The sequence below is a fragment of the Barbus barbus genome, assembly GCF_936440315.1.
Source record: "Barbus barbus genome assembly, chromosome: 43".
NCBI classification, from domain to species: Eukaryota; Metazoa; Chordata; class Actinopteri; order Cypriniformes; family Cyprinidae; genus Barbus; species Barbus barbus.
Window position 1 is genome coordinate 9,707,420 of NC_136721.1, and position 114,686 is coordinate 9,822,105.

At 36.7% G+C, this 114,686-nt stretch overlaps 6 protein-coding genes across 18 annotated transcripts; 4 read left to right on the forward strand and 2 right to left on the reverse strand.

The window, feature by feature from the left end:
• The first annotated feature begins 8,898 nt into the window (after nucleotides 1-8,898).
• Nucleotides 8,899-48,421, forward strand: LOC306862757 (rap1 GTPase-activating protein 2-like). 6 transcript variants are annotated; one of them, XM_079405729.1, is made up of 24 exons: nucleotides 8,899-9,060; nucleotides 13,022-13,057; nucleotides 35,682-35,766; nucleotides 36,715-36,753; nucleotides 37,728-37,760; nucleotides 37,853-38,065; nucleotides 38,325-38,428; nucleotides 38,525-38,603; nucleotides 39,330-39,383; nucleotides 40,554-40,637; nucleotides 40,912-41,012; nucleotides 42,858-42,987; nucleotides 43,075-43,230; nucleotides 43,317-43,388; nucleotides 43,878-43,964; nucleotides 44,909-45,049; nucleotides 45,140-45,286; nucleotides 45,459-45,574; nucleotides 46,104-46,208; nucleotides 46,298-46,415; nucleotides 46,494-46,596; nucleotides 46,688-46,758; nucleotides 46,963-47,003; nucleotides 48,191-48,421. In XM_079405729.1, the coding sequence occupies exons 1-23, from the start codon at nucleotides 9,017-9,019 to the stop codon at nucleotides 46,969-46,971; spliced, it is 2,127 nt and encodes a 708-aa protein (XP_079261855.1). In that variant the 5' UTR covers nucleotides 8,899-9,016; the 3' UTR covers nucleotides 46,972-47,003; nucleotides 48,191-48,421. The 6 variants fall into 6 exon arrangements, with proteins under 6 accessions (XP_079261855.1, XP_079261860.1, XP_079261856.1 ...); XM_079405734.1 differs by having other exon boundaries at nucleotides 45,140-45,244; nucleotides 48,191-48,325; XM_079405730.1 differs by having other exon boundaries at nucleotides 36,718-36,753; nucleotides 48,191-48,325.
• Nucleotides 48,422-49,900: 1,479 nt separating this feature from the next.
• Nucleotides 49,901-56,796, forward strand: LOC306862768 (nuclear cap-binding protein subunit 3-like). The gene is made up of 13 exons (XM_079405747.1): nucleotides 49,901-50,562; nucleotides 51,031-51,096; nucleotides 51,178-51,283; nucleotides 52,022-52,147; nucleotides 52,282-52,413; nucleotides 52,523-52,701; nucleotides 52,792-52,900; nucleotides 53,009-53,108; nucleotides 53,975-54,084; nucleotides 54,178-54,484; nucleotides 54,603-54,784; nucleotides 55,816-55,998; nucleotides 56,074-56,796. Exons 1-13 carry the CDS (start codon nucleotides 50,380-50,382, stop codon nucleotides 56,361-56,363), a joined length of 2,073 nt encoding a protein of 690 aa, XP_079261873.1. The 5' UTR covers nucleotides 49,901-50,379; the 3' UTR covers nucleotides 56,364-56,796.
• An 89-nt stretch (nucleotides 56,797-56,885) lies between these two features.
• LOC306862769 (post-GPI attachment to proteins factor 2) lies at nucleotides 56,886-70,190 on the forward strand. 3 transcript variants are annotated; one of them, XM_079405748.1, is made up of 6 exons: nucleotides 56,886-57,754; nucleotides 58,344-58,593; nucleotides 59,740-59,846; nucleotides 60,525-60,633; nucleotides 67,668-67,840; nucleotides 69,195-70,190. In XM_079405748.1, exons 1-5 carry the CDS (start codon nucleotides 57,587-57,589, stop codon nucleotides 67,832-67,834), a joined length of 801 nt encoding a protein of 266 aa, XP_079261874.1. In that variant the 5' UTR covers nucleotides 56,886-57,586; the 3' UTR covers nucleotides 67,835-67,840; nucleotides 69,195-70,190. The 3 variants fall into 3 exon arrangements, with proteins under 3 accessions (XP_079261874.1, XP_079261876.1, XP_079261875.1); XM_079405750.1 differs by lacking the exons at nucleotides 67,668-67,840; nucleotides 69,195-70,190 and adding an exon at nucleotides 63,757-64,754; XM_079405749.1 differs by lacking the exons at nucleotides 67,668-67,840; nucleotides 69,195-70,190 and adding an exon at nucleotides 63,783-64,754.
• On the reverse strand, nucleotides 66,245-73,184 carry LOC306862771 (rho-related GTP-binding protein RhoG-like). The gene is made up of 3 exons (XM_079405752.1): nucleotides 72,948-73,184; nucleotides 69,172-69,797; nucleotides 66,245-67,691 (listed from the first exon to the last, which is right to left on the reverse strand). The coding sequence occupies exon 2, from the start codon at nucleotides 69,764-69,766 to the stop codon at nucleotides 69,191-69,193; it is 576 nt and encodes a 191-aa protein (XP_079261878.1). The 5' UTR covers nucleotides 69,767-69,797; nucleotides 72,948-73,184; the 3' UTR covers nucleotides 66,245-67,691; nucleotides 69,172-69,190.
• Nucleotides 73,185-74,126: 942 nt separating this feature from the next.
• Nucleotides 74,127-101,498, forward strand: LOC306862745 (stromal interaction molecule 1-like). 6 transcript variants are annotated; one of them, XM_079405710.1, is made up of 14 exons: nucleotides 74,127-74,624; nucleotides 75,565-75,691; nucleotides 82,673-82,803; nucleotides 84,551-84,665; nucleotides 84,923-85,034; nucleotides 85,113-85,225; nucleotides 90,251-90,428; nucleotides 93,419-93,596; nucleotides 94,182-94,349; nucleotides 94,462-94,562; nucleotides 94,797-95,032; nucleotides 95,175-95,261; nucleotides 98,574-98,637; nucleotides 100,260-101,498. In XM_079405710.1, exons 2-14 carry the CDS (start codon nucleotides 75,571-75,573, stop codon nucleotides 100,678-100,680), a joined length of 2,025 nt encoding a protein of 674 aa, XP_079261836.1. In that variant the 5' UTR covers nucleotides 74,127-74,624; nucleotides 75,565-75,570; the 3' UTR covers nucleotides 100,681-101,498. The 6 variants fall into 6 exon arrangements, with proteins under 6 accessions (XP_079261836.1, XP_079261840.1, XP_079261841.1 ...); XM_079405714.1 differs by having other exon boundaries at nucleotides 74,172-74,624; nucleotides 98,574-98,651; XM_079405711.1 differs by having other exon boundaries at nucleotides 74,435-74,624; nucleotides 75,570-75,691.
• Nucleotides 101,499-101,791: 293 nt separating this feature from the next.
• Nucleotides 101,792-114,236, reverse strand: LOC306862911 (sodium-dependent proline transporter-like). The gene is made up of 15 exons (XM_079406003.1): nucleotides 113,589-114,236; nucleotides 112,273-112,468; nucleotides 110,738-110,869; nucleotides 110,336-110,484; nucleotides 110,178-110,221; nucleotides 109,014-109,152; nucleotides 108,097-108,231; nucleotides 107,908-108,011; nucleotides 107,701-107,825; nucleotides 107,460-107,572; nucleotides 106,143-106,280; nucleotides 105,850-105,949; nucleotides 104,608-104,726; nucleotides 104,093-104,266; nucleotides 101,792-103,425 (listed from the first exon to the last, which is right to left on the reverse strand). Exons 1-15 carry the CDS (start codon nucleotides 113,709-113,711, stop codon nucleotides 103,258-103,260), a joined length of 1,959 nt encoding a protein of 652 aa, XP_079262129.1. The 5' UTR covers nucleotides 113,712-114,236; the 3' UTR covers nucleotides 101,792-103,257.
• Nucleotides 114,237-114,686: the final 450 nt, after the last annotated feature.

Genomic DNA, 114,686 nt, shown 5'->3' on the forward strand with positions numbered 1-114,686 from the left:
TCCATAGTGTAGCGGTTATCACGTCTGCTTTACACGCAGAAGGTCCTGGGTTCGAGCCCCAGTGGAACCATGATTTTTGAAACAGTTAGTATGATGCTATCATTTTTTGATGTTATAGGACGCATATATAGCTTTACTTCCAGAATAGTTTCTTTATTCGACTATTCTGCTTTCCGTGATGGTGTTAGAGCCATTCATGTCTGTTTACCCACCTTATTTCACTTATTTTAACTGTACAAAAAAGGCTTCATGTTGCAAAGTGGTAGCTGCTGACTGAATGATTTGGAAGTCTTACTGGTCCACATGAAATAGATTACTTTCGTGTGGGAAAATACTGTAAGGTGTTTTCTAACAGGGGCCCCTAAAGTTATTCCAGTGGGGCCGTGGAAAAATTAAACATACAGAACTAATATCTACCTAACCATTTTAACTATAAATAAAGTTATTATATTTTTTTAGGTGAACTCCTGCATTGAGATCCAGTGATTGGTATGAAATACGATCCTCTTGGATTTTCTGCTGATTTCTGGTGACGTAAAAGTTGTGTATCCAGCTGATAGTTGAAGTTTAGTCTTTGCTAGAGTTACTTGTGATATTTTTGGATTCAGGTATGGGATCACCGTTGGTTGAAAATGACATATTTTGTCAAATTAAACATTTCAGTTGATGTTTATAGTGGTCAAAGAGATTAAAATTGTCAGCTACATTTACATTTAGTCATTAGCAGATGCTTTTATCCAAAGTGACTTACAAATGAGGACAATGGAAGCAATCAAAATCAACAAAAGAGCAATGCTATGCAAGTCTCAGTTAGCTTGACGCAGTACACATAGCAAGGTTTGTTTGTTTTTTTTAATTATATAATAAATAAAAATAAAACAGATAGAATAGAAAAAGAATAGAGCAAACCAGTGTCGGAGGCCTTTTTTTCTTTTGGTAATTGTATAATAAATAAAAAAAGAAAACAAATAGAATACAAAAAGATTAGAAAAGCCAGTATTGGTTTTTTTTTTTTTTTAAGAATAGAATTAGAATAGAGAGAGCTAGAGTTAGAAGGTCGAATAAAGATGGAAGAGATGTGTTTTTAGCCGATTCTTGAAGATGGATAAGAACTCAGCTGCTCGGATTGAGTTGGGCAGGAGGGAACATTTAATGAAAAAGTCTGTGAAAGTGATTGGGATGGCACAGTAAAGCGACGTTCACTTGCAGAAAGTAAGCTTCTAGAGGGCACATAAATCTGAAGTAATGAATTTAAGTAAAGGGGTGCAGAGCTAGTGGTGGTTTTGTAGGTAAACATCAATGCCTTGAATGTATGTACATCAATACTAGTATGTAAATGAAGATATTATTTTATTGTAGTCACCAGCAGGAGGAAAAAAAAACTACCGGTTAATGAATGCATTGCCGAAAAAGTGGAGATGCCGGGGATTGAACCCGGGACCTCATACATGCGAAGCATGCGCTCTACCACTGAGCTACATCCCCACGTGACGCAAAACTATGTGAATTGTCCTTAAAAACAGATACTCGACAGCGATCAGAATGGCTTTTAGTTTTTTAAACCTAGCACAGAGCAACGAAAAGAAACTTTTACCCGGAAACCTATTAGAAAAAAAACTTTTACCGTTAGATAACTTAAAAGTTTTCTGAAATTAACATTGCTAATGTTGAAAATAACAATACAAAGGGTTTCTTTTGAACGTGGGAACAGGGTTGCCGTATCTCACACTCTCACGGCACCCATAGGGTATAAGAAATGCTCTTTATTCTGTCTCTTTCTCTCCTGCAAGGTTTGTCTGTTCTTCTCTATTTGGTATATATTGGGGCAAAGCTTAGAAAATGCAAAATAAGTTCTGTATCAATATCAGAAGTGTCTTACAAGTAAAAAGAAGTGTCTTACAAAATAATACATAGGATTTATTCATTTAAACATGTTGTAGAAATAAAGTAAACATTTCATTTGTGGACAATATCACTGTATCTACTCAATACTATTTTGGAATGATTTAGAAATGTATATGAATAGAAAACGAATGTGCAATAGAGATTTGTGTATTTGATGTGCTTTTTATTTTCAGAATGGTATTTGAAAAAACATTATTCAGTTATAGGCTCTTTCTAAACAACTTTTCACATTTTATAAACTACTTTTAAGTATACAGTGGAGATCAAAAATCTAAATCAGAGAACAACCTACAATTTCCTAAATTTCAACGTCACTGTTTAGTCCTATTTGAAGTTATCCTAACAGGAGTAAAAAGAGCAGTTTTAAGCATATTTCATGAGATAAATATATTCTGAAGCAAAGTATAAAACACTTAAATGAGAAATTTGAAAAAGAACACTGATAGCAATAGCAGCCATTGCAGGAGAAGTTGGTTGTTCCAAATCTGTGGGTTCTAGAATATTGCATCCTTACAATGTCACTAATTCATTCGAGTCCCATGAAGGACAGGATCATGCGGAGAATCTCAATGGGCAATCAGTTCAACACTGCAGCTGGAAGTGCTCACTTAAAAGTTAAATTTATTTGGGTCCAATGGGAAACATTATGTTCGTCGTCAAACTGGGGAAAGACTGAACCCAAAGTGCGTAAAGAAGTCAGTGAAAGGTGGAAGAGGAAGTGTCATGGTTTGGGGGATGTTTTGTGCAGCAGGAGTCGGTCCTCTCATATAGCTACATGGCAGAGTGAATGTAAATATGTATCACCTCCTGCGGCAACATGCGGTTCCTGTAAATGACAGTTATGGAACAAGTTATTGAACGATTGATGAAGAAAAGAAACCACAGAGAAAATATATTGACTGATATATTAATGTATTATTTTCGGGGGGATTTTAGTGCATGTCATGAAAATATAACACCAGCCAGGTAACCTAAGTTGGTAACGTTAACCCCGCTTGTACATTCAATTTATCCTGTTATAAAAAACAGTCTGTGCAGAATTCTGAGGTGAACGCTTTCCTTCCTGCATTCATCTTAAATGTAATAATGATTAACAGATAGAAATAAAAAGTGCGAGCAATAAATCAATAAAATATGTATAGAAGTGCGATAGCAAGGCTCTAAAGCGTGCGATTGGGGCGTTGCGGTAAGGTGAACACTTCCTAACACTTCCGAACAACATTTGAATAATTCCGAACGAGTTCCGAACACTTCCGAACAAAATCCAAACAGGTCCTAACGCAAATCCGAAACCGTCCGAACAGATGGGGCAAAGGAGCCAATCAATTACTACCAAGAGGAAAGAGCCAATCAGAAATCGAGTTGACATGCCAATCTCGCCGTTGATTGGCTGAACGAGTTTCAAGCCATGTAACTTATTTGTTTAAACATTAGGTGCGTTCGACTTGAAGCACGGCTACAGACGGTGGTCAACGAGAGTAGCCGCTTGCAGTCAGGGGCGGAGTTGAAAACGGAGTCGTCAAGTCGGACACTTCGGGGCTCTCGTAGTTTGCTGCATCTACCTCAGTCATGGCAGATCACGTGGCGTTTGCTTGCTTTATTGCAGACGAACTGGAAGCTATAGAAATGCCGTTATTGTTGTATGAAATTGAGCACAATGAGCAACGAAAGTGAGTAAAGGTTCAATGTAATAAGTATTGTTTTTATATATCCAAAGGGACATGGGACCATACCCAACACCAGTGTGACTCGTTATTTCTAATACTAACCAATCAATGCAATTATACTTAACAATTTTCATTAGAAGTGATTCTTTTTTATTACTATGTTGGTTTATGTTTTAATAAACCTTTAAGATGTATGTAATATTTTGAAAGGGTGTCATCACGACAGAAACAAGTTTTAAGTAAATAAACAGAACATATTGAAAATTTGACTTGTGCAGTATGATTCATTATGTGTGTTTTTGCTACTGCAACTTAATAAAAATAATCTATGAAGATAATAATTGTATGTACTAAATGTGGTTTTCAGATAAAAGAATTAGGATGTTACATATTTGTTTACTTATTTTACTATTTCTCCAGTTAGGTAAGCACATTTTAGTAAGACAAAACACCATGAACATTCATACGTGAACACCATGAACAGGCCTACGGATAAACCCAATTTATTTGCCTTTCTATTATGATTTATACCAGCTTATGAAAGTGATCTGAATGTTGTATTAAGTTGACATCCAGCCAGAGTTGTTGGCAGTAATCACATGCAAGTGAAGATGGATGAACCCAGCAACTAGACAATTAGTATCAATCAGAATCCATGATGACCACATTATATTAAAAGTCTGTAAGATTGACATTTGATTTATTCCATAAAAAAATGATTATCTAAATAGGTTATGCAGCTTAATACTGTAAAGGGTCTGTATGAAAAAGGTCCAAAATAATATGCACAAAACCTATATAAACGAATTAACAAAAAAGTGATTGCAGTAAAAATAATTGTAATCTTTTAATAAACATGATTTACAAGATGAAGATGACATGAAAAGTTAATTTATTTTTATTTTTTTGAAAGTCCGTATATGAGCATTAGTGGGACTGAAGTTGTCAGAATAAACCCGAAATACACATCGTTGTTGTCATGTGGTGAATTTGGCCAATCGTGAAACAGCTGTGTCGTCATCAGCGCTCCCGCAGTCGCTCTGGAGAAATTGCGCCGGCTGAGTCAACCGGCTGCTCTCGAAACACTATCGCGGTACTTTGATGCCACACGTGACAGTGACGTTTGGTCGGCGCCGGTTCAAGTCGGACTAAATTTCTAACCGGCATGCACTGCTTCAAGTCAGCTGCCGATCGGTCTGCTAAGTGCTGCATGAAGTCGAACGCACCTATTAATTCATGTTTTGGAATAAAGATTATTCGGATCGGTACACTTAGCAATGCAAGTTAACTTAAGATTTTTATTTTCTATATCTTTGCAAGAATTTAATTTAATCATTCAGTATTCCAAGTATTCATTCATTATGTTATTTCAGTCATAACTGAGTGATTTAAACAAATAAGTTACATGGAATGAAACTCGTTCAGTCAATCAACGGCGAGATTGGCATGTCAACTCGATTGCTGATTGGCTCTTTCCTCTTGGTAGTAATTGATTGGCTCCTTTGCCCCATCTGTTCGGACGGTTTCGGATTTGCGTTAGGACCTGTTTGGATTTAGTTAGGAGGTGTTCGCAACTCGTTTGGACTTTCGTTCGGACTTTGTTCGGAACTCGTTCGGAATTATTCAAATGTTGTTCGGAAGTGTTAGGAAGTGTTCAGTTTACCGCAACGCCTCAATCGCACGCTTTAGAACCTGGTTAAGGCGTTGGACTTGAAATCCAATGGGGTCTCAAGATTCAAGATTTTTATTTGTCACATACACAATTATACAGAGTATAACCAGCAGTGAAATGTAGGTCAAAAGGGGTAGGGGTAGGTCTCCCCGCGCAGGTTCGAACCCTGCTCGCAGCGAAATTATATTTATTTTCTTGTTTCGATCAAACCTATACATCTAAGTTTTTTGTGATTATATTGATTTTAAAGACACAACTAATGCATGGCAAAAACTAAAATGCATATATTCTCAAAGGATTTTGTGATTAAATTAATTCCAGAATGGCATTTATTTCATTTTTGGTCCTCATGTTTACCTACATTAATTAGAAGTCTGTCGCTTTCTGATGACCTCTGGCTGGGCGTTTGTTTCAATGAACTGGACGAATCGTTGGTCTAAATTAATCTTGCCAGAAGGGGGAGTTAATGTGTTTTTTATTATTAATGTAGTTCTTACTAGTAAATCTAGGCACAATAACTGCTTTCACAATGAGCACAGTCTAGAGCCACATATAACATCACTGCCAGTCTTTTTATGATAATGTTATATTGTGAGATCAAATGCAAAATAGATTCACCGAAATTCATGGAAAAATCCTAATACATCCTTCTTTATGCATTCCACTGTCCTAATATTAATTTAGGTGAAAATAATAGAGTTTGCTGGTTTGCAGGCATGAAAATGCAAAAGCTAACAGATTAAGGCAAAAAAAATTAATAGCTAAATACTTCATTGAGCCCCTCCACTCTTCCTCCTCCACCCTCTCTTCTACTCTTAACGTGTGGAGTTGTGCGCTGAAGTAAGAGGGAGTGACATAGCAGGTGCGAGAACCCCAAACTGTCACACACATACACATGCACAAAGGGTGAGAAAGAGGGTGGAGAATGAAATCATTTCATAGAGAGAGAGAGTCAGTGAAAGGTGGAAGAGGAAGTGTCATGGTTCGGGGGATGTTTTGTGCAGCAGGAGTCGGTCCTCTCATATAGCTACATGGCAGAGTGAATGTAAATATTTATCACCTCCTGCGGCAACATGCGGTTCCTGTAAATGACAGTTATGGAAGAAGTTATTGAACGATTGACGAAGAAAATAAATCACAGAGAAAATATATTGACTGATATATTAATTTATTATTTTCGGAGGGGGATAATAAATATTTTACAATATTTCAACTTTTCAGTAAATATTTTAAGAGGTCAGTGTTGGATGGGGTCAGAGTGGACTTTAATTTATTTATTTTCATAGAATTTAAGTAAGTCATTTAAGATCGGCGTCTAACACTACTTGCCAAATTCCTGCGCCATCTAAATAGAGTGGTCTGCAGCAGGGTTTGGGGCGTGGCTACTGCAGCAGGCTGAGCCATTGGGTGTTTAGTCTGTGTGGGACCTTGACTTGGCTAGTCTGCGGTTTAAGCGCGGAATTGGGCTACTTTTACATTGTTGATGTGGGCTAAAGAGATATCCAACACTATTTCGACGGAATGGGACCCTCCACCAGAAAGCAATTTCAACGGAAGGAAAGACCACAGAAAAATCGCTATTTGGGCTACCGTTACCTGGCAACCCTGATTGGCAGGTTGCCGCGAAAAACAACTTGAGCCTCTTACAGAAGCAGAATCCAAAATTCGAAGACTTGCCAAAACACAATGAGACAGACAACAGAGTAAAATAAGCGTCAACATTGGCGGTGGTTTTAAAAGATGGAGTACTTTGTTTGGGTTTCAAACGACACAAACTTGCGGAATCTGTTCTGGACAGGTAAGTTAAGCTAAACTGTAGTTGTTGCTGCTACACGTGTTAGCGCTTTGTTGGCAAGCCCTAGATAAAATAGTAAGTTATTGTAAGATTAGAATAATCGTAAAGGCGTATTAGTGTAAAAGGAGGTATGCAAAGGTTCCTTGAAAATTATCCAAATTTGTGTAATTCCGCTAGGCGACACTAGTAGCGCAGAAACGGCATACCTCACCTTCAGTTTCTGACAAAATAAAAACTCCTGGAATAATAATAATATAAATAATTTATACTAAAATAGGATTATTCCTGCATCATTATTTGTATGAATTAGACAGTAAGAAATATGCCCGGCTGGTAAGGGATGACGTATTTTTGTAGGCCAAGACCCGGAAACGAGTCAGCATTTCACTTCCGGTTTAGTCGTTCAGAACAGTTCTTTCAAAACCATGTTGCTTTTGAAATCGCGCTTTTGCAAACTATTTTAACTCAGACTTTAAGGGAAAATGTTTTTATATAAAGATCTTGTATTTTAAAAACTTAAAATAGGGATTTTAGTGCATGTCATGAAAATATAACACCAGCCAGGTAACCTAAGTTGGTAGCGTTAACCTCGCTTGTACCTTCAATGTATCCTGTTATAAAAAACAGTCTGTGCAGAATTCTGAGGTGAACGCTTTCCTTCCCGCATTCATCTTAAATGTAATAATGATTAACAGATAGAAATAAAAAGTGCGAGCGATAAATCAGTAAAATATGTATAGAAGTGCGTTAGCAAGGCTCTAAAGCGTGCGATTGGGGCGTTGCGGTATGCTGCGATGGCCGAGTGGTTAAGGCGTTGGACTTGAAATCCAATGGGGTCTCCCCGCGCAGGTTCGAACCCTGCTCGCAGCGAAATTACATTTATTTTCTTGTTTCGATCAAACCTATACATCTAAGTTTTTTGTGATTATATTGATTTTAAAGACACAACTAATGCATGGCAAAAACTAAAATGCATATATTCTCAAATAATTTTGTGATTAAATTAATTCCAGAATGGCATTTGTTTCATTTTTGGTCCTCATGTTAACCTACATTAATTAGAAGTCTGTCGCTTTCTGATGACCTCTGGCTGGGCGTTTGTTTCAATGAACTGGACGAATCGTTGGTCTAAATTAATCTTGCCAGAAGGGGGAGTTAATGTGTTTTTTATTATTAATGTAGTTCTTACTAGTAAATCTAGGCACAATAACTGCTTTCACAATGAGCACAGTCTAGAGCCACATATAACATCACTGCCAGTCTTTTTATGATAATGTTGTATTGTGAGATCAAATGCAAAATAGATTCACCGAAATTCATGGAAAAATCCTAATACATCCTTCTTTATGCATTCCACTGTCCTAATATTAATTTAGATGAAAATAATAGAGTTTGCTGCCCAATTGTAAGTCGCTTTGGATAAAAGCGTCTGCCAAATGACTAAATGTAAATGTAAAATGTAAATGTTTGCAGGCATGAAAATGCAAAAGCTAACAGATTAAGGCAAAAAAAATTGTCATATGGTTCTATATTATTTTTATAATCACTTAAAAGGTCTTATCAGGCAGCCATATTTCATATTTTATATTCTAGCAGACAGAAGGCCCAGAGGGTCTCTAGAGAGAATGAGATTTTAAAAATGAATAGCTAAATACTTAATTGAGCCCCTCCACTCTTCCTCCTCCACCCTCTCTTCTACTTTTAACGTAGGAGTTGTGCGCTGAAGTAAGAGGGAGTGACATAGCAGGTGCGAGAACCCCAAACTGTCACACACATACACATGCACAAAGGGTGAGAAAGAGGGTGGAGAATTAAATCATTTCATAGAGAGAGAGAGATGCACATGAGAGAGTGAGGAACAGAAAGAGTGATTGTGAGATACTGAAACGCAAGCACAGAGAGACAGTGTAATACAAAAATACAAGAGAGACAGTGAGGAGGGAACGGATTGGAGTTAGACGCGAATAAACAGGGACCATGCTGAGGAGGAAGAGGAGCGTATCCTTTGGTGGATTTGGATGGTACGTTGCTCATGTGGAACATCATCAGCTGTCAGCTATGTGGAAATGTCTGCCAGATGCCCTGTGATGTGCTTGCTGGTGTTTATTTATGGTTGTCAGCATGCTTGCATGTGCTGTTTTTAATCTGCATTCATTTGCACTCTCCAATGATGGCTTTGCATTGATTTATAAGCTGAATGCGTTGTGATTTACAGTGAGGAATATCACAATATTGATTTGTAGTTCTGTGTGACATCTAAGGGAGAAGATGTTAGGAGTGTCGTAACAGTTGATCGTAATAGTAGTATGTATGCAAATGATTCAGAGGGCATCTAGTCATCTGGATTTGCCCATTGTTTAAGATCAAGTGTTTTTTCTTTGCTCACTCATACGGACCAGGACTTTGCAAAAGTTGCTACAGAGACCTATTAGTTTGAAATACATGTATACAACAAGACAATTGCTTAGATTATGCCACAGTGGAATATGATGGGGACATTTATTAAGTGAGTAGCAAATATATTTTCTATATGAAAAAGAAGATTATTATTGCTATTACTGTTTATAAGCTCTTTTTGTATGCTCTTTGAAAGATCATTAATGACTTGAATTGAAAGTGTTGCTCATGCAATGTGTTTAGTTGGCTCTTTGTTTTTGTCCATAATGAAAGGTAATGGGGTCCAAAACTTGGGCCCCATTGATTTTCATTGTTTAGACAAAACATGCAATACAGATACCAGTTAAGTTTCTATATGATGCTCTGACTGAGATGCTGAATATTTTCTGTAATGTTAAATCATTTAAACGTAATCGCAGATGCATTACAGGGCACATTAGCATGATTTCTCACCACTGTCCTGCTTGAGAACGTTTCACATTTCCTTTCTCGCATCCTTCTTGAAACCTTGATCTCACACATGTTGGGTAAGTGTGCGGTTGACTAGTTTGAGTGTGGGATTGTGTTTTGTAGGTGTATGTTTATCCTTACATGCTGTTATGCATCTTATTTTGATGGTGTGTGTGTCACCACACAGGGAAACGGTGAATATGAAGGGTCAGAGCGAGTGAAAGTGAATGCTTTATTTATGATGCTACAGTTTCAGCTCTCCACTGAGGCTTTTACAGCTTTCAGCACTCTTGTTTTACTTTCTCTCTCGCGCCTCCTGTACATTATCTCTACCTGACAACACACATTTCCTTTCAAGGCTATTTTTAACTGTTTTTAAAGCTATTTGGCCATTTTTGTGGTTTGATGTGTTCACTAGAGTGTGACAACATTCAGAATTTGCCTGGAAATTGCACAAGATTTAGGCGTGGGTTTTCAACCAACAGTTTGTTAAACCCAGCCACTAGGTCTAAACAACCCAATTGCTTGGTTCGTCCATATTTTAACCCAGCATTTTTTAGATTGTAGGTTTAGGTTTTTGCTAAGGTTAAGATTTCAAAATCAAAAGTGGGATCTGTATACAATGATTAAATTCCATGAGGCCCAATGTTGGAAAAAGAAATTTCCCAAACGATGGGACCAGATGTTATTTTGTGTCAAGATGCCTGATGCTTAATAACGCAATCGTTTGTGAAATTGTGACAGTTCTGGGAGATGATTCTAGTACCAAGTCATTTATATGACAAACTTTGGCTCAGGCGTTTCAGATTGATTAAAATAACATCGATCTGCTGGTTAGTCCAGTTATTTAGTCACATGATCTGTTGAGGCAAAGTCATGCGAGTTGTTGTTGTTGTTGTTGTTGCGAATAAAGGAATTTATTTGGTAAATGTGTTTCCATCATGGTTCATGGTTCATGGATTTCATCATGTCAACTTATCAGATAAACAAATCAGACTCAGTTGAGTGCATACGATTTTTATGAGCATTTTTAGAATGTATGCACATCTTGGCGTTTCCAGTATATATGGGATATATATATATATATATATATATATATATATATATATATATATATATATATATATATATATATATATATATATATATACATATATATGTATATATGTATATATATATATATATATATATATATATATATATATGTATATATATATGTATATATATATATGTATATACATATATCCAAAATTTGCATAAAAATGGGTTGATGGATGCATAGCTAGTGTTACCACTGTGTCACTCCCTTGTAAAAGCATGTATTTTACATGCTGCAATAATTCTGTACAAAATTTTGCAAACAAATGAGAATTGCATATAGGGCCCTGTGTCAGCTTTTTGCTGTGGGAAATTCTGTATCATGTACACACACACACACACACACACATCCACACCCTTCCTCTCTCAGAATTACCCACTTCCCCGCCACACCCAGTCACTATCACACCATGCTTTTAATAGTGACACCTCAACAGTCACCTCGCACAAACAGATGGTCACACACACACACAAACAAATCATAAGAGATGCTGATTTCATACAGAGTAACCTGTGTGTGAGGTACACTTACACTACATTTAATCTGATTTTTACATTGTTAAGCTCTAAAAGCTCCCTCACTGTGGTGGACAGCGAGATGATGGATTGTCTGCTCTGCTGCACAGTACCAGAAAGACACCATGCTCATGTAACTGTGTGTTTTCCATCTGTAATAAGTTTCACTTTGACATCCATTTATAACCCACATTTGAGTGTGTTGCTCAAAGGCATGTGCAGCAGCTGGAAATCTCTCTTTTTTTTTTTCCCCCATATTGCATGTACATTTGAACTTCATTGGTCCTGCGCTGGGGGCATTGCGTTGTGAAGGTCCATTGGGTTACACAGTCTCCTGCTAATATTTGGACACTTGACACTTAAGTTCTGCTTTATAATGTACGAGTTCCTTTGCAAAATATCAAACCAAGTGGCATCTTTCAAACAAACTGTCTCACTAGATCCTCTCACTGAAGAGGTTGTTCCATTCCCTGTTGTTGTGTGTTTTAGGGAATCAGTAATAATAAAGAAAACGAGACACAATAACCTCAGTTACTTACAGTAATGGGAGTTGACAGCAGTGCCCTCACGGACTGCTGCACATAACCGCTCTCATGGTTACAAATGGTTACATCTATTAAAGGAATGTTCCAGGTTCAACACACTAAAATATTGTTAAACCAGTGAATGACAAGTGATGTGCAGTGACTTTGGGGACAACACTTCTATTTTGTTTTCTTTTTCAAGCATTATTTAAATTTTTCTTGTTCTTTTTGTGAATAATGTGTATATACAGTACAAGGTAGGCTATTCAAAATACTATAATTTCAACGTTGTAGCATTTAAAGTTGAAATGTAGAATGATAAATCACTCAATCACTTTATTATTCTGTTAACTTGTGCACTGCACTGTAAAATTGTAAGCGTTGTTATGGCAATGAATGTGTAAAATTGGATCTAACTTAACACAGAAAAAATTAGTAACCGATTTCTTCAAACTAAGTGAATTTGTTATATATATATATATATATATATATATATATAAAATTAACTTGTATTGAACTTATGATATTCTTTTAACTACTACAAAACATCACATGACCCTACATATCATGCAAAAACTGAGATCAAAAGAAGATTAAAAGTCCTAATATAAGACTATAACTTCACTCTGCTGATAAAAGGAAACTCTGTGTGTAACATATAAATGTGTGAAATATCAAAAACAAGCTGGATAAAAATAAACAGCCACTCCCTTTCACACAGCCTGAGTCAACCCTGTTATGTGATATTGTGGGTAGTCAGGGCTGGTGGGTGACCTTTCGCATGTCAAGTTGTCAACATTAATTGGGCATTAAGCTCACCTACCCGTGTCGACAACAAAATCATACAGGGATGATACATTACAGAAATGTCCTTTTTTAACCCCCTTTGGTCCCGCCAGTTCAGCTGACGGGTTGAACGGAGCAAATTACAGCCATCTATATTCCATCTACGTTCCTTGGTCCTAAATGCTTTCTTGTCTTTTCTCTTCAAATGCAGGGTTGACAAGTCTACCATTAGTGCCCTTCGAGCCCGGTGAGTACTCTCTGCACCGCTGACCCCCTCTCTCCACTCCATCTCCCACAAAACCTAACAGTCTGTATCCTCTAATCTATGCGTTTCATGAAAAGAGGTAAATGAAAGGCCTGTTGCTTACTCAGGCAGTGCCGGGTGTATAGGTTTGCGTGACCAAAATGCTTAGTTCCTGTGCGAAAAGTATCATCTGTATGTGGTTTTTAGCATTTTGTCTGTCAGTAAGCATACACTAAGCTTTTTTTTGGCCTCTTTTTAGATTCTTATGTGAATGTATATGTTAAAAACTTTATAATGAGGACCACCATTATAAAATACTAGTTATTGGATCTTTTTGAATCCAAAATATAATCAAAAGTAATGCCTTGTGGCTCAGTGAGTGAATCAGATGTTAATTATTAACAGGCTCGTTAGACTGATTCATGAGTCTTTTCAGTTGTTCATTAAAAAGATCCAATTTATTAGTCAATTTGAACTGTTAGGACTGTGATTGCCTTGATTTAAAGAAAATATAATATAATATTATTATTAGTAGTATAGACTAGTATATTTTTGGGGCAAGATGACTGTAATTATATAAAATTTTATATATTATTAATGTAATTAATATTTATAGTATTAATAATATTTTAAAACATTCTAAGTTACTTATAAATGCTAATATATAATATACAGTGCCCTCCATAAGTATTGGAACAGTAAAGACAAAATTGCTCTGTTGGCTGTGGAGTCAAGACATTTGCAAATATTTTTAAAAGATGAATATGAGACAAAACTACAGAATGTCACATTTTATTATTAGCCGTTTCAACACATACATGTTTTACCAAATAAAAAGAACAGCACTTTTAGAGTTCATCCCACTCATTGATGTGAGCATAAGTATTGGGACAGCTGAACATAAGGCAGATATAAAAGATTAAAAGCTATTATTTAGTTGCAGATCCCTTGCACACAATCACAGCAGTGAGTCTGTGACCCATAGACATCACCAGACTCTTGGTCTCATCCTTTGAAATACTTTTCCCAGCCTTTAATGCAGCCAATTCCAATTGTTGCTTGTTTTGGGGAGTTTCTGCATTTACTCTCCTCTCCAGCTGGTGAAATTCATGTTCAATCGAATTTAAATCTGGAGATTGACTTGGGCAATCTAAGACTTTCTATTTCTTTGCCCTTAAATTCCTTGACTGAACTGGCTGGGTGTTTTGGGTCATTGTCCTGATGCAATATGAAGCACTTTCCAATGAATCTGGTGGCATTTCTTGAATATTGGTAGATTGGCAAGATGGTTTTGTACCCTTCCAGATTCATTCTGCTACTGTCATCATACATTAAGTCATCGGTAAAGTTGAGAGGGCCTGTTCCAGAGACAGCCATACATGCCCATGCCATGACTCCACCTCCACCATGCTTTACATGAGGCTGTATGCTTGGGATAATTTACAGTTCCCTTTTTTCTCCACATTTTTGCTTTCCCATCACTTAGATAAAGGTTCATCTTTGTCTCATCGGTCCATAAACACAGTTCCAAAACTCTTCTGGATCACCTTTGTGCTTTTTTGCAAACTCTAATCTTGCCTTTCTATTTTTGGTGCTGGTCAGAGGTTTGCATCTTGCTGTGTAGCATCTGTAATTCTGTGTCAAAGTCTCCTGAGGACAGTCGATTGTCAGAGCATCACCCCAGCTTTCTGGAAGTTGTTGGTGATTTTACAGACACGTTTTTAGGTTAATTTTCATAGCTTTTATGATTTGTCTGTCATAAACTACTGTTGTTTTCTCAGCCGATTAGGTCGTTGTTGGTTGCTGGTGTCGCTGGTGGTTTCCAAACTCTTGATTTCTCCATGCCCTTTGTTTTTGCTGGAGCTCTAATTGACTTCCTCTTTTCTTTTAGCATCCAAATTGCTTGCTTTTCTCTCAAAGTCAGCTCCCTCATCTTCATCCTGGTTTGTGTGTGTCATCATCGAATGCAAGATTCAGAATGCAGAAGTAATGGATATAACTGATACGACACATTCCCTGCTTTTAATATCTGAAGAATTAATGCAACAGGACACAGCTGATCACTTAGAAAGACCTGTGAGGCAACTGTTCCAATACTTATGCTCACATCAGATAGAGGGATGAAACTCTAAAAGTGCTGAACTTTTTAGCTGGTAAAACATTTATGTGTTGAATCACCCAAATAATAAAATGTGACATTCTGTAGTTTTGTCTCATATTCATCTTTTAATCATATTTGTAAATGTCTTGACTCCACAGCCAACAGAGCAATTTTGACTTTACTGTTCCAGTACTTTTGGAGGGCACTGTATATGTATATGTATAAATCAAGATAAAAACTGAAATCATATTTGTCCCCTCAATTTTTGTTGTTTTAATTGAAGAACATGCAGCTCTTCAAACTTTTTGGATCATAAACTAAATTGTGGATAGTTAATTCACCTGTATTAATGTTCCTAATTTCTGTTAATAGTATATTATAGTTATTATGAATGACAAAAAGGTGCAGAACCTTTGATCTAATCAGACTCTATCAAATTGTGGCCCAATTTCATATTTTAAGATGCATCACAACCAGTAAGTATAATCATTTTTAGAACAAATATTCACTTTTTGTAATTCATATTAATCTGATTTTCATTCTAACAGATGTTAGAATTCAGTTTTCATCCATCCATTGGCAAAGGATATTTTCCTTCTCATCTCCCACACTTAAATAGTTTTTTGTCATGTAGGGTCCATTTGCAACAGTAAGAGATATGCTAAAGAGATATGCTCTTCATTGGTAACAGCATTAAAGGGTTAATCTTTCCCATTTTGCCAAATAGTTCAGATTCGTCCTCCCCCTTCTTGCCATCCACCCGCTCATTCACAGGGTTTAGCTTATTATTCATGGGTGCACATGCATCTCCAGCATTATTCTCACACACATACATACACAAACAAACAAACAGGGCTTGAAGATCCTGAAAGGCTCTGATGAAGTGGTTTGGTAAAGTGCTCGGAGCATCAGAGTGGAAAGGAGCATCGCTCTGTCCGCGTGTATCACTGCATAACCCTGAATAGGGTCGTGACAGCAGATCATACACACAGAAATGATCCGGTTCTGCCTGATATTGGCCTTTACAGGGCCAATTCATGGTTTGCTTTGAGGTGAATTGATGAAAGGCGAGGGTCATTAGTATTTCCATTGTGTTCATAAGTGTTTGAAGGATGGTGTAGACGACATATCTATTTTTAGAAATCCCACTGGCAAGGTGAAAACTAAGGTCCTTTATGTCTGTAGACCATGTATATCTAGACCATCTGGTATTATATACAGGTCCTTTTCAAAAAAATTGCATATTGTGATAAAGTTCATTATTTTCTGTAATGTAATGATAAACATTAGACTTTCATATATTTTAGATTCATTACAACACAACTGAAGTAGTTCAAGCCTTTTATTGTTTTAATATTGATGATTTTGGCATACAGCTCATGAAAACCCAAAATTCCTATCTCAAAAAATTTGCATATTTCATCCGACCAATAAAAGAAAAGTGTTTTTAATACAAAAAAAGTCAACCTTCAAATAATTATGTTCAGTTATGCACTCAATACTTGGTCGGGAATCCTTTTGCAGAATTGACTGCTTCAATGTGGCGTGGCATGGAGGCAATCAGCCTGTGCAGGGCCGTTTGAAGGAATTTGGGGGCCCCAAGCAAAATGGACATGGAGGCCCCCCCGCACGCATGCACGCAAAGGAACCGCAGCATAGCCATACAGTTTAAATTCACTCACACTTTATATAAATAAAAAAGGTTTACAGTGCAAATACTGCTGTTGCATATACTGTGCATAAATAAAAAAATGTTTAGAGTGCAAATACTGCTGTTGCATATAAAGTGCATAAAATTTGAACATTTTCAACAATTGAACATTTGCAAAAAACACCACTGTACCATAAAATCAAATATACATTAAAAAAAGTGCACAATAACTAAATCCAACATACTTAAAAACACACACACACACATACTCACATTAACATTTTTCAGTTCTCTCAAACATGTGAAAATTATCTAAAATTGCTGTTTGCGAGCCTTGTTTTCTGCAAAGGCAATCACAATGTCCTCCATGTCCAAAGACTGGCGAACATCCCGCTCAATTGACATAAGTGCCAGTCCTGTGAGCCTTTCTTGGCCCATGGTGGACCTCATGTAATTTTTTATCAGCTTCAAAGCTGAAAAGCTCCTCTCACCAGAGGCCACTGACACAGGGAGAGTCAGGAGTAGACGCAAAGCAATGCTTAAATTACTGTACAAATCCAGTAGCTCCAGCACTGAGAAGTGATGCATCTGTTGATGTTGAGGATGAAGTTGATGGTGTAGCTGGGAAAATAATAATTAAAAAAAATCTGAAATTACCATTTCACTGTTAGCATATTGAAAGAGGTCACTTTTAACAGCTCAGCTCAGGTCAGTGAGAGAAATTCACTCTACCTTCATCAGTGGAGGTATCCTTAGGAAGAGCCTGAGGGCTGAGAAATTTAAGCAAAGCACCTTGAGGGAGAAAGAAAAGATGGTAACACTTTATAATAATAACAATCATTAATAGAAGGTAAATTGACAGTTAATTAATCTTTAGTCTTTAGCTATGCATTTACTGAATGAGCACTGTGCAGCTGTTCGTCCGACTGTACTGTATTTTATTTTATTTTTCTAAACTGTTTTAATTATTCTTATTTCTTTTTATTATTTTAATTTATTCTATGTAAAGCACTTTGAATTGCCATTGTGTATGAAATGTGCTATATAAATAAACTTTTTACTGTTAACAAACAATGAAATTATAATTAAATGTTTACTAATTATTAGTAGTGCTGTGAGTCGACTACCAATGCTTAAAAACATCCCAAGCTAATGTTTGATGCACAGAATTTATTGTGTGGTTTTCCTAAATAGATTATCACAGTGGAATAGTTAGTATAGCATGCTATGCCACTTTCATCAAAACCTATTACAAAGCTATAGCAATGTCATGTCATTAAATATGATAAACAGCGATTCTGGAACAGATCTGCGTCTTCCTTATCCCGTTAAAAAACATATTACAGTATGTAACCATATTCCGTCCGTTCAAAAAAAAAGTTGCTCTAACTGTTCGTTACAAGCAGCATTTGCTGTCAGGTAGCTTAGCTAACATACATAAAAATATTTCTGCTAGCCTACCTGCTGCAAAATTGGACCATTTGTACAAGACAAGTAGAGCTATTTTATGTGTGTAATTTATCACTTACCACTGTCTTGTTTTTTCTTATCCTCCTCTTCCTTTCTCTTCTTTCTTTTTTGGCTTCCTGAAGCATAATTCCGCTTCATGACTGCCGAGGAAGTTTTGTATTTTGCCGGCAGCAGAGATCGCGTGGTTGGCTGGCTGCTGTCAGCGAGGGGGGCCCCCTTGAGGGGGATCCCGATAACAGTGTCATTGCACTTTACTGCATTCACTATCAATGGGGCGCTCACACAGTTTGTCGCTGCATTTTATTCTTAACTAGTCGTTGTCTTGGGGCCCCAGGCCAGCTCGGGGCCCCAAGCAATTGCTTGGTTTGCCTGCCTTGTCGCGACGGGCCTGAGCCTGTGGCACTGCTGAGGTGTTATGGAGGCCCAGGATGCTTCGATAGCGGCCTTAAGCTCATCCAGAGTGTTGGGTCTTGCGTCTCTCAACTTTCTCTTCACAATATCCCACAGATTCTCTATGGGGTTCAGGTCAGGAGAGTTGGCAGGCCAATTGAGCACAGTAATACCATGGTCAGTAAACCATTTACCAGTGGTTTTGGCACTGTGAGCAGGTGCCAGGTCGTGCTGAAAAATGAAATCTTCATCTCCATAAAGCTTTTCAGCAGATGGAAGCATGAAGTGCTCCAAAATCTCCTGATAGCTAGCTGCATTGACCCTGCCCTTGATAAAACACAGTGGACCAACACCAGCAGCTGACATGGCACCCCAGACCATCACTGACTGTGGGTACTTGACACTGGACTTCAGGCATTTTGGCATTTCCCTCTCCCCAGTCTTACTCCAGACTCTGGCACCTTGATTTCCGAATGACATGCAAAATTTGCTTTCATCCGAAAAAAGTACTTTGGACCACTGAGCAACAGTCCAGTGCTGCTTCTCTGTAGCCCAGGTCAGGCGCTTCTGCCGCTGTTTCTGGTTCAAAAGTGGCTTGACCTGGGGAATGCGGCACCTGTAGCCCATTTCCTGCACACGCCTGTACACGGTGGCTCTGGATGTTTCTACTCCAGACTCAGTCCACTGCTTCCGCAGGTCCCCCAAGGTCTGGAATCGGTCCTTCTCCACAATCTTCCTCAGGGTCCGGTCACCTCTTCTCGTTGTGCTGCGTTTTCTGCCACACTTTTTCCTTCCCACAGACTTCCCACTGAGGTGCCTTGATACAGCACTCTGGGAACAGCCTATTCGTTCAGAAATGTCTTTCTGTGTCTTACCCTCTTGCTTGAGGGTGTCAATGATGGCCTTCTGGACAGCAGTCAGGTCGGCAGTCTTACCCATGATTGCGCTTTTGAGTAATGAACCAGGCTGGGAGTTTTTAAAAGCCTCAGGAATCTTTTGCAGGTGTTTAGAGTTAATTAGTTGATTCAGATGATTAGGTTAATAGCTCGTTTAGAGAACCTTTTCATGATATGCTAATTTTTTGAGATAGGAATTTTGGGTTTTCATGAGCTGTATGCCAAAATCATCAATATTAAAACAATAAAAGGCGTGAACTACTTCAGTTGTGTTGTAATGAATCTAAAATATATGAAAGTCTAATGTTTATCAGTACATTACAGAAAATAATGAACTTTATCACAATATGCTAATTTTTTGAAAAGGACCTGTAATTTATCTGAATTAGGAAACCCTAAAGGAGTCGTTTTTAAAATATAATGAAGAATGACAAATTGTTACAACTTCATGATGTAATTTTAGCATGTTCTACTATCTGTTGCTACGAATTGTAAACAAGACTGAACATTTTGGTTTGATTCTTTCTTTCATGAGTATATAATTAGCGATTATGATCATTGAAAGAATCACGGGCCTCATTTATAACAGTTGTGTACGCACAAAACCTGCCCTGAAAGAGGCGTATGCCTCTTCCTACACAAAAGGTGGGATTTATAAAAAACAAATTTGACGGGGAAAATTTGCGCACCTGCACGCAAACTCTGACCCATGTGTATGGATTTTTTTCCTAGAGAGAGAAAAGTAATGAAGTAAACGATGATATTAAACTGTTTTCATTTCATCATATACATTTACATGAAATATTCCACTCTCATTAATGGAGATACGCACTGAAATTACATAAAGACATTACACAGAAGTTAAACCAAAATGATATGAATTTAGACATGGGTTCCACCTCCAGGTTTTGCTTCAATCCATGCACTTAAAACACAACTTATGTCTACAGTATAAAATTAGCCCAATGATGCAGGAAAGTCGCAGACTTGGCAACACTGCTACAGATTTACACTTAAAAATAATAATAATTTTCACAAATTGAAATTGCTAGTGAATTTCACAAATAATTACAAAGAAATGGCAAGTACCACTTGAATTAATGTGAAATTTTATCCAAAGCGACTTACAAATGTAAGCTAAATGTAATTTAGCATTGCATTTAGCGGTCCAAATGGCTTTTTTGCGCCCATGAAGGGCACTTCGGGAAGGGGGCGCCATTTGTAGGTGAAGTGAACAACTTAATCCCTTCACGAAGGGCCCTTCCAGAAGTCCATTAGTGAAGGGAACTTTAATAGTAAAGAAGACACAATTAAACAGTATTTGAATAAAATAATAACAATAAGAAGAAATATTTATTTGCAACAACTGTTGGAGAGCTGAATGCTGCACGCATGGTAATTTTTGAGTGTGATGCTAACGGTCTAATCCGATTCAATGATCTATGCTAAGCTAAGCTAAAAGTGCTACCGCCAGACCCGGAGATCAGCTGAATGGATTCGAAAATGGTAAAACTCAACTGTTTAACTCTTGGGGAGTTGGAAAATGAGCCTATTCTCAAAAAAAGTGGAGTGTTCCTTTAACACTGTTGCTGCGGGTTGAAGCGAACCCAATTACATGATATTTAGCCCCTGGAATGTGAATTTTACGAGGGAAACTGTATTTTACCCCGTAGAATGCAATTTTTACAGTGGGCACCACCCCTCTCTCAAACCGCGATTGGGCTAGTTTTGAGTAGCAATTGGGTGGATTTTGTTGTGAAAACCTGGTAACCGTGTTTCCAGTGAAAGTGGTTGATTTGCAGAAGTCTTTTAGGAAGCTAGTTAAGAGGCCTTGCACACGAGAATCCCACTACTGAAAATATGAGATGGTTTTCTGTCATATTCTGGTTTTTCAGCGAAGCTGATGACTTTGAGACCCAGTTCAGACATTTTTGTTTACAATCTAATGTGATGGATCATGCTAGCAACCAGGTGGAGGGGTAGCAGGTGGGATCTCCACATCTAACCAATCACCCACTGTTCAGCCCTGCTTAGAAGGGTGTGGATGAGCGCGCGCCTTTGCAAACACGCACATATGTTTCACACATCAAACCTGGCAAGACAGGGGAACTTTGTGCTTATGCAACGCAGACCACATGCATTAGCCTGTTTCTGTTTGCATGTATGCAAGTGTCATTAAAGCACGCTAAGTTAACAAGAAAACCAGTATGTATTGCATTCTGTTGAAAAACTGACACAAAACACCACAGCCATGAGTAAACAGACACAAACAGGACTTGTTTGCTGAGGCGTTGTTTAATGGGTCTTAAATATAGTGTGATATCAGCTAGTTATTTACAAGCCGTTTTCCACATTTGCTTCAATTTGCAGCAACTTGGACAAGTGAATTGTAACGTGTGGCAACATGTGAAGGTCACATGCCGTGTCAATATCATTAGAGTGTTGCTTTTACCCCCTTAAGCATGTCTTCAAGGCATATGTGTTATTTTTGAACCTCCATGCTGACAGGTCTGTCAGTCATGACTCATGTTGTATTGTTCTGATGGCATGCGTTTTGAGAATACAATTTTTAATGAGCAATTTGTTTTTTATTTGTTTACTCCTTTGTATGTTTTAATTTATTTACAACAATAATAGTAATAATAATAATAATAATAATAATAATTCTATCTATTGTTTTTATTATTTTGTGTTTTTTCCAGTGTTGTCCCCAAAATATTTCCTTTTATTTATTTATTTATTTATTTATTTTCAATTATGTATAAATTATGAATCATAACGGTAGGCAATTCTTACTTTTTTACTGTGGTTAATTACATTATATAAGACAAAGATAAACTGTTTCATTTTTTCAATGTTGAAATGCTTTCTCTTTTCCTATTTTTGAACCTTTTGCGTTGACATGCCTGTCAATCACGTTATATTAATACAGACACCCATAAGTGTATTTGACACGGGCATGACAGACATGCCAGATCTGTTCTCTGATAGAAGGTTATGGTGTAGCAATGTGTGTTTATTGTGTTGTTTATTGTGAAGTTAGTTTTGCTCATGATTTATTGTCTCGAGTCGCATATTAAATATTAAAGTATTCAACCTTTGATGCCCATGACTTATTCAGAAGCTCACAGTGGTTTGTGTAATGTATGTTGCATCAGTCCTTTTATTGCTTCTTCCCCAAACCTGCTGACATATCTGTGTGTGTGTGTGTGGCGCATAATCAAAATGAGTGAACAAAGCAGACAGGGCTACTAGGGTGTCTGGGAGGATTTAAAACCCCCCTCCCCACCTCTATTTCATTCTCTCTTTCTCTCTCTCTTGCTCATGATAAAGTGTAATGCTTTGTACTTGCGGAGCATCTAAACCCTAAGAGTACGGTTGTGCAATCAGTAGCCAGTGTGTGCTTCTCGTTCTGACTATTATTTCAACTGTTTGTGAAAACTGGAGACTCATTAACTAGAAGAGACCTGCACGTTGCCTTCAAAATGCCTCGGAGACTCTGGTGAGTTCAGCTCCCCATTGACTTTAATTTAAAATCTCCATGATTTTGTAGCTGTTCTTGATGCTTGTAGCTGAAATGCATAAAATGAAGTTTCCGTATGGTGTTTCGTAGTAGTTCTTATTAGCTAGATGAACATAATGCAGAAAAGGAGTATTTCTCGTATTCTTGCGAGGGAGCAAACTCTTGTTTTGCACTGATGAATAGAATCAATGCGTCAGGTGGTACATTCAGATTGTGATTGTCCGTGTAAAGCACTGTGATGTTTCTACGGCGTGGCTTCGCTCTGATTGCACAAGAGGAGGTTAGGAAGCATTCAATCCAAGTCATTTTCAAGGGATTAAAGAAGTATTACATAAACTGACAGTTTGACTAAGTGGCTCAGTGCTGCTGGTGTTTCTTTGGGTGTCATTCAGCTCAGTTTGCAGTGCTGAAAGTATAATCCGTTACTCACCGTAAAGCTTGTCACACCCTCTGATTTTCCCTGCTTTCTCTGCAAATCCAATCCGGGAACAGCTTCCTCACCCTAGCCATGAGGAATAGACAATGTAGCATGTTCCTCTTGATTTTGAGGGTGTTGTTTTTAGACGGCATACATTTGAGAATGCTGTTTTTAGTAATGCAGATTCGTTGTTTCTTTGCTATTTTTATATTCTTACTGTCTTTTTATTTATAATATGGTTTTTATTTAACAATAATAAAAAATAGTGAAATAGAAATATTCTTAGGACAATTCTGGAAAATAAATCACAAAATAATAATAAAAATATATATTTGTTATATTAATCTAAAAATATAATTTACATTTAATATAATATTTATAACTGTACTATTTTGTGTTTTCCCCCCTAAAATATTTCCTTTTTCTACATATTTATTACTTATCTAGGCTATATCTCTCTAATGCATCATAAAGATTATTTATTATTTATAAGAATATATTAAAGATCTATTAATAATATAATCAATACACAGTGTAATTCCTTAAACTTCTTTAAAATACTAAGCTAAAGTGATTCTTTACCAAATAAAAGAAAGAAATTACACGTACAGTAATATAGTTATCATTTACTCACCCTGTATGTTCATCATCTGTATTAATTATTTTCTTCTGTTGAGCACAAAAGAAGATAGTTTGAACAGTCTTGGTAACCAAAGAGTTGACGATAGCCATTGACTTCCATAGTATTTTTTTCCACAGCTACCATCAACCCAAACAGGTTTGAATTTTCATATTTGAGTAAACTATTCCTTATACTTTTCTATGGCATATTATATAATGTCACAAGGTATATTTTTGAAAGTTGGTTGTGCAATTTATTTAATTGCAGTCATGACAACTCTCGGAAAGGATTGCAAAATCTTTATTAATGTAAATAGAATGTGCCTAGGTTTGGTGTTGCCGGATCAGATCTGCTACGCTGCTGCAGAGCAAGGAGACTTGCTTCAGATCATAAAATTTAAAGGAAACATCGTAGGGTTGGGCGATATATGGAATGCGATGATTATGCGCATCTCGTCAGTAAAGCCGCTTCCGTGATTAGCGGTAAACCTCCATCACCTGCTTTCAAATGGAGCAGTATTTAATGCACAGAGGCGTAGATCACGACAAGCTACGCAATATCACGTTCATTATCGCAGATGAATCGCCTTTGATAATGAGCGCGATATTGTGTCGTTTGTCAGTAAACATGCTGCTGCTGCTGCCAGAGAGAGGAAGATCCCCGTAGCAGATCTAGGCAGGTGGTGCTGGGGAGGCAGTGGGCTAATATGCCATTTTTTGAATACGTCCTGGTTATATAGGTAAATGGTAATGAGTATGTGAATCCGATTGGCTGGGAACATACAATTGAATGAACCAATTAGAGCTTGTGTAGAGATTCCTGGCTGAACTATGCATTAAACTAATCTAATTTATACTTATTAAAGATATAACCAGGAATAGCTAAATATTAGGCTGCAATATAAATGTATTATTTTCAAAAACATACAAGCTTCTTAGAAAATGGTACCCTTTTTTTCTGCTTTAGTCAGTTCTCTACTTCAAGTGTGTTCACTGAGCCGCTGGTATTCAACCTGAGTTCATCCTCACTTTTAGTGCACTTGACACTTTATTCATTGCTTGACTGCTGGTCAGCACGAGTCTCTTCCACATCACCGCTCATTCGTCCTCTTCCTTTCTCTGTCTGTCCATCTCTCCATCATGCCCTACAGGAGTCGTGCTCGTCTGATGAAAAATAAATGCATAGCTGGAAGATTGAGATCCTCTCATAGTGAAAATAGAAAACAGTTACACAACTGCGCCGCTTATAACCTGAGACAAGAACTTGATTTCGTAGTGATAGAATTGTTATCATTTGTTTCATATTGCATTTTAACATTATAAACTCAACCTGCACCATTATGCCTGTATGTTCACAAGTATATATAAACACTGTGTGTGTGTGTGATTGTGAACTAATTAAGTTTTATTCCCTCTACACCTCAGTTTCACATGGCCCTATTAAGATTGAAGCTCATTTCTGCTGGAGGCAGTTAGGCTAAAGACAGCAACAAATCAAAATCAGTTTGTGAAAGAGGAAGAGATGTAATGACAGCTCCTGCTGAGAAATCTCATTGTCATGTTACAAAACTGTGTTCTAAAAGAAAAGCAATTAGACTAATCATGAACTGAGCCCTGATCTGCTAAAAAGACCACAATGACTGGTCAGCAATTTTTTTGTTTTAGATGCTGGTCCATTAGGCTTCTTAACTAGCTAGCTTCATCAGCTTGGGCCACTTTAGAAATTCACAGCAGTGTCCTTATCATCGATTAAGCTTCTAAACTGAATTTAACGTGCAAACTCTTGCCACTGAAAGCTACTTGTATGTGACTTTAGACTATTTTGTGTTTAATGGAATAGTTCACCCAAAAATGAAAAATGAGTATTCTAAATCAAAAGTATTCTAAAAGTAGTCTGATTACATTACCTAAAATGATCTGTGCCATGTAATGGATTATGTTACTAACTACAATTTTTGTCATGTCATGTTGGAATTACTAACTACAATTTCTAAGTAATCTACGAAGCTCTACTACTGAGTTAAGCGCAGTCCCTGCACTTGAATGCTGAAAAAAGCCTTGCCAATGTGTCTCCACCAGGCCATCCAAGATGTAGATAAATTGGTTTCATCATCAGAACAGATTTGGAGAAATTTAGCATTATATCGCTTGCTCACCAATGGATCCTGCAGTGAATGGTGCTGTCAGAATCCAAACAGCTGATAAAACATCACAATCCACAAATAATCCACATGACTTTGTAAAATGTTTATTTATGGACTGGATTTGTGTGGATTACTTGTTGATTATTTGATTATTGATTTTTCATTCTGACGGCACCCATTCACTGCAGGATCCATTGGTGAGCAAGTGAAGTAATGCTAAATTTCTCCAAATCTGTTCCGATTCAGAAACCAATTTATCTACATCTTGGATGGCCTGGTGGACTACTTTTAGAATACTTTTGACCCAAGTCATTTATCACATTGATTTAAATAGGATAATCTTGTACCATATTGATATAAAAATACAAAGAGTAAGAAAATTAATTAAACATTGAAAAGTGCATTAAACATTATATTACATCAAGGTTTCCCAAACTGGGGTTCATAAAGAAACTGCAGGGGGTTCGTGAATTTAATGAAAAGCTAATAATTAAATTATAAACATGTAAAATTAAAATAAGTCATTTAGAATAACATAAATCAAAATAAAACACTTACTAAAAAATAAAACAATTTATTTGTTCACCTGCATGTCATGTGAACATTAACCAACAGAGAACCATGAACATGCAAATGTGATGCTTAATTATTAAAATATTTCTTTTAAAATCTCAAGGTACTTCAGGTAAATATATTAGGTGCAAGATGTTTAGATGACAAAGTTTGGGAATTCCTGCATTACATGTATATAAGAAATAATATAAATTTAAGCATTTATTGTGTTTGAAAGACAGAAGCCTTTCAGTGCTTTAGTAATACATTAAATAACCACCCGAGTGATCATTCAAATAAAAATTAATGTGTTCATAGTTGAAGCAATGTTCAAACACTTTAAACCTGAAATTATTTTTGTAAATCCAAATGCTGTGTAGACACACCTGACTAATGACTGGTCTTTGGGTGAATGTCCACAAAACTGAAGACTTTCTGAGTGTATATAAGCGGTAGCTATTTTACAAAGGGAAATTTAAAAGATGAAAAAGAAGAATTAGGGAGAATCAATAAATTACGTGTGAATAATATGTGATCGTGTAATCAATAACAAAGTAACTGCTGTCTGATTGTTTTAAAATGTAATTTAATCGAATTACTTAATTTTTGGAATCTGATTACGTAATCCAGATTACATGTAATCATTACTGCCCAGCTCTGCTTAGCAGTGCTCTTTACATCACAGGCGTTAAATGTAAACCCAACAGATTGAATGACATTAGCGGTGGTTTTACATGCAGGACAGCCTCTAGGGAGCCAGTGTCCATCCTCATTATTTAACTGATCAGCTATAAACGGACCTGAATGGATTTGTCCTCAGCACACTGAATATATTAAACTGCATATGTTTTTCTTGGTCATGTAAATACCTGCTGGTGACAATAAGGGCATGGGGTGATAAAAATACTATAAAATAAACCCTCATAATTTTTCCTAGTCAAAAATGACCAGCCTACAAAACATGTCTTATAAATTTCTTATTTTATTTTATTGCAAAATATTGCTTAATGTGAGCAATTTTTAAAAGGCTGATCATTTTTTGACAGGGAACACCAAATTAGGTAAAGGATTTTCAGCACAGCACAAGGGTTAAGCATTATAAGCATGCATTTGTCATGCATTATTAAAATAACTAAATTCAAGAACCAACTGTACTAACAAAATGCTTCTATGAGAAGTGTGTGTCATTATTGAGATTCATATTGTTTACTGGCGTCTTTAAGATTATGTTTCGGATTGAATTATGCAACACACAAAAAAAATACAAATTTAAATCATCAAATATTCATGTATTGTTAGTGTGTGTGTCATTAAATCTAATAAGCATGTCTTTACAGCACCATATTTTTATTGTAATATTACCGCTAGAGGGCCTTGCATTCACATTGTACTATGCTGAATTTAGGGTTGAGTGCGGTTTTATCAGAACAAATAAAAAAATGATTAGGATAAACCTAAAAAAAAAACAAATATTTGGGTTTACTACATCTAAAAGGTTTCTCTCACTTATAACAGTCTATAAGCAGGTCTTCTGTATTGGCCTGAGCTTCTGAAAGCATTTCAACAGCTGTGTATGATTAGATTCTTACTCTCTGTGTGTCATAGAACCATTAAAGTCGAGTGGCGTGTTAATCAGGACACACATTGTTCAATTCCTGACAGAAGGATGTACAGTGTAGCATCCCAGCCTCTCGGACACAGACAGCTGATGTAAATGAACAGCATTTCAATTAGTAGCTATTGTGTTCGCTGAAATACTGTCACTGGATATTGTGACGCATATATTGTCTTTCTTCTTTTAGCTATCAATCATCGTCTACATTTTCCACTTCTCACGGTTGTGATGACCACGTCAAGTTCACCTTCTTACATTCAGGAGACTTGCAAACTTTTTTTTTTGATAGAATATACAGAGAACATTTCTTTCTTCCCGGCTTTGGATCAAAGCAGGACAGTGTATATCAGAGCAGTGGGGGACAGAGACGGTCCAACAGAGACTGAAAGAGCAGAAAAAAAGACAGAGGTAAAGACCGAAGAAAAGGTCAGGAGGAGAGTGAGTGAACAGATGGAGGTGTGGTGGAACAGCACGTACCAAATGGATTGTGCATACCAAAAAGACTACAGTATTAAGTACAGTTTTGTTGTACAACAACCTGTATGTTAGCTGACAGACAGTTTGCATAGCTATAAACAACATCTACAGTTAGGTCCATATATATTTGGACACTGACACAATTTTCATAATTTGGGCTCTGTATGCCACTAGAATAGATTTAAAATGAAGAAATCAAGATTAAACTGAAGTGCAGACTTTAAGCTTTATTTCAAGGGGTTAAAAAATATAACATAAAATGCTTAGGAATTAAAACCATTTTTATGCACAGTCCCCCTATTTTCATTGGCTCAAATGTAATTGGACAAATAAATAAAATGTTAATTTTTAATATTTTGTTGAGAATCTTTTGCAGGCAATGACTGCCTTAATTCTGGAACTCGTGGACATCACCAAAGACTGGGTTTTCTCCTTTGTGATGCCTTTCTGCCTTTAGTTTTGTCTTCAGCAGGTGAAATGCATGCTTAGTCAGGTTGAGTTCAGGAGATTGACTTGGCCATTGCAGAATATTCCACTTTTTTTTTTACCTTCAAAAGGTAAAAAACCACCACGTTCCGGGTGGACGACATAGGATGTAGGTAGAATAATCGAATGCCTTTGAAGGATCATGGGAGCCCAAAGTGTCCATCGGTTGTACCCTTCAAAATCCTTCATTCCGAAGGGCCCTTTGAAGTGGCTAATTATGAGCACATAGGTTTGGAACTACACTTCAATATGGCGGCCATGATTGTTTTCATTCCGAAGTGCCCTTCAGAGGGCGATATATCCCGCATGTGTTTGTCATTGTCACCCATAGTTAACCACACCATGTCAATTTGGGAGCAGTACCATCTATTGGTCAAAAGTGATAAATCATTAAATAATGTTACTAGTAATTTTATTTATGATTTTTCAGCCATTTTGAGTAAAAATCATTTTAAAACTGAAAGGTCTTAAAGCACCTTAAATGTGGTGTGGATGCCAGTATAGTTATCATTAGAGTTATGTTTCTTGGTCCATTTATAATGGTCATGAAGGGTCAAATTGATGCATTAAGCCGTATATGATGAATTATCAAACTGCATGTGGCCTCTGGGAACACAGCTGCCTGCTGGTACCAAGCTGATAAATTTAATGTGTTTTGGTACACAGTGTCATAAATAGAGGGCACGTGCACACAAACACACACACAAACACTTCAAAGGCAACATAGAGAGAGACTTCTGGATCTGCCTTATACCTTTAGCCTTGGTGCCTGTGCTAGAGCAGTATGTTGGGAGGTTTTAATGAAACGAAGCGGTGAAAAAAAGGAAGACTGTGTATGAACTACACTAGAAAGTCAATGCCAGTCTATGTGGCATCCCTGCTGAGAAGAGAAGGGCAGACAGAAGCCTGTAGACTTCAGATATTTATCCACTCAAATCTCTGTTGCTGTCACGTTTTAGGATCAAGTGCTCTTGTGTCTGTGTGCTCTTTCTCAAGGATCTTATCAGTGACTGACTGCATGTGTGTTTCAGGCATGAAAGCAGCAGGGGGCCAGTTCTCCCAGCACGTGTGCGCCCGGCAGACCAGTGGCCTTGAATACTAAGCACACGGCTCTGGTCATGTATCTTCCTGCCCATTAGCTGTCAGTTATCATTGCTCCTCACCTCTTCCTCTGGAAAAACACTCACACAAGTACAGCAAGCTGTGCTTCGAACTGGCATATCTGTTCAATTGTGGTTGCACATTGTGGTTTAACAACAGGCACCTGCTGGTTGTGCTTTTTGAAACATCAGCTCTAGTGATGGAAAGAGACACTCCACTACCTCACACATTCCCAACTATGAAAGTATTACAAGATAATTCACTTTTAACCGTTTATAAACTCTTTAAATTCATGTTTGTCTGATGCTGTTGTGAATATGCATAATTTCTCATCTGTATCGGGTAGTTTCTGTAAATGTGGCATATTTTAGTGTTACATTACTTTTTTAAAAAAGGTTTCTTAAATAATTGTAAGAATAAAAAATCAAGTATAATCAAATACATCTTTAATTTATGATCAATACAAGTTTGCATATGTTTATAGTTTGAGTGCGTTTAGAATCGACACATCTCGACAAATCCAACCCGCTTTAAATCAAGTTCAGTGGGCTCACAATACTTGCTATAAACATTCTCTGTCACCTCAGGGTTTGAGCCAGAGTTCACGATTAATTCTGGAGCGTGTGCACCTGAAAGTGAGAAATCTGCAGGGAACAGCCAATCGCACATAATGTAAGAGAGTGTCAGTTTAATTTCTCATTATGGTTGTTTTGAAAAATATCATGAATTTAAATGCATTTGCAAGGCTGGAAGAAACACCGCTACTGCCGCAAAAGTTGTAGAAGGCAAGCTGAAAGAAAATATCTGTTTATCTCTTTTAATAGTAGTTGTTAAAAAATATTGCTTATATTGCCATAATATTATTTTGTAGGGCTGGGTATTGTGACCAATTCTTCGATTCGATTCTTATTTTTATGGTTTCGATTCGATATCGATTAGCTATCAATATTTCATTTAAAATGTTAGTTTTGCAGACATGGGATCCATATTTTGATATAAATGCTGGTAACTGAAACTCTCCTACTTAAGTTTATTACTGAAATACACATCTACATTAATAATAGGGTGCACACAGTTGTTTTTTTTAGTGGAGCAATTCGAAAGATGGTGACACCTTCAGGACGAGAGGTGAATATTCATATCCTCTTACGTGAAGCACGCGCATTAAGAATCGATTCGGGGATTTCCCGAATCGATATCGTTGCGTTAAACTGAAGATCGATTAAAATCGGAGAATCGATATTTTTTTACCCAGCCCTATTATTTTGTCTTCATCTCATCTTAATCGGGAGAGAAATATGCACAGATCAAGCACAATTTCAAGCAAAAAAAGTACAAAACAGTTCTAAACAAATGTCAATGGATTTATATCACTGTAAAAAAAAAAAAAAAAAAAAAAAAAACTTTGGGCAAACTTTAAGGAAGCAGCTTCAGCAGATTTTTGAGTTTTCTCAACTTCTTGTTTTAAGTTTATACAACAAAAAGTTGAGAAATTTCCTAAAAAAATAAGTTGAGAAAACTCAAAAATCAGCTGAAGCTGGTTGCTTTAAACTTTTAAGTTGGCTCAACGTTTTTTTTTTTTTTACAGTGTGTGAGAGGAAAACAGGGGATGGACTTTTTGCCTAAAGGAGGTAGTGTTATTTTAGATTATGTACTTGCATTTTGACCAGAAGCAACTGTTTATAAGTCAAAATGCCATTGATTATATTTTACTAATGTAATAAATGGTGTCCATTTGATTTTGATATTTTATATTTATTTCTAGACAATAACAAATAAACAAAAATTCTAACTGTTTAGATATTGTAATAAGGGTGCAAAAATGGCAAACCTCATAAAACAGCTTGACCTAATAAAGAAAATAAGCATTTGTTTTTAGTTTCAGGCTGTTTTATATCCTATGCATGGAAAGTTGCTCAATGTATACAGCAAAGTAACTGCAATCTGAAAACCATCCTAAGCCTATACTATTATTTTATGATTTGCTCGCGTGTAAATATCACCTCCATCTCCACCAACATCCCTCTTCTCACACATCCCCACGTCAGCATCTGTCACCCACCTCAACACAGTGTGTTACTCCTGCCATGTGAGAGAGCAGCACTGTCTGGTTGCTTACATGAAACAACTGAAATCTCCTGTTTTTACTGAATAGCACCCTTGTCTCATTCAGTATCATGCCACCACATAAAGGATCGTCAAATCATCCCTGCATGTCACGAGTCATTTGTATTTCATGACTGTTTTTGAAATGAGCTGATTTGCACAATAAATATCGTTACACTTGTATTGGCATATTTGTCTGGCAGCCATTAGTCTGTGACACACAGCTCTTGATGAGTCTGAATGCCTTATCATAGAGCGATACATCAGTGTTGTCCTGCGCACACGGCGATAATTGCCTTCAGCTAGAAAATCCCCCGAAGCATTTAATGCTCTTTGTTACGGAAGCGTTTCCCCTCTCTCGCTCTGACCGAAATCATAACAAGTAGGAGCGGATTTGCACAGCAGGTGAAATTAAATGATGAAAATGGGTTTATAATTACAGCGAGTGTAAACAAAGCCCTCTAAAATCTCCTTATGACTTTCTGTTTGAAGAGTCTAAGACAACACAGCTTCAACATGCATTTTGATGCATTTCATATATCAAATATCACTTTTTATTAATTATATTGGATATTCTTTGAGTTAGGACTCTTTTATAAATATGAATGTTATATAATGGAATGCCAGTTAATAGTTGGTGTTTTGTTCAGGATTTGGTGTCTTTTGAGATATTTAGAAAGGTTAACTCCACATTAAAGAGACTGAAAGTCTTGTCACATATAAAAAATGTGCCTACAGGACAGGAACAAAATCTAATCGCTGTATCGAATGGAAGAAAAGAGCTGGAATAGCAGTAATTCCATACTGTGGGCTTCCGAGACTTAAAACGCGAGATGACAAACAGAGAAAAAAGGTGCAATAGAAAAACAGAACACTGCATGTCTGAGTAAATGTATATGTGGTGAGAAAAAGACAGATATATAGTGTAAATGTCTGAGAAAAATGGCAGAAGGGCAGAGGTTAAGCAATGAAAGCTCCTTAATCGAGAATAAGGTGTCAAAGTAAAATGCCATTTGAGAGGGAGGGTGATAGAGAGAGAGAGAGAGAGCGCGAGAGAGAGAGAGAATGAGAGGTATTCACGGTGAAGGATGCACACACACTGTCTGTGCAGGCGAGGACGGCACCTCATCTTTGGAGATTGTGACGATGCAGATTTAGCTAGAGCTGGTTTTGGTGTGATGTGACGAGGAACTGAGGACTGAGACTGAACCTGAGGTTTGGCCATGTCTGAGTTCAGGTCCAGAGTGCGCTGTCGGAGAGCAGGTGTCCGTGCTGCTGCCGCTCTTATCGGACTCCTCCACCGTTCACGCAAGCGGTGTGAGACACGGAGGTTGACGGAGACAGACGGCCAGTGGTGGGTGAACATCATTGTGGGTCGTATGTGTGTGTGTGTGTTGGAGAGAGAGGTCAGAACATTCATGCATTATTTTAAGTTTGTACTCAATGCAATACTGCTGTTCATGGATTAGTTTTTGGATTCTGTCACACAAAGTTTGGCTGGAAATTGAAACTCCAGGGGAATGTTTTGGAGGACTTGTACTCAATTAATTCTAGGCCTACATGTTCTGCACACTTTATGAGCTAGTTGTGCTTAGTGATTTTTGGTGCTCTCTGGCCAAAAAACAGGAATTTTTGGTAGCTTTATGATTTTATAAATAATATAGTTAATAGTAATACTGTTTTATGAGGATTAGTGTTAACAAATTGTTCAGTGTTGTGTAGCAGCCGTGTCTTGTATCAGTACTGTACATGATTCAGTCATTTTGACATCTTAATTTGTAATATTATATTTTAACATCATCAGTAGCATCTTGATTTCAGAATCAATATTTATTTCCTAGCAAACTGATTGAGTATTTTTTGAGAGGAAATGTGTTTCTATGGGTTTAAGTTGGATGGATGGATAATAGAACAATCTAGATAGATAGATGGATAAATCGTAACTGTCATTTTATAGAGCGCAGGCAAATGTGATGTTAGGCTGATTATTTTGATGTACAAAAACATCTTATGTGAAATTACCCACAATCACTCTCACTGAGTTTTTCAGGAAAGGTGTTTTCATGTTGACTGAAATGACAGACAATGTGGCAATAAACTGTTCACATCCTCCCAGAGGTGTGAAGATAATTCTCCTGGTCAGGATATGTTGTTTACTTGGTTTGGTGCCATTTATTGAGTCTATTTCTGTGTGTGTGTTTTTTTGTCCAAATATGAGCTGAATTATCAGAAGTTTTTGTGTGTATATGTACATGCAGACTGGATTCTTTTGGCTAGTGTCGAGTATGTGAGCGAAATACCTTGTCAAGCATAATGAACGATATGTCACTTGCTCCCTAATACGAATATATTGATGGATATTTGGGATCTATTTACAGAGAGCTTATGAAGGATTGGTGGGTATTTTTAGAGCCTTGTTCATTTCTGTCTCTAACCTCCCCCCTTGCTCCCCCTTTCTCTCTGTTTCTCTGTCCGTACCTCACTTATGAAGAGGGAGGTGGGAAGCGAAGGGAAATTAATTTTGAGCAGGAGCCTCTAGATCCTCAACCTGTCAGCCCCCTGTCCTGAGAACCCATTTAAAGAACAGATTGCTCATCTTTGGCCCATTTTTTATTAATGATCTTGAAATCATATGAGGGTCAAATAGGAGAGGTACATTCCCGAGGAGTGAAATGAGACTGAGGCAATAGAAAGGCTTTCAGCGAGGTTCCTCTCTGTGTGAAGACGACACTGCAGACGACCGTAAAAAATTCAATTGTCAGCTTTTAGAAGTGCACTTATAGTATCTTTTTTATGTTTCGCTATTATACTGACATTTAGAGGCAGTTTTAAGCTACTGATGCCACATTGAAGAAAGTCAAAGTCAGTCAGGTTAACTTGTTCCACCAATCAATAAATCTTTTTCACATTTAAACATTCATAATGATGAAAATAATAATGAGTGCACCTCTAAGATTAGTAGATGTTGATCTTTGATTAATGCATTAGGATTTCAGTACATTTGTAGCTGTATATTTGTTGTTCTAATGTTATTTTAAAAGTGTGGAATAACGGTGATTACTTCACTGTGTTGCAGGAAGCAGGAGTTGCTGACCATCTCCAATGTACCCCTGGCAGACTGCCCTCCCTCTCCCCCCAGAACCGCCCCTCCCACCATGAAGGTAAGCGGCACGTCTGTTTCTCAGAGCCTGTTATGAATCAGCACTGAAAGAAGATTTGCAGAGAGAGCTTACTGCTGCAAAAAGCAAACTGAGGCATGGTGTCAAGCCTCCACATAATATTTCATAAATAGTTTATTATAAAGCCGCAATTATTGACTCATTTGGTTCACACAGATAAAATCGTCTTTCTTCTCTCTTTTCTGGAGACAAGACCCTAGCACAAACCTGTAGCTGGTGATGTGCCCTGCTTACTCAGTAGACCATGACTTCAGACATCATCCCATAGGTAGTCTATACCTGTATGCTCCTCAGAGGAGGAAGAAAGGAAAAGCAAACTCTCAAAATGCCCATCACATTTTATAAGAATGGCAGAGTTTTTGAAAAATATACTGAATGTGCAATAGTCACATGCATAATGAGATCAATTTTAGTTAGTCAACTTATTGCAGATGCTCTTATTTTATGTGAACATAAATTACAGCTTGCCACACAAAGACAAATACACTATTTCCTGCTGGTTATAACATTAAGGGTCCCGATACAGAACCCTGAGGAACCTCAAAATGTTATTTTTTTTTTATTAGATGTTTATAACAGATTGTCAGACTAACTTGAGTTGGTCAGGCAAGAACCTTTGGCATTCTGTGAGAACAGCAGCTACAAAAGCAGTTGAATGGATATAACAGATTGTCGGATTTACTTGTGTTTCTCTGAGGTCTTCTGACATACTGTATACTCAGCAACAAAAATAGCAGATTGTGATATTTAGTGCTCTGAACTGACAGTAAGTGCTGCTTGCTGTCGCAATACACAAGGAATTACAAGACTCCTCAACCACATTCATGTCATTCACACCTAGTAGACTGTAATGTGTGATGGCCTTGTTGTTGACATGCTAAATAGAGTGAAAAGTTAGTCAAAATATTAACCTCTATATTTCCTTTTCAGCAGTCTACTCAGTTTTTTGACATGTTGGACAAGATGGAGGTAAGAAGTGAAACCTTTTTTTATATAAAAAAGATTAAATATATATTTTACTTGGCTAGTCAGCTGTCTGCTAGAGTAGATACTTAGTGCTAAATTGGCTAATTCAGCTTTGGTAAATAGAAACTATAGGTGTGGTAATTGCGTTGGGTGCCTCACCACTGTCAGTTGCTAACACTGCAACCCCTGACATTTTGACCCTGACCCTTTAGCAGGTTTCTGAGGTGGAGGAAATGAGGCCACAAAGATTAAAGGTCAGAGGGTTTGAAAACATAACTAGATTACACCTCAGCTCAGTGCTTGTCTGTGTTTCGAACTTGAAGTATTTCCATTGCATGAGGTTGGCATCCTTCATAAATGTCCTGTGTGCAACATTATATAATATTGTACAAGTAGGTCCAAATGTCTGAAATACTCTGAAAGTCCAATTTAAACCTGGATTTTAAAGAAAGTTTTAGAATTTTTAAAACAATAAAACAACAACAACAGAAAATTTGATTCTGTGTTATTTAAGTGTCATTGAGGCAAAACTGGGACAAACTAAAAAACATTCTGAAATTAATTTAAATAGTTATGCTCATACTATAATTATGAGAATGTATTAAATCAAACAGAAGCAATTTCACTTGGACATTTGGACCGCATTTTATACATTCAGTTTAGAAAAGCAAGTGCTGGATTAAGCATTTTTAAACGTCTTACATGCAAAATAACAACAAAGACCACCACCAAAGAAATAATCCTACACTCAAACGTATGTGTTCATTCAGATTGTCCAGACAGCCACATAAAAATGTCTGTTGTAAGCATGACTGTGAAGCATTGTGTGGACTGCATGCAATTTCTCATATAATGTTGCATGAGCAACATATACCTCATAACACGCTTCCTGTCACGGCACAATCATCTTTCCAAGGCACTGTGAAGATGTCCATTTACAGCATTATCTTATGAAATTGTTATTTTTACCCCTCCAGGATGATTACATTCCATACCCACGGATAGAGGAGGTACAGCAATCCAAATCTGTTACTATAATAATATATACTTCTAAAAACAGTGGATTGGATTTGGATATAATTGTTTGATTTTTCTTTCAAAGGTGTTACAGCGGGGTGAGCCGTATCCTCAGGTTATCCTACCTCAGTTCGGGGGTTACTGGATAGAAGATCCTGATGCCTCTGCAGCCATCCCAAACTGGGAGAACGGCTTCTGTGATGAGGAAGATGGAGAAGGAAGCAATTCAGGACAGTTTGGCTACAGACTGGAGAGCAACTATGCCATTCGCGCGTACCGCAAGCACTTTCTGGGCAGGGTGAGAACTCAGTAGTTGTGCAATTACGTTTAGTAAAACCAATCCACATCAGGATGGGGCTATTATACTTGAATGTACCATCGGACAGGTGCTTTTGGTAAATATTTGTCTAAGATCACTTTAAACAGATCACTCACAGGTCGTTTTTTATTGTCAGAGCACTGATAATCAGCAGTTGGTGTAATGTAATGCAGTGTTCTCTATGCTGGCGATGGATTTGTTCGCAATTAAACTGATTTCTCTTATCTGCCGGTCTCAGGAACATCTGAACTTCTACTGCACAGCCAGTAACCATGGCAACCTTGTACTGTCCCTTAGACATGAGGAGGTGAAGGAGCAAGAGTACCTGCACATCATTCTCAGGTAATAACAGCCCTTTCAATCTCTTATGTGTAATTACATGATTGGAAGATTTTGAAATGTTTGATTGCACTTTTTATCAAATTCTCCCTCGCTTAGGACTCCATCAAAGACCGTCTATGACAGGATCTCTTTGGCGGGCTTGACTGAGCTCCCCAGTGTCCCTCAGTTAGCAAAGGTAATGATTGTGCCATGCAGCGATGGTTCACGGGCTTTAAACACTTAAAAACGCCCTGACAGACCCTTAAGTCTTATTGATTAACTCGAAAGAACAAAAAGTAATTTCTAAAGTGTAAACACAGTTATTTACCAGTATGTCGTCTGCCATTTTAAAGGTTAGACTGATGTGTACTACAAACTACATAGTTTTTTTTAGTTTTTTTCATTAAATATATCCAAACATTCAAGTACTTGTTTATTTATTCTTCTCACCCCATTGTTTTGTGAGACTGTCTCACGTAATGCAGTTTTGCAAAGAGACTGTTATTGAAGGATGAAGGAGGTCAAAGTATATTATATTTAAAAAATATATTGGATATGACAGTAAACGCACAGCCCGTGTCAGAGTGGAGCTTCACATTTCACATGCAAATGTGGTGTTTCTTACAGGCACAGCAGAAAAAACTGACTATTTATTTCTAAGGGTCAGATAGAAAGTGGAAAACTCTTTTTGTGTTGTGTGTTTTGTTATGTGAGTGTTTTTGGTATGAAAACATGTAACACATGGAGAATTTTTTTTTTTAAAATAAATATATATATATATATATATATATATATATATATATATATATATATATATATATAATTATAAAATGTATGTTATGACATCTTTATACAATTACTTATTGTTTATTGACCAAGTGACTTAAGTTTGTGTTTTTGTGTCATGGTTTTCTCACTGTAGCTACTATGTGAAGACATTGTAGGTCTGAGGTTTAGTCCTGTGCTGTACCCAAAGGTGAGTTCAAGATGAATATTTTTTATTATTAATGTTGTAATATAATTATAAATAATATTATATTATATGCACTACTGTTCAAATGTTTGGGGAATAATTTGTTTTCTTTTGGGGGTTTTTTCAACAAAATATTTTTTTTTGTTTGACTCCATTGATCAAAAGTGTCAGTAAAGACATTTATAAAGTTACAAAATATTTCTATTTCAAATACATGCTGTTCTTCTGAACCTTTTATTAATCAAAGAATCTTGAAAAAAAATATTATTGTATTCATAAAAATATTAGGCAGCACAACTATCAATTTTTAACATCATATAATAAGAAGAAATGTTTTTTTAAATCAACATATTATAATAATTTCTGAACAATCATGTGACAATGAAAACTGGAGTAATGGCTGCTAAAAATGAGTAAATCACAGTAATAATTTTTTTTTTAAATATATTGAATGTAATATTGAATATAGAAAGCAGTTATTTTAATGCCATGTGTTTTACTGTATTTTTAACCAAATAAATGCAGCCTTGGTGAGCAAGTCTTTTTTTCAAAAACATTTAAAAACCTTATAGACCCTAAATATTTGAACAGTAGTTTATAAAAAGATATTTATTTATTTTTAATTTTATAATTCCTTAGTCATTCCCACGAGGCTTTTGCTATTTTTTTTTACATATTAATGTTTTTTAACACAAACAAAAAATTTCATAACAATACAAAAAAATTTATATACTGTTCAAAATTATTAAAATATTTTTGGGGACACTATGTTTCAATTTAAAATATAAATGATTTATTGGAACTTTTTTTAATTACATGATGCTTATCCCTCAGATTAGTTTTTATGAAGTCTTTGAGGGTATTGCAGGGTATTAACACAATATTGCTTCAAGCCGAGATTATATCAATGTGTCAGATAAAATCCCATTACAGATTTAAAAATTACCAGTATGTTTTGCAATGCATTATAACTGTTTTGGCAGCTTGTTTATTAAAGAAAATATTTTAGTCAGTAGCGAGATGGTTTACGAGAGAAAAACTGTCTTGCATGGGAGGGGTTGTTTCTGAAATCTTGAAACTAAGAAGAGCATACTGATGATACTAAGCATATTTTGATATTATTATTTATCTTTGTTTATGGTTGTTTTTTTGTTGTTGTTGTTGTTTTTGCAGGGCTCTCAATTAATAGTGAATTATGATGAGCATGAGTTAAACAACACCTTCAAGTTTGGTGTCATCTACCAAAAGTTTGGGCAGGTGAGGAAATTAATGTTGAATGTATGCAGTTCGCTGGCCGTTATAAATATCAAAGACTACCAGACTGAGGTTCTCTAGGACACTTTAACAGAAGCTTTCTTATCAAGCTGCTTCGATCTGAATCACCAAAGCAATAAATCAATAAGTTGTTAGTGAATGTTAGTTTTTTTTATCTGTTATTTCCTGTTATCTTTCCACATTTCCTTCCTTTCCTGCTGTTTTCTTCAACGTTTGCCATTCACTAATGTCTTCTGATACTCTCTGATGCCCACAGGCCTCAGAGGAGGAGTTGTTTGGGAACAATGAAGAAACTCCAGCGTTTACAGAGTTCCTCCGAGTGTTGGGAGACTGTGTAGAGCTGCAGGACTTTAAAGGGTAAGAAAAAAAACATTAAAGAGACTAAATAAAAAAAGAAAAATTAATGTGAAAAATGATTTGTTAGGATGTGTGAATATATAGGTCATTCTACAGAAGTGGTCCAAACTGCTGTCCCACAACCAAAAAAACACATTTAAAAAGCATTTAAGAAATTAATCTAAGATGTTTACTAAAATATTTCTATTATCTATTGAAACCCATAATAATATTTAAAATAATAGTAAGCTTAATATATATTGATATAATGATATTGAATACAATTTTTTGTTTTTTCCATTGTTGTTTTTAAAAGTATCTTTTCGATTCTTTTAAAAAGTGAAGTTCAAAAAATATATATTTATTTAATATTTTCTTTGTAAATTATGAAACTTTATGTAAAAAATGTCCCACATTTTCATGTCACTATCGAAACAGTGTCTGTTTTGGTCCATTGGCTGAGACTGATTTTATCTACACCCCTACATTTATGATCAGGAAATATTTATGTCACTCTCTCTCATAGCTACACGGTGAGTAGGTAGGTTCTATCATTTTGAGGCAAATGTGTTCAAAATCTGAAAAATCTGTGTGTAACATTAAGGAACGTCACTACCAAATACCTTATTTGTGCAATTAAGCACACTTTTTTGGGAGTTATTCAGTAGCCCCTCACTGCAGAACAAAGATCCAGGGGGTGGGGTTGGATCCACATCTAGGGGTGGAGATGGTAGGTTTAGGAGTGAGGATGGGTGGGTTTAGGGATCAGGGGGTGGAGACGGGTAGGTGGGAGGAGTTGTATCTAGATCCAACCACACCCCCTGGATCTTGTGTTCTGCAGTGAGGACCATCTTGAGTTATTCCACGACATTTTGCCGCTGTTCAGAACTGTGCTAGCTAACCATGTGCTGATTAGCATCTCTGAGCTAGGTTCAAAAGTATCTAAAATTGTCACTTCCGAAACATTTGGTGGCGTTTCGGTAGTGACATCTTTTTTTTTTTTTTTTTTGGGTGTTATACCATAAAATTGTCATGACATGTCATCATTGTTTCGGTAGTGACAAAAGGGAACACATAAACCTCATATTTGGTGGAAATAAACAAAATTTTAGTACAGTTATGCAGTTGTTTTTTTTTGTATTTTAGCATGTTTTAGTATTCAAATTAAAATTCTATAATGTGATGTGGTAGCTACCAAAGCATTACTGTCACTACCGAAAATGTGCAGTCACTACCGAAACAAGTTTTGTCAAAAATAAAGTATATTGAATTATCAGCTAAGATGTTATGATAGTTTTTGGTTCAATTTACAGTATATTCAAACTAATGAATCCTTAACTTTGAAATCAGTGTGTTCAACTTTTTGCCTTTTACAAAGAAAATTCAAAATACAACAAATCTCATAAATTACACTTGAAATATTGTAATTGATTTACCTCTGAATTTTTTTTTGTTATAAAATAGCAAAAACATATATTTACAAGGTAGATGTAAGCAAAATCTTAATAGGTCAATATAACCCTTCTAATTAAATTATTATTACTGTTTTGGTTGCGACAAATTTGAGGAGAGGACAAATATTCCAAAACTTTCTGAAAATACAATACGAGAATTAACTTCACAATTACTAGACATGTGTACCTTGGATATTATTCAATTTGTATACATACAAATATTTTGGAAAAACATATTTTTCTCAGGACGTTTCCAACTCTGACTTTGGAGCAATTCTGTAGAATGGCCCATATAAAAGGGCAGAATTTGACTTCTCCACGCACAATCCTTAAAGTCAAGTCATGCTGTTTCATCAGTAAACACTTGAGACTTTGGTTCATTTAAAATTTTCACTTTGTGCCTTATATTCAGGTTTCGAGGTGGTTTGGACGTGTCTCACGGTCAGACAGGGTCTCAGTCTGTCTACACTGTGTTCAGAGGACAGGAGCTCATGTTTCACATCTCCACCAAACTACCCTATACTGAGGGAGACATGCAGCAGGTGCTCCCTATGATCGAAATCTACACAATTCCAACATTGGCATAATTGGTATGCTGACAGTTGTTATTGGTATTTTCCTACAAATAGGTTCAAAGGAAGCGTCACATTGGGAATGACATTGTAGCTGCAGTTTTTCAAGAGCAGCCCACACCTTTTGTGCCTGACATGATCGCTTCCAATTTCCTCCATGCCTTTATTCTAGTTCAAGTGGAAAACCCTGGAACAGATGACACCACATACAAGGTTTGTCATCATTTCTTTTGTAAAATGTTTCTGAAAGTGTTTGTGGTAATTCCAACTGTATTCTGAATTATAATTATATGGTGCAGGTGTCTGTCACAGCACGTGAAGATGTGCCACAGTTCGGCCCGCCGCTTCCCAGTCCACTCATTTTCAAAAAGGTAAATAAGTGCACCACAGCTTCAACACTGCATTATTTTACATTAGTATTTTTGTTTTCCATTTAGAATAACTCAGCATCCTTAAAAAATAGAAGTTTACTTTGAGAAAATTTGCATAAGATACAAAGACATTTTTTAGATTATATCTAACATTTTTTCTTACAACATTGTCATAAATGTAGCAGATTTTAGTTGAGGGTATGTTTAAAACAAGAAAGGAAAACAGGTATATTCTCTCAATATTTTATGAATTTTTGGTTTTCAAGTAAACTGATCTTGTTTTACGAATATTGCAATATTTTTATGGGAAAGCAAAGCAAAAACTGATTAAGTAAATGATATTTTGCAGGGCAGCCAGTTTACTGTCACAGTATTGTTTTTCTGAAGGTCAAATTTGCTTGTTACAGGCAAGATTTTGTCATGTCATTGTCTTTTAAGGCCGTTCTTGCATCTTTGTTATATTTGCCCTGTCATTGTACTCTCTCTTAGGGTCCAGAATTCAGAGAGTTTCTGCTGACCAAGCTGATCAATGCAGAGCTGGCATGCTACAGGTCAAGCCGATTTGCCAAGCTTGAGGTGAGGAAACAATAAAGCATCATTTATTACTGCAATAAAGCCCTAATGTTCATATGAACAGCTAAAGCCTGATAAGATTCTACTTTGCCACAATCTCTCAATGGTTAATCCTTATGTTGTATTGGGGGTCTCAGAGACTCCACGGCCATTTTAATAGCTCAAAGGAAAAAAAACTTAAATAGCTTGATACTTCTTGCCTTTTCCTAATCATATGAGATTAGATTATAAACCAAACATGATAACTCTCTTCAAACGTTGTTCATTAAAAGTGTTAAGTTACTTATTTGGGGTCATACTAAATATAAAACATGAACAAATACAATGCATTTTCACATATTACAAGAATCAGAAGGGGGAATAAGTGATTAATTTATTTTGTACACTGTACACTACCTTTCAAAAGTTTAGGGTCTGTAACAAGTCTCGGTAACACTTCACAATAAGGTTCATTAGTTAACATGAACTAAGAATGAACAACACTTCTACAGCGTTTATTAATCTTAGTTGATGTTAATTTCAGCATTTACTAATGCATGATTAAAATCACAAGTTTTGTTTGTTACATGTCACATGATCCTTCAGAAATCATTCAGATATGCTGATTTGGTGCTCAAGAAACATTATTATTATGTTAACATATTTGTGGAAACACTGATACATTTTCAGGATTATTTGATGAATACAAAGTTGAAAAATAAAAATAAATCTTTTTGTAAAATTGTAAATGTCATAACTTTCACATTTGATCAATTTAAAGCATCCTTGTTAAAAAAAAAATGTTTAAAAAAAGAGTATTAATTTCTTTCTATTCTTACTGACACCAAATGTTTTTTCAATGGTACAGTACTGTGCATCATTTGGGTCTCTCGGACTCCAAATGTAAAAAAACGGTAAGATCAGTCTCAAAAGAACATGTGATAATATGTTTTGTGTTTGTAAAATAGGAGAGAACACGAACAGAACTGCTAGATAACCTTCATAATGAGCTACACAAGCGCACACAGACAATGCTGGGTCATCCCCTCAGCGCAGAGGAAGAGAGGATGGAGAACGGAGGTCATGGAGGAATACTGGAGTCTATTAAGGTCTAACATCTAAAAGATTAGCTGTCATATTCACATGCAGCTGGTCAAAAAGGGTGAACTATCCTTTTAATGTCTTTTTGTCTCACTCAGCGGGCGATGCGCGTGCGCAGTCACTCTATGGAGGCGATGGTGGGCTCGCAGAAACACGGCCGCTGCTCTCCGGCAGGAGGAGGCGTACCCACCAGCCTGAGCGGGGTCGGTCTGACACACAGCAACACTGAGGCTGCCAAGAACTCTGTGAGCATCTTATTATGTTCGCAACACAGATACACAAATAAACTGTATCTAAATGGCCAAGTTAGTGTGGTAACAGCCACAGCTTTGTAGTTGACTTTAATTATTTTAATCTAACTTGATTTGTATAATTAACCCTGCACATGACTTAAAAAAAACTTTTCATATATTGTAGTCTCCAGTGACGTCGAGCGCCAAGTCTCCTCTGAAGAGCCCAGTGAAGAGACGCTCAGGCCTGTTCCCGCGGCTGCACACCAGTATGGACGGCCAGCCAGAGCGCCACACACGCAGGTCTGACAAATACACAAAAAATACACACTTACAGATCTGTAATCAGTAGATATATATACCTTTCTGAAATATGATAGCTTTCAGAATTGCATAATCAAAATGTCTAGTCAATGTTGTTTATGTCCCAGCTAACAAGGAACGTTCTCAGAACTTTTACTAACCTTTTGGCAAAGTTATGAACAAACGGTTTTCCAGTGACGTTAGTTCAGCGTAATCTGGTCTTTAAAAATGTTAACACAAATATTAACAATTACATTTCATGGAATCTTTTCTTTTCTTTTGTTTGGAATGTCTGTGTGTTATATACTACATGCATTATATATTAAAGTATATCATTTGCTTAATGTTGCAACAGCTTATGAAATAGTATTATATGTATTATAACTTCTGATGAATTTGAATGTAAACTCATATTTCAATATCATATTTTAATATCATATCAACTTTGACTTGGGAGTCTCTTGAGCTCCTTTTAAAAAGCTGTACAATTTGATAAATCTGTTTTTCTTTTGTTTGTCTGTCAATTTAGTGTCCTAACTGATCAAAGAAGTCTAGACAGTGGTCATCTCTCACAGGAAGTGAGATCAGAGACGTCATCCAATCTTAGCTCTCCAGAGATCCTTAGCAATGAGAGGTACATTTTTTGTTTCACCACTGGTACTTAATAAATGTGAGCTATCAATAGTTATTAATAGTTTCCTTTTTCTCTCTCTGTTTTTACAGGCCATCTCTCAAGCTGAAGGGGGTCAGTGGAGGACCAGATATCTCTCGATCCTCCTCCAGTACCAGCAGCTTCAGCAGTGCTGCAGGAGACCCAGAGACTCTGGAGGAGAAAGAGTCTGTATGTAAAAGTGTCTTTGCGTTCATTAATGTTGCTATAAGAAGTGTTCATGTTAAGTCTGTTCTCTCATGTCTTCAGAGCAGCCTCCAGATTTCTCCCAGTCTCTCGCCCGTGTTTGGCTCTCTGAGCACAGAGGGACAGGGCGCACGAACGCCAGTGATTATGTGCCGCAGTCCGACAGGTATTTGAGATGCTTCCCTCACATTCAATACTTGAATTCAGAATGTACAGCTTAATGAGTCACGTGTTATTGAATATCTCTCTATTTAAAGATTTTAGGAATACAACCTCACCCAGATCCAATCTGAAGTTCCGCTTTGACAGATTGAGCCAGTCTGCTGCTGTAAGACTTTGTCCATTTATGACTTGCTCTTTCATTCTCTGTAGAGTTTCATGGTTGTTTACTCATTTAGTTAAGAGTGTGTGTGTGTGTGTGTGTGTGTGTGTGTGTCTGTGTCTGTGTGTGTGTCTGTGTGTGTCTGTGTCTGTGTGTGTGTTTTAATGTAGTTTAACCATTGAATGGTAACTTTCACCTCTCATTTCACAGGGACATTAGCAATGGGAATGTCAAAGATGATCAGAACCATTGTAAGTTATCCATTAAATTCCTAAATGTCACATAGTCTTGTGGGAGAAGAAAAATAGAGGCTGCATTTTTTTGATGCCACATACCCGCAAATTTGATTATCCCCATTGTAAGGGATCCTTACTAAATTATAAAGACTTCAAAGTTATTTAAATTATATAGACTTTAGACTTTTATTTGTATAAACTTTAAATTATAAAGCTTTTAATTTCATGTCTAAAGTCATTCTATAATTTTGGGTGCATTTAACAGCCATTGATGGTAATTATATATTTTCTAACAAGCTTCTTCAAATATATCATATTTTATCCATTAAGAGAAGGCCTACTACACTGCACAAATATTATGTACACCCTATGTTTCAGTTGTTTGTTTGAAATTGGCTTGACGTCTCTTAAATGACAGTTTTTGCAGTGTCTGGTTTTGAAGTGAGTGTGTCTTCAGTTCAAAATAATGGATATAAAAATGGATAGGTTAGCATTATGTATCAAATATTAAAGTTACTTCTAAAATCTAAAAACTTCAGAAAAATAATTTTTTTTTAGATTTATTTTATTTTATTATATTTTTATTTTTGTCTTTTCATGGACCTGAACTTTATCATTGACTCTCTAGAATATTTTGCAGCCCAGGACCCAGTTTTAAAACCTTTGATTTATAAAAATTTTAAAACATTTACAAATAGTTTTGTCATTTTGGCAGGAAAAAAAGGATCTGGTTTAATGTGTTTTCCTGCTTTAAATATATTTCCATAGTAAAGAATGCTGATTTTTAAACTCCCCTGCAAAAATAGACCAGGAGAGAGGCATATGAGTTAAGATTTGAGGGGAGAAAATTCTATTGGATTCCAATTATATAAATATTCATAGAATATTATTTATTAAATCATATAACCATGTAACAAACCAAGAATCAACAACTCTTGCTAACAGTTAAACTAAAAGAGCTGTTGCCACAGAAGGTCTTGTGATATAAAGTCACAATAAAAATGCCAAGCATTTCAATATTTTACTGATGGAATAAAATCGAGCGTGACGGAAATTTACAAGCATCTATCACAGTGATGGATAATGATTATTTGTAGCACAATTTCTCAGTAATGGGCCATAAAAATCACTCATAATCGTAGATTCTTAAGTTATGTTCTTATTTTCTATTCACTAACACCTTGAACCCTCCATTTAATCAGAAAAGCAATGGATCAGCACCGAAGATCAAACACTGTCGGGACCGAGAAGGAGAGAAATGAAGAAGGGACCCGTCACTCAAGCCTGTGCTCCCAATCTGAACATCACAGGAACAAGCACATACAGTTAGCATCTCCTCTAGATTCTGCAGGTGGTCAACTGGTACTGACTTGGCACATTAATTGATTTTGCACCTTTTGAAGTCTTTCACTGTAAAACTAAATAAATAATCCAATATCTTGTGAGTTCATAAAATGCAAACTTGGAGTAGCAGGTCAATAATAGTTACTATCCTCACTTAATAGTATAAAACAACAGATTTTATTTTAATTAAAATTCCCAGCACCTGAAACATTCCACAGTATTTTGAGAATCACATAAATGAGTGGAAAAACTGTAAAAGCTTTCATGAAACTAGCCACAGAATGATATCATTGCACAAATTATTTTCATATCTAAAAATCTTAAATGCACTAGAGTGGTCAAAAATAATACAATAGTCTAGCACAACATTGCTTTCCTCTGTAACTTCCACGCTTGTGCAATCCCTAAAAATCTGCCCTAAAATCAGGCATAGTTTGGAGATGGTTTCAGCCTCTACTGTATTCCCTGAAGAGTTATTTATAATATATATTATTAGAATTTTTTTTTTTTTTTTAAATGAGTACTTCCATGACTGATGATGACCTATGTGTATTAGAAAACCACCAATCACTCATGTGTGTATATATGTATTGTGTATATTCATGGAATGAAACGCAGAAGAATAAACCTTTATTGTCACAAACAGCTGAAATGTGTGAAAATGTGACATTTTTAGAGGGACTTCTCCATTCTGTTCTTTGGTAAAATTATTTTTTGTTTCCTTATGGTATAAATTGCTTAACAGAAAGAGCTGTGTTAATTTATTTCTCTATGATTGTACTGCTGTGTAAAGGTTTCTGTATGGCAATATTGATTTTGTTAAATAAAATATTGTATTTTGAAGCTTTTGTTCCATTTGTGAGCCAGGCCGTAGCTATTAAAACCCTGACTGAATAATTTATTGGGTCTCTTACCACTTTTCCAACAGTATCATAAGGCAAGGCCTTACAACCTGATAAACAGATTAATGACAGGATGTACAGACATACAGTGGCCCCCAAAATTTGGATGCTTAAACCACAGTTATATACATATTAATACTTCCTTCGTGAATTTCAAATCAAGTAAATAGGTAGTTGGGTAAATAAATATACACTGCTGTTCAAAAGTTTTTGAATGTTTTTAAAGAAGTTTATGCTCATCAAGGCTGTATATATTTGTTTAAAAATCAATTTTGTGAAATATTATGGCAATTTAAAATAACAGTTTTCTATATTGAGCCATCCTAAAAATGTGTATTTTCATTTCTAAAAAACAAAAAAATATATATTTTGATGTAAAATACATTTAATTGATTATACTGGATCCTATTGGCCCCTGAAATCATTCCCAAGAACTATTTGTGAGTGCAAAGTTTTTCTTTTGGTGCTTTTAATATAGAAGTAAGGCTACCAGAAAAATGTCTTTTAAACTTAATTGATGTAGTTTGTAATTTACTTTAGGTGATAGGCCTCAATTATTTTAATTATCATTTAAAGATTAATATTAGGATTCTTTCTCTGTGCATCACATATAAATAAATACCTTACATCCTAAATATGAATGTTAGTGAATGCATAATCTTCTTTAGTCAAAGGGGGTGGGTCACAATCTAGCAGCGACCGTCTTCTGGGCTGTGTGTGTGTGTGTGTGTGTGCATGTTTATGTGGTTTATGAGGACACAAATTTGTATAATGACATGGTATGACAGTATTACAATATGAAGGTGGTTTATGAGGACACTGCCTATGTCCTCGTAATTCAAAAGGCTTAAAAAACATACTAAATTGTGTTTTTTTGAAAATCTAAAAATGCAGAAAGTCTCCTGTGAGGGCTAAGTTTAGGTGTAGGGTTAGTGTAGGGCAATAGCACACACAGTTTGTTCAGTATAAAAACCATAACGCCTATGGAGAGTCCCCATAAACCACAAAAACCAACATGTGTGTGTGTGTGTGTGTGTGTGTGTGTGTTGCGAGGCTCGAGAGCACTGTTAGCATAGCTACCGCGAGGCTCCATTCACTTCACTGAGAGTTAGCCGCTAACCGCGAGCTCATTTTAGTGAGTGATCATGGCGGCGGTGCGCAGCCTGCGGGTGTCTGTGAAGTCCGAAAGCGCGTCTGATCGGTCAGAGTCAGACTCGGAATCAGACTCGGATCGAGATGCCCGGGAAGCGGAGCCCATGGAGGTGGAGGAGGGAGAGCTGCAGCTGGAGTCCATCCCTGTTCGCCGAAGTTTAAAGGAGCTCTTGCCGGTGAGTTAGTCCTTAGGCCTTTTTCGAACCACGGCCTCGCGTAGTACAGTAAGCCGCTCGTTGGTGAAGCCGATGCAATGTTGAGTTCAGAGCTAGGGTTCATCGCAGCACTATTCCTGCTTTTGAACACGTCATGGTAATGGCTTTATGGTGGGTTAGACTACATTTACATAATGTGTAGGGATGGTCTGTTGTTTCGGAGGATCTTGGGAAAGTGATGTAAGTAAATCTCTGGCCCAAGTTTCCAGATGCTAACAGACTTTTCATTTGGCGCACTGTTATTCCTATACTAATTGGTTACTATTCCTATACTATATTCCTATACTAATTATTCTGGTGTAGTATGACAGTTTAAAGCTGTATTGTGGAGAAAAAGAGATCACCTTGAATTTCAGACTATCTAGTGAAAAGCTTCTGTTGTATTTGCTGCTCACATGGACGTCTGTGTGACTAAAACTGTTTCCACAGGACACCAGCAGACGTTATGAAAATAAGGCCGGTACCTTTATCACTGGAATCGATGTCACGTCTAAGGTAAGTGTCAGCTGGTTGTGTGAATATATATCAGTATGTCTATTAATGTACCTGTTGTTCATAACATTTGTACATGTTCAGGAGGCCATTGAGAAAAAGGAGGAGCGAGCAAGAAGATTTCATTTTCACGCCGAAGAAAATCTGGCACAGAGAAATGTTGTTCTAGACTGGGATATTGTGAAGAAAGGTAAGAATTCTCACACAGCTATTGTTCCAAAATTTGATTTCAAATCAGCATGAAATTAAAATTCACCCTGTCTGTTTTCTGAATGCATATTATAGATTATACTATACATATTATACGATTCATCCACGTTTTCATTTATAAAAAAGTGCTTTGACCTTGTAATATTCAATCAAAATGTCATGACTGGGCTTTTCCAACGAATACAACAGACTTGTCTCTGATCATTTAGTCCCATAAACCTGCACTTGTAAGCTCACGTTCATCTGCCTCCACTTTAGAGGAAACCCGCACATCTTAAAATCCGGTGAACAACCATGTCCATTTTTCATTTTCAATAATCCGTTATACTCGGATGTGCACATCAAAACACAGAACAACAAATCTGTGGCTCCTTCAGTTTAATCATGACTTCCAACCCATTTCAGTTTTTGCATTGTCCAAAATAGTAATTAACCTATGATGAAATCTTGAAGACTTTTTCTCATTTATGAGCATTCGTGAAAGGTGTTGACACTCAGATGTGTTGTGAAAAATGCATCAAAAATGACTATTACGTTTATTTCAGTGTTAAAAGCAACTGCTCAAACCAAAGACAACTATTTTTAAATGTATTATGTTAAATTTATTATTATTATATTATCCATATAGGTTTGGATTGACGTTAGGTTGAGTAAATGATGACCCAGTGTTAACTTTTAGTGAATTATGCCTTAAACACCTCTCCTACTTTCTCTCTAGCGATCCCAAAGGTGCGTCTGGAAGCCCTACACATGAGTGGAGTTGATGACATGAGCACTCAGGATGTGTTTGGCTACTTTAAAGAGTATCCGCCTGCCCACATTGAGTGGATAGATGACACTTCCTGTAAGTACAGCCTCCCTGATATTACCACACTGTCATAATTATACATTGAATGCACACAAATCTGAATTGGAAACAGGAAAAGTTTTGTTTAAAGCTGGATTGTGGTGCTCATAGTCAAATCACACTGTTCCCAGGCAACGTGGTGTGGCTAGACGACATTACTTCAACCAGAGCTCTCATTAACTTGAGTCGAATGCCAGACAAAAAAGAGGTCACAAACACAGACAGCTCAAAACCATCTGAAGTTTCAGACCAGCTGCAGAAAAGTTTGTCTTCTCATTATACAAGTCCTGTTATTTCACTGTGTAACCTTGAAATAGACGCTCTGTTCCACCAAATTTTGTGAAACAAAACTGTCACATTATTACTGATCAGCTCGGCGAAACCGTGGCTCTTCTGATGATGATGATGAGGAGGAGGAGGAAGGCGAGGTAGATGATGATGACGAAGATGTGGTGGTGAAAGCAGATAAGAGCAGGAGCAGTGATGGCAGTGAGGGTAAAGCTAGTGACATTGAGGAAGAAATAGAAAAGAAACCCAAGGAAACCGCTGAGGTAAACTGTTAACATTAATGGTTATTCTAATATTTTGTGTATTCTATTCATGTATTTTGATGTACCTTATATTTCATCCTTTGATCCCAGACAAGCCTGCTTTCCCAAGCAGAGCAAGAGTCTCTTCTGCGGAATGATCTGCGACCCGCAGTCAAGCCCTTCAAAGACAACAAGCTGTTTTTGCGCTTTGCCACTCAGGGTGAGAAACACACTTCAGCACGTCGCCTACAAATAGAAGCAGTTGTGTCAGGAGCTCTTCATTACTCAATGATTACATTGATACAGTGAAACAAATGTAACTTTTCAGATGACAGAAAGGAGTTGGGTGCAGCCAGGAGAAGTCGGTACTACATGAAATATGGGAATCCAAACTATGGTGGCATGAAAGGCATTTTAAGTAACTCTTGGTAAGAAAAATTTGAATTCATTAGATACAAAGTACCATGTGGTTGTATTGTTTTAATACTTGTTTTAGCAGTGATTAGTAAATAGAACAAAAGTGACAGTAAAGACATTTATCATTTCAAATAAATGCATTCTATTCGTCAAAGAATCCTGAAAAATGTCTCAGAAAAAAATTCCATAATGCTAAAAGCACAACTATTGTCAAGATTGATAAAAATGAGATGTTTCTTGATCACTAAATCAGCATATTAGAATGATTTCTGCTAAAAAAAAAAAAAAAAAAAATTCAGCTTTGCCATAGCAGGAATATATTATTTTAAAATATATTCAAATAGAAAATGCCTATTTTAAATTGTAATATTTTACAGTATTATTATTTATTATTATTTTTGATCAAAGCCTTGGTATGGAAGCCCGTTTTCGCCATTGAATAAAAATTTTTTTTAAAAAAGGTAATTGCGATCTTTTATCTCGCAATTCTGACTTTCTCAGGATTGCGAGTTGAAATCTCGCATTTCTGAGATTTTTTTTCTTTTTGCAATTGCGAGTTTACATCACGCTCTGGAAAAAAAATCACAACTGCGAGTTTATATCTCGCAATTCTGAGAAGAAAGTAAGAATTGTGAGGTGTGAACTCGCAATTACGAGAAAATCAGAATTAAGATAAAAAGTCGCAATTACCTTTTATTTTTTATTCAGTGACGGAAATGGGTTTCCATAGCCTTGTGATCATAAGAGGCTTCTTTCAAAAATATTAAATCTGAGCAACCCTTAAATTTTGAGGGGTAGTATAACTATTTGAGCAGTGTTTGAACTTAATATTTCGGAGGGTTACTGTATATTCATCTGGAATTGAACATTTCTATAGGAAACGGAGGTTTCACACACGCAGGATCCAGCGTGACATTCTGAAGACCAAAAAGCCTCTGATTGGAGACAGTATGGGACACACCCCACCTTACACTCATCGACACTCTGGTAAAACTCCCTTAAATAACAAACTGACATCTTTGTCTTGAGGTTTGTTTTTGTTTTTTTTGGTCTGTCAGTTAAGCTCTTTCACTTTCTTAGCTGACCTGGTGAATCTACCAGAAGAGCCTATAGAAGAAGAGGAAGAAGAAGAGGAGGATGGAGAGGAAGACATGGATGCTGATGATAGAGTGGTGGAGTACAAAGATCGGGGAGACAGGGAACGGGGGCCAAGGCTAGGGGAAGGAGGCCTGCGTAGTCGTTTAGGAGGCCCTTCGCCTGCATCTTCAGATTCGGATGAGATGGACTATGATCTGGAACTGAAAATGATCTCAACGCCCTCTCCCAAAAAGAGTATGAAGATGACTATGTACGCCGACGAGGTAGAAACCAACCTTCGCAGTCTTCGGTGAGTCTTCAGTCCACACGGATTTGCATTTCATCTCTTGACCCTCATGCTGAAAAGATTTCATGATGATCAAGTTTCTTGATGGTAATTGTGGATTTTGTACCTTTCACTGGCTTAGAAACTCCATACGGACTGAAACAAGTAGCAGTGTTAAGAGTCGCATTGGTGGTGGAGGAGGGGGAGGCTCATCCAAGTCTACGTCAGACAAAGTGACAGATGTGAGGCAGTTACTGGAGGAGAAGAGGCAGGGACTCACTCAGCAGAGATCACGCCCACCAGTGACTACAAGCAGCAAGACGGGTTAGTTATTGACGGAACATAAAAGTTTTGATTTAATGTTTAGCATTCTAATATGCATTGAAGTTAGATTATCTTATTATAATAATATACTTTTTTATTTAAATATTTGAATAAGTGCCCCTGGCCCCCAGATTAAAGTTTCCTGGAAGATTATTAAAAAGTCAAAACAAATGTTTTGGAATTAAGATATAACCTAATGTGATGATTAAAGTTCAGAAGGCTATGATTTAAATAAATGTGAGCTCTGCATGTTCAGTCAAATGCGGCACTGTTGCACATTCGACATTAAGAACAGTTCACGATCAATGAATTATGACAATAGATTGCTTATGATTTACTGTTTATGAATTATGACAATATTTTCAATGTTTATATTGTAATAAATTGTAGATGGTTTGTAAGTATGAATATTTTATTTCTATCTCTTTGAATGAGCTGCTGGAAGTAGTCAAGCATAGACATTTCAAAATAAGAGTCCAAATGTAATGCTTGATTATAATTTAAAGTCTGCATTATGCATAAAACATTTTTTCCTTGATATTATTGGTATTTTGGTTACACAGACTGTATCTTGTGGCTTCTCTTTGGGCCGACGGAAAGTCTAAAAACATTATTTAACACATTCTAAATAGATTTGACTGATTTTGGCACAAACTTTCTTTAAAAGCAGTATAATGTTTATGTATTGATATGCTGTTAAATAAAACTATTTCAGTACATATGTATGTATTGGATAAAGAAATGTATTGATTATTGTAAAGTGCTTGCAGTTATTGTTTTGCATTCGAATGTGTCCTCCAGGGTGTTTAATTAAAATAAATAATTTGTCTAAGAATATTTTACTTGAGATACTATGGGTTTGTTCTGTATGGATAAAATATTAATTTTATTTGTTAAAAAAGGTCTTAAATTGCTTTTTTTTTTTTTATTATTATTAAAAAAAACTGCAGGTATCCTGATCTATCATGTATTAATTTAAACCATTTGTTTGACCATTTTCAGCAATAAAAGGACACATTTTCTCTCCACAGATGTGAGACAGAGATTAGGCAAAAGACCACACTCTCCGGAGAGACGTCGCTCTGTCTCTCCTGTCATCTCTAGAAAGGCAGCGTCTCAGAGAGAGCCTTTGACAGACGTGCGCAGCCGACTCGGAGTGGCAAAACAGGAGAGCCGCAGTCTCTACTCGGAGTCCCCAAAAGACAAGAAAACCGGTATAGTTGGAGTCAATGCTCCTTTGGTTCTCTTCACATTTTTTTTCTAATACTAATAGTAATTGTTGTTTTCAGGAGGCCTGTGGAGCCGCCTCGGCCCGTCTCATAGGGACGATAGAGACAATGACAAGGCTTCTTCCCGAGCGTCTTCCTCAAGAGGAATAACGCGACGAGGTGAAGAAGAATCTGACGGAGTTGATGAAGATGAAGAGGATGACTCCCAACTGCAGAAGATGTGGGGAGCAATGATCAAGCAGAAGGAGCAGCAGTCCAACAAGATGAAGAAAAGCCGGTTGGACAACTTGCCCTCGCTGCAGATCGAGATCAGTCGGGACAGCAGCAACGGCTCGGACAGTGACTCCTGACTGACTCCTTCTGTAGGAAGTGTGGGAATCGGAGGAATGATGAACGCTGTGGAAGAGCGTTGGAGAACATCTCTAGTAGACTGGGCCAAGAGACCCTGACATGTATACTTTAACATTCCCACTCTCCCACCTCTTGCCTGTCTACAGACTGCAGATGTTTTCTTTCTCCAGGAACCAACTTTGAGAGCGCTATTTGGAACGAGAGGGCAGATTGGGTTTTTTTTTGTTGTTAGTTCAAAGACCGGGCAGTGGATGAGTCCCTCATGTTTTGTTTTTCTTCAAAAGAAAGTTATTTGGTTGTATTTAACAAATTGAGGGCCCATTTTTAATATACAGCGATGCACCATGTTGAAAAAAAACAGTCCTGTGATTTGATGTACTGACAGGAAGCGATGTGATTGGATGTCTGTTAGCAATACATTTTTTAAAATCATGTCAGTGTGGTTGCTTTTTGTTCATGTTGCATTATTAAGACTTTTATTATTTAATGTGGAGAATCTAATGATTTTTTTTTTTACTGGACCTGAATGGATCAGTGCTTCACTGTACACAGTCCTCTGAGAGGTGCACATAATGTAGCCAATGTAAAGATAATTTTCCCCCAAGGAATGGTCTACATTCCCTAAATACATGTGGTCATTGAAACATACAAGAAAAAGCACGTTAAATAAAAAATCAATTTAACATCGGATTTGGTCTAGAAATTGATATTGTACAGCATGTCAGTGTTCATAAACCGTATACAAAAATCTATATTTAATGCGCAGATATATTTCTAACTATTCCTGAAATGGAAAAAAAGAATGGCGCGCAGCAAGGACTTTTATTTTAAAATCTACTGGAGCCACAAAACCGGAAATGTTCTCGATCTGTACTCTAACATCCAGAATAACAGTCGGAGAATCTAGACTTTTAACAATTTTGATTGAATAGAATTATTAACTACTTATTTACCGGTACTGACTTGAATATCGCTTCATTTAGAGGTTGTCTAACGTTACTCTTACACTGCACAACTGAGAGCCGGAGGTGAGCGAACAGTCGCTAAAAATGTTATCTTAACTCAAGTCATAATCCAGAACCACGCGACTTGAACTCGGGCTAATTAGCAGACATGTAGTTTAGAGATGCTGTCACCACATCATTGCGCTTGCAATGGGCTGCGTAGCGTCGATCTGTAGATGTTGACACATCTGGAGTTGTAGCTAATTAGCTGAGTGAAGATGCAACAGGTCCCGTACGGATCTGTGGATCGAGACAAGCCTCTCATCCGTGTGCCTTTCACCCGGTTAGCGGTGATCACAGTGTGTCTGCCTCTGCTCGGCCTCGTCGCCTGTATCGTGCTGGCTCTGCTCTTCCACTACAATGATGCGACCTACACACACTGCCAGGTGAGAACCACACCGTTACTGCTAGACTCGCATCCCCTCTGGAAATACCATCGTCCCATTGTAACTATATTCTCCCTAAAACCTGTGTGTGTGTGTGCGCGTTTTTGTGACAAATGAGGACATAAATTTGTATAATGACACAGGTATTACAAGGTGAAGGTGACTTTTCAGGACATTGACCCATGTCCCCACTTTTCAAAACGCTTATAGATCATACAGTGAGGTTTTTATTTTGGGGGGGGTTGAAATGCACAGTCTCCTGTGAGGGCTAAGTTTAGGTGTAGGGCAATAGCACATACAGTTTGTACAGTATAAAAACCATTAAGCCTATGGGATGCCCCCACTTTTCACAAAAACAAACATGAGTGTGTGTGTGTGTATAATCAGTGTAAAACAGTACTGTTGTCTCAATTCATTCATTCATTGAAGTGAATGTTAGATTTGTTAATATTTATAATAGTCATGTCACATAATTGTTTTATATAATGTATACATACAGTATATCCAAACTAGATTTAATGTTTTCTGACTTGCCTTTGTAAAACTTGCAGTGACATTGTAATAAAGCTCTTTTAAAAATCCTTCACAGGTTCCTAACTACCTCCCATCCATCAGCGCAGCCATCAGTCTGACTCCGGAGCGCTACATCTGGCGTTTCAGCATCGGCCTGCATTCTGCGCCACGCTTCCTGGTAGCAGCAGCGTATTTGAGCTTTTACCTTGGACGCTTTACCAGGAGGCTGAAGGAGCAGCTTTTGAGTGCTCTCACATTCCTCTTAGCTTTAAGTGAAAATGTAGGGCTGCTTCTGCTCACCTACGTCTCCTCCACTGAGACCTACAGTAAGTGCCTTTTTGGACCGAAGCCCTGAGTCGTGTTTGAACAAGCACACAAATGCAGGGACGCTGAGAGCGCTTGCTGGATCGCTTAAATGTGGTTTTTATTATATTTTTATTGATTAGTTAAATGTGGTATGTTTGTAGATGCATGCATTTGTAATTGTATGATGGGATTGTTTGATTTTTTCTTTTTCAGTTTACCTTTTTTTTTCATTTAAAGCAGACCTACTCTCAGTAGTGTATTGTAGTTAAAAACTCTCATTACTCTAATACAAAAAAATATGAATTATCACTTAAATTGAAAGTATAAATTGTAAAGCATAATTTTAAGTATGCATTATAATAGTATTCATTTTGCTACAATGATGTAGACAGAGTACACTAACATAAAAAAGTTTGGGTAAGATTTTTTTAATCATTTTGAGCCTCTTATGCTCACCCAGGCTGCATTTATTTGATAAAAAAATACAGTAATATTATTGCTATTTAAAATAACTGTTTTCTATTTTAATATATTTTAATGGAATATATTCCTGTGATGGCAAAGCTGAATTTTTAGCATCATTACTCCAGTCTTCAGTGTCACCTGTTCCTTCAGAAATCGTTCTAATATGCTGATCTTATTATCCTTGTGAAAAACAGCTGTGCTGTTTAATATTTTTTGTGTAAACATAACACATTTTTTCAATTTCATTTTTGAAAATAAATAAAACGTTCAAAGGAACAGTTTTTATTTGAAATAGAAATATTTTGTAACATTATAAATGGCTTTACTCTCATTTTTGATCAATTTAATTAATTTAATAAATTAAATTAAAAAAATTAAAAGTATAAAAAAATATATATATTTCAAACTTTTGAACGGTAGTGTATATTCACATCAACATTTAATTTATATTAATTTAAAAACAAGCCAAAAAAAATAATAATTTAATAAAAAAGAATGTTGTGTTTGAACAGGATAATTTTCTTTACTACAATACACAATAATAAAACATAGCAAAATTTTCTTGACAATTTATCGTTGCAAAAACAGGTTTCATTTTGTAATACAAAAAAAATTCTGAAATTGATTTATATTATTTTTACTTGCAAAACAAGCATTTTGTACCTGGTTTTTAATGCTGCGTATGTGCATGTGGTCCACAGGTGTCCATAAGAGCGGCTTCATCTTGTTTATTGGCAGCTCCCTGTTCCACATGATGAGCACCTGCAAGCTGTGGTCCTTGATTGCAAAGTATTCCCTCAGTGCAGAGGTAATGCTGACTTCTCTGTATTCTGGGCATGTACTTACTTACAGCTGTTACCAAGACCATACCAGCAGAGGGCAGTATAAGCCAATCTCTCATGTAATGTGCATTAAAACTATAACTACAGCCCTGCTCTGACAAACACTGCATTGCCTGGATTTCATTCATACTATACCGAACATACTTTTTTAAAAAGTCATGAAGTATGTTTCGAATCAAACGCAGTACCGACTTGGACAGTTTGTGATTTCAGCTAAGTTTAGCTTTTAAACAGTCCAAACATGCAAGTCCTTTTCTGATTGGACGAATGGAGCATGTATGACCATTTTTAGATACATTCACTTATAGTAATTATTCAGATGTATTCTCAACACCCCAGTGATCTTGACACCACAAGCACAGCTCTAATAAAAGGTGTTGCTTGTGCTGTTGGGTGAGAATCATGGGAGTTGACGTGTCAGAGACCGCAGTGTAGCTGTATATTTCTATCGCTGTGAAAGTGCAGCTGGGTTTGTGTGCTTCGGGGGAAGTGGTTGCTGTGCTTTCACAAAACCTCGTCCCACCTGCTTGCTCCACTTCATGTTGCAGAAGAGAACTGATGACATTGTGTGTCTTCTTTCTCCTTTTTCTCGTCTTTCTTCTCTCTTTCTCTACTGCATCTACCCAAACCCTGTTTGACATCAGGAGATGATGTCATACCGCCTGAAGCTCCGCCTCTTCCTCATCAACGGTTTCTTCTGTCTGTTGGCTGCTTACTTCTACAAGCGGCACAACACATACTGTGAAGCAGGAAGTGAGTGCAACGTCTTTGCCGCTCTCTGTCATTCACCCCACCCATGTTCCACTCGACACTTGTTCCATTTTGGTGATTTTACATCCTTAACATGAACTCGCAAATTCAGTAACACTTTAGTATAGGGACCAATTCTCCATATTAACTAGTTGCTTATTAGCATGCCTATTATTAGCATGTAGTGGTTATAAAACATATTCTATATGACCATATTCTACATCCCTAATCCTACCCAAAACCTAAACGTAACAGTTACCTTACTAACTGTTGATAAACTGGCAAAAGTCATAGTTAATAGTGAGAACTGGACCTTAAAATAAAGTTTGACCATGAATAATAACTTATTAATAACTGTGTATGAAGTTCTTAAAGGGATAGTTCACCCAAAAATCTGTTTTTGTATGCTGTTAAGTTTGGGTTCGGTATGTTTTTAAAGAGAGGTTTCTTATGTTAACAGAGGCTACATTTATTTAATCAAAAATACAGTAAAAATTAGTTGTCAATATTGTGAAATAGTATTGCAATTTAAAGTAACTGTTTTATATATATATACAGGTCCTTTTCAAAAAATTAGCATATTATGATGAAGTTCATTATTTTCTGTAATGTACTGATAAACATTAGACTTTCATATATTTTAGATTCATTACAACACAACTGAAGTAGTTCAAGCCTTTTATTGTTTTAATATTGATGATTTTGGCATACAGCTCATGAAAACCCAAAATTCCTATCTCAAAAAATTAGCATATCATGAAAAGGTTCTCTAAACGAGCTATTAACCTAATCATCTGAATCAACTAATTAACTCTAAACACCTGCAAAAGATTCCTGAGGCTTTTAAAAACTCCCAGCCTGGTTCATTACTCAAAACCGCAATCATGGGTAAGACTGCCGACCTGACTGCTGTCCAGAAGGCCATCATTGACACCCTCAAGCAAGAGGGTAAGACACAGAAAGAAATTTCTGAACGAATAGGCTTTTCCCAGAGTGCTGTATCAAGGCACCTCAGTGGGAAGTCTGTGGGAAGGAAAAAGTGTGGCAGAAAACGCAGCACAACGAGAAGAGGTGACCGGACCCTGAGGAAGATTGTGGAGAAGGACCGATTCCAGACCTTGGGGGACCTGCGGAAGCAGTGGACTGAGTCTGGAGTAGAAACATCCAGAGCCACCGTGTACAGGCGTGTGCAGGAAATGGGCTACAGGTGCCGCATTCCCCAGGTCAAGCCACTTTTGAACCAGAAACAGCGGCAGAAGCGCCTGACCTGGGCTATAGAGAAGCAGCACTGGACTGTTGCTCAGTGGTCCAAAGTACTTTTTTTGGATGAAAGCAAATTTTGCATGTCATTCGGAAATCAAGGTGCCAGAGTCTGGAGGAAGACTGGGGAGAGGGAAATGCCAAAATGCCTGAAGTCCAGTGTCAAGTACCCACAGTCAGTGATGCTGGTGTTGGTCCACTGTGTTTTATCAAGGGCAGGGTCAATGCAGCTAGCTATCAGGAGATTTTGGAGCACTTCATGCTTCCATCTGCTGAAAAGCTTTATGGAGATGAAGATTTCATTTTTCAGCACGACCTGGCACCTGCTCACAGTGCCAAAACCACTGGTAAATGGTTTACTGACCATGGTATTACTGTGCTCAATTGGCCTGCCAACTCTCCTGACCTGAACCCCATAGAGAATCTGTGGGATATTGTGAAGAGAAAGTTGAGAGACGCAAGACCCAACACTCTGGATGAGCTTAAGGCCGCTATCGAAGCATCCTGGGCCTCCATAACACCTCAGCAGTGCCACAGGCTGATTGCCTCCATGCCACGCCGCATTGAAGCAGTCATTTCTGCAAAAGGATTCCCGACCAAGTATTGAGTGCATAACTGAACATAATTATTTGAAGGTTGACTTTTTTTTGTATTAAAAACACTTTTCTTTTATTGGTCGGATGAAATATGCTAATTTTTTGAGATAGGAATTTGGGGTTTTCATGAGCTGAATGCCAAAATCATCAATATTAAAACAATAAAAGGCTTGAACTACTTCAGTTGTGTTGTAATGAATCTAAAATATATGAAAGTCTAATGTTTATCAGTACATTACAGAAAATAATTAACTTTATAACAATATGCTAATTTTTTGAAAAGGACCTGTATATATGTATATGTGTGAATTTATTTTAAAATGTAATTTATTTCTGTGACGCAAAGCTGAATTTTTCAGCATCATAACTCCCGTTTTCATCATCACATGATCCTTCAGATATCGTTCTAATATACTGATTTGCTGCTCAAGAAATATTTCTAATTACAAATGTTGAAAACTGTCGTGCTGCTTAATTTTTATTTATGAAAAACCATTATCATTATTTAAAGTTTCTTTGATTCAAAAGAACAGCATTTATTTGAAGTTAATGAATTTTCTGTAACAATTTAAAATATATTTTTTTATCAAATTAATACATCCTTGCTGAATAAAAGTACTAATTTCTTTTAAAAATTCAAACCTTTGAATGATAGCATATGTTTATAATCATCATTATCCTATTTTAGGCTTTATGTTGATCTTTTCCTTTGTTAAATGTAATCTTTATTAAATCTCAAATGTAGTATCCATTTTTCATATTGTACCCAAAAATTAAAAATAGCTGACAATGTACTTAGGCCATCCAAGATGTAGTTGAGTTTGTTTCTTCATCAGAATAGATTTGGTGAAATTTAACATTATATCACTTGTTCACCAGTGGATCCTCTCCAGTGGATGGGTGCCGTCAGAATGAGAGTCCAAACAGCTGATAAAAACATCTTAAGAAGTGGAAAAGCAAATTCAAAACAAAACATTTTAACTTGATGAATTTATTACGCACACTTTTTTACTTCACAAGATCTTAATTGTTGGACTGGAGATGTGTGGATTATTGTGATGTTTTTATTAGCTGTTTGGTCTCTCATTCTGACGGCACCCATTCACTGCAGAGCATCCATTGGTGAGTGAGTGATGTAATGCTAAATTTTTCCAAATCTGTTCCCATTAAGAAATCTTCCTCTACATCTATATCATCTACATCTTAGCTGGCCTCAATGTGTATACATTTTCATTTTGGGGCCGAATTATTCCTTTAATTTAAATAATAGTCATTTCTGTTGTCTCTCTATGGCAGTTTACACATTCTTTGCTCTGTGTGAGTATCTGGTGGTGCTGTCCAACATGGCCTTCCACATGACTGCCTTCTGGGACTTTGGAGGTAAGGAGGTGATGGTTGCAACACCTCCAGAGGGAAAGCGCTTCTGACACAGGAAGTGAATACTTGCATCATCTCCTTGAAACTTGAGACACTAGGGCTCTGAGGGCGGCATTTAGGGAGCACGCTGATTGAGCGAAGACTGTTCACAGCTTCATATATGGTGTTTTTAACTCGGTTACTTCAAAAATTCAATACAGGTGTTTGAAAGATTGTCAGTGCTGTGCTACATTTTGAACGATTGCATTGTTTATGGAACGGCTGATTCATTACTTCCAATAAGTTTTTTTTTGCTTAGTTAAATCAAAATGTGAAGTGCCATGTCTGTCTCTTTCTAATTGGTTTGCCAGGGTCATGCATTGGTTTCACTCGAAACGATGTGAAGTTTAAAATATTTGCTTATTATTTGTTAAATATTTGCAAGTAATTGAACTCTGAGGAGAGATGATGGATTTTGATGTCGTGTCAGTTGGTTTTTTCAGCTGCTGTTTCACAAGTGCCGCTTTGAGCTTATACACACTGACTTCTCACGCTACTGAAAGACATTTAGTTCAGTCACACCAGACATTTCTCTCTTCCTTTGTATACGCTAATGTAAATCATGTGAAAAGTCATTTGCACAGTGTTTATTGTGTACCTTTAGTGGCTAGAGAGCATTGTTAAGTTTGTACATATTCCTGTGGTCAAATGTAGAGCGGTTATTGATCGTGAACAACATAGGCCCCTAGGACGCATTTGAAATCTGATGTTGCCATTGGCTGAATGAGAAAACTGGTACAGTGCAATATGACATAGACTCTTTTCATAGAGCAACATGATTGCATGTAATAATGCTTTTTATGATGTACCAAAATACTGTTTTTAAATTGGTGTCAAATAAATATTTGGATGAAAAGTAAGTGAATCATTTCTGAGATTAGCACATGCATTTGGTAAGGTAAATTACTTGTACTTATTCATAATTTACTTTTATTACTAAATTAAGTAAATGTAACAAGTACACTAAAATAAAGCGTTACCGTATTTTTTCAATCTATACATTATTTAATGCTTAAATTCAGTTGTAGCATTTCAAATGACTGATTTATTTTTACAAAATTGGATACATTATTAATTCCATTTTATATTAATTTAATATATTTTATAGCAATTTTATAAAAACTTAATTTTACCCACATTATTTAAGTTTTTTTTTTTTTTTTTAGTAATATTATAAAATAGAGGTTGCAGATTGGAGTTGTTGGTTCCTTTTGTATAGTATAAAGTCTTCACAAATAACCTGCGTTTTTCTTCTTTTATTTTCACTTCATTTCAAAATATATATCAGGAAAAGATGGTCATTATGTAGCAGAATTGCTGTTAGTGAGGCTCAAAACTTTACACAGGAACGGGCAAACAAATGAATGAAACTAAGCTGACAAAAGAGTCACTGTTAGCACGTGGAAAACAAACAGAGGTGTCAGGAGCTAATTTCATAGTCAAATAAGAGCAGTCAGGCAACAGAGTGGGGCCATTTCTGCTCATGCAGGAAAAAGCACCGATAATGAGTGACAACAACAGAAAAAGATAGGATGACTGGTAAGAGTTAAAACTAAATGTCATTCTGATGCCAAATTTGGAGTGTTGTTTATTTACTCACTGATAAAGGAAGCTTGCATGCAGAAGAGCACTAAAGGAAATCCCTTCTCCAGCATTCACTAACCAGCTCTGACCTTTTCAAAAAGTTAGTTTAAACAGAATCTAGCAGACAGATAGTTAAAGGGATATTTCATCCAAAATGTCGATCCAAACCTGTACAGCGTAGTTTTTTGGACCCCATTGACATTTATTGTATGGGCAAAACGGTTATTCCAAATATCTTTTGAGTCATACAGGTTTGCAACATGAGAGTAACACATACGTTTCCTTTTACTTTCGTTCTTGGTCAGATTATAACTAATATGGATTATAAAGAAAAGAGTGGACACTTCAGTATAGTTGAAATATGTTCCAGTGAACTTTGACTTGTCTGAACAGCTCTGCTGTAATCACTACCTACTGCAAAAGCTTCAGGCATTTGTGTGTGTGTGTGTGTGTGTGTGTGTGTGTGTGTGTGTGTGTGTGTGTGTGTGTGTGTGTGAGTGTGTGAGTGAGTGATGGACCAGATATCAGGCTCATGCTGTTTTACCTCTATATGTTCAGTGTTGTGTCATTATCAGTCAGATAGGGAAATGATCTGCCACACTGTATTTAAATACACTATACCTGCTTCCTCTTTTAATCTGTAAATTAATATGACTGGATGTTTTTAAATAAAAGCATTTACTGAAATTGTATCTAGTAGTACTATGGCCTTATTCTTTGTTTCAAGACTCATACTACCATTCAAAAGTTTTTCTTTAAAGAAATTCATACTTTTATTGAGCAAGGATGCATTGAATTAATCAAAATGTGCATTAAAGACATGTAGAATACAAAACATTTCTAATTATTAAAGATAGACCAAGAAAATATTAAGCAGCACTAAATCTGCATATTAAAATGATTTCTGAAGGATAATGTGACACTGAAGACTGGAGTAATTCAGCTTCGCCAATACAAAAATAAATTACATTTTAAAATCATAATAATATTTCACAATATTACTGTATTTTTAATCAAATAAATGCAGCCTTGGTGATCATAAGAGACTTCTTTAAAACATAAAAATATTGACTCTAAACTTTTGAATGGTAGTGTAACAAGACAAAACAGTTCTGATAAAACACTGATAAAACAGTTGTGATAAAATTACAAACATAACACTGATAGAAATAACTACAATTCAGAACTGTAGTAGGATGTTAAAAAAAGCAGTTTGAGTTTTATTAGGACAATTACAATTTGTTTTATCAAAATGCAAAACAAAAAATGTAATTCATTTGTACAAATTGATAAATGTTTTATATAAAATTGGCTTGGGGTAATGCCTCTGAAGGTTTAAAGGATGTCACAAGGTGTCTTTTTTGTTTAGTGAGGCAAAAATGCATACAAGACAAATTATAAAATTTATGATTCAAGAAGCTGAGGCAAGATATGGAGATTTTGAAATCTGGAAATCCATAGAAGTGTAAATGATGTCCTCTGTTTTCAGAAGGAATAAAAAATTTCTATGGGACAAGTCCATTCATTTCTGAGCATCCTGTTTCATAAGACTGACTGACTGTAGCATCCACACAACTCTCAGTTGAATTATTCAATGCTTGAAAAGTGTTGCTTTCACATGACTTTGGGATTTCTCATACATTTATGGCCAAAAGCACACATACAGACAGAGCAACACATGTTATGACTTAAAATTCATCATATGATTCATGCACAATGAAGTGTTTCTCTGCTGTGAATGTATTGTCCTTAATGAGCCACAATATAATCTTCTTGACTTTCAACTAACATTTAATCTAATGCTAATAGGCTAAACATTACAGAACAAAACAAATATATACCGGTAGTTAAAATACCAATGATGAAAATATACTTTTGCCCTTGGCTTTGAAATTTGACATACAACAATCAGTCTGCTTACATATAATAATCTGTATATAGAAAGGCACTGTAAAGTCATACATTCATCTAAACAAAACAAAAGAAGGTAAAATGGTGATCATTTAAAGCTTGTTGATAAATCCCTGAGCCTTGAAATCTACAAGCTGAACTCGATCTTTGGCCAATTGGAAGCTTCCTTCCTTTTCATTAATGGCTCATTTAGGATTGTGCTAATTAAATCGACACAAGCTGCACCCAAATCAGTCATCAAGTGAAGAAAGTGCCTTGTTTTCTAAAAAGGTTCTGAAGCTCCACCCTGGATCGCTGAGGAAGAAAAGAATGAAGAGTTGAAGGTGCAGTGCATGCTGGGACCTCTGTTTCCTGAAGAGACTGCCAGGCAGTTTCCCCACTACAAGGAAGTAAAGCCGCCAAGCTGCCAGGCAACAACACCCTCATCACTCATATAAGACCAGGTATGTTTAACAGCCCGGTTCACACAGAACGCGTTTTTGTGTTTCACTGCTGATTTTGAAGAAAGTATGACAGTGGGGTTTTCTTCCATTCATTGTCTGCATAAGTATAACCGATAACTTAGAAACCTTTAAAGACAAACCTGCTGTGAGGTATGAGGTTGTTAATTGTTGGTGTACACTTTTGTTTAAACCCATCAGCCCACATAACTTATTTTTTAAAAAAGCATGTTCAAAAACAGAATTCCAGGTTTAAAAAAAACTACATTACCCATGATTCTGCACAAAATATCCACCAATCAAAGAATTACAACAAGCAAATGAAGGACCACCCACTCCCATAAAGCATGCTCTCAAACAGTTTAAATATTTGTACATGTGTATATGCATATTACGCATTAAACATAAAATATGTTGTTTCTACATACACATACAATCAATATATTTGACTTTCTCTTGTTTTAAGTTGGATTGTTATATACAATGCTTCATGGGATTGTAGTTCTTTCCATCATTAAAGCAGTTAAATACACATTCTTGTACCTTTGTCTACTTTCGATTTTCAAATCCTTTTTTTGTTTTGCTTCAAATCAAAATTTGTAATGTTGTGATTTACCTCATAGCTGGTTGCTTTGGTTCATGGTTTAAAACTCTGGCTCTTGAAAAAGTAAGCAGTCACAGTTGCACTGTTGGTATAAATTTCACACACAAGCACTGCGTTTTAAAGATGCTCTGTCAAAGAGCTTTTAGCGTCTCAAAACCCTGCTTTGTTCTCTTTACATTCAGCTGTGTCTTGAACGTAAGAACGCATTCTGTGTGAACGACTACGATATTTATAGATAATTGCTAATTACATTAAAGGTCTGTCCTCAAGGACACTCCAATCACAGAACAAATGCCTTGGGCATACAAGTTTATTATATTAGTACTATTAATTTCTCAGATAGTTTTTTGTAAAAAATAAAGACAAAAAGAAAAAAAAAACTTCATTAACCAATAGTATTAATAAGTCTCCAAACACTTAAAAGGAACTAGAACGCCTTTCCTCTGAGATGTGTTTAAGGGTTACTTCCTCTATATTGTGTATGTATTTATAAGATACCAGAGGATGGTATCAAACTGTTTAGTGGTCTTATGAAATTCCAAAGCACCCTCTCTCCCTTAAAATTCTATGAAAAAAACCCAGTAGGGATCTCAGTACAGTGTAAAAACCTAATATTTTGCTTAATCTTGCATTTCTCTAATTTCACAGATTAAGGCTGTGTTTCTTGGTCACTGAAGATCTATTATTCCAAACATTCCCACCATTTCTACATGTAATTCAATTAAAATACCTCTATCCTCTCTGTATTTTCAGAGGACTACACAGGGCTTCTTTGTAGCCACAGGTTGAGGACTGAGGAAGGCACGCACTGCGTCTGCAAACACGTCCTTGATGCCGTCCTGGCTGAGTGCCGAACACTCCAGGTACTTGACGGCGTGGATTTGGCGAGCCAGAGCCTGGCCCTGCTGGTACGTGATGGGCGCCTGGTTCTGCTCCTTTAGCTTCTTCAGCACATCCGTGTCGCTGCGAAGATCGCTCTTGGTCCCCACCAGCAGGATGGGCACGCTGGGACAGTGGTGCGTCACCTCTGGGTGCCACTTGTGCTTGACGTTCTCATAGGACGGTGGGCTGGAGATGGAGAAGCAGATGATGAAGACGTTGGTCTGAGGGTAGGACAGCGTGCGAAGGCGGTCGTACTCCTCCTGGCCTGCCGTGTCCCACAGGTTGAGGCTGATGGTGCGGCCGTCCACGGTGACTTGGGAGCTATAGTTGTCGAACACGGTGGGAATGTACTCTTTGGGGAACGCGCCGGTCGTGTAGGAGATGAGAAGGCAGGTTTTTCCCACTGCTCCGTCCCCCACCACCACACACTTGATGCTCTGCATGATAGAAAGGTGACCACTCGGCTTCAGCAGTCTGCAGAGAAAGAGACAGCGCTCTGTGTTAGAGGACAACATGACAACACAGTGCTTAGATGAATAAAAGAACAGATAAATGCACAATATATCGATACCATATCGATTATCGAGCTGATATTGGAGGGTTTTTTTTTTTACATTTATTCGTATTGGCTGATATTAGTTGTTTTTTAAATGAATCTTCAAAAACACAAATAACATTACATATCATCCTTAGCGAAACTCTTAACTTAATATACACTTAGCTATACAATACTATAATACAATACAAATGTCTTGCACAAAAATTTGGTCCAAAAAAGTTTTAGTGATTTTCTTATGTTTTTGCCATATTTATTTATTAATTTATTTACATATCTTTGTTTATTCAAATTAAAGTCACTGAATTTTTACATACATTAGTCTTGATGTTAACCGTAAAGGTCATTGCACACTGAGTCCAAAATGTTTGCATGCGTTTTTCCGTATTCCCCATTCCTTTCCTATAAAAATGCTACAGATGCGAAAACGCAGAAAATCGAACCTGATCTGAATTTTTTTAGACGGATGAAAGTTTCGGAGGCAGTGTGCAAATGTGATTGACACAACATGAGGTCGTATTTATTTTTTAACATGCGAAGATTTCGAACAAAAATTTTGGACTCCGTGTGCAGTGACCTTAACGCTGTCAAATTATTAATCACGATTAATCACCTCCCCTAGTTCCTTCTACTTCCCTTTGCAGTTTTATTGATAAGCTGTGTATATATCATAACACAAATGAATTCCCACTTGTAAATTAGGGGATTATTCACCTCCTCAGAAATGCACAAAATCAAGAGCTTTTGTCCTCTATCTTTCTTCTCACTTTCCATTTGGGATGTAATCAGTGGAAATATGATCAATTTGGGTCATAAAATGACTCAAATTGCTCTCTGAAGGAAGCATGACACACAGATTGAGATTTTCTAAATCATGTACACTGGAAAATGTAAAAAAAAAGACATATCTGTAGATAATTAACATTTGTGCAGGTCTGTGCAAAGTCAACATGGGTAATTGCTGTTTTTGTGGAAAAGGAGCTGGAAAGTAGATTTACTGACCAGTTTTATCCGTTACATCAGAGGCCAGTAGGAAGTACTGTCAGCAAAGCACTTTCTAAAATATTTCAACAGCTGTTTGGGACTCTTTTGTGTTATTGTCTGTTAATAATTAACATTTTTGGTACATGATAGGCTGTTTCCCCAATAGTTTGATCATGCTATCCAAGCCATCTTGCTTCAGCAAATGTGAGACCGATGTGTATTCTCGCACAGCAACTGAGAGCCTGTGGAGTTACAGCCGAAAAGCTTTCTCTCTTTCTTTCTCACTTATTCCAAGAGTCTGGCAGATGCTTGACCCCAGGAGAAAGGAGTGAGACGGACTCTGCCCAATCTCCAGAGACGCTCAGAGAGAGAAATACTCTGAGCCCTGCCCTCCTCTGCAAGGCGTTATAGCCGATGTGGTTGGTGAAACAAGAGCTCAAAGAAACAGCACTGACAGCTCAGTCTGGGTGGAGTCTGTCCTGTCACTTACAACACAGCTTTGTCATATCACAATACCGATGGTTAGCAGCAGAACTGCCCAGTGTTATATAAAATGGAGAAAAACAAGTGCAATAGAATTCTGTTGACATTTTGTTTTTTTTATATATAGCTTTACTGTATGAAATTCATACTTGGGGTAGGGTTCAAGTCATGTTGTTGAGTTTCCGGATATGGCGACTTACTTTAATATTTTAAGATTCAACCACTGCAAAACCTGTAATGGTTGATGACTAATCTGAATATTGTCTATAGAGGTTATGGCCCTGTTCAAATATCATTTTGAAGTTTATCACACTTTATCACTGAGCCGAATGACACGTGTAAGCCAACAGAGGAACAGGCAGTCCTAAAGGCCACTAGTTTTTGGCAGCAAAAGGAGAACTTACACTAGATTGCAAAGTATGCAGAAAGAAATCAAAACTAGAAGTGGTCAGTTACATTTATTCATTCTTATTGAATCTATCATTTTGAATATTTAATCCTAAAACTGAAACTAAAGCGTTACTGTCAGAGGGATTGTAATTGCACACTAATTCCTCTGTATTTCCTCCACTTAAGCAGGTGAATGTAAGAAAAAAACTGATCATGGGAACTGTCACCACAAATTATGACACAGCAAGTCACCATCTTTCCAGTGACTCACCACAGAAAAGTGTGCCTCAGTGACCCCCTTGTGTCATTCAAGATATTCAGCTGTTTTGTAACTGTATTTTCACATTAGGAAGTTAACAATAACGGCTCTGAGTGTGGATGAGTGTGGAAGATCCTCTCACAAATGGACTATTATTCTGGCTAACTAGAACGACTGTGGTAGGTTAGTAAAATATGCGAAAGCAAACAAGACTTCTCTAATGGAAGCTGCTATTTTGTTCGGAAATATCCCAACTTCTGCATGGCTCTGTTGGATTTTAAAATGAGGATGTTTCTCAGTTCCTCATTCCCTCTGGAAAACCCAACTGCCTTTTTTTCTTTCTCTCCAGATTTGCATAATTTCCCATTCATTTTCTCAAAGGACCATATTATGTTTTCAACATGCACAACCACATTTTCACAGAAAGGTCTTCACACCAGGAGGTTAGGTTTTGAGGCTATAGTGTACATTACAAGACATCTTTGTTTCCATACATATAATTTGTCAAAGTAATTCGCCTTTTGTTCTCTCCTTTATGAGTTTCTCGTCAGTAGCCTACTTAAATTCAAAGTGGTCAAAATTGTAATGAACTCGTTGTAATACAGTTCAGCATCATTATGAATTGAGTTAAAAATCGAAGACAGCTAATTTACATTTATTCGCATAGAACGGTATTGTCAATACTCTTAATTACAGTGCTTGACGGTGCTCTGTGATATTCTATGGGAGTGGCCCCTATTCCTGCTCTCTGATTTAAAAACTCAATCTAGCCGCGTTCGAAAGAGAAAACATTACAGCAAATGTAGCAAAATCTCACACGTTCCAAGTTCTAAATCTGCCTCTGCTTCAATAAACCAAGGCAGAAATAAATAAACGCAGAAATAGGTTGTCTAACAAACTGTAATCTATATATCACAGGACTACATTCGATTATTAATCAAACATATCTTACCAAACATATCAGATGCTCTTGAGGACCGTAATCCCGCTGCTGTGGAAGTTATTGTTGAAGTCAGTAGGATGTGTGTGTGTTCACCCCTCAGAGAGGAAGTTAATGGTTTAACGGCATATTTGAGGAAGTTTGTCGAAGTAAATGTGGCTATGACAAGGTTTAAGAGGGCGTAACAGTCTGTCTACACTGCAAGCAAGCGCGCTCCCACTTTAAGCGTGCGCTGACAGCTCTGTTGATATAGCTCCCTTCTGGTTTCGTCGCGTCGTCTTGTTAGTTTGCAGTAGAACATATGCATCACAGGGAAATCCCAGATCACTACAACCGCACACTCAAGATGAAACTACTTGAACTAAGGAGGAGCCGTGGAAATATCGACTTGAATCATACCCAGAGTCGTGGGCTTATAATTTTCCAACAAAATTACTGCTACAAATGTGAATCTTTAAATGAATAATTTACCCAAAACGTTGCAAATTCACTATAGCATTCTTCTCGGGGCAGAACAAAAATAGAAGTTTTGAATAATGTTCAGGCTGCTCTCTTCCATCCCTTACGAAATCCCTTACATCCCTTTTTTTACTACAAATACCATGGTTAAACTACAGTTATTATGGTTAATTTGTGGTCACCATGGTTTAACTATAGTAACCATGGTTTTGTGGTTTTATTTGTGGTGCAACCACGTTAATTTTCGTAAGGGATACTATGAAAGTGAATGGGAATGTGGCTGTGATGCAGTAAATACAAAAAAAAAAAAACACTGACTGAGTTGTGTATGTAACTTTGATTTGGCAGTAATTGTATGGTGAACTGCTATAAACTTCCTATTTTTTGCTACATAAAAAAATTTTAAGATATGCATGAGTAGGCTAATAATGACCATTTTTATTTGAATGAAACTATCCTTTTATCATTTATATAAATTCTCATGCAAAAAGGCTTTCAGTCAGTGTTTTTTGTATCCCACCGATAGATAGATAGATAGATAGATAGATAGATAGATAGATAGATAGATAGATAGATAGATAGATAGATAGATAGATAGATAGATAGATTGAACACATCAAAGGTTATGTTCTGTTAAACAGACAGGAAACTGGGAGGGGTTTCTTCAGTTTTAGCTGCATGGCTTGAGCATCATGCCACTAGATGGCCGTGTCTTTCTGCTTTTTGAGAACAAACCTCAAACCCTGACAATTTATATCCCAAGAAACGATTTGCTTTACCATTAGACCAACTCCAAAAGCAGCACCAAACGGATTCTTAACACCAAGGGGTTTTGAATATCTCAGACTTTGAAACCATGCAATGAACTTCGAAAATTCATTTATAAATCCGGGACATACTTCGGTGTCTTACATTTGGAAAACAACTCTTTTTCATTTTGGACGTTTTGTTCGAAGCGCGCATTAACACCAGTGATGGACAAATATTTTTGACAGTATTTGATATTATTGACATGGGCGGGTTATTTGGTAGATTATAAAGGGGAGATGTGGAGAATGAATCTCGAACATCTTTGAAGTATTGTTTAAACTTGTTGGACATTAAAATGACAACATTTTAACATCCTACTGCTATCGGTTGCCTAATGGATCTCAGTCAGATCAAAAGTAACTTTTACATCTGATTTGTCACGAGCGACTCGAGCAGTTTGCAACCTTCGGATTTTGAAAGGTAATCTTATATTTTCAAATCAATAACATGATGAGTGTGAGGCTACATGTGCATTTGCATCATTACGGCAACAGTTATTGCTTATGTGCTTTCGTGTGCTATATGATATGAGCCAAGTGGCAAAATACACAAAGGCGGAACTTGAGCGTACGTACCACCAAAAAAAAGGCATTTTGCCGCTTTTTTTATAGTAAGATGAATTTGATCATCTGGCATCTGATTAAGTTTACCAAATATGTAAATATATCAAAACGAATGTGACATGCCACGCGTCACTTTGCAGCTATGTTTCATGTTGCGACATCTACACTTCAGCTCTATCCATATGGCACCGTGCGTTAACATATCTCTTTAAACAAACTATTTCTATGTTTATGATACTTGATAGTGACTTTTTATTAGACATTTCTTCATATTCCAGTAGTGTATCTATTAAAAGTATTGCTGATTATTCCAGTTTACTAGTGTAATATTAGTATGTATTCCTTAGTTATTTGTAACCATTCAAATAAGCACTAGTATCTGTTTTAGTTTTACTGGCATTTATTGAATAGACAGTAGTAGTCCTAACTATTTAGTAAATGTTCAATCTTAGGCCTACTAGATGGATTTGTAATTAAACTCTAAAGCAGCCATTCTAACTAAAACTAAAACAACTTTAACTAGTGCAATAAGAAATTTCACTAGTAATACCCTGGCCTACTAGCAGATCCGGCATAGATACTAATGAAACTGAAAAAGATACTCTTTTGGATTACTTGCTAGCAATTAAAAACAAATACCAGAAACCTAAAAATAGATGTGACAGTAATAAAAGTTAAACCGATTATCTGTCATACTCAGCCATGTGTTTGTCATAACAGTATATGTTGAGTGAATGTTTCATTATTTCACAATGCTAGATTAGTCATTTTTAAATGCTCTCTTTCTCTGTTTTAAGTTTAGCATGGATCTATTGAGATTTGCCAGACACTGTATGTACATTGCATGGCTTGGCTTCTTATGGAGGAGTGCAGCAGATCAGCCCAGCTTGACAGACCACCTGCAGTCAGCCAATGGACTATCCGGTAGGAAATCATCATTTAGTTGAATCACTCTGTGTTATTTCCCATATTTTATGTGTCTGTGTAGTGTGCATTTTATGTGTTACATAATCCCAATGGAACAGTGGAGAAATGTCCCACTCTGAGAAATGGCGCATAATATATACAGTTCTTATGTGTGCTGCTAGATAAGATAAAGCGTTTCCCTTGTTTAGTCCTCATGGGTGATGATGTCAAACCAGTCTTTCATAATCCATATGCTGCACTTACATGTGCAGACCAAAAATTAAAAGTGTTAAAAGAATAGCGTGTCAGGATGCTGGAATTAAAGGAACAGTTCACCCAAAAATAAAATAAAAAAAGATGAAAATGTACTCACCCTTAAGCCATCCAAGATGTAGATGAGTTTATGTCATCAGAGCAGATTTAGAGACATTTAGAATTAAATCACTTGCTTACCAATAAATCCTCAGCAGTAAATGGGTGCCGTCAGAATGAGGGTCCTAACAGCTGATAAAAGCATTGCAATAATCCAAAAGTAATCCAGTCCATCAGTTAACATCTTGTGAAGCAAAAATGTGTGTTTTGTAATAAACATATTTATCATTTTTAACTTGCTTTTAGATCAAATACAAGTCCTCTATCCATAGCATTGTTTACCCCATTGAAAAAGTTGTCTCGTGTAAATCAGGAGAGAAATATGCACTGATCAAGCATCATTTAAAGGAGCACTCCACTATTTTTGAAAATAGGCTCATTTTCCAACTCCCCAAGAGTTAAACAGTTGAGTTTAACCGTTTTCTAATCCATTCAGCCGATCTCCGGGTCTGGCGGTAACACTTTTAGCGTAGCTTAGCATAGATAATTGAATCTGATTAGACTGTTAGCATCTCGTTCAAAAATGACCAAAGAGTTTCAATATTTTTCCTATTTAAAACTTGACTCTTCTGTTAGTTACATCGTGTACTAAGATTGACGGAAAATGAAAAGTTGCGATTTTCTAGGCCGATATGGCTAGGAACTATACTCTCATTCCGGCGTAAAAATCAAGGAACTTTGCTGCCGTACCATGGGTGCAGCAGGCACAATGATATTACGCAGCGCCTGAAAATAGTCCCCAGCTAGGTAACTGGTTATTATATAGCTGGGGACTATTTTCAGGCGCTGTGTAATATCATTGTGCCTGCTCCACCCAATGTAAAACTCAACTGTTTAACTCTTGGGGAGTTGGAAAATGAGCCTATTTTAAAAAATAGTGGAGTGTTGCTTTAAAAGCCAAAACAGTTCTAAGCAAATGTGTCAGTGTATGTTAAAGTGAAGGGAAAACAGAATGGATTTATTATGCATTATAGACTTGTATTTTGGCCAGAAGCAATGGTTTAAATTTAAAATGCCTTAATGATGGATTTGTGTCTTACTAGCACACACATTTTCAGTTTACAAGATGTTAATTAATGTACTGGAGTGTTGTGGGGATTATTGAGATGTTTGTATCAACTGTTTGGACTCTCATTCTGACGGCACCCATTCACTGCAGATAATCCTTTGGTGAAAAAGTGATGTAATTCAAAATTTCTCCAAATCTGTTCCAATGAAGAAACACACTCATCTTGGATGGTCAGAGGGTGAGTTTTAGCAAATTTTCATTTTTCCTTCAAGGAGAATGAAGTATTAGATGCAGGAGGTTTACTTTAGCTAATGCGCAGAGCGACATAAATAGCCTCCTATGAGGCAAGACTGCTGGAGTTTGTCACCCTCGCAAGTTTTGTTGTCCTTCAAAGTGTCCTCTTGTGCTTTGACACTAATGTTCAGTTTCCACTTAACAGACTGATTCTCGTCCAGACATGCACCTTCACCAGTAGGCAGGTTGTAGTCTACTCAAAACTCTTGAAAGAATAAAACATACAGTAGACCTGGTGAAAAGATTGGAAAAAGAACCACTCCTATATATTAAACAGCGGAATTGGCAGTCTTGTTAGTATACTCGTACAAACTTCAACTCCTTTTTAGCCACATAGCTCAGAAAAGATGAATAAACCCTCAACATCCTTTGGCTTTTGGAAAACTGTAATTTTATCTGCCAGTCTGGTGTGCAGTGACCTTTAAGGTCAGTTTTCAATGGTCAGTTAAGTGGGTTTTTCATGGTCTTGACTTTGGGAATCTCTCAAATCTTCCAGAAGGGTTCTGTCTGTTCCTTATTCTGATAGAAACTTCACAGGCGTGACCGATGGACTGAAGAGTTACTGACGTTTTCTGTTACTATTTCTGTTGTTCTAGTTATTAGTTTATAGTAAGTCACTTAAATAAATATTGTAATCAAGCTGCCTCTAAAGTGCTTTCAGAGGTCATTATCTGTTTTCCCAGGCCTCCTGCCTCACAGGCGTTAATTCTAAATGGGCATCTCTTCCGTCTTTGAGGTGGATCTCTTTGCATGCATCTGGAAAAGGCTCTAAATTAAGTGTATTACTTCCAGAGCTGTGTTGAATTTATCCAACTGTTTCAGCATCTCAGCTCCTAGTGGAATGCATTCCCCAGAACATTTCTCCTTTTATAGGAAATGGTGGTAATAATTAGATTTTCAGTGTTATCTCCCTTTGGTGTTGAGAGTTGCAAAGTTGGACCACTGTGGAGATTGTTTTATTGAAATGCAAAATGACACATTGCATTTGATATTCCGGGTTCAATGCAAGCTCAATCTGAGCATTTGAGCATAATGACGATTATCACAAAAATTATTTCTACCCAAATATTTCTTTTTTTCTGAAATTGAGGTGTTTTGAAGGAATTAAAAGCAGAAATGTGAAGCATATAAAGGGGCTGTACAGAACTACGTCATTCTGACAGGGCTCTTAGAACATCCTGATTTGAGAAAGGAGAATTTAAAATGGGGATTTAAAAAAAAAAACAATGGGTGGATTTTCATCATTGTAGGATGGATGTCTTCACACACTTCCAACACACATTTATGTTCAAATAACTTGAAAAGTGAATTTTGCATCCGATGACCCCTTTAAAGCTTTCTGTTAAAACATCTGTGTTATTTGAGCTGTAAAGCTGTTTAAATCATTTTCTTTCCATCAATTTAGGGTTTAGCTGTTGTGTTATCATGGCAAAGACTATTGAACTATTTCAGGGCAAATTTCATATAATGTAACTTTAAACAGAAAAAGTTAATAAGCCATTTTCACACTAAAATCTCGTTAATTCACTTATTATTTACGTCTTGTGGCTGTACTAATAAAAAATGGAAATGAGTGTTTAAAAGCAATGTATGTGTGAGTCAAAATAATTTTTTGTGGTAATCAACATTGTCGATTGATCTTCACTTCTTGACATTAAATAGAAAAACAATGTTAACCATAATATTTTCAGCATTACCACACAGTTAGTAGTATTTGATCCACTGCTATGTATAGCATAAGTATTCAAACCTCTAGTTTACATTGTGTAAATTACCTGTCTGATCTTGACGTGTGTTTGACTTCATGCTACTGGGCCATAGGACAATATTAAAGGGTCTTTTTACAACTGCTCTGTAAATCCTCAAGGCTCCACAAAATCTGACGGTCTTCTCAGATCTTTTTAAAGGCCTTCGCCATCCCATGAAGCAGACCAAACCTCCCCCCATTTTTTTCCTCTCCTCTCCTGATCCTAGGCCTCTCCATTTCCTTCATTCTCCTACCAAGTAATGCTCTAGCCAGAGATATAGCAAAAGAAATGGCGGAAATTGATAGTCTTAAATGAGACATTCATTGCCTCTAGGATTTTATCACATTCTAACAGCAGCTTGCTTCAATGTGTCCTGGCTGTTCAAGGGGCAGTTCACCCAAAGATACATTTCCGTCATCATTTATGCCAGTCATGTCATTCCAAATCCATATGGCTTTCAATATAAATGAGTAAAACTCAATAAAACAAAAAATTAACAACAAAATGCATTTATTTAAAACTGAATGTATTCAGTCTTTGTTAACGTTGTGGCTTTATGAATTACTAGAGCTACAACTGAAAAGATCCAGAATTTTGACCTTACTGGCTTTCCATAGTCCAATGCACTTTGTGCACTAATGTTCAATGTCATTGACTGAGCATTTGTGTTTGTTTAGAAGCTAGTAGGCTATTATAGTGTTTGCCTCTGAGACAAAAATAGTTTCTGGATTTGCTCGAGTTTGTAAGTTTCATGCCAACATGGTTTAAAAATAAATTTTCGCAAAATCTGCAAGTAGCCAGTCTTGTGTCTTAAAGTTGGCCCAGATTAAGCTACAGGAAATACTTTGCAACTGCACCTTCTGTATTCCACAGAAGAGTTGGGTGATGACAGAAATGATAACAGAACTTTATGGGGAGTGAACTGAATCTGGCTGTATGTCAGATAATATCTTAAGTGAATCGGATGGAGCAAATGCTTACAGAGAATTCGAGGATAATATGTGAAGAAATTCCTGAGATCCTCTACTTTGCTGTTTCTTCTCATGAATATCTGATGCCTCTTTCTCAATTAAAATCAATGGAAAAATCAGTCTTCTTTGGTAAATCTATGCCATTAATTTTACTTGTGCCTGGATAAGTTGCACATGTGACTGCTTGATCTGGGTCTGGTTAGCTCAGCTAAAATGGATGTGGTGTCAACATTTCCAAACGGTTTTCTCAGAGTCATTATGTTTCTTAACATGTTGAAACCCAGTGAGTGCTAATGTGTATGTTTGATGACAAGTGCTTTTTGCAGAGTTGTGCTTGTGGCATATTTGTTGAGTGGTTTTTCACAGACACTGTTGTGTTTCACCTTCTGTGAAATGGGGACAAAAATAGCTGTGCAGGTCTTATGACCTTAAAAGTTGATTTAATCAAAATGGATCCGCCTGAAAGAGCACCATTTAATTATGGACTTGTAACATGGGCATTTTTAATTGTATCCACTCTTAGCTGTAAAATGTCAGATGAGCCCATTTAAAAAAAAAAAAAAAAAAAAGCTTGGAATGGTTGATTTCTTAAGTTAATACCTGCTCCATAATCAAGTCTTTTAATTCTGTGAGACAAAGGTTAACTCTAGGACATCCAGTCTTGCACACCGTCATATAACAGCAATATCTGCAATACCTCAGCAGCTGTGCTGTGTCTCCTTCTATAAATAGATTAAAAGTCACTCTATGGCTTTTACGTGGATGTTACCATCTGTATTTGAGCATCACCCTCAAATTGAACTCTCCTGTTACAATGGGCTCAAACATTGGACCCTTACAAAGGCACCGCTGTTGGCTCAGTTTTCAGCTGTACATCATCACTAAGTGATCAGTTCCTTATCCTTGCTTAGTTTCTAATCTCTAGACAAGTACAGTTGGAGTTTTTGCTGGTGAAATGACAGATATTCAAATTTGATTTAAACTTCACCCATGGATAATGCATGAATTTCACTAAGGGGACTACCGGTAAATGAAAGTCATTTTCATTTCAAGGTCATTTGGGTCTGAATAGGCCCTTTGTGCTCTTGAAGAAGGCTTTTAATCTTGGCTTTTTGTGCAGTTATAATAGATACAGTAAGACACTCCAGATTTGTTTTCCCAGTAATTGTATGTACTTAAGAAGCACGTTTTCCCAGAATGATTGCAATGAGTTATGCAATGAGAATGCATATTAGCTGTGTTGCAAAACACAGTTAACTGTCTACAATTAATGTCATTTGTAGTTAACCTCTTATTAAACCAATAGTGTAATACTTAAAAAATAAAAAAATCCCATTGATTATTTCAAAGTTTTTTTTTATATTCGTTTTGTCATCATTTATGATTCTGCAAAGAAATATTCACCAATCAATAATCACCAATTACAGTATGTGCCGTTCAGTTTGGTTGTTCACAATACTTCATAGGATTGTAATTCTTTCCCTCATTAAAGCCATTAAGTACACAGCCTTGTAACTTTGTCTTTTTGTTTGATTGTTTTTTTAAATGCCAAGTTCTGTCATGAAACTCTTGATGGCGCTGACTGATGGGTCGTTAATGCAAACTGATGATATTCAAAGCATAAACTACTTGGCACAAGCTGATTGGTTCATGTTGCATACACAGCCAATGAGCTTGCTGCTTTACATTTAAATGGCTGGTTAGCATTCGCTAGAGCAGCTCGCAGCATGCTTTCAAAGTTCTTCTGAAACCCTCCACCTCCCCAGCTCCACCTGTATAGATCTGCTACAAGTTATTTTTTATGGGTTTTGTGCAGCAGTGGTATGCCTTACACTGTGTCTACATCGGACGCGAGTGGCACAGCTGAACAAAATACTATAGAATTCATTATAATCAGTGATGCTGTCTTCACTAGATGTGGCACAACAAATCCCTGCATCGGTTGCTTTGTCACGTTCAGTGTAGACAGACTTTAGCTGTTGCATCACGGCGCGACACAAGAATTGTCGCGTCCAGTGTAGACACAGTGTTAAATACTCACAGCACTATCTGTGTATATATTGGCAGTAGCAAGTTCCTGTGCTTGCTGCAGCAGCAATAATCTAAAACAACAGCAATAACCAACAGCAGCAGTGTAGCAAATCGATTCCGCCAAGACCAAATATATTAACGTTGTCATATCCTTTACCATGTTAAAACTTGTAATGATAGAAATATTTTTTTGCTTCACATCAGAGTTTGCAATGTCATGATTCATCTCATAGATGGTAGGATTGGTTCACATCTTATAGCGTTTTTACTTTGACTATACTATGTATTCAGACTTTTTCCAATATGCCTGTGGGAAAAAATACCAAGGCTGAAAAATCTAAAAGTGTTTTTGTTCTAATAAGTGTATTTCACTTAACTAGTCTGCCATCATGGATGTATTTTTCACTAAGCTTTGCATATTGAAATCTGGTATTGCATTCTCTGAATGCATGCAATGCTGCCATAGATTTTGGCCAATATCTTGGGTGGCCTCGGTTAGCTTACTAGGTTTTGTAACATAACTATTGTGTAGTTCAAGTGGACTTGTCTTATATATTTTTTTTTCTCTCTTCAGAACTGTGTGGTATTGATGAGCTTCTTTGCCATGACGAAAACGCCCTGCTAAGTTTCGAGGCCATGCGCAGCATTCACAAAGACATGGACGATGACGCAGACGGCAGCGTGGACGTGACAGAAACAGATGGGGTGAGGGCTGCAGCATTTGTGTGTGGTTTTGTGGTCTGCTGTGTTGAGAGGTTGACGTTGCAGCACAGTGCACTGTGCCCAATGTACAAACAAGTGCTTGCTTGAAAGGACACAGTGGCTTTTGGCTTGCTTACTAGAGACATAGATCACTGTAAAGCTACTTTGAAATAGGCTATGTATTGTCAAAAGTGCTTTACAAATACTTGACAGTACGACAGTGCAGCACAGTGAAGAACAACATGCTGGCTTGCAGTGTACAGCTGTACTGGTACAAGTCTGAGTGTGTTGCAAAACTTTTACAAAGAAGAGGAACATACATTATATGTTGTTATAGGGTTTTTCATCTTCAAAACTGTGATTTTTAAATGTCTTTTATTATATATTTATCATTTTAAATTATAAATGTAGAGATTAAAACTTTTTTAAACTTTTGAGGTCTGTAACATTTTTAAAAACAAATTAATACTAAAATTAGTAAATGAATACTAAAAAGCACAACTTTTTAATATTTGATAATAATAAATGTTTCTTGAGCACCAAATCTGCATTTTAGAATGGTTTCTGAAGGATCATGTGACACTGAAGACTGGAGTAATGAAGCTAAAAATTCAGCTTTGCCATCACAGGAATAAATTACATTTTAAAATATACATTATTAAAATATTTTCACCTTTTCACCAATTACCTTTTGTGAGCATAAAATACTTATTTCAGAAACCTTTCAGGTTTTTTTTTTTTTTTCAAATTGTACTCATATTTTTGGTTAAAAAATTTGTTTTACTTGACTCATAGTAGTTATAGTCAAAGTAGGAATTGTGTGTTTAAAGCAAATGATCTTTGGAACGTGTGACTCGAATTGGACGCAGTTTAGATGAGTGATTCCTGTCACTACATTTCAGACACTTTTGGGTTTTTTTCTATAAAAATTTTTCAATAATCCTACAACCAAATTATCACATATACAAACTCTATTTTTTTTTTTTTGGAAAAATAAATTCAAAATCCATTTTTGGATCTGCTTGTCACCATCCGTTTGATGGGCATGACAATTTTGCATGCAAACAAAAGTAATTCCATGATTATGGGTTATGAACATTGGCTATAAAAAGCGCTCTGTATTCTCTTTGAATCACCCAAAGCGATTCCTTTTTCATGAGAATGTCACATCTGAGCACTCTGAGTAAACAGTATTACTGCTGACCGACAGCAGCCTGCCCAAGGCCATAGACAGTCCTGTGAGTGTAAACTTTACTACAGTCAGAGCTGATCTGAGGGATCGTGAGGCGACTGGACCCAGTGAAACTGTCAGCGTTTACATAATGTAGGTTGTCTGAGGCTCTACAGTAGAACTACTGGATCACAACTACCCAAGACAAACATTACAAGTTAATCAACTGTATGTTGTGGCTTTACGTCTCTTGCCAAATGTTGAATTATGCAAATACACAGTGCTGTAAAAAAAAAAAATTCATCTAGAGGCACAAACAATCAAGTCTAGACTAGCATGTGACTGTTTTATTGCTAGGATCTGGGTGCTGGATTTTTCTTTTTGTGTTTGAAAATGGTTATGCCTATTTATTTTTGCAATACTTAATAAAATCATCAATGCAACTATAAAAACATGTTTTTTAGCAGTCGCATGTGACCCTATCAGAACAAGCTGTGACCCATTTTTGCGTCGCAACCCATCAGATGAGAACCACCACATCAGAGAATTCTAACATCCAGTCTTTGTTTCCTCAAACAGTTTCTAAGGGAGGACTTGAAGTACCACGACCCTAAAGGAAAACAAAACAGCTTCCATAGAGCAGATATGCTGATCACCGTGGAGGACATGTGGAATTCCTGGAAGGCCTCTGAAGGTTTGCACAAATCTCATCAGGCTAACTATTTCAGTGAAAAGCATTTAACCATTTAAGAGTCATTTCAAAATCATCCCCGATAGTCCACATTACAAACCCACACCATCTTACCTGCATGTAGAAGTGAAAGCATTATATTTGTGGAACTGAAAGCATCAAGCTTCCATCATGTGTTCAATATATCTTCCATGGCAATATTCTCAGTGTCCTCTTGCACCCTAAACCACTAGCGGCACTTACGATTTTTTTGTCTATAGTGTATAGCTGGACAGTACAGGAAGCTGAAGTTTGGCTCATCAACTGTGTGGAGTTACCTCAGTATGTTGATTCCTTCAGGAAGAATGACATCAGTGGAAAAGCTCTGCCCAGGTAAGGAAGCTTACAGTTAGCATCTCTACAGCTTTTGGACTGAAGTGATTTCGATGATCAAGATTGTTCCATTCACAGACTTGCAGTGAAAAATGCCACCCTGCTTCTGTCCGTGCTGAAGATACCAGACCGCAGTCATGCACAGAAACTACAGCTGAAGGCTCTGGACACAGTGCTTTTTGGATCTCCAAGTGAGTAGCATATATTTGTAGTTATAAATGATATGTTGTCTCATGACTTGTGAACAGAGGCGGACTTACCCATTAGGCAAAGGTAGGCGACTGCCTTGGGCCCCCAAAAGCCAAGGGCCCCCTAAATTGCTTTTCATACCAGATGCGCATTAAACGCGGACATGTGAACGGTTGCGGCTTATGGTGTTTATTACCACGACAACCATCTGTGGGTCCGAGTTGAATGTGCTTCTTGTGTATTCTGCGAATCTATCATCATGCATCTGAAGCTGTAAATGAGCAACAGTTCGTAATGTATGTTTATTGGTTTAAATGCCACTTACTCGTTTCTGAGAAAGACCCAAGTTGAGGACGCATGCAATTACTTTTTTGGTTGATATAATCCTTAGGTTTGTGAATGTATAATTTCCTTTAAATTTAAATTTGTAGAAAAAATAACTATAATACAAAAATAAAAGAGATCCGCACTCGTCCAGATTCAGCCAAAAATGCTTATTTCATTTATTGCTCAGAGTAGAGGTAAATGTGTGCAAATATATAGGGCCCCATTCCTATATTTTGCCTGGGGCCCTCAATTCACTAAATCCGCCCCTGCTTGTGAATTTGAGATGCTTAAATAGTGTCTCTGATTTAAACTCAAGTAGCAAAAGTAGGCAAAATTAGATAATAATGATTCATTTGAAACTGTCCACTTGAATGAAAAAAATCTAGTTCATTGGCAAGAGTTGGTCATTTTGAATCAATTTCCGTGAATCAGTTCAAACTGTCCATTTAAATTAATCGATTCAGATTTTTTTGGCAGTAGTTGGTAAGTTTGATTCATTTCCATGAATGAGTTTGATTACTGTCCATTTAAATGAATCTTTTCTGATTCATTGGCAAGTGTTGGTAAGTTTGATTCATTTCCATGAATCAGTTCAAACTGTCCATTCAGATTAATAGATTCTAATTAATTGGCAATAAGTTTGATTAATTTCTGTGAATTCTTTTGAAACTCTCCATTTGAATCAATCATTTCTGATTCAAGGGTGAGATTTTGTTAGATTCATTTCTGTGAATCAGTTTAAACTATTCAAATTCATTTTGATTCATCTGCAGATTTTTGAAAGATCACTTCATTTCATGAATTAATTCTTATTCATTTATAAGAATTGGTATTTAATTCATTTCTGTGAATCATTTGAAACTGTCCATTTGAATTAATTCTGATTTATTGACAAGAGTTGGTAAGATCGATTCATTATTGTGAATCAGTTAAAACTGTCCATTTGAATTAATCAGTTTGTTGGCAAGAGTTGATAAGTTTAATTCATCTGAACTGTCCATTAATCATGTTAGAGTTGCATCATTACACAAATATTAATAGAAGAATCACTATTTTTGTTCATTTTGTTGTTGACTGAAATGCTATATAGACTGATTGGCTTCCAGAAGTAGAATAATCCATTTAATAATATCCAGTTATTTGCTTTATCTTTCTACTGAATTGTTGGAACCATTTCTTAATTCTCCTTCCTGTTTTAGAGGGTTTAGAAAAACACTGGCTTGGAAATGTTCAGTGAGGCATAACAAGTTTTTCTGGATTGATGTTTGCAGAGGGTTCTCTGGATGAAGTCCAGACTGCAAGTTACGTGCTGAAATCAAGGGAAGGTTTAGTCTGTTTTCTTTTCTCATGAGCAAATATCTTCTGCATCTGAAAATAGCCAGACTTATTGGAGTACAAGAGCCAGACAGAAGAGGTATGTCCCATTAATGTCAACCGTTACAGCGTGATACTCAAGTACAGCTGGTGAAACAGAGAAGTGAGGGATGATGGGACAGATGTTATCAATAAATAGGTGAGAGACCTGGAAAAGGTTGAGTGCATTCATATGATTGACAGTTTATGTGAATGACTTTACCTAGAACATCAGCCAGAGTCAAACCTGTTAAAGATGTTGGTGGTACGAAAAGTGCTTTTGTAATGGCATTAGACACAACATCTTAAAGGGATAGTTAACCCAAAATTTAAATTCTGTCATTAATTACTCACCATCATGTCGTTTTAAATCCATTTCTAACATATTTGCATCAGTAAAAAACTATTTATTTATATATAATTACTAGTGGATGCGCTATACTTTTATTATTTAGAAAGTGACCTATGTGCACGCTTATTCTTAAGCAGCTCTTAATGTCGATCATGGATCAGATCAATCCACCATGGCAAACAGCGAATATATCTGTGCTGTTTAATGCATTTGAGACGTTGTGTTTTCCTCAGTGCATAACTGACATGTCACAGGTATATCTCTCATCTGTAAATGTTAGAAAGTCATGCAAACATATCTATTTTGCTGTCAGGAGTGAACGAGCGCTGCTGCACACAATGTGCACTAAACAGACAGAGCACAATAATTCTGAGTAAAACATACATTTTACTAAAATATTTTTAGTTGGATATTAAATGTGTCTTTTGTGGAATTTTAAACCTACGTATAAGTGTATTTTTATGATAGCAGTAACTTTATCTTTTAATTTAGTTATTGTAATGCTTTAAAGAGCAATTTTAGATTGTAATGTTCTGCTCTCTGTTCTGCAAACTATAAAAGGTACAGCTGTCATAAAACCAGGTTACCATAGACCAGGTTAGTTTCCCAGCATAAGTTGCCACAGTGACTAAGCTTGATCTAGGCGAGGGGTGGGGAACATTGATCCTGGAGGGCCGGTGTCCCTGCAGAGTTTAGCTCCAAGCCTAATCAAACAAACCTGAACCAGCTAATCAAGGTCTTCAGGATGCAGTTAGGTTTTTATTTTTATTTATTTTTTCAGGGTTGGAGCTAAACTCTGCAGGAGAATGGCCCTCCAGGATCAACGTTCCCCACCCCTGATCTAGGCCTAACTTTATATACTGTATAAATATACCAATGCATCTGTGAATTGTCTGGTCTGATTGGTTGATCCCTCCCAGTTCCAGATTCCGTCCAGGGCCTCTTAATAATCTCAGCTATGGCAGTTATTTGCCTCTCCGTTCACTGTTTATACTTTCCACGGTAGAAGGTTCCTCACTATTCCAGACGATCTTACTATAGTGTCTCATGGTGTTATATCACTAACAGAAAATCGGCCTAGTGTCTGTTTACAAATTTTAGCTTTAGCACTTACACATGAAGAAATGAGGACGCTCTGCCATCCAAAACCCCTAGACCTGGTCAAAGATTATGTATGCAAACAAAACACTCCTTTATATACATTCAGAGTTATTTTATCAAACACTACTAGTGAAAAGGAAATCCAAGACGGAAGTTGATCATGTGCCGGCCTCAGTAGCCCCACAGGAGATTTAACCTGAGCCCAAATCAATCAATAGAATGGGTGAGCGTCAAGGTTGAAGGATTCAACATCGTCCACTCACAAATACTTTGGCACCGCTACATGTCCTGTCACCTGCCATTTTCCTGGGTAGGATGTGAGCAGCGAAATCGCAGATGAAAATAGCTCTTGCTAATCCAGTCATCTAAATCCTCCCGATACGCAGCTGATGCCACCACCGTTGTGGGGAACACCTCTCTGGAGTTATTTATTGCCATCATTTCTGCATGAAAAATAGATTAAGACAGATGTGATAGAGAACTGCTGATGTGTATGTATGTCCTGCATGATTAGATCCTAGCTGGGAGCTTTTCATCACTTCTGGGACTTTTTCTAAGTAGATTACTACTTGTTTGTATTACTGTTCTTCTTGCTAAAAGCGGTATGTGCATGTGTTTTATATCTCAATGTTGTGCAACAGCCACATATATTAGGTTGGAGGTGTAGAGACAGGAAGACAATCAGCCTGAGGAGACACTAATTTAATGTATTACTCCTGCCAAAAATTCCTGGGCGCTTTTCCATATACCTTCTTCATACTCTTGGGCTTGTGATTTTGTTAGTTCATAGAAAGTCAAGGCAGTCCAATATTGCATATCCTGGTAAAATCTGTTTTTCTGATTTTATTTGTCATGCTTAACTGCAGTATATTCACATTTTTGGTTGACATGATGAAAGCATCCTCAACCCAATAGTCAAATATTTTAACTGTTATATTTTGGTATGAAAAACAACTTTGGAAATGGACTCTAACTGAAGATAGCAGACATAAGCATTGGAAAGAAAACACTAATTTGCTTCGGCCATGTCAGGGTCAGCTGAGGTCAGGAATGGAATGTGTTTTGAAAAAGAGTCATAATTCCCACAAGACATCACTGCCTTTAGAGTATGTGATACACTAGTGCATACAGCACTGTGTACATTCATTCATACACTACTGTCACTGTTATTTAAAGAAATTAATACTTTTATTCAGCAAGTATGCATTAAAATAGTAAAAAGTGACAGAGTGAAGACATTTGTTACAAAGAATTTCATTTTTTTCAAATGAATGTTTTTTTAACTTTCTGTTTATCATAGAATCATCACAAAAATATTAAGCAGCTCAACTATTTTTAGCATTGATAGTTATAAGAAATATGTTTTGAGCGCATCATCATATTAGTATGATTTCTGAACGATCATGTGACACTGAAGACTGGAGTAATGATGCTGAAAATTTAGCTTTGCCTCTACAGGAATAAATCACATTTTAAAATCTAAATGAATCAGCTAAATGAATAAATGTAAATGTAAAATAGATTCACTAAGAAAAAAGTTTTTACTATCTATTTTCAAATTGTAATAATATTTCACAATTTTACTGTTTTGTGTTTTTGATCAAAAAAGAGCCTTTTCTTACCAACCCCAGACTTTTGAACTGAATACAGAAAATGCCACAGATTGATTTAAAAAAAAAAAACTGAGAATATAATATGATGTCCGTTGTTAGTAGGTGCTTTCATTTTACAGAAAAGAGCAACATCAACATTCAGCTGAACCTCTCTTGTGTTTTACATAAAAAATTAAGTTTGTAACAACATGATATTGAGCAAATGATGACAGAATTGCAATTGTAAGGTGGACAATCAACTTTATTGTTACTCAAGTGTTTATTTTTGCTCTTTTTGCCAGTGAGCAAACACAGTCACTTGAAGGACTTGATGCTGGTGGTGTCTATCGTGATTGGAGTGGGGGGCTGCTGGTTTGCCTACATACAGAACCGGAATTCTAGGGACCACGTTGGCAAGATGATGAAGGACCTCGATGGGCTTCAGAGAGCTGAGCAGAGCCTGCTGGACCTGCAGCAGAAGTAAGCACTCAGTTTGTATAATAAATGAACAGGAAACAGGCTTACAGCAAAAAAAACAGCTAATCGGCCGGAAAAGGCTTTAAAGTGGAGCTGTGAGGCTCATATTTCATGATGCACATTGAGGCAGAACTACTTTTTTCTAGATGGAGGAACATCTGTTTGTAAGTTGTAGTTAGGTTGAATTTGAAGAACTGTATTGTAAACAGTCTTTCACAGATGGTTACATCACATCTTATCATCTTAAAAAAACAAGCTTTACTTTTTAACTGGTCATGACATCACAGGATTGCTAAGTGATTGTGTCAGGTCTAGTCTCATGCTAACATGTTAGGGTGATTAATTGCATATTTTAAATGTTTATTCACAGTAAAGCCTGTTGTAGTTACCGTAAACACTTCCACTGCACAGTAAGGGATGAATATGTCTGTGGTAATCAACAGCTTGCCACAGTTAAGTTTGAAAATAACCTTGAAAATACCTTTGTTTGTTACTCATTGAAAGTACATTTAGTCTGGTTTCTGAATTAGGAGCAGCTATACTTAGTATCGTCAAATGTTTATTTTTACTTGAAATGCTAGTCAGTTCCAAAGAGGCTTTAAGAACATGAAATGGTCAGCTATTTTAGTGTTTTCGTTCAGTTAGGACCATGGCATCACACTTGGCTTACAGCACAGTAGGCTATGTCACTCTTCTAATAGCATGATTCATCAGCGAATTATATTACATTAGTAAACAACAGCCTTCTGTTACACTAATGAACACTAATGCATATTACTTCATACTTCATTATTTTAGTTTACTTTATTACACAGCTCTCTGGAATACTTGATTCTGATTTGTCATAGCATTGTCCTTTCAGACATTTTTGTATAACCAAAACTGTATGTATTGGTTGTTTTCCATGGCAGCTAGTCTTAATTAGACAAATAAAGTTCTAATATTAAACTAATATTAACTCATTTACCCAGCAATGCTGCATTAAATTAGTCAAAAGTGAAAGTAAAAGAATATATAATGTCACAGAAGATCTGAATTTCAAACAAATGCTGTTCATTAAGTTTGTACTCATCAAAGAAACCTGAAAAAAATGTCACTGATTCCACAAAAAATATTAAGCAGCACAACTGTTTTTAACATTGATAATCATAAGAAATGTTTCTGCCTATTGGAATAATTTCTGAAGGTTTATGTGACACTAAAGACTGAAATAATGACTGTTGAAAATTCAGCTTCGCATCACATGAATATTTAAAAAAAAGTTATTTTAATGATAATATTAATAAGTAATATTTCAATGTTATTACAATGTTACTGTTTTTACTGTATTTTTGAGCAAATAAATGCTGGAGACTTCTTTCAAAAACACAAAAACTGTATATATTTGTGATTTTCAATGGCAGCCAGTCTTAATTAGATAAATAATTCCTAAAAAGTTCATGTTTTATTGAAACGTTAATATTTACAATACAGGAACTACTATGAATACACACTTATTAGGTCTAAAGTGACTTGGAAACATATTTACGCTAATGTTTTATTTAAAGACAAAAAGAGGAATTTGTCTGTGTGGTGGAAGTGTTTTCATTTCCTACTATCTTTGTCTGTTCAGGTCAAAAGACTCTTGATGGGTGATGCAAACATCCCTCAAAAGTCCTTAAATGGCAAAAGGACGGGCAGTGCTGTGCCGAATCCGGCTCGGAGTGTTTCAGACAATTGCACTATCATGCTGCACTCTCAGTTCAGCTGGCGCCCACTGCGCTGAGGCAGAACAGAGATCGTGTCTCTGTCTTTTTTCAGAGGTCAGAGGTCCCGGAGAAACTCATGATTCATACATCCTTTCTTTACGGTGCATTAATTTAAAGCAATGGCCTTATAAGGAGAAGGATGCAGTTTGGTGATCTATATTAGTTTGTTCAAGGAAAAGAGGAATGTTTGTTGAGTGTAATGTGATTAAGTCATAGTGTAAGTATGGCCGGTGTTACAGAGCAGCACATTGATCTGTGTGTGTGGCATTTCTGTCATATCCTTCACACTAAATCCCATTTGGAACAGAGATCAGGACACCTTGTATCCACTTTGATCTGCACCACGTCTGTCCTGTGTGATGCAACTTGCATTTCTGTGGCAAAAGGCTTTCATATTTTAAATTTCATATTTCACATATCTGTCTGTCTGTATACACCTATCTATCTATCATTCTATCTATCGTATGTTTGTCTATCTACTGTATATATCTATGTGTTTGTCTGTCTGTCTGTCAGTCTATCTATCCGTCTGTCTGTCTGTCAAGTTTTTTCCCTTATGAACTTTTCTGCTTGTTCTCTGCTGTTAATTTGCTTCATTTCATTTATCTTCTGCTCCCCTCTAAGTTATGAGTGTTACACTCTGCCTTGGCTGCTGTCATATCAATGACAGTTTGATTTATACCTCACTTCCTGTTTGAACTGGGACTACGTCAGCAGGAGAGAAGGCTACCCTGTGCAGTCCTCTCCACTTGTATGCCCCCCCTCCCCGTTCTCATTTCTTTGACTAATAAAGGAGAAAAATGCATCGACTGAATCCTAGGAAATATTACACTGTGATAATATTACAGATATGCCAAACAAAGCTGACTGCAATTATTTTAAATTGAATCAAAGGCTTCTTGTCAACCAAGTGCATCGTTAAGCCACATTAATAACTAAATTTAGCCACCCATGTCCTGGAAACCCTAAACAGTCTTCCCGTGTATAGCTGAGAGGTGGGATTTCCCTGTAAAGCTGTAAGGAAGTTTTACCACAGAATTACCACGCTGTACAAGCCACATCTTGTTCAGTTGTCATGAGAAGGAAGAGGTGTGGTAGTATCTTGCAGATCCAGTTCCCTTTTCATGTCTACTCATTTCTGCAGCATGCCACCTGCTGGTGACTGAGGGAAACTACATTAACTGGTTGGTTAAGTAACAAGTCCATGGTGGTTCAGTTTGAGATTGATAATGTGTTTATGTGTAGGCTGCAGATTGCACAGGAAGAACATCACACAGTGGCGGAGGAGAAGGTCAACCTGGAGCGGGAGATGCGAAATGAGATTGATGCAGCCAAGCAGGAGGCGCAAAGACTACGAGAACTGCGTGAGGGAACTGAGAACGAGCTGAGCAGACAGAAATATGCAGAGCAGGAGCTGGAACAGGTATCACAAGGCCTTATTAACAGGATGTACAACTTGTGATAAGGTTTTTTTTTTTTTTACTTTAATCAAAATGAAACCAAAATGAGGCAACAATTTTGCCAATGTCATTTATTTCAAATATGCAAATTAGGCATTGCTTCATTAAATATGTAAAATTGTTCACCAAAAATATTATATAGTCCAGTAAAAATACAATGCCAAAATTCATTTATGAAAACATAAGATAAAAAATTTTGTAAAACGATCTATTATTTGAATGCAAAATATTGCAAAAAGTTTAATAGTTATATAAAAGTTATAATTTATGTGTGTAGAACCTCCCCTTAAAATTCTTTTGTTGAAAAGAGGGTACTTTTTTCTATCAGTCTTCCAAATTGTAGTAAAATAATAGCATGTTTATACCAAAACACATGCCTCTTTTTTGCTTATTAGACTCTTTTTTGTCACAGACTCTCACAGATTGACCTTACAGGTGTCCCATCACCATGGGAGCAGCTGAAGTGGCACAGAAGAGGTTTTACACAATTCCCTCCTCGAAAACATTGAAACACAGCCAATATTTATGAGCTTTTGTGTTTGTTTTAGGTGCGAATGGCTCTGAAGAAGGCTGAAAGAGAGCTGGAGTTGAGGAGTGGCTGGTCTCCTCCTGAAGCTCTGCAGAAATGGCTGCAGCTCACACACGAGGTGGAAGTACAGTACTACAACATTAAGAAACAGCAAGCGGAAAGACAGCTCATAGTGGCTAAAGAAGGGGTAAGATGTTCAAATACTCATAGATTACAAGCTTTAACTGAATATTAAATCTATTTAGCCTGTTCTACTAGCTGAACATCCATTAATTATTAAGTTGTGGCAACAATAACAGGCAGAAAAAATCAAGAAGAAGAGAGGAACTCTTTTTGGGACGTTCCACGTGGCCCACAGCTCTTCACTGGACGATGTTGATCACAAAATCCTCTCCGCCAAGTGAGTCACCAGAGATAAAGACTCATTTTAACTTGCACAACTAAAAATAAAGGTTCCAAAAGGAAGGCTTTTTAAAAGAACTATTTTAAAGAACTTTCTAATAATCTGAAGAACCTTTTGGATTGGAAAGGTTTCATTGATGTTCTTCATGGATCCATAGTTATGAACCTTTGTTTTTAAGAGTGTAGAGCAACCAAACCAAACCTCACCTCTCTTTCTCTCTCACTTCTGCAGACAGGCTCTGGGAGAAGTGACCGCTGCTCTGAGAGAAAAGCTTCATCGATGGCAGCAAATTGAGATTCTGACAGGGTTTAATGTTGTCAATAACCCTGGCATGTCGTCTCTGGCCTCTGCCCTCAACCTGGACCCTGCTTTCCTGGGCATCCGCCCCGCTGTACCCCAACACCTACTGCTATCTGATGACCTAGACGACATGGACGAGGACATACTTTCCCCAGGAACCCTGCAATGTGAGTTTATCATGCTGAATCTGAAGCTTCTTAGCCGTCTATAACCATATTAAAATGATCCAGTGACCAGTTTTCTAACCCTAATAATACATGGCGATTACGCTTTCCGTTGAGCTTTGCCTTCATTGGCTAATGTCCGCAGATGCCGCCTGGCAGATGGATCGGCGAGTGAGCGACCTTTGGCCTGTGGCTTCTGAGAGCCAATACCTGTGGAAACCAATCCCTCCTGGTTGGCAGCACCCCCTTTATTCTCTCAGCCAATGCTAACACAAAGCAAACCATTCTATGTCACTCCCACTGCGCATTTAAGACCTTCTAGATTGAAATGTGTATCCAGCTCTTAAACAGATACCTTTAATCCTTTGTTAAACTTTTAAAGTGCAGATGTGGAATCAATGCTGCTGTTTATATTCATCTCAGCGTGGATAAACACCAGAGCATGTGAAATATTGACCAGACTTTACCAGCTCTATTGCGATCATTATTGTAGATGTTACGAATTAGAAGCCACTGATTCCATGTCTGCACTGATGGCAACCTAATTTGCCAAAATAGCAAGTTGTAAGGTGCGGTCACATTTACTGTCATTTGGCGAAGTTTTGCTTCGAAATCCATTCATTATAACAGGCATCCACATGATCAGGAATTTCCTTTGCAGATTTTGCAACAACTGGTCATGTGAAATTGCCACATTAACCAACAAAAAGTTGCTCGGTTTAAAAGTGACTTCTACAGAATGATGCATGTCACTCCGGCAAATCACGCGTTGCGTATACGAGGCACTTCAGATCAATGCCTCAGTGGTCTAACAGCACTAGTCAATGTCAACATAATTGAGATGTCCAGTTAAATCAAAGTAGGCGGGGTTTACTGTTCACAGCAGCAGAGCACAAATTCAAGCGTGAAGTGTCAGTTTAACCTTGAAAGAGAGCGAGGTAAAATAGAAGCTTCAAATCATTTAATATTAGTCAGCTGATTTACACTAGAAATGTCAAATGACCGACAGCTATATCCAGTGATACAAACAACTTGACTTTTTCCTCAAATGTGGCCATTTTGAGAGCGAGAGAGAGCACGAGAAAGAGATTGAAGTTGCATAATATGTGCATTACCAGCATCTGCGTCTTTCTATACAAACAATAAAGCTGTGAGTTTACTTCAAAAACAGTGATTTTTGCTGAGAAAAATTATGTAGTTATTCAGTATCGATTAATAAAAGTCGCAGGGCTGCATTGACAAGTTTCTGAGCTCCTGAATGTTTCTGTGTTTGCGTAGCGCAATCTCTGTGTGCGTCAATTAAAGCATGGTGATTAAACTGCACAATTGGCCTGTCACACACACACACAGTGCAGATTTATTGGCACAGTGGTTAACCAGAAAAATTCTAAATGGCACTTCATGCCCAAAAGGTTGCTGACCCCGGCCATAGACCGAGGACTTTTTTGCCCGCGAAATTAAGCCAAAATGTCACTAGTGTGACCACACTGTATATTGAAGATGTGCTGCAAAACATGGCTCTGTAGCTAGCGCAGAAGCTAGCTAAATCAAAGCTTTCTTTTTATTATATCTATGGGCTTTTCATACTGAAATAGTTAACCCTGGGTTATATATTATTTTTGTTCTGTGTTGCTGGGTTCACAACATGTGTCTTTAGCACAACCACTTGGTGTTAGCATTGCTAAGGCTAACCCAGAGTTAAAATCAATAAATTTTACAATGTAGGGGGTAAAATTTTGTTAAACCCTGGCAAAAAGTGGTTAAAAAATGTTAACCCAGCGTTAAGCACAGTGTGTAAAGTACTTACTACTGCATTTATACTTAATACACGGCTCTGTAGAATATTCTGAATAGACGATTACAAAATTCTGTGCATAAATGTTTTTGTACATTGATTTTGGATATACTGTTAAACCTATATAATTTGTTGTTGTCTCAAACTGACAATGGGTTTCATTCACTAACTGTGCATGCAAATTTGTACATGAAATCTTCTTACAAACGTTTTAACAATCAAACCATGGATCATCAGTAACTGAATATTATTCTAAATGTAGGAACAACTGAAACCAAACATACATAAAAAAAATCACACTCTTGGAGTCCTTATTAATGTTTAAATAAATGGGTTAATCTATTTCAACATGAAAACCTCGGGTTTTAGAGTACTCTACATTGCAGTACATTATAACAATGTTCAAAAATTCATGTTATGAATTAGGCGATAATTTTCAGTGAAAAGTTCTCATGTGCATGTAAATATGCATAATCCACACAATTATTGGTGAATGAGACCCAGTGTTCTAGTTAGCTGTGCTGATTTCACATCTTTCGTATCACTCCATGGTTTTCTGACATAAAATCATTTCACTCAAATCAATATTTCATGTCCATTTATTCATTTATTAGTTTAGTAGCCGTGTAATAAGTGCATAATGTACAGTCATCATCCCTCTTAAAAGTTTCATACAGCTAACCAAGAGCTGCATCGCTGCATTATTTTCGTGCAGGCTGAAAAACCACCTCTGTCATCGTGCAGTTTTTGTGGACACTGATCCTCTTCGCTCTGCAGTCTTGCAATGCTTTTACACTTTTGTGTTTTTATTTCCTGTGCCACATCATCAGCTCTGTTTCCCTTCATTAACCACAGTTTATGTGCTTTTGTCACTATATCACACACTCCTTCCAGATGTAACTTCCAAAATATGCGTTCATCCTTTGCAACAAAGGCATAAGTGAAACATTACCTACATGTGATACGAATATGTAAAATTAAAGGGATAGTTCACCCAAAAATGAAAATTCTGTCATTAATTACTCACCCTCATGTCTTACCAAACACGTAAGACCTTCGTTCATCTTCAGAACACAAATTAAGATATTTTTGATGCATTCCGAGAGCTCTCTGACCATCCCATAGACAGCAAGGATCCTTACACGATCAAGGTCCAGAAATGTAGCAAGGACATCGGTAAAATAATCCATGTGACATCAAGGGTTCAACCGTAATGTTATAAAGCTACGAGAATACTATTTGCGCGCAAAGAAAACAAAAATAACGACTTTATTCAATAATTTGTCTTCTCCACGTCACCCTATAGCGCCATTTTGTTCACATACGTAAACAACATATGCAACGTTATTTTACCGATGTCCTTGCTACGTTTCAGAGCCTTGATCATGTAAGGATCCTTGCGGTCTATGGGATGGTCAGAGAGCTCTCGGAATGCATCAAAAATATCTTAATGTGTGTTCTGAAGATGAACGAAGGTCTTATGGGTTTGGTAAGACATGAGGGTGAGTAATTATGACAGAATTTTTGGGTGAACTATCCCTTTAAATCTTGATTAGTTAATCTAGTCATAAGTCATCATTTCTGTTGTATAATTTTAACTAAGCAAAATCCTAATGTAACAGATAAACAGACCTCTGTTTATTATAATTTATGAGACAGAATCTTGATTAGATTATTTCAGAGACTGAATGATTTGAATGTCCACTCACTAATACAGACAAACATCTGTGTGTGTGTGCCTCTCCTCAGCTCCCAGCCTGATGTCCCTGCGATCGCGACACGGAGACCCCATGCTGAACCAGAGCTCACAGAGGTTGGTAGAAGCTGGTGAGAGTGAAGCCAGGCCCCTGCGGTCCCCCGGTCGCCCGTATGTGCGGCAGGCTCGCAGCCACTCGATCGGCCACGTGGAGTTTCTCCCTGTGCCTTCGCTGTCTTCCTCTCTGTCTCATCCTTCCATCATGTCTACCTCACTCCTGTCTTCCTCCTCCGGCTCTCGTTTTGCTGCTCTGCAGTACCGCTCCTCATACTTCACCTCTATGGATGCGGTTTCAGGTCTGCCACCAACAGGGTTCACTGCTTCACGCAGTGAACAGAGAACTGAAAGCATTGGGTACCTCACATACTGTTTGCTGTGCACACACACAGCATGTGTGTAGGCCTTCCATAACTTCCCTGTTATTGATAAATGCTAAAGAATTCTATGCTTTACAACAATTTACTAACAGAGTTTAAATTTTGTATCTGTAATACATTATAATTATAATATATTTACTATATTATAATTACATTATAATTTCACGTGTCATGAACTGTAACCTTTTTAGTTAATTTCCATTTAACTATTTAAATGTAAACACAGTGAGAAACCGAACTAATTCAGCATGAAAAAGTCAACATGAAATCAAAAATGACTCCATTTACTTTCTTTACAATCATCCCTGGCCTTATTGTGCTTAATTTTTCATTGGACATTACTCTAGTGGGAAAAAAAGATCTTTGTAATTTTGAACTTAAATTTAAACTTGTTCCATCCAAGGTTAACTAAAACTAAAACCAAAAATGTTGGCACTTAAAAATAAAATAAACATGAATGAATGAATGAAAACTATACTAAAATGAACAAAACTGTAAAAATAGAAATATTTCAAAAACAATAACTAATAAAATGACAAAACAATCAAATTCATTAAACGTCAAAATTAAAATAAAAACAGAAAATACAAAACAAAATGTTCAAAATATTTCAAAAACAATAACTAATAAAATAACAAAACAAAATTCATTAAAAATTCAAATAAAAACAAAAAATTATTTGAACACTGCATTGGTTCTGCCTCTGAAAAAAGCTTTTTTAGGAGGTGATATTACCTAGGCTATACAGATAGGGAAAATATTTATTTTCTATGTATAACTAATTATAATAATTATAACATTAATTATTTTATCATTTTATATTTTTAAAATCATTTAAATATTTTAAATAATTCTGCAGTTTTTAAATAATTCTGTTTTGGCTTCTTTAAGGCTACTGCTGGAGTTTTTGCCAATGCATTAAATAATGCAGCAATTTAATGCTGATTAAAATTGCCATAAATAGTGAGGTTGTGGGAATAATAGCAAATCATGATAGATTTTAAAAAGTCATTGAAATATGTGAGATACTTTTGAGAGACAACTTGACTGACTTCTCAATCAAAAGTGCTGTAGATCATTGAGGTGTTTCAGGAGGGGGGGGGGGGGGGGGTAGTCATCACCTTATTCCAATGCAAACTACATTTCCAATGTTTCACTTGGAAAAACATCGCTTTATTGAAATAAATGGGTTGCGAGTGCTGGTTCATGTTGACATGAAGTTCAATAATTTGAACTAACTTACTAAGGTAAAGGAAATGCGTAGATTCTGAAATGCTCTTCTCTCCTTGTCCCGTCATATAGGGATCTGAACCGGTCCGAATCGGATTCCTCTCTCTCAATGTCTCAGTACGGAGACGCCCAGCGCTGCACCTCAACTCCACTCTACAATAAGCTGTCCAGATCCAATGGTGGTTCCTCCACCGACAGCCCACTGCTGCAGAAAAAGACCTTTGGCATGGAGAAGTGTTCCAGTCTCGGAGAGATCCGCTCTCAGCCGCCTAGCCTCACCTCAGTCGACTCGATGCGCTCACTCATCTACACCTCCGAGCAGGACGGCCTGTCAATGCCAACAGGAAAGGGAGGCTGCCGAATCTCTCAGATCACAGGCAAGAAGAACCTGGGGGACGAGGACAGCGGCTCCACAGGAGACGACACTGAAGGCTCCAGCACGGGCCGCAAGAAGCACACCTTTACCAAACTCTTCAAGAGGCCGAAGAAATAACAGCAGTATGGGGAAATGCCAAACACAAAAGGACTAAGACTAGCACAACGGTACTTTCTAACCTTGAAGAATTTTAGGAAGAACATGTAATTTATGTGGAATTTTTGATTTATATCGTAATTGTGTTGACCAACGGGAACAGAAACAGTCATTTGTTGGGAACAGGTATGATATCACTGTGCATTTATTTATTTGCTTCTACAACTAAGGGCACTAGATGGTATTGTCCAGAGTTACTTCTGTTTTTATTTGTAGTTAGCGTGAGCTGGAGCTTTAACTCTCATAACAAACACCAAATGCATGCAAAGGCTGTCAGCACATACAAATGACTCCACCTACTCTATGCTGTTGTTTTACATAGGATTTGCTTGGACTTCTTTCCTTTTCACATGCAACCCCCTGCTGAAAACACACCACAGTACGAGTATGCAGGATCTGTGTGCGTGACCCATGTGAGGCTGAAAATATCTTGTTACTTGCTTTTCATTTCTCCTTCTGTTATCAAAATCTATTTTAAAATGTTTTAAACTTGGTACGCCCTCGCAGAGGAAATAGGTGCCTTTCATTTTAAGCATTGCCAAATGTTATTGCTGTGAACTGCCTGTGTGTGAGTCACAGACAGGATATGCACTGTAGTTCTCGTCTCTGGCTTGTAACTACATGCCTTTAAATTCATTCATGCTTCATGCCACTGAAGTCTCTTCATGCCCAAGAAGTAATAAAATAAGATATAAAAAGGGGGGTGTTTTGCTAATTAAAATTGTGTGCTAACATAAACTGGGGGAGTTTCTTTTCTTAATAAAAACCACTGAACTTTACATTTTATTCAAACTTTTGTCATTATTATTACCTATTTGTTTTCACATTAAATGTTTTGTTTGAATTTTGTCAGTCTTTGTAAGGAAAATTAAATTACTAATTGTATTTTTTATATGATAATGTATCATCCCAGTGAAAATCTAAATGAAATGAAATGTTATTTTTAATTTTGGCAAATACTCAACCAGTTATACTGTAAGTTTGGATTTTGTTTTTTTTTTAAAGAAATACTTTTATTTAGTATGAACTAAATAAGTCAACACACACACATATACATTTTTTTTTTATTATTCGGAGAGTACACTGCCGCTCAACTTGGGGTCAGTTAGATTAAATCAATCAATCAATAAATAAACAAAAAATGTGTTTATTCCTGTGATGGCAAAGCACATGATTTTGTCAAGAAATATTTTTTTTACTATTTAGCAATTTTGAAGAAGTTGTTCAATGTTTTTGTAGAAACTGTGATCTTTATATATATATATAAAATTCTTAAATTAGCAGAAACTATATTCCATAAAGCACAAGCAAAATGAGGTATAATTTAAGATTTTCTTAACCAAAAATAACGTTTGATAGTTCTCAGGGCTAAGCAGGTTTATAGGGTAACTTCCTCTGCATTGGATTTTTTGAAAACCTCTTTGCGTCATGGAGCTATTGATAAATCTGTAAATGTCAACCTTTACAGGAAGTAGCTATTCCATCACTGTTCGCAGAAATCCACTATGAAATATACACCAACGCAGTAGACACACGTTCAGTCACTCCGTGGATATATAAAGCAAAGTTTTGAATTGTTCATGCAGACTAAGCTGAAAACCATGAATACCGGAGCTTTTTTTTTTTTTGCCAGTGCACTCTGTACACATTTCTCTGGTGTATTTAACATCTGCTGAAGGTTTGTTTGCATCAGCCGCTGTGGAGCAGAACATTAAATGGCTAGGCACACTCAGTGAAACCATCTAAATCAAGATAGCTCGATGAGTTAGTGTCCACAACAAAGCCCCAACAAGGTCAGGTTTACCATTGTTACCATAGTGCTCCGAATAAACAAACCTGTTTCAGCGCCTCTTCTGTCATAAGGAAGTTTGCTTTATTCATAGTGTGACAACTGAAATAAGCTGAATCTGGTAAACAAACAGCTTCTGCTGAGAACAATTCATGGAACCATTCTAAATTTATTTGCTGGATTTGTGGCATTTCAAAAAGGTTATGAAAAGGGTATATTTTTGTACAGCATATTTAAACATTCTACAGAGGCTTTACGATGCCTCTTGTAATACATTTTATTTTATTCTAGTGAATGGTTACTATTTCAAATATCTTCTTTGTTAAACAATGTCTCCTAAAGGCTCCTGTCTGTCCTGGCTCGTGAATAAAAATAGATCATGTTACTAGTTCTGTTACCTTTTAAAAGCCTATACACTCTTTGATGAAAAGACTTGTTGAACATGACATCATGATATGATGCACGGTATGAAATGGAATCCTTAGGACATCACAAATTCAGCCAAAGGATCCAGATGTCTTTTGTGTTTCTCGGCCTCCGGTTTTGGCTTTAGGCCCGGTACTATGTCAAATGAGTAAGCAGCATAAATTAAAAAATTGTATTAAATGTCATTTTTACAATCGTTTAAATGTTCATTTAAGTCCAGCTGGACTGGTGAGGAGGAGTGGACGATTCTCCAAACAGAAGTCCTCTTGACTTGTCCTTTTGAGATGTTCCACAGTTCCGACTTCCCAACATTTGGGGCAGTGTTACGCCTCGCTTATGGCCTCCCAGTTCATGGCGGTGAAGTCCGCTTCAGTCAGGTTAACCGTGAAGGGTCCCTCAACTTGCTGAGGCTCCACGTGCTGCTCCTGAGAGGCCGTGTTTATGTTGTTAACACGCCAGGAATTGAGGGGACGAATGGATTTCTGGAAGCGCTGAACGCAATAAACGTATGAACATGTCACACATATCTGCTCATACAATTCTAAACAATAAAAAGTAACTCTGGTACACTATATATTGAATTAAATATTATTTAAAAATGTACATTAACAAATATATACATATATGTACGTATATATATATATATATATATATATATATTTGTAAAAAGTAGCATATGCATATGGGCCAAGATTCTTTTTAATGTTTTGATGATTTTAATGTTTAATGCTCACCAAGGCTGCATTTATTTGATTAAAAATACAGTAAAACAACTTGTAATACAAGTTGTAAAATGTAATATTTTCCTGTGATGGCAAAGCTATATTTTCAGCATCATTACTCCAGTCTTCAGCGTCACGTGATCCTTCAGAAACCATTCTAATATGCTGATTTGGTGCTCAAGAAACACTTATTATTATCAATGTTGAAAACAGCTGTGCTGCTTAATATTTTTGTGAAAACCGTGACAGGATTTTTTTTATTTTTTTTTTATGAATAAAGGTCAATAGAACCACATTTATTTGAAATGGAAATCTTTTGTAACATTCTAAATGTGATTTTTGATCAATTTTATGCATTCTGTCTGAATAAAAGTATTCTTTCTTTGAATCTTACTGACCTCAAATGTATAAATATGGTGGATTTGAAGGGACTTACATCTTTAAGAGTGCCAGACTCTTTACTGATGGCCACAATGGCCCAGATGAGAATCTGCAGACAGCAGAAGGCGCCCATACATACACCCAACGCTTTGCCCCAGGTCGGGAACACATAGGCGCCGTAGCGCAGGGGCGTACGGTACATCTCGATGAAGATGTAGGTCAGGATGAACTGTAAAGAGAAAACAATCTCTTAGCATTCTGAATATAAAGACTGAGGCCTCATTCTGTAATGGGTATATCACTGTCAGTGAGATACAGTGTCTCAGCAACTGAATTATTCATTACACTGGGCACAGGACAGACATGGTGTTTGATTCCACTCTGCAGTAAAGCCAAGTTTCTGACATTACTGTAGTATGATTATGCTCAAACCCTTATAAATGAATATTTCCGTATAACATTTACAATTATATAACTGTTCCTCTTATACAGAAACCTCATGCATCACTACATACTAAAATATGAGGGTGATTCCAATAAACCAAACCAAATCAAAAACAGGACACCCACCGTTAACAGGAAGGGGGTGAAAACCACCCAGCAGGCTTTGAAGTACAATAGCAGTTTTGTGCACCAAGGAGGACAGTGACAGATCATGTCCACAATGTCCTGACAGAACTGGTTCACCCCTGCAATTACATCAGCATATGCAAACATTATATAGATCACAGGGTGCAGTCACATCACATTAAAAGAATTGCTGCTGTTGACAGAGAAGCTGATATTTAGCAGACACTTTAACTTAACCAAACCACTGAATGGGATATTACTATGAGGAAACACTGCATGTAAATTGATAAAACTACAGTTTGTTTTTTTATGTGCCATTTGAGACAGGTTTATGATTGGGGCAAAAAAAAGGTTTTAATGGAATAGGAAAATTTGCTGAAAATGTACTCACTCTCAAGCCATCCTAGACATATATGAGTTTTTATAGGAACAGATTTAAAGAAATTAAACATTACATTACTTATTCACCAATGGATCCTCTGCAGTGAATGGGTGCCATCAGAATGAGAGTCCAAACAGCTGACAAAAACATTACAATAATCCACAAGCAAACTTGTGAAGTCTTGTGAAGTGAAAAGATGTATGTTTTTAAAAAACAAATCCATCATTAAGGCGTTTTAACTTCAAACCGTTGCTTCTGGCCAAAATACAAGGCTATAATTTTCACAACTCATCCAAAGTAAAAAATTGCATCCGCTGTTGTCCACTTACATGAAAATACAGACATATTTGTTTAGAACTGTTTTCACTTGTAATCTGTGATCTCCTGATTCAGACAAGGTGATTTTTTCAAAACTTGTTTATCACTTTACAAGGTGTTAATTGATGGAGTGGAGTCATGTGGATTATAGTGGTGTTTTTATCAGCTGTTTGGTCATTCTGACGGCACCCATTCACTGCAGAGGATCCATTGGTGACCAAGTGATGCAATGCTAAATTTCTCCAAATCGGTTCTAATAAACAAACAAACTCATCTACATCTTGGGTCACTGAGGAGGAGTAAATTTCCAGTAAATGTTAATTTTAGCATGAACTATTTATTTAATGTTCATGCTGTGAAAATTTGATTGAGCAGAAATGTATGTCATCCATCTAAAATAAATAAATCATTATTTCTTGTAACTCAGAAAACAAGGCAGAATATTTTATAAAGCGCCTCTCAAAAAAACTGAATATGTGTTCTTCATCAGAAGCCCTATCAATATCAGCCCATCACCCAGGACGAAATGAAAATAAGTGTACCATAAAAGAATGAGATGCCAATACACATGAAGAGAGTAATGATGATGAGACCAAAGCTTGTGCTGAAGGCGTCTATGAGCGTGAACCAGTATATCCCACCCTGTGATGGGAAAACAGAAAACAAAAAGCATATGTATATGACAACAAAAACACTGTTAAAAGAATCACTAATGGACAATATGAAGATGGACAAGTTGATGAATTGTGATTTAAACATTACAGACATCTGTACACATGTATTTATAAAAATGTCAACTACTAAGTCCTATTATCGGTCAGTTTGTTGCTCTTACATCAGTGATGAGCAGCAGGCCCAAGAGATAGAAGGTGAAACAGAGCAGCGCCAGGAACAGCGTCTTGAGCTTCAGATTGGATCTGAGCTGAGGAAACTCATCCATCACAGCTGTACAGATCCCCTCCATGTTACCAAACTGCAGGATAGAGAGAGAGAACTTCACAATAGCAAGAATTAAACAAAGGACTAACCTGTCAGGAGTGTGCAAATATGTCATAAGTTTCCCTGACATCTACATTAAACAGATCCTCGGTTTGCTGTTAGGGTAACACAAGGACTGCTGTGTGCCATCATCTGTTTGTTCTCACATTCACATTTACAGAGAGCCATGCAAACCATATAGATGGATTTACAGGTGAAACTTATGTACCTATATATTTACATATACACATACTATAATATATTTTTATATTATAGAAATATAATAATTACATCAGTTTCTGCCCAATTGTTGCCAAAATATCAGTCGATGTGAAATTATAAATATATAATTTCACATCGACTGATATTTTAGCAACAAATGGGTAGAAACTGATATTTGAGACACAGAGAGACAAACAGGGATTTCAGGTGATGACAGAGGAAAACCGCTGTGTACTCATGCACATTTACTGAAGTAAGCTCAGTGACGGGCTGTGCAGTAAGACAGGATATACATGTGTTATTTCACACATCTCTTGACAAATCTGCTTCCTGAGCACAGACGTTTTATAAAGTCACATATCTAATCTGAAAACACTGAAACCTGATCACTTGGATTCATATTATACACAGTTACCACACTTGATTAATAAATTGCTGTGATTTTTCTTAAAATCTTTTCAGTCGTTCAATGTGGATTTTTTCTTTCTTTCATTGAATTTGTGAATTCAAATGATTATTTTTGTGTGTACACATGTGAACAGCCGTATGCACTACAATTCAAAAGTTTGGGGTCAGTAAGATGTTTTTAAGAAATCAATATTTTTATTCAGAAAAGTTGCATTAAATTAATCAAAAGTGACAGTAAAGACATTCATAATGTTACAAAAGACTATTATTGACTGGAGTAATGGCTACAAAAAAAATTCAGCTTCGTTATCATAGGAATAAAATGTTTTTTATTGTAAAAAATAAGTTACAATATTACTATTTTACTGTAAAACAAATAAATGCAGCCTTGGAGAGCTTAAGAGACTTCCTTTAAAAAAAAATTCCTACCAAGCCCAAACCTTTGAACTCTTCTTTATTTGTATATGGTGTGACGCTAGCAATCTGTCTGCCGCATGAAAAACTGTCAAACTCGAGAAAACCTAAATGCACTGGAGGGTCTTACCAGTGTATCCACTCCCAGCATAAAGAGCATGAGAAAAAACAGAATGGACCAAAATGCTGATCCAGGGAGAAGAGCCAAGGCTTCTGGGTAGGCAACAAATGCCAGACCAGGACCTAATACAATAAAATTACAAATTATCCACTAGCTTTGGAATTGCAAGGATGTGAAAATATTTTAATTGCTGAGCTATACAGGATGTCAGAAGAAAGTGAAGTAACATGACAGGCTAAACAGGATGTACCTGAGTCTGCCACCTGACCCACAGGCACGCCCTTCCTCCAAGCCATATGACCCAGGATAGAGAAAATGGCAAAGCCTGCAAAAAAGCTAGTCCCGCAGTTCCCTATGGTGATGATTATAGTGTCCCTGCGAGATGAGAAATCATTTTGAGACTTTGAAGTAACGTTAAGAGGAAAACTAAGTGTTTTTCCACAGTAAAAAGCCTGACCTGATGACATTATTGTCAAATTTATTGTAAGACGCCATTGACAGGAGACCACCAACCCCAATACCCAAAGAATAGAAGATCTGCGATGCAGCATCATTCCAAACCTAAAATGACAATACAATACAGAACTGTAGGGAATGGAAAATTCTAGCATTTATTTAAAAAATTGTGTTGTTTAGGAAATGGTACCTGTGCATCAGCCAGATGGGCCCAGTTTGGAGTGAGGTAGAAGGCGATACCGTTTAAGGAGCCCTCAAGGGTGGCCCCTCTGATGATGAGGACCACCAGCACAAAATAGGGGAAGGTGGCAGTCACATACACCACCTGACATCAGAGGAAAGATGGGAAAGTGTAGCTTCATGTTCTTTGTGTAGAACATTTTCTCATCTGCTCTGAAATGGCCTCATATGAAGTTTTACATCCACACCAAGGTTATTATAGTTAATTAAAGCTAAAACTATAAAAACATTTCCATTACTTGAGGTAAAATACAGTACATGTAAACTGAAATAAAATATAAAATAAGCATTTTTCATTTCCATTTTCATTTACCTTAACTTGATGGGTTTTAGTTTGGGGACCAATTCTTACTATTAACTAACTATTAACTACAACTTATACCTCAAAAAACTATTTTTCTATTTATTAATAGTTAGTAAGTTAGTTGTTAAGTTCAGGTATGGGGTAGGATTGAGGGATCTACAATATGGTCATGTAGAATAAGGCATTAACATATGCTTTATAAGTACTAATAAAATGCTAATAATATGCATGCTAATAAGCAACTAGTTAAAAGTAAGAATTGATCACTAAACTAGTGTTTCCACTTGACGTACTAAAATAACTAAAACTAAAATGGAAATAAACATTCATAGGCACTATATAGACATGTTAAAAAATCTAATAAACAATAAAATTACTTAAACTTTATAAGTAAAAAGAAAAACTCACAAAAAAATCCAAAATATTAATAAAAATTGTAATAGTATCTCAGTGAAACTAAAATGGCCTACTGGTCTACATTTATTTTCCTATCGGGAAGGAAGCCAGTTGGATGTGCTGTGGATCTCTGTAAGGCTTTCGGGTGTGTCTGGGTGAGGTCTTACCTTGCCGGAGCTGCGAATGCCCTTGAGCATGCAAAGGAAAATGACGACCCAGGCAGCCAGCAAGCACAGAGCCAGAGGCCAACGCACTGGACCGGGATTATGCAGCCCTTTGCTGTTCACTACACCCAGAACCTTTTCACTGAAGACACACAAACAGAGTGTGAATTGTGTCATAGGCTTCATTGCATGTTAACAGTCTCAGAGTGTTTCAGCTGTGGTTTTGTGGTACATGAGCATTAATCCCACCACAGAAGACTAGAATAGATTATTTAGGTCTGTATGTGCCAGTAACAGCAGTACTTTGGACTTGAACGCATGTTTGCTGTACATTATCACACCACTAACTGTGGTATTTTTAGATTCAAGGCTGTGAACAAACATGAAACATGAGCAAAATAAATTTGGTAACAGCAGTTAATGAAGGTGAACATGACATTGAGCAAAGAATATTTTACAGCATTTATTAATCAACATATATTATTAATGTAAGATGTTCTATGTTTTTGAAAGAATTCTCACCAAGGCTGCATTTATTTGATTCAAAAATTACAAGAAAATTCAATGCAATTCAACATTTTCTAAAAGTATATTTTCAGTGTCACATGATCTATCCCAAACTTCTTATCACTAGTATAGGTTAATGTTAATTTCAACATATACATATTTAACATTTAAAATAATAAATTAACATGAACGTAATAGTATATTAATAATTCAACATTAATAAATGCTATAAATATTTTTATATTATATTATTTCATTATTAATTCATGATACCTAATGTATTAATTAATGCAAGCAAATTTAAACCCCAGATTTCAGTGGAACGCTCGGATTAATAATTGTTTTCATAAAATTTCCCAGTATTTCAAATATTTTTACAAACTACAACACTTTTACTAAAACACAAAATGTTAAAAAAAAAGGTGGAATACAAATTAATTCAGATCTCTGCACATTGTATGATTTTACACAGATACTTCATATTAATTTACTACTTTAAATCAGTGATAGCATTAAAATTTAAACATTAAAATTAAATTAATAAATCATTTTTATTTTAATTATTCTTAAATACGTTTTCATTTAATTGTATTTATTTCTAAAAAAGAAAGGTAACAGACTAGTTTCATAAATTTGTAAAGAGAAACTGAGAATTCTTACTTCCAGAAGACCTCAGAGGGACTTTGGGTGGTATTAGTTTCGTTCTGTGAAGAAAACCGAGATTATTCTGAATAAGAAAAACATATCTGATTCATCTGGAGAACGTAGATGATAATCAACATTCGATGTTAACCTACTAGCAGACAAGTAAGACTTACTCCACAAAAGGCAATGTTATGAAGAGCATCACATGACCAGGGCAGAGGGCTCTGGAAAGAACTGCCCAGGTAGTAGAACGTCCAAGCGATAATGACATTATAATAGAGACACACAAGAGTGGACACACACAGCATCCCTATACCAATCCCTGCAATGAGACCAGGACAACACAATCATCTCCATTTGTTTAGCCCTGTATTTAATTACTAAATATCACAAAACAGAAGGACCATTAATTCTTTCGTCTTATGCAAAGTGGAGCTCCAAGACTTTGAATAATGAATATCAAAACTGAATAACTCAATAATGAATAACTCAAAACCAAATTTACATAATCACAGTCCTATATTTACAAACTATGATTATGCCGCTGAATTGATGAATTACATGTGTAGTGCTACCTTTGAGGAGGGGACAGCACTTCCAGACGGTGATGGGACCCGCGGCTCCATACTGGCCCAGACTGAGCTCCATGAGGAAGAGCGGCATTCCCGTGAAGAAGAGCATGATGAAGTATGGGATGAGAAACACACCTGCAACCCAACAAGTCAAGGTTTATGACATTATAAATATGAATTTTCCATTTTAATTCCTGTTGTTAATATTTATCGTAGGACTTTTAACCACTTCTATTCATACCAACAGTGAATACAAGACAGGAAGTGATGGGATGAGGAAACTGGAACAAGATTTCAAAAAACATGAGTTGAATTCAAAGTTCACCTGCATAAGCATCACACCTCAGCAAGCTAGAGCATGTGCACTAACCACTAAGCCACAACCTCAAATTATGTAGTTTGTGCTAGTGACTCAACACTCCTAAATCACAGGCACTTGTCAATAGGATTTTCCCTCTTCAGGATTTATATTATTCACGTTAGATAGGTCTACTAAAACCATGCAAATCGTTTAATAAACACTATTATAAATACAATGTTTAAAGCTAAAACATTCTGTACGTTACAAGTGCTGTTATTACTGGATTTGACCAATCATTTCATGAACAGAATTGAAACAACAGTGTGTGTGTGTGTGTGTGTGTGTGCATATTTCGGTGTGTAATATGTAAGAGAAATGGGAGCAATTTCAGTGTCCACTTTCAGACACCACCGGTTCTCATTGTGTTTTAAGTTTGGTATTTACTTCAGAGTTGACCTTCAAAGTGCTGTTTAGTGCAATCCATGAAATTCGTCATGTTTGTTTTTTTACAATTTATTCACTCTCTTCATCATGATTGTCAATTAGAGTCTCTCGTTTCTAAGAATTACTGTAACATGAAACATAAAAGCATCTTTAAGTCCAGCTCGAGGAAATGACAGTACTTTTCTACATCACCCTCCAACAATCCGTGAACAGGTCTCTTCATTTGTATTACTACCCATCTTTAATTTGCAAATTTCTTCCCTTTTGAGGCCTTCTTGGTTTAAGCAAATTTGTTTCAGAGGTTTAAAGAGGAATGTGCCCTCCTCCCTACTACAGGTAAAGGTTTTTGGTTTTGGTTGGTTGGACAGAAGGATAGATTTCAGCTTAGAGTAACCAGACATCCTAGTTTACCAATGAAAGACCCATTTACACAGAAAGTTCATAAAAATCTCTTAGGATTTTTTTTATGTGTTATAAATCATGGTTACTTATTTCAGACAGACTTTTTAGTAATAAGGTGTGGTCACATTAGCTAAATTTTTCTGACGGTCAACACAGCCATTTTGCAAGACCAACTTGAACATGAGCAAAATCTGCTTTGGGAACTTTTTGGCCCTCATGCAAAACTCCCCAATTATGTAGATTCGTATTAAAATGACTGTATTTTGCTGAAAAGCAGTAAATGTGACCATACCTTTACAGAATAGCTTGTGTTTACAACTCAAACGACCCACAATGTACATTCTGTCCATCTAAACAGATTAGCGTTCATATTTACTGTACTGTCACTCACCTCCTCCGTTTCGGTAACAGAGGTAGGGGAACCTCCAGACATTTCCCAGGCCCACACAGTAGCCAATACAGGAGAGCAGAAATTCATATTTGCCGCCCCACTGATCTCTGGGAGGCTGAGCAGGAGGAGCTGGTGTAGAGGATGGAGGGCTGGAGACATCAGGAGAAGACACAATCCCGTTTTGCTGTCCTGGACTCTGTCAAGATGATCATTCAAAGCTTATGATCACTGATCAAATACAGCCATGTAACAGATCAACAGCACACCTCTTTGTCATCCAGTAATTAAATCAGAAGATATAAAGCTGAGGCTATCACCCTGGCAACTGCCTAGTCACACCCTAGCAACGATTTAGAGCACCTTATCAACAGCACAGCAACATGAACAAGCCAAAAAAAGAAACTCAAGCCAAAACCAGAATGTTTTAGAGACATAAGGGTTGGGTCTTTTGATACACATTGCAGAGACCAAACTGACCATTAGTTCCTCAATCTTTCTTGACTGCATAGTAAACTACAGTATGTGTTTTTATATTGTATACAGCTAGTAATGTAAACTAGCTTTTAAAACTACTTCAAACTTTTCACCATGGCTTTCTCAGACAAGCCAACATCAAGGGTTTTTAAAATCTAGTTTACATTACTTCTCTTCTCAGCTGTATACAATATAAAAAAAATGTACTGTCGTTTACTATGCAGTCCAGATTGAGGAACTAATGGTCAGTCTCTCTAGTGTGTACCCTAGTGAGATAAAAGGGAAGTAATTTGATTGCTAAAGGAACATGGATGACACACTACTGATCAAGGCTGTCACTGACATTATTTACATGCATTTTCATCATATGAATATGAATTATATTATCAATAATACTCATAATTATTATTATTAGATTTTTCTCTGTGGTATGATGATGAAAAAAATAAGGGGGTCCTAAAGGTATAGCTCATCCAAAAATGAACATGAGTCACCATTCACGGTTTAGAAATAAGATGCAATAAAAGGGTATGGTGGTGACTGAAGTTCTAAAAGTCATTTTTGGAACCAAATGGGGGTGATTAAATGATGTCAGAATTTCCATTTTTGGATGAAGTATTTCTTAACACATATTTAACAATACTATTTATAAAAACACACACACAACACAAGAGTGAAAACGTGGTTAAACGCAGCCATGGACAGGAATGAGGACAGACGGGTTGTGTTACCTCGACAGACCAGCAAGCCAACAGTGTTCAACCGACTCCAAGTTTCTTTCAAAACTCAAATAACATCAAATGTTTTAGTTTAAACTAAGTATTAGTGTGTATTTGAAGTACCTCTCTTGTAGGAGCTGCGTTCACAGTCACACCGTTTCCAGGTGCTGTCCTCGTCTCCTCACTCGGCATCTCCCCGGCGCTTTTCTTCTGATGCTCGCTACATTGTTCACTTAATGGTTTCATCGAAACTCCTGGTTGACTTTTAAAAGAGACTGTAAAGCTTTAGAGACCTTACACAGATCGCGTTAGAATAAAATAGCGTAACCTTGAATAAAAAGCGCAGGTGGACTGCGATGATCCATGTTGTTGGTTGGGGGAGGGAGAACAGTCGATGAAGGGAGGAGTGCTCTCACCTTCCTGCAGGTAAACTAGTAATGCCCCTCCTGAGAGCACTGCTGGTCATTCCCTTACTGCATCATTTTAATACTTATCAGTAAGTTACGTGTTTAGCTTTCAGTCTCTGTCTTTCTTTGTTGACAAGTCCTGTGTCTCTATACGCCGGGGCGTCAATTTATGGTAGGCTAATGTGTCTCAGATGTGACATCGAATGTGAAAGCTTTATTTTAGTCTAGCAAAATAATAATAATAATAAATAAATACTGTCGGTTGTCAGCTTCCAAGCATCTCGCTCTACGAAGCGAATTGGTCTCATTGCAACAGGAAGCCACTTCACCGAGTTCACTACAACAGCAGGAAACCGCAGTGTGTGCTGGCTTGGTATGACATAAACTCGATTTGTGAGTCAACAACAAATGCAGAAATGTATTTAATTGTTAATTAGCCTAAATGTAAATAGCTTTATTCAGTCAATATACCCTTCTCAAAAAATTAGCATATTGTGATAAAGTTCATTATTTTCTGTAATGTACTGATAAACATTAGACTTTTATATATTTTAGATTCATTACACACAACTGAAGTAGTTCAAGCCTTTTATTGTTTTAATATTGATGATTTTGGCATACAGCTCATGAAAACCCAAAATTCCTATCTCAAACAATTTGCATATTTCATCCGACCAATAAAAGAAAAGTGTTTTTAATACAAAAAAAGTCAACCTTCAAATAATTATGTTCAGTTATGCACTCAATACTTGGTCGGGAATCCTTTTGCAGAAATTACTGCTTCAATGCGGCGTGGCATGGAGGCAATCAGCCT

Coding starts and splice junctions, on each gene's coding strand:
- LOC306862911 (XM_079406003.1), bottom strand. CDS start 113,711: ATGAAACCATTAAGTGAACAATGTAGCGAGCATCAGAAGAAAAGCGCC. Junction 107,826..107,907: donor TTTGACAATAATGTCATCAG/GTCAGGCTTTTT, acceptor CTCATCTCGCAG/GGACACTATAATCATCACCA. Junction 106,281..107,459: donor TGCTGGGAGTGGATACACTG/GTAAGACCCTCC, acceptor TCTATCCTGCAG/TTTGGTAACATGGAGGGGAT.
- LOC306862768 (XM_079405747.1), top strand. CDS start 50,380: ATGGCGGCGGTGCGCAGCCTGCGGGTGTCTGTGAAGTCCGAAAGCGCG. Junction 52,414..52,522: donor TTCAGACCAGCTGCAGAAAA/GTTTGTCTTCTC, acceptor ATTACTGATCAG/CTCGGCGAAACCGTGGCTCT. Junction 54,785..55,815: donor GACTACAAGCAGCAAGACGG/GTTAGTTATTGA, acceptor TTCTCTCCACAG/ATGTGAGACAGAGATTAGGC.
- LOC306862771 (XM_079405752.1), bottom strand. CDS start 69,766: ATGCAGAGCATCAAGTGTGTGGTGGTGGGGGACGGAGCAGTGGGAAAA.
- LOC306862757 (XM_079405729.1), top strand. CDS start 9,017: ATGCTGAGGAGGAAGAGGAGCGTATCCTTTGGTGGATTTGGATG. Junction 37,761..37,852: donor CATACCCACGGATAGAGGAG/GTACAGCAATCC, acceptor TTTCTTTCAAAG/GTGTTACAGCGGGGTGAGCC. Junction 46,416..46,493: donor CTCTGGAGGAGAAAGAGTCT/GTATGTAAAAGT, acceptor TCATGTCTTCAG/AGCAGCCTCCAGATTTCTCC.
- LOC306862769 (XM_079405748.1), top strand. CDS start 57,587: ATGCAACAGGTCCCGTACGGATCTGTGGATCGAGACAAGCCTCTCATC. Junction 57,755..58,343: donor CGACCTACACACACTGCCAG/GTGAGAACCACA, acceptor AATCCTTCACAG/GTTCCTAACTACCTCCCATC. Junction 60,634..67,667: donor CACATACTGTGAAGCAGGAA/GTGAGTGCAACG, acceptor TTTTCTAAAAAG/GTTCTGAAGCTCCACCCTGG.
- LOC306862745 (XM_079405710.1), top strand. CDS start 75,571: ATGGATCTATTGAGATTTGCCAGACACTGTATGTACATTGCATGGCTT. Junction 82,804..84,550: donor ACGTGACAGAAACAGATGGG/GTGAGGGCTGCA, acceptor TTCCTCAAACAG/TTTCTAAGGGAGGACTTGAA. Junction 95,262..98,573: donor GTGGAAACCAATCCCTCCTG/GTTGGCAGCACC, acceptor GCCTCTCCTCAG/CTCCCAGCCTGATGTCCCTG.